The following is a 139,459-nucleotide window of genomic DNA, read 5'->3' as shown; positions in this document are numbered from 1 at the left end:
AAACTACATATGGGAGCTATATCTAAATTTGAACCGATTTTCACGAAGCTTAGCACACGTCATTCTACACTCAATTCAGTACGCTATGCCAAAAGTCGTGCAAATCTCAAGATTTTCAGGGACATTAGTGCACCATGTACCTAAAATCGGGCTAAACTATATATGGGAGCTATATCTAAATTTGAACCGATTTTCACGAAACTGAGTACACATCATTCTAGAGTTAATTCAATACGCTGTGCCAAAATTCGTGCAAATTGAATGACTTTGGTGCCAAATTTGATGCTAAATAAATCTGAACCGATTTTTCTCCAATTTCAGTAGTGTTCGACCTTGGGCTAAATAAGTGACTTGTACCAAATTTCAATCGGATGATAAATGCGATCTGTACTTTGTTTACAATTTAACATCAATAGACGGACGGACGAACATACATAAATCGACACAGAAAGAGATTCTATGCATATTCTCAAAAGGAGCCATGTGTCTATCTCGTTTGCCTGTTACAAACAAATGCACACAGTGTGGTAAAGTGTATAATTAACGCCTGTTATGGTCCTTATGAAAATTTATTTAATAAATCCACGCCTGGTATGGTCTCTAAAAATATTCCTTAAAATATCCATTCCTGTTCCTTAAAAATTCCATTCCGTTTTAAAAAGTGTTCTATAAAAAATCCACATTGTTTATGGCCTCTAAAAATATTCCTTACAAAATCCGCGTCTGTTATGGAGTCTATAAAATATTCTTCAAAAAACGGTTGACGGTCCCCATAAAATATTTCATGAAAAGTTAACACCTGTTATGATCCCTAGAAAAATATTCTTTAAAATAATACATGTTTGGGGTGTAGAAAAATTCCAAATTTTGTCAAGTCCTTGAAAGAAAGATTTGTTGAGAACAATATTTTAAAATATATACCAAAAGTTTGGGTTTTAAGAAATATTTTAAAAAATCTCCGCCCATTACGATTTTTAAAAGCAACTATATATTTTTTAAATCCATTTTAATGTTGTTTGAGAGAATATTTTTTTGTAAAAATCCCATCCGACTATTTTTTGTTTTTTTCAAAATTGACGACATTGCAAGGTATACAACTTTTTGTTATTGTTTTGTAATGTTAAGAATAGAATTATGAAGACGCCACGCATGTAAAGACAAGTTTTTAATTTTTTTGTTTTGTTTTCTGTAAAAAGTTCATAGTTTGAAATTAATAAACGGCTAATACCGAATGTCGTTGCCGAGAATTTTCAGCCGTTAAGAAGTTCTTCGATGTCCAAAACATCAGCATTTGACCACCTAACTCGTATCACTGTAATATCTGTCAAATAAATGTTTGTAAGTAAATATGTTAGTGTGTATGTGTGTGAATCTCATACGATTGGAATGGGATGGGGAGGATGATTGGTGGCATCATTGACTATTTTTCTTTTTTAAATGTTACTTGCATTACTGGCACACGTCGTACAGCTTGTCGTCAAGACAACAGCCAGCCAGCCTGCCAGTTCGTCCGTCTGATCACGGATTTTAACAATATTTACTCATCATCGCTTGAGTTAAGTTGTTGCAATGCTGCAGCAGCAGAGCCATGCACCCGCCGCTGCCAGTGTGCGTGCCTGACTGCATTTTCCATGCGATTAGCATTTAAACTTAGACGAAATGCTAAAGAAGTTGTCTGACATTATTATTGGTTGGTTGGGTGGCTAGATGGCTGGCTCTGTTGGAGCTGGACAAATGTCGTGTGCTGGTCGTTTAATGCATACATGTCTGTCCGTCCGTCCGTCCGTCTTTCTGACGCTATGTGTTTGCAAATAGACAGAGAATTACAAACCTTAGATTTTATGACCATGCATGCAATGACTGCAGCCAGTGGTAGCCTCTTCAAAGCTGTCGTTTTCTTCAAGAATCGCCAAAAATGCCTCTAATCGTATAAAATGCATCTTGGCTGCAGTTCTGAAAGTATTCTACAGTTTGTAACTAAACCTTCAAGTCCACTTAGCCAGCGCTGCTTAGCAAAACAACAAAAATTTTCAACATGAAATTGGTGCGTATTGTTGCAGTTCCAACAAAAAGGATTATTTTCAAAAGTTCTAATTTGTTTTTTCTTCATCTTTGGGGAATATCCTCCACCCACAATAGATGCTAGTCTTTGGTATTTTCTGCATTGTCTTGGCCTGTTCCTGGGCAGCACCTCAAGGCGGCAAGGATGTGGAAATTGTTGAGTTAACCAATGAAAATATCGGCATTGATGGCTATAAGTTTAGGTAAGATAAAAAGAAATCTATGTTACAGGAAACCATAGTAATAAACCCTGCCTTCTTCCAGTTACACCCTAAGCGATGGCACAACACGCACAGAAGAGGGTACCGTTCTCAATGCTGGCACTGAAAATGAATCATTATCGGTGAAGGGTTCCGTGTCATGGGTAGCTCCGGATGGTCAAACATACACCGTGAACTTTGTGGCCGATGAAAATGGTTTCCAACCCGAGGGTGCCCATATACCAAAATAAGCTACCACTGTTGTCTCTTCGCATCGCAATACTGGATAATAATTTCTTTCTATTTTTTTTAATTTAAATTATAATGTCTGTTTTCATTTTCTTTTTGTGTAAATAGTTTCGGATAAGTTTTGTTATCCCTATGAATAGTGAAATATTCTTGGGTGAATTAAAAGCGTTCAGTCAGTGTTAAAAGAAATCGGATTATTGTCTATATTTATTAATTGGAATATTATAGAGGTGAGCAAATTGATTCAAATTGTTTTTAAAGATTACATTTTGAATGGAGTGGATTAAAAAAATGGTTGCTGACACAGCGGCAGGCATGGATTCCTCAGCATCAGGACATGGGTGATAGTATGCATTAAATAAAAAAAAATTTGGGGAAGAGCTCTCAAGAAATAATATTTTTCAAAGATAATATGAGTCCTTGTATTCTTACTGGATTTTTTAAATAATATTTTTTCTGAAGATTATGATACAACTGTATTTTGTTTTATAATTTTCTTGAGAATCAAAAATATTGTGGCTTAAAAAATAGAATTAAGAACCACGACAAGGCAAGTGAAGAATTAAAAAATTTGAATTTTTTTTTGAAGTCCATTAAAATTAAAGCTTATTTATTATTTATTTATTATTTAAAAAAGGTCAGAATTGAAATTTTTTTACGACCACCACAAACAATTTTTTAAATATTTTTTAAAGGCCGTCACAAGTTGAGATTGAAAAAATGAGACTCTCGCAAGAGAAGACTTAAAAAAATTTTTTTTGAAGACAATTGCAAGCGAAGAATTTTTAATTTTTTTTTTTGAAAATTCGCAGAAATATTTCGATGTTCCGACCAGTGTCGTTTAAGGTATTAGTCGCATATTCCCACCAAAGTGATTTGAATTTGCCATCTCGGGTTCTTGTAGTTTGAGAAATGTTATTAATAAGTGACTTCTATATTCAATTTCGTTTTTCCCAACAGGCGTGGCCCAGCATGTAGTTGATTTTTAAAGAATATTTTTTTCTAGATTCAGAAAGCCGCGGATGTAACATCCCTATATTAGGTTGGTTAAAAATTCTTCGATTGTAATGATCTTCAATTACAATCGAAGAAAAAAAAAAAATTTTTTTTAAGGAGATGAAGTTTTTTAAAGTCTTCACAGCAAAATGTTCTTAATTTTTTAGGACCAAAACAAGCGAAAATTTTTGAAAAAAAAATTTTTTTAAATATTTTTTAACGGGCATTGCCAGAGAAGAATTAAAAAAAAAAATATTTTTGTAGACCATCACTAGCGAAGATGTTAAAAAAAAGTATTTATTAAAGATCATCAGAAGCGAACAAACATCATTTGTTTATGATATTTTAAATATCCTTTGAAGATCATTACAAGCCGAGATGAAAAACAAGTGAACGGAGCCGTATCGTTGGACGGGACCGACCATACGATACCCTAACAAAACCACCACGGAACTCTAACTTTCTGCGGATGTTTACTTCGAGCTTGGGCAACATTCCGTGATATTTGCTGCCTCTTGGCCGATTAGAGATCAACAGCGCCTCTTCCTTACGCTCACATATTTTCCGAATATTCCCAATATTCAGTACAGTGCTTCTAATTACTTGTCCGCATTCCCTTTACCGTGGGTTGTGTTGTGATGTTCGGCTTCTGGAACGACCCGAAAATCAGACAAAAATAAAGTTTTTGGTCCATTTCATCCCCTAAATATTAAACGATCTTTACCCAAAACAATAGGAGTCTTCATTGGGTAGAACCCATACTACATGCTAAATATCGTGAAGATTAGTCCATAACTGTGGCCTGTATCGTGTTTACAAATTCGAATGGGCAGACGGACGGACACACATGTCTAGATCGACTCTGCTAGTCGAGATGTGACGATCGGTATACTTAAAGGTGGGTCTAGGACCAATATTTCGCGACGTTACAAACTTTTGGAGCTGCACAAAGCTAGAATATCCTGACAACATATAGAGGTACACTCCCTTTACAAGTATTTAATGGTCCCAGTCGAATTTTTCACCGAAGAGATATATTTGAGCAGTGGCATTCTTGGGTTCTTTGAGTTGATTCCCTTGCTAAAAAAATATTTACAAAAATCCATGAGAAAATATCTTTTTAATCCCATATTTTTTCAAAAAATTTTGTTTCAACGTCAATTGATTTTTTTAAAAAATATTTTTTTTTTCGGTCTTTATCCAGCTTGGATTCACCCACCAACCAGCATTTAAAAAAATTAAAAATTTTTGTTTTTTAATTTAAATTTATTTTACTTAGAAAACTAACAACAACTTAAAACCATTGTTGGGAATATTTTTTATTTAGGCAACGGGCAAATGGGCACCTTGAGGTTGGAAACCATTTCTGTCAGCAACATAGTTGACGGTATAGGTTTGACCATCATCACCGATGTAGGAGTAGGAACCCTTAACGGCGATAGCTTCTTCATCAGTACCCAAATTCTCAACGTGTCCTTCTTCTTGGGCCGATTTGCCATCACTGGTCTCAACAGCGTATTGGTATTGTTCGGGTTCTACGTTGGAATCGTAACGCAAAGTTTCAGCATCTCTGGGATCGGAGGCCAAAGCCAAGGCGAATAGAGCAACGAAGACAATGATGAATTTCATGGTGGATATTGTTTTGTTTTCTTTTTCGATTTGATGTGTTTACAACGATGAATCGATGCGATTTGTGAATATTGTGTGGATGTTCCATTTTATTTATATATCCGAAAAATATGATTTGTTAATATGATATGTTAGCATTTGCATGAGACCCTAGACTTGTTTACAATTTTTTTTTGTTGTTGGTTTGACTGGTCCAATAATAAATTCAAATGCATATTAACACCATTTTTGTTGTTGTTGCAGTAGGGTTATGTTAATGTTTTGCATGTGTTCCATGGATTTCTATGGAGTTGAGGTAGGTTAGTTTTGTGGCTGGCTGCATACCTAGCTGTGTAACAGCGGGATCATTAAAGTCAACAATCAATTAGTATCTTTTGAATCTTGTATATTCCATTTAAAAAGATGCCATTAGTTTTTCGGGCATTAAACTAAAATTTGCATAATACATTTCAGATGAGAGTGTAGAGGCGGTTGCAATGCCAACGACCTGTTATAAGACCTATGATATTAAAATATTGTTTTGTGTCTAGTTTTTAAGGTGTCTTTTAGTGTCATAGGTTATGGTTAAAGTTTACACAAAAACATATGCACCCCATATTTGTGTGTGATATTTTAACATATATTTCGGAGCAGATCACAGAAGTTTGGTTCGATTTTTTTATATTTTTAAAATAAACATATTTTATATGGATGTTAAAGAATATATTAGGTTGGGGAAAAAGAAATACATTATTTTATTGTTATGGTTTTATGGTTGATTTTTAGTTCCTGGGCGATGTTACGACAGATAAGATACCGGTCAACTTCGATCAATTCTCCGATTGAAATTTTCGACGCCCGGACTACCTGTGCGAGGTGCATCTTTAACATCAAAAATTCCTACGAAACCAAAATTGCACATAATTGGCTGTTACAGTATCGGAACTATAAACACCATTCACAATATTAGCCGCTTGGCTTGCATTTTCGCCTTTGTCAAAGAAAAACTATAAAATGTACCGAATTTTCTCTTTGTTCACTTCCAATTTTTAACACCCTGTAACTCACAAATGAATGCACCAAACAGCAAAATAATTATACCCTACACAACTATGTTGTCAGGGTATTATAGCTTTGTGCATCCCCAAAAGTTCGTAACGCCGCGAAATATTGGTCCTAGACCCACCTTTAAGTACACCGATCGTCATATCTCGACTAGCTGAGTCGATCTAGACATGTGTGTCCGTCCGTCTGTCCATTATAATTTGTAAACACGATACAGGCCACAGTTATGGACCAATCTTCACGAAATTTTGCATGTAGGATGGGTTTTGGCCAATGAAGACCCCTATTGTTTTTGGAAAAGATCGGTTAATATTTAGGGGATGAAATGGACCAAAAACGTTATTTTTGTCGGTTTTTCTGGTCGCTCCGGAGGCCGCAATTATGGCCCAAACACCGCGAAGTTTTGCATGGAGAAGGGGATCTGGCCAGAGAATAAGCATGCATGTTTTGATAAAGATCGGTCAATATTTAGCGCGTCAAATGGACCCTGACTTTTGTGTGAAAAATGACAAAATTTGTATACTATAGCGTATATATTTACTCCTGAAGGACATATACCCAAGAAGTTGATAGTATATCCAAGAGGAGTGGTTGACCTTTAAATTGATACCAATTATATGGTCGTATGTACTCGGATGTGGGAGTTACAGGTAAATATTTTCAGGAGCTTACGTTTTCATATATTATTTAGTAACATATTGCCACAATAGGGAAGTGAAATATAGCGCTCATCGCTTTGAAATTTTCCTTGAGGATCCAGGTATGTTCAAGGACAACGCCTATATCTAATTTCTGTGATGATCAGATAAAAATTTTGGAATGAAGTGGACCCAAAACTAATCTATAGGCTACAAAACCGAAAATCACAACACACGGTGAAGTGAATCTGGACAAGTAATTAGAAGGGCTGTACAGAATATTGGGATATTCGGAAAATATGTCAATGTAAGGAAGAGGTGCTGTTGATCTCTAATCGGCCAAGAGGGTGCAAATATCACGAAATATTGATCAGGCTCGAAGTAAACATACGCAAATGTTAGAGTTCTGTGGTGGTTGTGTAGGGTATCATATGGTCGGCCCCGTCCGACTACACTGCTCCGCTTTTTTTACTGCGAATTATTACCATTGCAACGAGCATAAATCTGAAATTGTTTGATCGATACTTTGCGAGAAATCTATCAGTATAGCCATCTGTTTTCATATTCTAGTGAGGTAATGGTACTACTGAACAATATCGGAATATTTATGTATAACTTCAAGATACGACAATATAAGTGGTATCGGTTTGAAGGAATGTTATCAACTTATCGGGTCAATTTCCCTGCAGGAATAAATATATACGCCATAGAATGAAATTAAATTAAAATTTTGAGTCAATTTGACCCGCATTATATTTTCCGATATCTATCCAAACTGCCATGAATATTCCCTGTCCAGACCCCTTTATCCGTGTAATATTTCGTGATGTTCCGGTCATAATTGTGACCTCTAGACCGACCGGATAACAACAAAGTTTTAGTCCATTTTATTCCCTAAATATTAACCGATCATTAACAATAACAACAATAGACGTTTCTTAGGCCAGAAACAGTCATACAAACAAAGTTTCATGACGATTGGTCCATAGCTGAGCTTTGTATCTTTTGTAGAGATTATAATGGACAGACACACACGTCTAGATCGACTCAGCTTTTCGAAATATGACGATCAGTGGACGTGAGTCTACCATCAATATTTTCACGGAGGTATAGACTTTTGGGCCTACACAAAGCTATAATACCATTACAACATAATTGTGTAAAGTATAAATACACATCTAAGGTGGTCATTATTTATAAAAAAGGTTCAAATTTGTACCTCTCACGTATATTAAATAATTAAATACAAAAACATTTTCTTATTTTTTCGATTTTATTTATTTCCCTAAAAAAACTATTAACAGCTAATTGTATGAAACAATCTTTGGTTTAGGCAACGGGCAAATGAGCACCTTGGGGTTGGAAACCATTTCTGTCAGCAACATAGTTGACGGTGTAGGTTTGACCATCATCACCGATGTAGGAGTAGGAACCCTGAACGGAGATAGCTTCATCATCGGTACCGGCATATTCCAAATGTCCTTCTTCTTGGGCCGATTTGCCATCACTGGTCTCCACAGCGTATTGATATTGTTCGGGTTCTACGTTGGAATCGTAACGCAAAGTTTCAGCATCTCTGGGATCGGAGGCCAAAGCCAAGGCGAATAGAGCAACGAAGACAATGATGAATTTCATGGTTGTGGATTTGGTTTTTGTCGATGTACTTCGTCGTCGATGAGAGCAAAGTGGTGAGTGAGTAGTAAGTCGATGGTTACATGTGTTTTTATACGATTAGCTTTGACCTGTTAATGCATAGCAACGCAACGCAAACAACCGACATCAGAGTGTTGTGTTCCAGTTTAGGTGCGTTATCTATGCAGATGATTAGAGACACACATATTTCAATTTATGTGTTGTTGGTGTTCCCTTACATTATTTAAAGTTGTTTACAATTTAATAACATTACCATTTTGATTTAATTTTCCAATATAATTGCCACAAATCTTTTTCGGATTATCGTTTTGAAGTCGAATACAATGAATATTCCTTTAGATAATGGGCAATTCAAAAAGGTCCATTCATCCCCTAATTATAATCTGATCATCTCCGAGAATATAGGCCTTATCTTTAACATTAATCGGAACTTTATGTAAAATTTCAAAGCGATATTTTCGGCCTTCTGGTATGGTAATGGTAATAATAATAAACCAGTAAGGAAAGTAGTAAAGTCGGACTGGACCGACTATATGCTACCCTTCACCACTTTAGGTATATTTTACATATGTATCCTAAAAGACGTCGCGGAACTTTGCACTCAGACGTAATTCAGTACGCTATACCAAAATCGAAAGATATAGGGGGCTTTGCAGCTTATGCATCACTTACATATATGGGAGCTATATATAAATCTGAACCGATTTTCACGAAACTTTGCACACATTATTCTAGACTTCATTTAGTATGCTATGCCAAAAATCGTGCAAATCAAAAGATTTGCAGGGACTTTGGCGCACCATTTACCTAAAATCGGGCGAAACTATATAGGGGAGTTATATCTAAATCTGAACCGATTTCCCGAAATTTACAAGACATTATTGTCGATTTAATTGATTTTCAGGGACTTTGGTGCATCATTTACCTAAAATCGGTCGAAACTATATATGGGAGCTATATCTAAATCTGAACAGATTTTCTCGAAATTTAGCACACATCGTTGTTGACTTAATTTAGTACGCTGTCCCAAAATTCGTGCAAATCTAATGATTTTCAGGGATTTTGGTGCACCATTTACGTTAAATCGGATTAAATATATATAAATCTGAACCGATTTCCTCCAATTTCAATAGGGTTCATCCTTGTGCCATACCAATGGGATGTGCCAAATTTCATCCAATTCGGATCATAAATGCGACATGTACTTTGCTCACAAAAATACATGGACGGACGGACGGACAGACCGACATGCATAAATCGACACAGAATGTGATTCTATGCATATTCTCAAAAGGAACCATGTGTCTATATCGATTCCATTTGCCTGTTACAAACATATGCACAAAGACATAATACCCTGTATCACTGGGTGGTGAAGGGTATAAAAAATAGCAATATACTGTAATATCTATTGAAAGGTCAACCACGCCTCTTGAATATACTGTCAACTTCTTTGGTATCTGTCCTTCAGGAGTAAATATACACGCAATAGAATTCAAATTTGGCATTTTGCACACAAGATCTGGTTCCATTTGACCCTTTAAATATTGACCGATTATCATGAAAAGAGCCTTGCTTGTTCCTTCCTCCTTTTAAAATTTCTGACACTCAGGTCATAATTGTTACCAGAAAAACATACCAAAATAAAGTTTTTGGTCCATTTGATCTCCTAAATATTAACCGATTATTACTAAAAACAGAAGCAACCTTCTTTGGCTAGAACCGGTCCTACGTGGAAAATTTCCATAACTGTGGCCTGTAGCGTCTCAGACACACGTCTCAGACAAGAATTATTAAAAACTATATGTGTCATATATGGTCTTTGGCCGAAACTACATGGAGAATTTTTTGACAATTGGTTTATAACTGTGACCTGTACTTAGTTTACTAATTATAATGGACAGATGGACGGACACACATGGCTAGATTGATTCATCTTGTCGAGATATATCGGTGAACTAAATGGTTGCCTAAGATCAATATTTCGTGGCATAACAAACTTTGTGGGCCACACAAACTTAAGAGATCTTCACAACATAGTTGTATAGGGTATATAAATTTACGCCCTGATATTCCTTAAAAAACATACTCTCAGATTTTTTTCTGAAAAATATAATAAAAAAAATCCCTGAACTGACGTTCTTCGTAAAAGAAATATATTAAAAAACAAATATTTTAAAAAATATTAGCCCTGTCATTCCATGAGGAAATATAGTGGAAACAATTTAAACCAGTGAGCGGAGCAGTATAGTCGGACGGGCCGACCATATGAAACCCTACACAACTTCCACAAAAATCTAACTTTCTGTGGTTCTATATTCTGAGCATGGAATATTTCACGATATTTGCCTCCTATTTTCCGACTAGAGGTCAACAAATATTACTAATGTTCAGTACAGCCCTTCTCATTACTTGCCCAGACTCCCTTCACCGTGGGTTGTGTTCGACTTTCAATTGTGGTCTATAGATCGACTCAAAAAAACACACAAAAAAGTAAGTTCTCGGTCCACTTTATCCCAAAATTATTATCTGATCATCACCGAAAATTATAGAATTTGTGCTTGACCACAACTTGAACCTCATGGAACATTTCAAAGCGATCAACGCTATATTTCCGCCCTCCAGTGTGATAATGGCTTATCTAAATACGTAAGCACCTGTAAATATTTACGTGTAACTCCCACATCCGAATACATACGACAATTGGTATCAATTTAAAGGCCAACCACTCCTTTTTGATATAATATCAACTTCTCGACTCTATGTCATTCAGGGATAAATATATACGCTATACAATACAAATTTTGTAATTTTTCACACATAAGTCGGTGCCCATTTGACCCTCTAAATATTGACCGATCTTTATCAAAACATACTTATTATTTGGCCCGATCCCCTTCTCCATGTAAAATTTCACGATGTTCGGGCAAAATTGCGGCCTCTGGAGCGACCAGAAAAACCGACAAAAATTAAGTATTTGGTCCATTTCATCCCCTAAATATTAACCGATCTTTACCAAAAACAATAGGGGTCTTCATTGGGCAGAACCCATCCGACATGCAAAATTTCGTGAAGATTGGTCCATAACAGTGGCCTGTATCGTGTTTACAATTTATAATGGACAGACGGACGGACGGACATACATGATACATCTAGATCGACTCAGCTAGTTGAGATATGGGACCAATATTTCGCGGCGTTACAAACTCTTGGGTCTGCACAAAGCTATAATACCCTGACAACATAGCTGTGTAGGGTATAAAAACTTCGATCTACTATTTCTTATAAAATATTTTGAAAATAATATGAAAAAAATTTAAATTTTATATTCCTGAAAGAAAAAAATTAATAAAACCTATACTCTGTCTGATATACAACCTTGCAAATATATTTTATTTTTTAATTCCTTGCTAGTATTATATAAACAAATTCCGCCCATTGTGAGCTAGTTGTAAAATCTGTTAAACAAAAACTTTAGCTCCAATTCGAAATAAAATCAAACGAAAACATTTTCAATTTTTTATAATATATTGATTTATTATTTCCTTAAAAACTAACAACAACTATTTGTTAACAGTCTTTGGTTTAGGCGACGGGCAAATGAGCACCTTGAGGTTGGAAACCATTTCTGTCAGCAACATAGTTGACGGTGTAGGTTTGACCATCATCACCGATGTAGGAGTATGAACCCTTAACGGAGATAGCTTCATCATCAGTACCGACATCTTCCAAATGTCCTTCTTCTTGGGCCGATTTGCCATCACTGGTTTCAACAGCGTATTGGTATTGTTCAGGTTCTACGTTGGAATCGTAACGCAAAGTTTCAGCATCTCTGGGATCGGAGGCCAAAGCCAAGGCGAACAAAGCAACGAAGACAATGATGAATTTCATTTTGCGGATTTAGATTTTTCGTTTTCTGGACGGTGTAGCGAAGATGCAAAAGCGTTAATGTTACTGAATACCTTTCGTTCGCTGACCTCCGTTTATATACCATAACCCATATCGCCGCACAACAAATAAAACAAAAACAAATATTTATGTTAATCGTGTAAACAAATTTATTGATTTTTATGTTAATTATCGCATCGACTGACTGTTTGGCTGGATGGCTGGCTGAATTCAAAATTAGGCGGGCTATGCTTTACATTTATGTTGTTGTGCTAGGTTATGGGCAAAGTGAATCCCCAAACCAACTGAAAATCTCTTTGGCTGTTGTAAACTTGCATGTTAATATTCTATTGTTGTTTTTGTGTCACATTTTATTAGTAGAGATGTGTCAGTTTGTGCATAAACTTGAACTTGATTTTTGTTTTGCTCTATTAACATATTTTGAGGGATTAAAAAATTCGAAATAAAAAACAAAAATGTATGGAGTTTTATAGGAAATGTGATCATAGTTTTTTAAATATTTCCCAAGGAATATCAGGGAGTAAATTTTTGGTCCAAAACTGTGGCCTGTACAGTGTTTACAAATTATAATGGACAGACGGACGGACTCAAATATCTAGATCGACTCAGCTAGTCGAGAGATGACGGGTCAAGGATCAATATTTCGCAGCTTTACAAACTCTTTGGCCACCCAAAGCTATAATACCCTCACAACATGGTTGTGTAGGGTATAGAAATATACTCTGAGATATTTTAAGGAAACATTATTGTTCAATATAAATGTAATTTTTTTTACAATAATCTAATTAAACATGTCTAAGAGACCAATTATACGCATATAGAGGTTAGGAAATATTAATAAATAGGGAGAAAAATAAAAAAAAACCTTGGAAGAAAATAAAAAAACTCTTGGAAAAGGAAACATTATCTTGAAAAAAATCTACCCTCTGGTAACCCTTAAAAATATATTTGAAATTATATTAAAACAAGTGAGCGGAGCAGTATAGTCGGACGCGGCCGACCATACGATACCCTACACAACTACCACGAACTCTAACTTTATGAGGATGTTTATTCCGAGTCTGAGTAATATTTCGTGATATTTGCCCCCTCTTGTCCGATTAGAGGTCAACAACACCTCTTCCTTACTTGTTTCGAATATTCAGTACAGTCCTTCTAATTACTTGTCCAGATTACCTTCACGGTGGGTTGTGTTGTGATTTTCGGATTATACTCGACTCGAAAACACACAAAAAATTAAGTTTTCGGTCCATTTCATCCCAAAATTTTAATCTGATCATCACCGAAAATTTTAGGCGTTGTTCTTGACCATAACTGGAACTTCATGAAAATTTCAAAGCCATCAGCGCGATATTTCCCCCTCTAATGTGGTAATGGGTTACTAAATAATATCTGAATACGTAAGCACATGTAAATATTTGACTGTAACTCCCACATCTGAGTAGACACATAACTATATTTGGTATCAATTTAAAGGCCAACCACTCCTCTTGGATATGGTATCAACTCCTCGGGTCTACATCCTCCAGGAGTAAATATATATCCCATAGAATACAAATTTTGTCATTTTCACACAAAAGTCAGGGTCCATTTGACCCGCTAAATATTGACCGATCTTTATCAAAACATGCATGCTTATTCTCTGAGCCGATCCCCTTCTCCATGCAAAAATTCGCGGTGTTTGGGCCATAATTGCGGCCTCTGGAGCGACCAGAAAAATCGACAAAAATAATGTTTTTGGTCCATTTCATCCCCTAAATATTAACCGATCTTTTCCAAAAACAATAGGGGTCTTCATTGGCCAGAACCCATCCTACATGCAAAATTTCGTGAAGATTGGTCCATAACTGTGGCCTGTATCGTGTTTACAAATAATGGACAGACGGACGGACGAACGGACGGACACACATGTCTAGATCGACTCAGCTAGTTGTGTAGGGTATAAATATATTTTTGGAAAAGTACAAGGGAGCCTAAAAAGTGATCATTTCGTTGTCAGCACATCGGAATATTAGATGGGGCACCCATATATTCTTGTGCAGAATAAAAGTTAATATTGATTTAGCCATGTTAATATCTCACGATAGGGATTGCAACTTTTATGATAGAACTTCTTCGATATCGGTTTTGGCATAGCTTCCATATTATGGCGCCGCCCCTTTTTGCATTCATTGACATTCTTGGAGGTTGAACAATAAAGTTTACGGACAATTTTCGATATTTCGATATATTGACAACTCCTCCCCACTAAAGAGCTGACAATAACTAACAGCTGAAATAACTACCAACAAATCGGGTTGGCTGCTCTGCAAAATTTTATTATAACCAAATATGCCTACTGAATCCAGCATCCACCGAATTCAGAACGAAAACTGCTATTTTATCGGGAACTGGATTGTAAAATTAAATCAAACCGAATAGTAATGACACTATTAACTATAATCTTGAATAAATTTAAACGATGTAACCGAACACCAACAACACATAAAGTGAAATATGCATATCTTTGCATCTCCAATCTCTAATCATCTGTATAGGATACACACCTAAACTGGACCACAACACTCTGACGTAGGTTGTTTGCGTTGCTTTGCTATGCATTATTAACATGTCAATGCATAGTCGGCTGGCTACTTTAAATCGTATAAAAACACATCTGACCACCGACCTAGTATTCACTCACCGCTTTTGCTCCCATCGACGAAGAAGTAGATCAAACAACCAAAATCCACAACCATGAAATTCATCATTGTCTTCGTTGCTTTGTTTGCCTTGGCTTTGGCCTCCGATCCCAGAGATGCTGAAACTTTGCGTTACGATTCCAACGTAGAACCCGAACAATACCAATACGCTGTGGAGACCAGTGATGGTAAATCGGCCCAGGAAGAAGGACATTTGGAATATGCCGGTACCGATGATGAAGCTATCTCCGTTCAGGGTTCCTACTCCTACATCGGTGATGATGGTCAAACCTACACTGTCAACTATGTTGCTGACAGAAATGGTTTCCAACCTCAAGGTGCTCATTTGCCTGTTGCCTAAACCAAAGACTGTTAAAAAAATAGTTACTGTTAGTTTTTAAGGAAATAAAAAAAATATATTATAAAAATTTAAAAGGTTTTTATTTAATTTTATTTCGAATTGGGGATAACGATTTTGTTTAATCGAATCATCGATTTTTTTTTTAAATAATGCCAGAACGTATATATTTTTAGATAAAATTATTTTTTATGAATAAAATAATATTTTATAATTTTTTTTTTTTGAAGTACATAGCGACATACCACACAAAGTTGTTGTGTGTATTTGTAACGCCGAAATTTGACAACACACAACAGTGGGAAAGGTATGGAATGTGTGTCCGTAAATGCCTTGTTAACCTCGAAGTGAGGCACCAATCTTGACGAAATTTTGCATGTAGGTTAGGTTCCATGTAGGATAGGCCAATGAAAACCCTTATTGTTTTTGGAAAAGAGACATTTGGGGAAGAAATGGTTTTTTTTGTAGGCCGCAATTATGAAAACACCGCGAATTTTTGCAGCTTAAGCATGCCTGTTTTGATAAAGGTCGGTCAATATTTAGCAGGTCAAATGGACCAACAAAAAACAAAATTTGTAAGGGGTATATATTTGCACCTGAAGGTCCTAGACCCGAGAAGTTGATAGTATGTTCAAAAGGAGTGGCTGACCTTTAAATTGATACAAATTATATTGTCGTATGCACTCGGATGCGAGACTTACACATACATATTTACAGATGCAAACAATGCCATTTACATTCCCACACTAATAAATATAGTTGTTTTTTTCAAGTTAAAAACGCCATAATTTTCGGGATGATCAGCCTGACTATTTTGCAAAAACAACACTACTAAAATTATTTTTTATGGAATATAGCGTATATAATATTTTATAAGATTTTTAAAAAAAATTTTTTTGAAGTACGTAAGGGCACATATTTTTCGTAATTTTTTTCTCATATATTTTCTCATGGAATATGTGATTTTATATTTTTTTTAAGAATAGATTTTTTTTTAAGAAAATCGCTGTGTAGAATTTTTTATACTTTGCTTTTTCAAGGGATATTAATTCATGGATTTTTTAAATATGTTTTGAGAAATATCTGAAAATAGATTGTTTAGGGATTATGAGGACGTAGATTTTTATACCCTATATAACTATGGTGTGAGTATCTTTTATGTTGGTGTGCCCCCAAGCGTTTGTAATGTCACGAAATCTTGCTCTTAGACCCACCTTTTATTATACTGATATATCTCGACCAGATAAATCTATCTAGCCATTTGTGTCCGTCTATCTATCCATTATAATTTGTAAACAAAGTACAGGACACAGTTATGAACCAATTGCCAGGACATTTTGCATGTAAATTCGGCCGATGATCAAATCGACCAAAAACATGTAGATTCATGTAGATGTAGATTCGGCCGGTGATCAAATCAATTAAAAACTTTATTTTTGTCTCTTATTCTGGTCGCTCTAGATGCCACAATTATGACTCGAACATCACGAAATTTTACACATAGAAAGGTGCCTGACTATGGATTATGCAGGACGGTTTTGATGAAGATCGGTCAATATTTAGCGGGTCAAATGGACCCAGACTTTTGTGTAAAAAATGACAAAATTCCTTTTTATGGCGTATATATTTACTCCTGGAGGACATAGCCCGAGAAGTTGATAACACGTCCAAGAGGAGTGGTTGACCTTTAAGTTAACACCAAGTATATTGTTGTATGTACTCGGTTGTGGGATTTATACTAAGGTTGTTACGTATTTTTATTTGGTTATTATTAACATTACCACACTAGAAGGCGCACGGATCGCTATGAAATTTTACATGAGGAAATTGTCAAGAACGATACCTACAAATTTCGGCGATGATGATGAGAATGGAATGGACAAAAAACTTTTTTGTATGGTTTTCTAATCGATCTGGAGTCCACTATTGTAAGCCGAACATTATACATTTTACACAGGGGAAAAATCTGGCCAACCATTTATTTAGGGTCAAATGAACCAAGACTAAATAACTAAATAACCAAATGTTAATCGTATGGCTTAACATTATTCGAAAATATTCCAGGGTAAGAAAGATGAGCTGTGCATCTCTAATTGATTAAGAAAATATCGCGAAGTATCGTTCAGACTCAGAATATAGATATGTAAAAAATTTGAGTTTGGTGGTAGTTTGTGTAGGCTATCATATAGTGGGTCCCGTCCGACTATACTGCTCCGCTCAATGGTTTTTAAATTTTGTTTTCAAGAAATATCAGGTGTACATGTGTGTCCGTCCTTCAATCCTTAAACAAAGTAAGACCGCAGTTGTGCACCAATCGTCACGAAAACAAATTTGATCGTTGATGTTTTGATGATGATATCATATTTTGTGGGTCAAATAGACCAAGACTTTTGTACGAAAATTACTTACATTCTGTGGCGTACATATTTACTCCAGAAGGACATTGACCTGAGAAATTTACAATATTTTCTAGAGGATTGATTGATTTTTTAATGTGGGAATTATTCCTTTTTTATTTTTAATATTTGTATGCTTGTAAAGGTTTGTAACTTGGCACATATATATTTGAAGATTTAAAAAGGAAGAAAAATAATTTACCAAAATTTGTTGTTGTTGTTTTGTTGTTGTTTTTTGGGTTCAAAGAAAAGTTTGATAACTCCACACTGGAACATCGGAATCCGAAAATTCCAACTGTGTTAGAAAGAGGACATTCTGGCTTTATTGACTTCGCACAATAATTAACAAAATGGCGGAACTTGAACATTTTTTTTTTTGGAAAATCGCCTATTTTTTACCAAAAACCATGCTATAAAATAAGGAAGTTGTTCACCGTTTGGCTTTATCCTAGTTCATACGAGAGCTACACACTCCCAGAGAAACGTGCCAAAATTTGAAACCGATTGGATTATTAGTTTTTGAGTAATGCCCGCCATTCGTTGTGACCTCATTTGAAAAGCCCTTTAGCCGTCACTTGATGCTTAATAAATCGGCTATATCTTCAAGAGTTCTTGAGATTTTCACTTGAAATTTTGTAGGAACATTCTAGAATTAGAGTAGATACGAATTAAATCAAAAAATTTTTTGACACCGAGAATGGGGGGGTCCCCTTAAAATAAATCATTTTGATGTGTATACTTGACTGTGGGAATTATACCTAAATATTTATATATTTATTGTTTGATATATTACCTTTAGAATAAGAATAAAATTCTATGGCAATTTTGGGCACGTGTTTTAGCCGAATTATACCTCCAATTGTTAAAGTTCTACGGATTTCGGGACCTTGGTGGGTAGTTTGGTATTTATTTTTCTCCAGACAGCAATTTACCACTGCATAGTCCACATATAAAAGTCCCGCTAGATTTTATGTATTTTGAATGATGGAGGTTATACAACATTTGGCCCGGCAAAACTTAACGAAATTGATTTTTTTGATTTGATTGATTTTTTACTTAGATTAAAAAATATATAAATATTTTGTTATTATAGCGATTGAATTGATTGAATGTCACCCCAGTAAAAATTAAAAAATAATAGTAATTTCGTATGAGACATTTTGAAATATTTATGATAAACTCCCAACGAAACGGGTTGATAACTCTACAAAAATTATAATAACCAAATATGCGTATTGAATTTCCCATCATCTAGCGAACATTCATTGTATTCCAAATCATAACGAACATTTATGATTTATGACAACTGGATTGGAAAATAAAATCAAAATGGTAATTTTATTGTCATTTAATGATGAATAAATTTAACTAATGTAACGGACAACAACTAAATTGAAATAGAAGTCTCTTCTCTGCACCCCTAATCTGCATAGATAACGCACTTAAACTTGACCACCACACTCTGACGTAGGTTGTGTCGCGTTGCTTTAATTTACATTAACTGCTCAAAGATTTGAATTGGATGGCTACTTTGAATTGTATATAAACACATCTGACCATTGACCTACTATTCACTCACCGCTTTTGCTCTCATCGACAAAGAAGTAGATCAAAAAACCAAAATCCCTAACCATGAAATTCATCATTGTCTTTGTTGCTTTGTTCGCCTTGGCTTTGGCCTCCGATCCCAGAGATGCTGAAACTTTGCGTTACGACTCCAACGTAGAACCCGAACAATACCAATACGCCGTGGAGACCAGTGATGGCAAATCGGCCCAAGAAGAAGGACATGTTGAGAATCTGGGTACTGATGAAGAAGCTATCGCCGTTAAGGGTTCCTACTCCTACATCGGTGATGATGGTCAAACCTATACCGTCAACTATGTTGCTGACAGAAATGGTTTCCAACCTCAAGGTGCTCATTTGCCCGTCGCCTAAACCAAAGACTGTTTAAAAAATAGTTCTTAGTTTTTAAGGAAATAATAAAAAACAAAATATTATAAATATTTGAAGCGTTTTTATCTGATTTTATTTCGAATTGGTGGTAATGTTTTTATTTAACCGATTTTACAACTAACGCACAATGAGGGTTGATTGTTGAAGAAATACTAAAACAGAATGTAAAAAAAAAATTAAAATATGTTTGTTTTATGGTATATTAAGGGGACCCCCCATTCTCGGGGTCAACATTTTTGTTGATATAATTCGAATCTACACTGATTAAAGAATGTCTCTACAAAATTTCAAGTGAAAAAATCTCAAGAACTCTTGAAGATATATCCGATTTATTGTGTCAGCATCAAGTGACGGCTGAAGGGCTTCTCAAACTTTAAACGCGTTTTTCTCTAAACATTTTTTTTGCGAATGGCGGGCACGATAACTCAAAAACTAATAATCCAATCGGTTCCAAATTTTGCAACGTTTCTCTGGGAGTGTATAGCTGATGCATGAACTAGGATAAAGCCAATCGGAGAAGATCTTCCTTATTTTTTAACTTGGTTTTTGGTAAAAAATCGGCGATTTTCCAAAAAAATATTTTTTCAAAGGTCCACCATTTTGTTAATTTTAGAGCGAAGTCAAAAATCCTAGTTTTTTGAGAGCCAGACGTGTACTCTTTCTAACACCGTTGGAATTTTCGGATTCCGATTTTACAGTGAACGCATCGCTGCTGCCATTCGCTTATCAAATAATAAATTAAAAAATTAAAATTTTTTTTTTTCGTAAATTAGGACGACGCATTTAATTTTTTGTGATCTTGAAATATATTTGCAATGATATGTGCAAAGTGAAAACCTTAAAACTTTATTTGTGCCAGATTTTTGTGTCCCTCTAGTGGCAAAAATATATGCAATCGCGTCATAATTTATGCAGAATTTTTTTGGGGCTGGGACGATGATTGGCTATCCGTGGATCATCCGAATCTCAAAATTCCAACGTAATTAGAAAGAGTACATATCTGGTTCTGACATGAACTAGAAATATTGGCTTCGCAAAAAAAAACAAAAATTTCGCCTGTTTTCGACCAAGAACTACGCTGGAAAATAGGAGAAATCTTCAGTGATTGAATTTATTCTAATTCATAAGATAGCTATATAGGTCCAGAATAACGTTGTAAAATTTGGAACCAATTGTATTGCTAGGTTTTTTGTTATCGTGCCCGTGCCCGCCAATCGTAAATACACAGTTTTGAGAAGAACTCATTATAGTTTTGTGAAACGCTCTCGCTGCTGCCATTCGCTTACACAATATATAGAGTATATCTTTAAAAGCTTTTGAAATTTTCACTTGTCGTCTTAAGGACGACGCATATAATTTTCGGTGATCTTGAAATGATATTTATGGGGTGCAATGAACCGAAAACTTTATTTGTGCCAGATTTTCTAGTCCCTCTAGTGGCAATAATTATATGCAGAGCGTCATAATTATATGCAGAATTTAGTACGGCTGTTTAGAAGATGATCGGTCAATATTCCCAGAGTCAAATCAACCAAAATCTAAAGTTACCAATTGTAATCGGTCAAGAGGTTGCAAATATCGCGAAATATTAACCAGGCTCTGTTGTAATTATTGAATGCCCGTTATTGAATCTCCGATACGGTTGTTTCGGTGGTGTGTTTTTCTGGGGAGTAATACATTTGTTTTTGTAAAAGAGAGAGAGAGAGAGAGAGAGAGAGAAAGGGAGAACGAGAAATAAATGATCGCAAATAGTAGTAGTAGAGTGAAGTCGGAAAACAGATGTGATATTAATGAAATGTTAAATTTTTAAAATATTGGTTTTCTCAGGATGTTAAGCATTTTTAATTGGGTTCTAAGCGAGGTACATGTACAATATGAAATTATCAAATAATTCATTAATTTTTTTCTGTGTATGTTGTAAGGGTATTATAGCATTGTGTGACCTCAAGAGTTTGTGAAGGCGCCAAGTATTGGTCCTGGACCTTTTCTTTTAGTTTATCGATTGTCATATCTCGACTAGCATAGTCGATCGAGACATATGTCTCCGTCTGTCAGTCTACCCCTTATAATTTGTAAACACAATACAGGCCACAGTTATCGATAAATCGTTATGAAATTTTGCATTTAGATTCGGTTCTAGTCAAAGAAGAGCCTTATTGTTTTTAGGAGTGATCGATATTTAGTCAATGAAATGGGTCAAATACTTTATTTTTTGTTTGTCTTTTCTGGTCGCTCTAGAGGTCACAATTATGATCGGAGTATCATGAAATTTTCTTCCTCCGATTTCACGTAATATTTGTATATCCCATCTATATTTTTTTTAAATCCCACCTTCTTCCCCCTCCTATCCTTGTTATTTAAACACATTTGTATTTTGATTTTTTTTTTTGTGATGCAGTTTATTTCATGTTTTTCTTGTTATTTCAATATTTTCGGGGTTTCAAGTGCTTAGGCAACAGGCAAATGTTCACCTTGGGGTTGGAAACCATTTTCATCGGCAACATAGGTGACGGTGAATTTTTGACCAGTCTTCTCATCAACCCAGGTGTAGGAACCGTGGACAACGATGGCTTCGTGATCAGTACCAACATCCTTCAATTTGCCATTTTCTTCGTGAGCTGTACCGTCGGAGGTGGCAACATTGAAGGCATAACCCTCGGGCTCTACATCGACTTCGGATTTGACGATTTCAACATCGGGACGAGGAGCAGCCAAGGCAATGGCGAAGAGAGCGACGAAAACGATAAGGAATTTCATGTTGACTGATTTTTGGGGTTGCTGTGTGATGCTTCAATTAGCTGACACTGGTAACTGGTGCCGAATATCGCATCCGCTCGGCCTATTTATGCCGAAAATTATTTGCGTATTCAAGCGAAACAAACAAACAAGAATTTGTATGCAGTCAAATCAAATGTATAGAAATTTGAAATTATAACAACAGGATTGCATTCCATTCAAATTGTTATGTGATCTAATTTTATGCAAATTCATAATAGCGGTACTAGTATTTTTATTGCAAAATATAATCTTTTATTATTTTTTATGAGAATTTGCATGCATTTTTGTTAAAATAATATTCCTCTATATTCGTAATGTTGTCAGACAAGTAATGATTGTTGTATGGATAACCAAAAACAGCTTATCACGGTTTATAAGAATTAATTTGATTTTAATATCAATCACGAATCCGAACTGAGAGAAATCGAATTACAGCGGCATAAGTTTTTTAAAAAATAATTTTTCAAGTACCCGAAGTTTTTGAGAACATTTTTTTACATACAAGAGTGAATTTTTTGTCTAACTCACGGTATTTTGAAGTTTTTAGCTTTTTTCCAAACAAACAAGCTAGAATTTTCCACACCTGGTTTTTGGAGGTTTATGGGTGCTACATATATACAGAAAATATCAAGACAGGCCAATGTTTTGGAAAAATAATTATATAAAGGTCACAAGGTTTCCAACCGCTATAATGTGTGAAAAAAATTATCACAACAGGTCAATGTTTGGAAATAGCCTCCGTATTAAGGCCTAACCCAATTTTTAGTATTTTCAGTCTCTTAGCCGCATTTTCAATCCGAGAGGTTGGAACATGGAGGTTTTGGGGATGGATATACTCTACACATCTTTTTTAATGATCCTCATATAAAGGTCCGAACCAATTTTGGATATTTTTAAGTTTTTAGCCGTATTTTCCAGCCAAAAGGGCTATAAATTGTGATTTCGAAGTTTTGAATGTTGATTTCGAAGTTTTGATATAATCAGGTGCATGTTTTGAAAAATTCTCCATATAAAGGTCCCGTCTAATTTCCGTTATTAGGCGTATTTTCCAACCAAAACCTTACCAGGGTTTTGGAGGCTGCCATTCATGTATACAGAAAATAATCAATACAGTTATATGTTCTGACTTAGCGGCCAAATTAGAGCCAACGACAAAGCTCTAATTTTGCATTTTCGATACATACATATCATTTTGGAATTGTGTATGCTTCATCGACGCAGAAAATTGTCCATGATTCTAGACCTTCATTGACAATTTTCTGCGTCGATGAAGCATCCATAATTCCAAAATGATATGTATCTGCCCAATGAAGACCCCTATTGTATTTTGTAAAGATCGTTAAAGATCGTTTAGGGGTTGAAATGGACTAGATACCTAATTTTTGTTGGTTTTTCTGGTCGCTCGAGAGGCCACAATTATGGCCCAAACATCGCGATTTTTAACATGGAGAAGGGGATTGCGCCAAAGAATAACCATGGCTGTTTTGATAAAGATCGGACAGTATGTAGCGGGTCAAATGGACACTGACTTGTGTGTGAAAAATAACAAAATGTTTATTCTATAAATTTTCTCCTGAAGGATGTAGACCCGATAAGTTGATAATATATCCAAGAGGAGTGGTTGGCCTTTAAATTAATACCAATTATATTGTCGTATGTACTCGAAGTGGGACTTACACTTAAAAATTTGCAGGTACTTATGTATTCAGATATTATTTAGTAACCCATTTACACACTGGGGGGCGGAAATATAGCCCTGAACGTTTTGAAATGTTCCATGAGGATCCAGTTATGGTCGAGGACAACGCCTGTAATTTTCGGTGAGGATCAGATAATAATTTCGGGAAGAAGTGGACCGAAAACTTAATTTTGTGTGTGTCTGTTTATTTCGAGTCGGTCTATAGGCCACAATTATAAGCCAAACATCACAACACAATACGGTGAAGGGAATATGGACAAATAATTAGGAGCACTGTACTGAATATATGTAATATACCTAAGTCTGTTTTTACACGGTCTTTTTGTACACGGTTTGAAAATTGAATATTTTTAATTTTTTTACACGATTTTATTCCATTTAGCACGATTTGAAATTTTATGTACTAAATTTTTTTTGTCAAATTCAATTTTTGCGAAATAAAATCTACCGTGTAAAAACAGACTTAGGTGTATTCGAAAAATATGTCAGTGTAAGAAAGAGGTGCTGTTGACTTCTAATCGGGCAAGAGGGTGCAACTATCACGAAAAATTGCTCAGGCTCGGAATAAAAATCTGCAGAGAGTTCTGTGGTAGTTGTGAAGTGCATTGTATGGTCGGCCCCGTGCGACTGTACTAATCCGCTCACTGTTTTTTTTAAATTTTTTGTAGATTTTTTTTAACTTATTTTCAAAATGTATCCCAATTACACAACCTAGACCAAATATACCCTATTTTCTCCCAACTTTAGGCTAAACAATCTTCGTCCATAGTGTCCTGTTCATACCAATCAAAATTAAACACATAAATTCATTTTTTTCACATAATCACAATATATTTATTTTAATTTTTTTATTAAATCAACAACTACCCAATTTAGGCAACGGGCAAATGAGCACCTTGGGGTTGGAAACCGTTTTCATCAGCAACATAGGTGACGGTGAATTTTTCTCCGGTCTTTTCATCAACCCAGCTGTAGGTACCGTGAACAACGATGGCTTCGTGTTCAGTGCCAACATCCTTCAATTTACCATCGGCAACATGTTTGGTTCCATCGGAGGTTTCCGATTCGAATTGGAATTCTTCAGGGCCAACATCGCTGACATTCTTAACGATTTCAGCATCGGGACGAGGAGCAGCCAAAGCAACGGCGAAGAGAGCAGCGAAGACAACGATGAATTTCATTTTGTTAGATTTGGTTTTCTGTTCAAAGGCAAAGACCTATTTGATGATCTGGTTCAAAATGCTTCCGATATTTATACTAAGACAATGGTCGAATGACATTTTGCAAAAAAATTAAGCTAGAAATTTGAAATGATACAGCCGCATTCTGGTTGCACATAAATTGTGCTTTTGCCTATTATTTTCTCTCTACCCCAGCCGGTTTATAACGTCATAATGCAGAAATATATTTGGTATGTTGTTTTTGGTCCGTTTCGAGTTTTATGTTTCCAATTCAATAATAATTTATGCAAATAATAAAAAGCTAACGGTTGCAAATTTTTCGCAAAAAGTATTAAATTTGGCAAGCAAAGAATATCAAGTTAAAAAAAATCATATTTTTTATAAGAATAAGTGTGCTAAGTTTTATTACTAAATCGGTTTAGATAGTGTTGCTGAAAATTTAATGAATGGCCCCAAAAAACAATTTTTTAAAAAATCTAAGCCTTTTTGGCCTGAAAAATATTCCTTTAGAAATCGACTTCCCTTATGACTTCTACATAACGGCCTCTACAAAATATTCTTTAAAAAATCCACGCCTCTACAAAATATTCCTTAAACCAGTGAGCGAAGCAGTATAGTCGGACTAGGCCGACCATACGATACTCTATACAACTTCCATGAAAATCTAACTTTCTGTGGTTCTATATTCTGAGATTGGGCAATATTTCGCGATATTTGCTCACTTTTGACTTTTGAGGTCAGCAAATGTTACTAATAATCAGTACAGCCCCTCTAATTACTGTAATTAGTTGTCCAGATTCTTTTCACAGTGGGTTGTGTTGTGATGTTCGGCTTTTGACTCGAAAAGTACAAATAATTAAGTTTTCGGTCCACATCATCCGAAAAATTATTATCTGATCAACATATAACATTTTAGGCGTTGTCCTTGACCATAACTGGAACCTCATGGAATATTTCAAAGCGATCAGCGCTATATTTCCGCCCTCCAGTGTGGTAATAGGTTACTAAATAATATATGAATACCCAAGCACCTGTAAATATTTAAGTGTAACTCCCGCATCCGAGTACCTAAGACAATATAATTGGTATCAATTTACTCTTGGATATACTATCAAAATCTCGGGTCTATGTCCTTCAGTGGTAAATATATACGCTATAGAATACAAATTTTGTAATTTTTCACACAAAAGTTAGGGTCCATTTGACCCGCTAAAAATTGACATATCTTTATCAAAACAGGCATGCTCTTTGCAAAATTTCTCCATGCAAAAATTCCCGGTGTTTGGGCCATAAATGCGGCCTCTGGAGTGACCAGAAAAACCGTCGAAAATACAGTTTTTGGTCCATTTCATCCCCTAAAAATTAACCGATCTTTTCCAAAAACAATAAGGGCCTTAATTGGCCAGAACCCATCTCACATGCAAAATTTCGCCATAACTGTGGCGTGTATCGTGTTTAAAAATTATAATGGACGGACGGACACACATCTAGTCGAGATATGACGATCGGTATACTTAAAGGTGGGTCTAGGACAATATTTCGCGGCGTTACAAACTTTTGGGGCTGCACAAAGCTATAATACCCTGAAAATATAGTTGTGTAGGGTATAAAAATCCACGCCTGTTATGGCCTCTAAGAAATATTCTTTAAAAAATCCAGGCCGGAATGGCCTCTAAGAAATATTCTTTAAAAAATCCACGCCCATTATGGCCTCTAAGAAATATTCTTTAAAAAATCCACGCCCGTTACGGCCTCTAAGAAATATTCTTTAAAAATCTACGCCCGTTATGGCCTCTATGAAATACTCTTTAAAAAATCCACCCCTGTTATGGCCTCTAAGAAATATTCTTTAAAAAAATCTACGCCCGTTATGGCCTCTATGAAATGTTCTTTAAAAAATCCACATCTGTTATGGCCTCTAAGAAATATTCTTTAAAAAATCCACGCCTCTAAGAAATACTCTTTAAAAAATCCACCCCTTTAATGGCCTCTAAGAAATATACTTTAAAAAATCCACGCCCGTTATGGCATCTAAGAAATATTCTTTAAAAAATCCACGCCTTATTTAGGACCCTAAGAAATATTCTTTAAAAAATCCACGCCCGTTATGGCTTCTAAGAAATATTCCTTTAAAAAATCCACGACCGTTATGGCCTTTAAGAAATATTCTTTAAAAAATTATGGCCTCTAATAAATAATCTTCAAAACATCCACGCCCGTTATGGCCTCTAAGAAATATTCTTTAAAAAATCCACACCTGTTATGGCCTCTAAGAAATATTCATTAAAAAGTCCACGCCTCTAAGAAATATTCTTTAAAAAATCCACGCCTGTTATTGCCTCTAAGAAATATTCTTTAATAAATCCAATATTAATATGAAACGAAAGGTGTATCCATATTGAGCCATTCCTGGTACCTGTCCATAGATGGTCAACTCTTCCATAAAAACATATATATATATAGTTAAGCTCTATGTTATCTAAACATGGTAGATATTTCTTGAAGGCGTAGCCAAACCTTTGTCAGGATTATGGCTATGCATCCTAAAAATGGTGACCTATTGCAATACTATATATAGTCTTAACGTAAGAGATTTGCATCTTTTATTAAGATTATAAAAAAACAACAACAAAAATCAACATTTTTTAATCAAATTTATTTATATTTTTTATTGTTATTTATCCAAAACTTTATTTAGGCAACGGGCAAATGAGCACCTTGGGGTTGGAAACCGTTTTCATCAGCAACATAGGTGACGGTGAATTTTTCGCCGGTCTTTTCATCAACCCAGCTGTAGGAACCGTGGACAACGATGGCTTCGTGTTCACTGCCAGCATCCTTGAGTTTACCTTCGGCAAAGTGGTTAGAGCCATCAGAAGTTTCGGATTCGAATTTGAAGTCTTCAGGGCCAACATCGCTGACATTCTTGACAATTTCAACATCGGGACGAGGAGCAGCCAAGGCAACGGCGAAGAGAGCAGCGAAGACAATGATGAATTTCATTTTGATTTGAGTTTTTTTTTTTGGGCTCGTTGTAGAAAGTCTAAAACTTATTTGATATCTTCTTCGAAATTGTCACTTGATTTTATACTCCTGTGAACGAGATTTTGAAAATATCAAATATCTTCGAATATTGCACTCAAACGGGTATTGAGGCGCTTTTGTCTGTGCACTGGTTTGTGACGTCCAATATTTGATCTGTATTTAATTTTTTTCTTTTCGTCTTCTAATTTTGCACAAATGGCATATTGCCTATTGTAGTTGGCAAAGCAACAAGTTTATTTTGAATTTGAATTTGAAAAAAACATGCTGACTTGAAATATGAAATAATCAAAAAATTGTCAAATAACATATCATAGCAACTAATCCATAGATTTGTTTTCATTAACTGCATCAGTTGAAAATAAAATTCTTTATCAACGCCACGCTTTGCTGATTGTTGATAAAACAAGGTTTTATTTAAAACAATTCATGCATTCTTAAAAAATCCACGCCTGTTATGGCAACCTGGAAAAGTATTCTTTAAAAAATCCGCGCTTGTTATGGCCCCTGAAAAAGTATTCTTTAAAAAATCCACGCCTGTCCTGCCCCCTGAAAAAGTGTTCTTTAAAAAATCCACGCCTGTCATGGCCCCTGAAAAAGTTTTCTTTAAAAAATCCACGCCTGTTATGGCAACCTGGAAAAGTATTCTTTAAAAAATCCACGCCTGTCATGGCCCCCGAAAAAGTATTCTTTAAAAAATCCACGCATTTCATGGGCCCTGAAAAAGTGTTCTTTAAAAAATCCACGCCTGTCATTGCCCCTGAAAAAGTATTCTTTAAAAAATCCACGGCTGTTATGGCCCCTGAAATGGTATTCTTAAAAAATCCACGCCTGTCATGGTCCCTGAAAAAGTATTCTTTAAAAAATCCACGCCTGTCATGGCCCCTGAAAATGTATTCTTTAAAAAATCCACGCCTGTCATGGCCCCTGAAAAAGTATTCTTTAAAAAATCCACGCCTGTTATGGCCCCTGAAAAAGTATTCTTATAAAAATCCACACCTGTTATGGCCCCTGAAAAAGTATTCTTTAGAAAATCCACGCCTGTCATGGCCCCTGAAAAAGGGTTCTTTAAAAAATGTACGCCTGTTATGGCTCCTGAAAAAGTATTCTTTTAAAAATCAACGCAAGGTATGGCCCCCGAAAAGGTATTCTTAAAAAAATCAACGCAAGGTATGGCCCCTGAAAAGGTATTCTTAAAAAAATTCACGCCTGTTATGGCAACCTGGAAAAGTATTCTATAAAAAATCCACACCTGTTATGACCCCTGAAAATGTATTCTTAACAAAATCCACACCTGTTATGGCTCCTGAAAAAGTATTCTTAAAAAATCCACGCCTGTTATGGCCCCTGAAAAAGTATTCTTAAAACCAGTGAGCGGAGCAGTATAGACGGACGGGGCCGACTATACGATACCCTACAACACTATCACTGAACTCTAACTTTCTGCTGATGGTTATTCCGAACCTGGGAAATATTTCTGATATTTGCACCCTCTTGCCCGATTAGAGGTCCTTACAATGAAATATTTTCCGAATGTTACTAATATTCAGTACAGCCATTTTATACTTGTCCAGATTGGATTCACCGTGGGTTGTGTTGTGATGTTTGGCTTTCAATTGTGGCCTATAGATCGAGTCGAAAAAACACAATAAACTAAGTTTTTGGTCCACTTCATCCCAATATTATTATTTGATCATCACTGAAAATATAGGCGATTTCAAAGCGATTAGTGCTATATTTCCGCCTTCTAAGGTGGTAATGGGTTACTAAATAATATATGAATACGTAAGCACCTGTAAATATGTAAGTGTAACTCCAACACTATGTTTTTGGTCCACTTCATCCCAATATTATTATTTGATCATCACTGAAAATATAGGCGATTTCAAAGCGATTAGTGCTATATTTCCGCCTTCTAAGGTGGTAATGGGTTACTAAATAATATATGAATACGTAAGCACCTGTAAATATGTAAGTGTAACTCCAACATCCAATTACATATGATAATATAATTGGTATTAATTTAAAGGTCAACCACTCCTCTTGGATATACTATCAACTTCACGGGTCTATGTCCTTCGGGAGTAAATATATACTCCATAGAATAAAAATGTTGTAATTTTTCACACAAAAGTCGGGGTCCATTTGACCCGCTAAATATTGACCGATCATAATCAAAACAGGCAAAATTCTTTAGCCCAATCCCCTTCTCCATGTAAAAATTCGCGATGTTTGGGCCATAATTGCGACCTCTGGAGCGACCAGAAAAACCGACAAAAATTTAGTATTTGGTCCATTTCATCCCCTAAATATTAACCGACCTTTATCAAAAACAATAGGGGTCTTCATTGGCCAGAACCCATCCTACATGCAAAATTTCGTGAAGATTGTTCCATAACTGTTGTCTGTACCGTGTTTATAATTTATAATGGACTGACGTACACACATGTCTAGATCGTCTCAGCTTGTCGAGATATGACGATCTTTATAATTAAAGGTTGGTCTAGGACCAATATTTCGCGGCGTTGCAAACTCTTGGGTCTGCACAAAGCTATAATACTCTAACAACATAGTTAGTTGTGTAGGGTAAAAAAAATCCACGCCTGTTATGGCCCCTGAAAAATATATTCTTTAAAAAATCTGCTATGACCCCTGAAATAATATTCTTTACAAAATTCAAAACTGTTGTGGTCCCTGAAAAAAAAAATCTTAAAAATTTCAGGCTTGGTATGACCCCTGAAAAAATATTTCTTAAAAATCGACGCCTGTAATGGCCCCTGAATAATTTTTATTTAAAAAAATCTATCACCTCTATGGCCTACAAACAAATATTCTTTCGAAAGTCCACCACCACGGAGTCTCTGAAAAAATATAATGTCTTGAAAAATAGACAAATCCTAGACAAATTACAAATCTCAGATTCCTATGGTCTCTAAAAAGGTCGTTAAAAATTTCTTTTTTTATTTTGCGATTCCTACAAATCCATGCACGATAACTCATTGGAAGTTTCTTTTAAATAATCTTTATTCAACTGTTGGTTATTTATACAAGAAAAACACACTTTTTAGGATTTTTTTGTTTGATAACTTTTATTTATTTATATTTTTTCATAATTTAGGCAACGGGCAAATGAGCACCTTGGGGTTGGAAACCGTTTTCATCAGCAACATAGGTGACGGTGAATTTTTCGCCGGTCTTTTCATCAACCCAGCTGTAGGTACCGTGGACAACGATGGCTTCGTGTTCAGTGCCAACATCCTTCAATTTACCATCGGCAACATGTTTGGTTCCATCGGAGGTTTCTGATTCGAATTGGAATTCTTCGGGGCCAACATCGCTGACATTCTTGACGATTTCAGCATCGGGACGAGGAGCAGCCAAGGCAACGGCGAAGAGAGCGACGAAGACGATAAGGAATTTCATGGTGCTAATTTTGTTCTTTCGAAGGCAGATAACTTTCTGAATACTTTTGAATGCATTTGTCAGGCTTTATATAGTTCTAGCCCGGGGGCTGCATACATAAGTCTAACTAGAGCATAAAAAGACAAAAAATCAGGTAATATAGATATGTGTATGTTTATTAAAATATTCAGTACTTAATATAAATTTATGATTCGCAACTATGGCATTCATTTTTGGTAGATATGCAGATATTAAAGCTTGCATTTTTTTGTTTGATGAAATTTGCAAAATTTCTTGTTTTGCCAAACGACTTTCTTAATAGAAACAAAACCGGAAAGTGATAATCAACCATATTCGAATATCAATATGAAATTAATACGTACGAAGTGAGAAAAATTATACAGAAATTGAATTATTAACATTGAAAGTGCATTTTTATTTATTTTCAAGATTATTTTTTTAACAACCCTGACAGCTACAAGCGCGATAGCGATTTTCACGTGCCTACCGCACACGCTTACCATAATTTATATGCATAATTCGGAAATTAGTGATATTTTTATCTTCATTCCCATTGAACATTTATGACACAAATTTAGTTTAGTTTTAATAGATGTTCCGGTGGTGTCGTTCAGTTTTTTATCTTCAGAAGTGGAGAGAATTTAGTGATTGCCTGCTTTTTTCGGAGACTATATCAGGCGTGGATTTTTTTAAGGAATATCTTTTCGGAGACTATATCTGGCGTGGATTTTTTAAAGAATATCTTTTCGGAGACTATATCAGGCGTGGATTTTTTAAAGAATATCTTTTCGGAGACTTATCAGGCGTGGATTTTTTAAAGAATATCTTTTCGGAGACTATATCAGGCGTGGATTTTTTAAAGAATATCTTTTCGGAGACTATATCAGGCGTGGATTTTTTCAAGATAATCTTTTCGGAGACTATATTGGCGTGGATTTTTTAAAGAATATTTTTTTTCGCAGACTATATTAGGCGTGGATTTTTTAAAGAATATTTTTTTCGGAGACTATATTGGCGTGGATTTTTTAAAGAACAATTTTTTTCGGAGACTATATTAGGCGTGGATTTTTTAAATAATATTTTTTCGGAGACTATATTAGGTGTGGATTTTTTAAAGATAATCTTTTCGGAGACTATATCAGGCGTGGATTTTTTAAAGAATATCTTTTTCGGAGACTATATCAGGCGTGGATTTTTTAAAGATAATCTTTTCGGAGACTATATCAGGCGTGGATTTTTTAAAGATAATCTTTTCGGGGACTATATCAGGCGTGGATTTCTTAAAGAATATCTTTTCGGAGACTATATCTGGCGTGGATTTCTTAAAGAATATCTTTTCGGAGACTATATCAGGCGTGGATTTCTTAAAGAATATCTTTTCGAAGACTATATCAGGCGTGGATTTTTTAAAGAATATTATTTCGGAGACTATATCAGGCGTGGATTTTTTAAAGAATATATTTTCGGAGACTGTATCAGGCGTGGATTTTTTAAAGAATATCTTTTCGGAGACTATATCAGGCGTGGATTTTTTAAAGAATATCTTTTCGGAGACTATATCAGGCGTGGATTTTTTAAAGAATATCTTTTCGGAGACTATATCAGGCGTGGATTTTTTAAAGAATATCTTTTCGGAGACTATATCAGGCGTGGATTTTTTAAAGAATATCTTTTCGGAGACTATATCAGGCGTGGATTTTTTAAAGAATATCTTTTCGGAGACTATATCAGGCGTGGATTTTTTAAAGAATATCTTTTCGGAGACTATATCAGGCGTGGATTTTTTAAAGAATATCTTTTCGGAGACTATATCAGGCGTGGATTTTTTAAAGAATATCTTTTCGGAGACTATATCAGGCGTGGATTTTTTAAAGAATATATTTTCGGAGACTATATCAGGCGTGGATTTTTTAAAGAATATCTTTTCGGAGACTATATCAGGCGTGGATTTTTTAAAGAATATCTTTTCGGAGACTATATCAGGCGTGGATTTTTTAAAGAATATCTTTTCGGAGACTATATCAGGCGTGGATTTTTTAAAGAATATCTTTTCGGAGACTATATCAGGCGTGGATTTTTTAAAGAATATTTTTCGGAGACTATATTAGGCGTGGATTTTTTAAAGAATTTTTTTTTTTAAAGACTATATTAGGCGTGGATTTTTTAAAGAATTTTTTTTTTAAAGAGACTATATTAGGCGTGGATTTTTTAAAGAATATTTTTTCGGAGACTATATTAGACGTGGATTTTTTAAAGAATATCTTTTTCGGAGACTATATAGGCGTTGATTTTTTTTAAATATAATCTTTTCGGAGACTATATCAGGCGTGGATTTTTTAAAGAATATCTTTTCGGAGACTATATCAGGCGTGGATTTTTTAAAGAATATCTTTTCGGAGACTATATCAGGCGTGGATTTTTTAAAGAATATCTTTTCGGAGACTATATCAGGCGTGGATTTTTTAAAGAATATCTTTTCGGAGACTATATCAGGCGTGGATTTTTTAAAGAATATTTTTCGGAGACTATATCAGGCGTGGATTTTTTAAAGAATATTTTTTCGGAGACTATATCAGGCGTGGATTTTTTAAAGAATATCTTTTCGGAGACTATATCAGGCGTGGATTTTTTAAAGAATATCTTTTCGGAGACTATATCAGGCGTGGATTTTTTAAAGAATATCTTTTCGGAGACTATATCAGGCGTGGATTTTTTAAAGAATATCTTTTCGGAGACTATATCAGGCGTGGATTTTTTAAAGAATATCTTTTCGGAGACTATATCAGGCGTGGATTTTTTAAAGAATATCTTTTCGGAGACTATATCAGGCGTGGATTTTTTAAAGAATATCTTTTCGGAGACTATATCAGGCGTGGATTTTTTAAAGAATATCTTTTCGGAGACTATATCAGGCGTGGATTTTTTAAAGAATATCTTTTCGGAGACTATATCAGGCGTGGATTTTTTAAAGAATATATTTTCGGAGACTATATCAGGCGTGGATTTTTTAAAGAATATCTTTTCGGAGACTATATCAGGCGTGGATTTTTTAAAGAATATCTTTTCGGAGACTATATCAGGCGTGGATTTTTTAAAGAATATCTTTTCGGAGACTATATCAGGCGTGGATTTTTTAAAGAATATCTTTTCGGAGACTATATCAGGCGTGGATTTTTTAAAGAATTTTTTCGGAGACTATATTAGGCGCGGATTTATAAAGAATTTTTTTTTTCGGAGACTATATTAGGCGTAGATTTTTTAAAGAATTTTTTTTCGGAGACTATATTAGGCGTGGATTTTTTAAATAATATTTTTTCGGAGACTATATTAGGTGTGGATTTTTTAAAGATAATCTTTTCGGAGACTATATCAGGCGTGGATTTTTTAAAGAATATCTTTTCGGAGACTATATCAGGCGTGGATTTTTTAAAGAATATCTTTTCGGAGACTATATCAGGCGTGGATTTTTTAAAGAATATCTTTTCGGAGACTGTATCATTTTTTAAAGAATATCTTTTCGGAGACTATATCAGGCGTGGATTTTTTAAAGAATATCTTTTCGGAGACTATATCAGGCGTGGATTTTTTAAAGAATATCTTTTCGGAGACTATATCAGGCGTGGATTTTTTAAAGAATATCTTTTCGGAGACTATATCAGGCGTGGATTTTTTAAAGAATATCTTTTCGGAGACTATATCAGGCGTGGATTTTTTAAAGAATATCTTTTCGGAGACTATATCAGGCGTGGATTTTTTAAAGAATATCTTTTCGGAGACTATATCAGGCGTGGATTTTTTAAAGAATATCTTTTCGGAGACTATATCAGGCGTGGATTTTTTAAAGAATATCTTTTCGGAGACTATATCAGGCGTGGATTTTTTAAAGAATATCTTTTCGGAGACTATATCAGGCGTGGATTTTTTAAAGAATATCTTTTCGGAGACTATATCAGGCGTGGATTTTTTAAAGAATATCTTTTCGGAGACTATATCAGGCGTGGATTTTTTAAAGAATATCTTTTCGGAGACTATATCAGGCGTGGATTTTTTAAAGAATATCTTTTCGGAGACTATATCAGGCGTGGATTTTTTAAAGAATATCTTTTCGGAGACTATATCAGGCGTGGATTTTTTAAAGAATATCTTTTAGGAGACTATATCAGGCGTGGATTTTTTAAAGAATATCTTTTCGGAGACTATATTAGGCGTGGATTTTTTAAAGAATATCTTTTCAACCATCCATACATCAATAGGCGTGGATTTTTTAAAGAATATCTTTTCAACCATCCATACATCAATAGGCGTGGATTTTTTAAAGAATATCTTTTCAACCATCCATACATCAATAGGCGTGGATTTTTTAAAGAATATCTTTTCGGAGACTATATCAGGCGTGGATTTTTTAAAGAATATCTTTTCGGAGACTATATCAGGCGTGGATTTTTTAAAGAATATCTTTTCGGAGACTATATCAGGCGTGGATTTTTTAAAGAATATATTTTCGGAGACTATATCAGGCCTGGAATGTTAAAGAATGTTGTTGCGAGGATCACACTTTTTTAAATTGAAAAAATATACTTGTTGCTTGTTTCGGTCTTGAAAAATATAAAAAATGAACTGTTTCTTTTGTCATATTAAAAAATCCACACCTATTACAATATTAGGTGTGGATTTTTTAAAGATAATCTTTTCGGAGACTATATCAGGCGTGGATTTTTTAAAGAATATCTTTTTCGGAGACTATATAGGCGTTGATTTTTTTTAAATATAATCTTTTCGGAGACTATATCAGGCGTGGATTTTTTAAAGATAATCTTTTCGGAGACTATATCAGGCGTGGATTTTTTAAAGATAATCTTTTCGGGGACTATATCAGGCGTGGATTTTTTAAAGAATATTATTTCGGAGACTATATCAGGCGTGGATTTTTTAAAGAATATCTTTTCGGAGACTATATCAGGCGTGGATTTTTTAAAGAATATCTTTTCGGAGACTATATCAGGCGTGGATTTTTTAAAGAATATCTTTTCGGAGACTATATCAGGCGTGGATTTTTTAAAGAATATCTTTTCGGAGACTATATCAGGCGTGGATTTTTTAAAGAATATCTTTTCGGAGACTATATCAGGCGTGGATTTTTTAAAGAATATATTTTCGGAGACTATATCAGGCGTGGATTTTTTAAAGAATATATTTTCGGAGACTATATCAGGCGTGGATTTTTTAAAGAATATCTTTTCGGAGACTATATCAGGCGTGGATTTTTTAAAGAATATATTTTCGGAGACTATATCAGGCGTGGATTTTTTAAAGAATATCTTTTCGGAGACTATATCAGGCGTGGATTTTTTAAAGAATATCTTTTCGGAGACTATATCAGGCGTGAATTTTTTAAAGAATATCTTTTCGGAGACTATATCAGGCGTGGATTTTTTAAAGAATATCTTTTCGGAGACTATATCAGGCGTGGATTTTTTAAAGAATATCTTTTCGGAGACTATATCTATATTGACAATCACCACATTTGCACTGAGAACACTCAACTGATCACTTCGATTTTTCAACATTGTATGCCTTTATTTGCAATAACTAATTCTATAACATTTTTTCTTTTGTATATTTATTTTTTTTTGTCAATTTTTTTATTTTATATTTTTTTGTTATTGGGAGGGATTTTAAACAGCTCTTGTTTACCACTAGAATTACCACTAAAGATCGAGGTCCAAAAAACAATTCAAATTCGTGTCACATCCATTTAGTGGGCGGTGTTGGGCAAATGAGCACCTTCGGGTTGGAAACCATTTTCATCGGCAATATAGTTGACGGTGTAGGTTTGACCATCATCGGCAATGAAGGAGTATGAGCCACGCACAACAATGGCTTCATTTTCGGTACCGATATCCTTCAAGGAACCTTCTTCTTGGTGAGTTTTGCCATCGCTGGTCTCCAAACTGCAAAAAATAACACATCGAAATTTCGAATTAATTATGAACACTTTCGTGTCGATTTTCCTTGCACACTTACGCAAAGTTATAGCCTTCTGGGCGGACATCCGATTCCAAACGCAACACTTCAGCATTGGCATAATCCTGAGCGGGTGCAGCCAGAGCAACGGCGAAGAGAGCAGCGAAAACGATGGCTAATTTCATGTTGTTTGTGTGTGTGTTGTGGTTGTTGTATTCACAAAGAACGTTGTAAGTTTTATGATATCGAATACGAAGATTCTCAGTATTTTTATAGCAATTTTTGCAGCTAATAGTGCTGACTGGGGTTTCATTACTCAAAAACAAAACAACCTGCTTTATTATTATTAATTTTTTTTGTTTGACATCTAAAACTTAAAAGTCTTTCTTCATAGCGAGATTTTTGTTATTTTCTGCTTGTTTCGTATTTAATTTCAACTCCCAGACCCGAAATTTGTGACGCCGAGGCAAAAAAGAAGATATCCATCATCATGTTCAGATGTTCATAATTACACTTTGTCAAAATTATATTGTTAATCTGACAACTGATAATCTTCCTCTACGCTTCGTTTTCGTTTTCATTTAGTTGATTTTTTTTGCTTATTTCTATTTCTATTTCTATTATTATTTTTGTTTATCTACGTAGCTTGTTTTCTAGCAGCGTTTTTTTTTTTTTTTTGCCAGATTACGTACACAAGCAACTGGATGGAGTTAAGAACGGGGGGAGAATGGTGTTGAGGAGCCAAAAACAAATTTGGCCAAAAGGCTAATATAGAATCGCTGGCAACAAAAATGTTTAAGGAAATACATTTCATTGGGGGCTGATACTTTTTGGATATATAGGAAGAGATAAACAGATGGCTAGCTGATTAGCATACGACACAAATTAATCATAAAAACAACAACAAAATGCTCGAAACACACAATGCAGAATAAAAATTAACTAATAAATAAATAATTAACTCTTTAAAAAATCCAGTCCTTGGCAAAGACCTGGAAAATATTTTTTAAATAATCCAGGCCTTAACCAAGGCCTTATTCTTTAAAAATCCATGCCTTGTGTAGGTCCCTGAAAACATATTGCTTAAAAAGTCCAGACGTTAACCAATGCCTTATTCTATAAAAATACACGCCTTGTGTTGATCCTAGAAAAAAATATTGTTTAAAAAACCACGCCATGTGTAGGTCCCTGAAAAAATATTCTATAAAAATCCACTCATTGTGTAGGTCTCTGAAAAAATATTCTTTAAAAATCCAGGCCCTGTTTCAGGCATGAAAAAAATATTCTTTAAAAAAATCCAATCTTTGTCGAAGGCTTGAACAAATATTAATGAAAAATTTAGGATTCTTTAAAAAGTCCACGCCTTGGTTAAGTCTTGAAAAAATATTCTTTAAAAAGTCCACACCTTGGTTAAGGCTTGAAAAAATATTCTTTAAAAAGTCCACGCTTTGGTTAAGGCTTGAAATATATACTTTAAAAAATCCAAGCCTTGGTTAAACCTTTGAAAAAATATTCATTAAAAAATTCAAGCCTTGTTTAAGGCGTAAACAAATATTAATTCGAAATTTCAGGCCAAAAAACATGCCTTGGTTAAGCCCTTGAAAAATATTATTTGGTTATGGCTTGTAGAATATATTAAAAACAGGGCTTAACATAATATTCTTTAAAAATTCAGGCCTTGATTAATGTTTAAAAACAATATTCTTTAAAAAAGTCCAGGAGTTGGTTAACGCTCGAAAAAATATTCTTTAAATACTCCAGGCTATGGTTAAGGCTTGAAATAATATTCTTTAAAAACTCCACACCGTGCTTAAGGATTGAAATAATATTCTTTAAAAACTCCAGGCCGTGGTTAAGGCCGGAAAAAGCATTCTTTAAAAAATCCAGGCCTTATATGGCTGCTCGAAAAAGCATTCTTTAAAAAATCCAGGCCTTATATGGCTGCTCGAAAAAGCATTCTTTAAAAAATCCAGGCCATGTATGGCTGCCGGAAAAAGCATTCTTTAAAAAAATCCAGGCCTTATATGGCTGCTCGAAAAAGCATTCTTTAAAAAATCCAGGCCTTGTATGGCTGCTGGAAAAAGCATTCTTTAAAAAATCCAGGCGTTGTATGGCTGCTGGAAAAAGCATTCTTTAAAAAATCCAGGCGTTGTATGGCTGACTGAAAAACTATTCTTTAAAAAATCCACGCCTTTGTTTAGGTTTTCTTTAAAAAATCAACGCCTTTGTTTAGGTCTTCTTTAAAAAATCCATGCCTTTGTTTAGGTCTTCTTTAAAAAATCCACGCCTTTGTTTAGGTCTTCTTTAAAAAATCCACGCCTTGGTTAAGGCCTTCTTTAAAAAATCCACTCCTTTGTTTAGGTTTTTTTTAAAAAATCCACGCCTTGGTTTAGGCCTTTCTTAAAAAAATCCACGACTTGGTTAAGGCATTCTTTAAAAAATCCACGCCTTGTATGGCAGACTGAAAAAAAATGTTCTTTAAAAAAATCCACGCCTTGTATGGCAGACTGAAAAAAATGTTCTTTAAAAAATCCACGCCTTGTATGGCTGACTGAAAAAATATTCTTTAAAAAATCCACGCCTTTTATGGATGCTTTAAAAAAATCCACGTCTTTTATGGAAGCTTGAAAAAATATTCTTTAAAAAATTCAGCTCGGTTAAGCTCTTAAAAACATATTTTTTAAAGAATCCAGCCTCGGTTAAGCCCTTGAAAAAATATTCTTTAAAAATCGACGCCTTGGTTAAGGCTCGGCTTTGTTAAGCGCTTGAAAAAATATTCTTTACAAAAAAACACACCTTTGTTAAGGCCTGAAAAGAATATTCTTTAAAAATCCGTGCCTAGGTTAAGGCTTTTAATGGAACTGCCTGTAAATACGTTTCAATTGACAAATATTGGAACAGCATAGCTGAAATTGACCATTCGTCTAACATCACACTCAAACTCATTACCAAATGACATTTTTTTGGGGTATTGATGTTAAACCAACAATTAAAATGTTGACCAGGTTAAGTGCTGTAAAGCAGTTCGGTGTTAATGGCCTTTAAAAATCGTTGGTCTCGTGCTACAGCAAATTGATGTCGTCTCTTACAAAAAATGCATTTAAAAAATCACAGCTGATCACATTATCGCATCTTCGGCATAGCTCATTTACGAAAAGTGTGTGAGTGTGAGGTACCACAACAAATTAATCATTATCTCACTTAATTGAAAGCCCACTTAAAGAGGCCCTGAAGACAATTAAATAAAAAACTAGCAAAAGCAACAACAAATCAAAAACCCAAAAACCAACTACCACAAAAATGGTGCCACCAAAAATTAAACAAAAAAATCATTATTTTAATATTATTAAAATAATTAGAAAAACAAAAACAATAGTCCAATAATACGAATGTGTGGCATTGTATAGATGGTATTTAACCAAATCCGATTTTGAGAAGAGTCAAACATGCATATGTGTGTGTGTTTTTTTGGTTATTTGCGTAAAACTTGTAAGACAACAGGTACTTAATTAATTAAACAAAAAGAAGAATAAAAAGAAAGAAAAAACTAGATAACATAATAAATCGTATTTGTTTTTGCTGTCAAAGTCAAGCGAAAATATTATTTATAAAAGAATTAAAAACTATTTATATTTGTATGTATTTTAGTGGCACAGGGCGTCATCTTATCACACATTGACAAGACAATGTTAAGAATTTTCTTGTTTGACTTCTTAATTAAGATCATCATTGCAAAAAGATTTACTCATCAAACATTATAGATGGACCGGGCTGGGTCGTTTATGCAATACCCTATATGACTGAAATTAAATTTGATATAGCTTTGTGCAGCCCCAAGATTTTGTAACGCCGGGTAATATTGGTCCTAGAGCATACCGATCGTCATATCTCAACTAGCTGAATCGATCTAGACATGTGAGTCCGTCCGTCCGTCTATCCATTATAATATATAGGCCACAGTTATGGACCTATCTTCACGAAATTTTGCATGCAGAATGGGTTCTGGTCAATGAAGACCCCTATTGTAAAGATCGGATATATTTTGAGGGTGAAATGGACCAAATACATACTTTTTGTTGGTTTTTCTGGTCGCTCTAGAGGTTGCAATTATGGTCCGAACATCGCGGAATTTTACATGAAGAAGGAGATCGGGCCAAAGAATAAACATGCCTGTTTTGATAAAGATCGTTCAATATTTAGCGGGTCAAATGGACCCTGACTTTTGTATGAAAAATGACAACATTTGTATACAATGCCGTATATATTTACTCCTGAAGGATATAGACCCGAGAAGTTGACAGTATATCCAAGAGCATTGGTTGTCCTTTAAATTGATAGCAATTATATTGTCCTATGTATTCGGATGTGGGAGTTACACATAAATATTTACAGGTTCTTAACCCATTACAACACAGGAAGGCGGAAATATAGAGCTTTTAAATTTAAATGAGGTTCCAGATAGGGTCAAGGACAACGCATATAACTTTCGGTGATAATCAGATTATAATTATGGGATGAAGTGGGCCGAATACTTAATTTTTTGTGTGTGTTTTTTGTTTTCGAGTCGATGCCAATAATAAGCCGAACATCACAACACACCCACGGTGAAGGGAATTTGGACAATTAATTAGAAGGGCTGTACCGAATATGAATAGTAATATTCGGAAAATATGTCAGCATAAGAAAGAGGTGCTGTTGACCTAATCTAATCGGGCTAGAGGGAGCAAATATCACGAAATATTAAAAAAATTCACGACTTGACCTTGAAAAATATTCTTAAAATATCCAGGCCTTGGTTAAGGTTTGAAAAATATTCTCTAAAAAAATCATGCCTTGGTTAAGTCTTGAAAAAATGTTTTTTAAAAGACCATGCCTTGGTTAAGTCTTGAAAAAATGTTCTTTAAAAAACCAGGACTTGGTTAAGGCTTGAAAAAATATTCTTTAAATAAAAAATCCAGGGCTACGCCAAAAAACTTGTATGGCTGCTTGAAAAAATCCACGCCTTTTATGGCTGCTTGAAAAAATCCACGCCTTGTATGGCTGCTTGAAAAAATCCACGCCTTTTATGGCTGCTTGAAAAAATCCACGCCTTGTATGGCTGCTTGAAAAAAATATTCTTTAAAAAATCCACGCCTTGTATGGCTGCTTGAAAAAATATTTTTTAAAAAATCCACGCCTTGTATGGCTGCTTGAAAAAATATTCTTTAAAAAATCCACGCCTTGTATGGCTTCTTGAAAAAATCCACGCCTTGTATGGCTACTTGAAAAAAATATTCTTTAAAAAATCCACGCCTTGTACGGCTTCTTGAAAAAAAACCACGCCTTGTATGGCTACTTGAAAAAAATATTCTTTAAAAAATCCACGCCTTGTACGGCTTCTTGAAAAAAATATTCTTTAAAAAATCCACGCCTTGTATGGCTTCTTGAAAAAATCCACGCCTTGTATGGCTGCTTGAAAAAATATTCTTAAAAAAATCCACGCCTTGTATGGCTTCTTGAAAAAATCCACGCCTTGTATGGCTTCTTGAAAAAATCCACGCCTTGTATGGCTGCTTGAAAAAATATTCTTTAAAAAATCCACGCCTTGTATGGCTTCTGGAAAAAATCCACGCCTTGTATGGCTTCTTGAAAAAATCCACGCCTTGTGTGTCTGCTTCAAAAACATTCTATAAAAAATCCACGCATTGTATGGCTGCTTCAAAAAACATTCTTTAAAAAATCCACGCCTTGTATGGCTGCTTCAAAAAACATTCTTTAAAAAATCCACGCCTTGTATGGCTGCATGAAAAAATATTCTTTAAAAAATCCACACCTTGTATGGCTGCCTGAAAAAATATTCTTTAAAAAATCCACACCTTGAATGGCAGCTTAAAAAAATATTCTTTAAAAAATCCACGCCTTGTATGACTGCGTGAAAAATCCACGCCTTGTATGGCTGCTTGAAAAAATATTCTTTAAGAAATCCACTCCTTGTATGGCTGCTTAAAAATATATTTTTTAAAAAATCCACGCCTTGTATGGCTTGAGTCCTTGAAAAAAAAAACTCCACACCTATGAAGGCCCTTAAAAAATAATGTTTAAAAAATCCACGCTTATGACGGTCCCTAAAAATATTCTTTATATAATTCATATATAATATTCTTTAAAAAATTTACACCAATGAGTGTCCCTAAAAATATTCTTTAAAAAATCCCTATATATTATGGTCCCTAAAATATTCTGGAAAAATCCACGCCTATGATGGTCCCTACAATTTGAACATCTGCGGGAGCGGTCAAAAGCCAAGAGCACGTTTATGATGGTCTCTAAGAATATATTTTCTTTGAAAAATCCACAACTGGTCTCGAATTAAAATATATTCTTTAGAAACACCACAATTGTGTTGGTCCTTGAAAAAATATTCATTAAAAAATATTCTTAAAAAAATCCTTAAAAATATACTTAAAAAATCCCCACATATCATGGTTACAGGAAAATATATTTTAAAATCCACACATCAGAAAATTATATTCCTTAAAAAATCCACATTGGCTCAAACCAATCTCATTTAAATCACGCCTATGATGCAGCATGAAAAAATAATACTGTTTGGTCCATGAAATATTCATATTTTGGTCTTAACAACATATTTTTCGAAATTCGCTCTGTCAGTGTAAAATGTATGATACAAAAAGCCTAAGCTTTATAGTACCCACGCTTAACTTGTCCTTTAGTGCCATATTTGTTTACCATCCTCATCATGTAAGACCCAGATTTCATAGAATGACAAATCCCATTTTTTTTTGTTAAGAACAAAACATTTTTTTTATTAACTAATTTAACAACAATCACTACTTAAGCTTCAGGGGCAACGGGCAAATGAGCACCTTGGGGTTGGAAACCGTTTTCATCGGCAACATAGTTGACGGTGTAGGTTTGGCCATCATCAGCAACGAAGGAGAAAGAACCGCGGACAGCAATGGCTTCTTGTTCGGTACCGATATTGTTCAATTGACCTTCAGCTTGGACTTGGGTGCCATCGCTGGTTTCGGAACTGTCGAAAGGAGGAAATATTCACATCAATTAAATAATCCAACGATATCCAGTAGTTTGAGGTTTTTTGTTTTGTTTTTGTTGTCATTACTTACACATATTTGAAAGATTCAGGACCAACTTCAGATTCGCTTCTGACAATTTCAACATCAGCGGGAGCGGCCAAAGCCAAGGCGAAGACGGCAGCGAAAACAATGATGAATTTCATTTTGATTGGTTGTGTTTTGGTTTTTTTGTGATCGTTGATCAAAGCGTACTAGATGTGTGACTGATGGACTCCGACGACACCACATTTTATAGTCGAACTGAAGTGGTGTCTTCTAAGCCAAACATCATCATCATCATCTTCTTCTTCATTTTCGTTTAGTTCTTTGATTTTGTCATCTTTAATGGTTTTGATTTAAACGGGTTTTTTTGCGTGTGCGTGTGTGCATTGTTGTTGGTTTTCTTTGCTGTCTCTTTATGATTATGAGCAACTGGCTGGCTGACAGACTTGCCCTGTCGCTGGCTGCTGTAATCGAGCATAAATCCCAGTTCACACCTACATGTGTTGTTTTACGACTCGATCTCGAACAGGAAACCATTGTACAATGTATGAATGTGATTGGTTGGTTGGTTGGCTACTAGAATATTTGCTTGGCAACCGGACTTTAATTCAACCGCTTTTGGTTTGATGCTATTCTTGGATTACCATTTGTGTTTGCCCTATGGCATCAGCAATGGTCATTGGAACTAGTTTTAGACGCTATTAATTTAGTAAGAAGAAAATAACACAAGAACTAAAAGTTCTGAAAAACAAGAGGGCTCAAAATTTAACAACAATTTTTTATTTTTTCTGTAAAGAAAATATCGTTGTGTTTTTGATATATTTGACAAATTAAAAATTATTAATTATTTTATAAATTTCCGCATTACTTCCGAAATCTCTTTAAAAAATTATATCAAAGGGATTGTGATGAGAATTATGAATATGTTTTTCGAGAACCAGCTAATCGAAAATATTTAAAAATACTTTTTTAAAGTCTGATCTCAAACATTCCTTAAAATATTATATATTTTGTGAGGTGCGTTTTTTAAATAATATATTTTTACAAGGATAATTTAAGTGTGAAATTTTAAGGAATAATTTTTTTTGCAAGAACTATCAATATTTTGATTTTTTAAAGAAGATTTTTGAAGAATATTACTTTTTCAACTGTGAATTTGTTTTAGAGAATATTAATTATATAAATTAATTTATGTAGGAATTTTTGGTCGAGGACAATGTATTTGTAGATTTTACATACTCTTAGTCGAAGACCTCATAAAAATATTATTTAAAAAACATACGTCTTTGATGGTCGATGGTTCAATAAAAAATCCACGCCTTTGATGATCCGTGAAAAATAGTATTTTTAAATCCCTGACAATGACTATTCCTGAAGAAATATTGTTAAAAAAAACACGCATATAATGTTATGAACAAAATCTACGCCTATGATGGTCCTTGGAACATATTATTTAAAAAAATATTATGAAAAAAATCTACGCCTATGGAAAATATTATTAAAAAAAATATTAAAAAAATCTACGCCTATTATGGTCTTAAAAAATAATATTTAAGAAATCTACTCTTATGATGGTTCTTGAAAAAAATATTATTTAAAAAAAAACGCCTATGATGGTCCAAAGAAAAATATTATTTAAACCAGTAAGGAAGGTAGTAAAGTCGGACGGGGTAGAGTATATAATACCCTTCACCACTTTGGGTATATTCTACATATTTATCCTAACAGACGTCGCCTTATCGAAGAAACATTGACATGAAACGAACTTACAATGCGATCTTTATCTATAAGTAAACCGACTGACATCAATTCCAACACATGCCATTCTGCAACCTATTCCAAATTTTGTAAATAGTTTTAAAGCAAACTTTACACACGCTTTTTGGTATGCTTCACTATTTGGTGTACAATCAACATGAATATTTCGAAATTATATATGGAAGCTATACTATATCTAAATATGAACCGATTTCAAAGAAACTTTCCAGAGATTAATTTATATTAATTTCAGTACGTTGTGTCAATCGGTCTAGCTATGGGTCTTTAGTGCACCATTTACTATATGTAAATCTGAACCGATTTTATGAAAGCGTGACACACGAAAGGATATAATAACTTCAGTACATTGTACAAAATTGTGTGCCGGTCGGCCATACTTTGGGACTTTAGTGCACAATTTACATTAAATCGGACGAAAATATATACAGGAGCTATATTTAAATCTGAACCGATTTTCAGAAAACTTAACACACATCATTAGAAACTTAATTCATTACGCTGTGCCAAATCGAATGATATATAGGGACTTTAGAGCACCATTTACATTAAATCGGACGAAAATATATATGGCAGCTATATCTAAATCTGAAACGATTTTTTTCGAAACTTAGCACACATTATTCTGGACCTAATTCAATACCCTATGCCAAATTTCGTGCAAATCGATATATAGGGACTTTGGACCCCATTTACCCTAAATCGGACGAAAATATATATGGGAGCTATATATTAGTCTGACCTGATTTTCTCGAAACTTGACACACATCATTCTAGACTCAATTAAGTACACTATGCTAAATTTCGCACAAATCGAAAGATATATAGGGGCATTGGTGCTCCACTTACATAAAATCGGACAAAGTTATATATGGGAGCTTTATCTAAATCTGAACCGATTTCCACGAAACTTTGCACACATCATTCTGGACCTAATTCAATACTCTATGCCAAGTTTCGTGCAAATCGAAAGATATATATGGAATTTGGTGCCCCATTTGACTTGAATCAGACGGAACTATATACGGGAGCTATATCTAAATCTTTAGGGTTCGTCCTTGAGCCAAATACGTGGCTTGTGCAAAATTTCATCCCAATCGGATCATGAATGCCACCTGTACTTTGTTTACAATTTTACATCTACAAACGGACGGACGGACATGTGATTCTATGCAGAAAGTGATTCTACGCATATTCTCAAAAGGAACCATGTGTCTCTCTCGTTTCATTTTGCCTGTTACAAACATATGCACAAAGACATAATACCCTGCACCACAGTGTGGTGAAGGGTATAAAATGCCACTCCTATGATGACCCAGAAAAAATATTTATAATAGCTGAAAAGTATTATTTAAAACAACCACACCTGTGCTGGCCCTTGAAAAAAATATATTATTTAAAAGATCCACACCTATGATAGTTTTTAAAAAATATTCATTAAAGAATACACGCCTATTATGGCCCCTGAATAAATACTAATTAAAAATCTACGACTATGATTGTACCTAAAAGTCTATAAATTGAATGACATCTTAAGATAGGTTCTTCAAAACACCCACGTTTGTTATGATCCATAAATTATATTTTTAAAAACTCACTCCAAACAGACCCCTTGTACAGAATAAAATTCAATTACGATATAGCCATGTCCGCCTATTTGCCTGTGTGATAAAATCACGATAAATGTTACAATAGTTATTATAGGGCTTTCAAATTTTGGGCTTTCAATTTCTACTCCTAGGATGTTTGATATTGAAACTCGGTTCACGTTGTGTTGTAACCTAATTGGGTCTTTTAAATTTCGGTATTTTAAGGAACACTTTTCTACCGAATTGGCAGTAATATGATTTTTTCGGGATCACATTGGATGCAAATTCTTCCTATAAAAATGTTGCCATCGCATGTACGGTATATAAGGGTTATTGTGATGAGATCGGTTTTATTAATTTTTATCATTGTGGAGGGTGTAAAAAGTTCGCCCCGCCAAAACTTAAAGACATTTTCACTTGGTTAATATATGTTTGTAGGGTCATATTTTGAAATTTAAGCCATTTAAGACCAGGAACATTCCTAGCTTGTTTTGGTCCTTGAACAAAATCTCATTCAGAAAATCGACCTCTGTTTGGGTAGCTTAAACAATTCATTAATATTTTGGTCCCTGTTATTATTGATTTTATATAACATATCCAAGCTTTGAATTAGTTATTGCTGAAATTAGCTTATTTGTTCTTAACACCCTGCATGCTACGCTAGGACTTAATAAAAACATAGATATTTTTTTTTGTTAAAAACAAAACATTTTTTTTATTAACTAATTTAACAACAATCACAACTTAAGCTTCGGGGGCAACGGGCAAATGAGCACCTTGGGGTTGGAAACCGTTTTCATCGGCAACATAGTTGACGGTGTAGGTTTGACCATCATCAGCAACGAAGGAGAAAGAACCGCGGACAGCAATGGCTTCTTGTTCGGTACCGATGTTGTTCAATTGACCTTCAGCTTGGACTTGGGTGCCATCGCTGGTTTCGGAACTGTTGAAAGAAGGAAATATTCAAGTTAATTAAATAATCCAACGATATCCAGTAGTTTGATGTTTTTTCGTTTTTGTTTTCACTACTTACACATATTTGAAAGATTCAGGACCAACTTCAGATTCGCTTCTGACAATTTCAACATCAGCGGGAGCGGCCAAAGCCAAGGCGAAGACGGCAGCGAAAACAATGATGAATTTCATGTTGACTGTTGTGATGCTTTGTTGTTAGCTTAGTTCAAAGTTTGAAAACTGTGTGCTGACTACTGAGATGCTGCCCGGGTTATTTATAGTGCGAATTGGCAAAAAAAATAAATAAACAGAAGTTTGTTACTATGAAAATCGCTAACATATTTCATTTGCATTAATTTAATAAGTTGCTAGCCACCACTAGTAAAACTGGCCACACATCTTTCGGCAGTGGATTAAAATGTTGCTCTTCTTTGCTTTCAGATGTAAAGAACATGCTTGTTTGGTGGTGGTGTTGTTGTTATTTCTTGTATGGGCCGCCCTTGAAGGAGAGCCTATGTTGTGCGTCATGACGTACTATGTTCCAATATATAATTATTTTTGTTAACATCTGGTAGGTATAGAAACAGGTTTTGCAAAAAAGAAAAATAAATAAATAAAATAAATTATATATTACATATATTATATTCTATTGGTAAAATAAAATATTGTGGCTACGAAAATTGGAATATATTTTAAAGATCGAAAATTATTTCTATTATAAGAATAAAATAATGTAATAGCGTATTGTGGCGACGAAATTTTGATGTATAAAAAACTCGTTAAGAAATTCACGCTTGTAATAATGATTATATTTAAAATAATTTTCTTTAGAATAGTGTGCTTATGTGGTCGCATTAACCACATTTGTCGAAAAATTGAAACAACAGGCAGTTTTAAGACATATTTATACTAACTTCTCTGGAAAATGTTCAGATCTCACAATTGATTAGCTGGGTCTGAAACGGTTAAAATTCAAGCATCCAGGTGTTGATTATAAAAATATTTTGAAATAAGTAAAAAAAATTATTCCACTAAGTAGTGTCCATTAAAAATATGATCATGCTCTGAATAAAATCAAAATGTAGACTGTTAGGTTGGGGAACTAGAAAAGGAACCAATGTTAAAATATATCGAAAATTGTCTAAAAATATGTTTTATACCCCTCACCACACTAACATTTTCAGATCTCACAATTGATTAAGCTGGGTCTGAGAGGGTTAAAATCCAAGCATCCAGATGTTGATTATAAAAGTATTTTGAAACAAGTAAAAAAATAATTCCACTAAGTAGTGTCCATTAAAAATATGATCGTGCTCTGAAAAAATCAAAATGTAGACTGTTAGGTTGGGAAACTAGAAAACGAACCAATGTCAAAATATCGACTGAAATCGAAAATTGTATAAAAATATGTTTTTATACACCTCACCACACTATGGTACAGGGTGTTTTGCTTTGTGCATATGTTTGTAAGCAAAAGGAAACGAGATAGACACATGGGTCCTCTCATATATATTTTCGTCCGATTTAAGATAAATGGTGCACCAATGTCCCTATAAATCTTTTGATTTGCAGGATATTTGGCATAGCGTAATGAATTTGGTCAAGAACGATGTGTGTTAAGTTTCCTGAAAATCGGTCCAGATTTAGATATAGCTCCCATATATATTTTCGTCCGATTTAAGATAAACGGTGTACCAAAGTCCCTATATATCTTTCGATTTGCACCAAATTTGACATAGCGTACTGAATAAAGTCTAGAATGATGTGTGCTAAGTTTCGTGGAAATCGGTTCAGATTTAAATATAGCTCCTATATAATTTTTCTTCCGATTTTATGTAAATTGTGCACTAATTTTTTGCCACACAATTTTGTACAATGAACTGTAGTTAATATAAATTAATCACTGGCATGTCTCGTTGAAATCGGTGTTGATTTAGATATAGGTGCACCAAAATCCTAATGTGTATCAGATATTTATCCAAATAATCAACGGGTGTCCGATTGATATTTACTTTAAATTTATTTACATAATTTTGTCCCATTGTAAGAAGCAACTCTATATCTGACCAAATGAAGAATTTAATATAGGTTGCAGAATGACATGTTTAAGGCTACAATTTAATTTTACTGGTCCTTCAAAAATGCGACGTCTGTTAGGAATCATCTGTTGAATATACCCAAAGTAGTGAAAGGTATCATATAGTTGGCCCCGTCCGACTTTACTACTTTGAACAATTTGATTGAAAAACGTGGGAGAAGATCTAATCAACTTATACACCAATATCGACGATAATAATCGAAATTTTCAGGATTCCAGTTCTATCGTATCATTTAAATTCAAATTGTACCAAATTTAAGGGTCCAGGATAAGCCCGATTTTCATACCCTACACAACTATGTTGTCAGGATATTATAGCATTGTGCAGCCCCAAGAGTTTGTAACGCCGCGAAATATTGGTCATAGACCCACCTTTAAGTATACCGATCGTCATATATCGACTAGCTGAGTCGATCTAGACATGTGTGTCCGTCCGTCCGTCGGTCCATTATAATTTGTAAACACGATACAGGCCACAGTTTTGGACCAATCTTCTGGCCAATGAAGACCCCTATTGTTTTTGGTAAAGATCGGTTAATATTTAGGCGAGGACCAATCTTCTGGCCAATGTTTGGTAAAGATCGATTAATATTTAGGGGATGAAATGGACTAAATACTTAATTTTTGTCGATTTTTCTGGTCTCTCCATGGGCCGCAATTATGCCCAAAACATCTCGAGTTATTACATGGAGAAGGGGATTGGGTCAAAGAATAAGCATGTCTGTTTTTATAAAGATCGGTTAATATTTAGCGGGTCAAATGAACCCTGACTTTTGTGTGAAAAATTACAAAATTTGTATTTTAGAGGGTATATATTTACCCGATAAATTGATTGTACATCCAAGAGGAGTGGTTGACCTATAAATTGATACCAATCATATTTACAGGTGCTTATGTATTCATATATTATTTAGTAACATATTACCACACTAGAGGGCGGAAATATAGCGCTGATCGCTTTTATATTTTCCATGAGGATCCAGGTATGGTCAAGGACAACGCCTATAATTTTCGGTGATGATCAAATAATAATTTTGGGATGAATTAGACCAAAAACTTAATTTTTTGTGTTTTTTTTCAAGTCGATCTATAGGCCACAATTGAAAGTCGAACACAAACTTCACGGTGGCAATCTGGACAAGTAATTAGAAGGGCTGTACTGAATATTATTAATATTTGTAATATTTGGTGCAGTTTATTTCTAATCGGGCAACAGGGTGCAACTATCACGAAATATTGCCCAGGCTCGGAATAAAAATCCGCAAAATTTGAGTTCCGTGGTAGTTGTGTAGGGAATCATATGGTCGGCCCCGTCCGACTATACTGCTCCGCTCAATGGTTTTAAAATACTTTAAGGATCTAGTATATGCATATTTTTTCAGGTATCTAGTATAAGCATGAATTGTTTAAAACATATTTTTTGAATGTTCTAGTGGTTGGTACATCTATCCCACACTCCATCCGTTGCCCGCACCCCAAGTTAAAGAGTTCTAGCTCTACCATTACGCAAATACAAATGGCACCATATTAAGTACTTTTCATGATTTTCTAATACGAATTTTCAAAAACCCAACACTTACACCAAATTTCAAGATCCTAGCGTTACAGTACGTTTACATCTAACCGGATTTCGTTAGCCCAGTGGGTTTCAATTGCCAATTCCTTTGCATATATGTCAAATAAATTCTCATAAAGTAGGTTAACCTGGTAAAAAGTTCTAATGTATATGCCCTTTTAGGCGTGTGTTCTGGACGTTGATAAATCGTTAAGTCAGTCAATCACTTTATTTTTGTACTAATATAGATACGTTATGGGGTCTTGCAAAGGAATGCTAAACCTTATGTTGCTGTCTGAAAATGTACACTTGTAATTGTTGTAGTATTTAAAAATATCCCCTTCCCAGTCCAATTGTTGTAATAGAAATAAATTATTTCTCAAAAATCAAAATCCATTATTAAATTTTCTTTCAATTACGATCACATTTATTTGATTCAATTCGAACAATTACAAAATTTACAACTACAATTAAAAGAAATTATACAATTTTAAAGAAACTAAACCTAGTTAACACAAAAAATAATAAAAAAAAATCAGTGAGCATTTACTTTAGTGAGGTGGTTGTTACGACGAGGTGACTGTGTCTTTACAAACGTGGCAAATGATCACCTTCGGGTTGGAAACCATTTTCATCAGCCAAATAGGTAACGGTATACTGTTGGCCATCATCGCCAACATATGAGAAGGAGCCGCGTACAACAATGGCTTCATGATCGGTGCCAATGTCCTTCAACTGACCTTCTTCCTGATGTGTTTTGCCATCACTGGTTTCAACGCTGTTATAAATAAAAGAGAGAGAAAGGAAACCAATGAAAAGGCATGTTTGAAGATGAGGCAACCAGTTGGTTTATTTTAACCTTGGCCCACTGAACCAATTGTTGGCAAAAACCAGTTATTTTAAATTAACACTTACGCAAACTTGTATCCCTCAGGTTGTACATCCGAATCGTAACGCAATACCTGGGCCTCTTGTTGTGGTGGAGCAGCCAAGGCACAGGCGAACATGGCAACAAACAAAATGGCAACGGAGTATTTCATGGTGCTGGTGGTGTGATTTGGTTGGAGTTCAGGAAAAACTTTGTAAATAGCGAAAAATCCGTTAAGAAATTGGCAAACGAAGATGAGACTGCAGCTGATTTTTGGCTGTTAACCGTGCAAGTACCAAACAATTAATGTTAACTACAGCATCTCATTACCGGCATTTTATACATAATCCCACCAGACATAAGCAATTGTCCAGCCTCAGTTATTTGGCTGATGCTCTTGTTGTTTTTGTTTTTTGGAATTTTTTGCATGGTACTCTGAAACAAGTACCATTTCTGGTTTACCAATACATTGAAGTGAGAAAAGGGATTGTTCCTCCAAAAAATACAAAAATTGTTAATAAAGTGTATGGACATATGACACAGTGTGGGTTTGATGCGACCATGAATGGTTGGATGGTTGTATCGAATGCAAAAGAACATCAACTTGGTGATGAGGTTTGATCATTTTTGTTTTCGTTATGATGATATTTACAGCTACAAGTAAATTCCATTTAATTGAACAAATAAAAAAAATTGTATGAACAGTGGTTTGTTTTTCAGTATTTTATAGTACCCTGTACCACACTGTGGTACAGGGTACTATGTCTTTGGGCATATTTTTGTAACAGGAAACGAGATAGACACATGGTTCTGTTTGAGAATATGCATAGAATCACTTTCTAAGTCGATTTATGCATGTCCGTCCGTCTGTTGGTGTTAAATTGTAAACAAAGTACAGATCGCATTTATAATCCGATTTGAATGAATTTGGTACAGCTTATTTGTTTGTCCCAAGGACGAACCCTATTGAAATTGGGGGAAATCGGTTCAGATTTAGATATATCTCGCATATATATTTTCGTCCGATTTTACGTAAATGGTGCAAAAAAGACCCTATATATCACGAAATTTCGCATAGCGTACTGAATTGAGTCTAGAATGATGTGTACCAAGTTTTGTGAAAATTGGTTCAGATTTAGATATAGCTCGCATATATATTTTCGTCCGATTTAATTTAAATGGTGCACCAAAGTCCCTATATATCTTTCGATTTGCACGAAAGTTAGCACATCGTACTGGATTAAGCCTAAAATTATGTGTGCTAAGTTTCGTGGAAATCGGTTCAGATTTAGGTATAGCTCCCATATATATTTTCGTCCGATTAAGGGTAAATGGGGCACCAAAGTCCCTATATATCTTTCGATTTGCACGAAATTTGGCATAGCTTACTGAATTGAGTCTAGAATGATGTGTGCTAAGTTGCGTAAAAATCGGTTCAGATTTAGATATAGCTCCCGTATATATATTCGTCCAATTTTATGTAATTGGTGCACCAATGTCCCTATATATCATTCGATTTGCACGAAATTTGGCACAGCGTACTGAATTTGTTCTCGAATGATGTGTGTTAACTTTCCTTAAAATCCGTCCAGATTTAGATATAGCTCACATATATATATTCGTCGGATTTTATGTAATTGGAACACCAATGTCCCTATATATCATTCGATTTGCACGACATTTGGCATAGCGTACTGAATTGAGTCTACAATGATGTGTGCTAAGTTTCGTGAAAATCGGTTCAGATTTAGATATAGCTCCCATATATTTTCGTCCGATTTTATGTAAATGGTGCACCGAAGTCCATATATATCTTTCGATTTGCACGAAATTTGGCATAGCGCAAGGTGGGTCCAATCGGCACTACGTACTGAAGTTACTATAACATAACGTGTGGCAAGTATAGTTGAAATCGGTTTAGATTTAGATATATCTATGTCCGATTTTAAGTAAATGGTTCACCAAAGACCCAAATGGAGGCCGAGTTACACAACATTTTGAAAAACGTACTGAAGTTAATATAACCTAGCGTGTGAAAAGTTTCATATATATATATTATACAAGACCCTTGCCAAATATTCCCTTCCACTAAAATTTTTCCAAAAATCAACGAGTACCTTTTAATTTTGATTTTTTCCAGGCCCTATTGGCAGCATGAATTTGTTAAATATATTTTTTCAAAGGCCCGAAAAAATAACATTTTTAGAAGTACCTACTCAGGGTTTTATATTAAGTTAGGCTTTTTAAACAAGATTATTTTCTGATTTTTTTTTTTAATTTTAGTTAATTTTTTCCCAGGGCATCCGTACTAGTTATGCCGCCCCACTGTATGTATGTACATTGCAGCCAACAATTGATTGTACATACGATCGATTGATAATACCAAAAATAAAACTTGTTTTCATTTTCATCTTCTTCATTCATGGCTGTAATACCACAATATCGGCGGATCGGTAGTGTCATCTTCTGCTTCTTCTTTATCATCATAATCTTGTGGTTTGGATTAAGCAAAAAGTGTAAAAATCGAAAACAAAACCAAAATCACAAAAAAACGCCAAGTTTTTTTTGGCTAATTTTTTACTGCTTTTTAATGGTTTCAGATGATTGGTGTTGAGGTAGGTTGAGGGGGGAATACCAAAGTTTGCATTTGTCTGCTGTTTGTGTGTCAAGTTCAATTTAATTTCTTATTTAATTAAGGCGTGGCCCTGGCAAGATACATACCAGACGTACATGCATACCCATAACATCCATCAAACAATGTTTGTTGTCCATCAATATGAAACACAAAAAATTATAAAAACCACAACAACAACAACAAAGACCAACACAACATATTGCAGTTCCAGCAATCTCTGGCGGCTTCTGTTATTTATTTTTGATTAGCACTCTTGGGGTGCGCTTTCGTTTGTTGTTCATTTGATTAGGTATACAAAAAAATCTACACTTATCTCTGTATGTTTGAGAGCTTGATGCTCGATCTCATTTTCACCTAACTAATGTGCGGGTGGGAAGTGTAAACACTTCACGTTGCCACTGGAAATCATCAAAGCGTGTATAGCTGCAATATTTGTATGCTTGTATATATTTGAGTTTAGCTATTGACTGATTTATTGATTCTGTATCGGTCAGACGAAATGGGTGCTCAAAAATCTTGTAATAGTTTTGATAAATAGTTATTTTAAAACTATTTTTAACTAGTAAACGGAACAGTGTGGTTAGATGGCACTGGCATTATGATACCCTACACAACTTCCAAGGAGTGAAATCTTGAGCCTGTGTAAAATTCCAGGAGTGAACATATTCGCCATAATATGCACATTTTTATCACTTTTCACACCAAAGTCTTGGTTCATGTGACCGGTTCTTTATCGAACAATTATCTTCAAAAGAGTCATGGTTATTCAAAGTAATTTTTAATATTACAAAAAAATAATAGTAATTATAATAATAACCATGGTTCTGAATTTAAAAAAATCCAAACTAAGGGTTTGTGAACTTTTGTGTTTTAGAAAAAAATCGGTGCTGAGTGTTTGTGAATTTAATTCTATAGAAAAATAGGTCCAGATTTGTGATTTTGTTTTGTAGAAAAATAGCACCTCTGGGTCTTTGAATGGAACCTGAGGGTCTGTGTTTTTTTTTTTATTGGAAAAATTACAACTGAGGGACTGTGAATTTTTTCCTGAGGGGCTATGAATTTATTTCTATAGAAAAATAGGACCTGAGGGTCTGTATTTTTTTTCTGTAGAAAAAATGGCACCTAAGGGTCTGTGATTTTGTTATACCCTTCACCACACTGAGTTACAGGGTATTATTTCTTTGTGCATTTGTTTGTCGAAATAGACCCATGGTTCCTTTCGAGAAAATGCATAGAATCACTTTCTGAATCGATTTATGCATGTCCGTCTGTCCGTCCGTCCATGTATTTTTGTGAACAAAGTACAAGTCGCATTTATTATCCGATTTGGATGAAATATGCCACAGGTCATTTATTTGGCCCAAGGACGAATCCCATTGAAATTGGGGAAAATTGGTTCAGATTTAGATATAGCTCCCATATATATGTTCGTCCGATTTTATGTATATGGTGCAGCAAACTCCCAAAATTTGTTCGATTGGCACAAAATTTTGCACAGAGTACTTAATTATGTCTAGACTGATATACGCCAAGTTTTTTTTTTGAAATCGGTTCAGATTTAGATATAGCTCCCATATATAGCTTCGTCCGATGATGATGATGCCCCAAACTCCCAATATTTTTTCGATTGGGACAAAATTTTGTACAGTGCACTGAATCAGGCCCGTTTTAATGTATGCGAAATTTTGTTGGAATCGGTTAAGATTTTTATATAGCTCCCATATATAGTTTCGTCCGATTTTATGCAAATGATGTACCAAACTCCCAATATTTGTGCCATTGAGAAAAAAATTTTGCACAAAGTACTGAATTAGGTCTAGACAGATGTGTGTCAAGTTTTATTGAAATCGGTTCAGATTTAGATATAGTTTCGTCCGATTTTATGTGAATGGTGCACTAAAATCCCAATATTTATTCGATTGAGACAAAATTTTGCACAGTGTACTGAATTAAGTCTAGACTAATGTATACGAAATTTTGTTGAAATTGTTTTCGGTTTTGTCCGATTTTTTGCGAAAGATGCATTAAACTCCCAATATTTGTCCGATTGAGAAAAAAATTTTGCACTGAGTACTGAATCAGTTCTAGACAGATGTGTGCCAAGTTTTATTGAAATCGGTTCAGATTTAGATATAGCTCCCATATATAGTTTCTCCCGATTTTTTAATATCTATATATTAGCATCTCTTGTATGTATATAAAGTGGTGAAGGGTATCATATAGTCGGTCCCGTCCGACTTTTGAACTTTCCTTACTGGTTTTCTATTGGAAAAATGGCATCTGAGGGACAGTGATTTTTTTTTCTATAAAAAAAATTGGGACCTAAGGGTCGGTCTGTAAAACAATGGATCACATGGTTTGAAGATTTTTTTCTATAGAAAAAATGGAACCCGACGGTCTGCATTTTTTGTGTATTTTAAAAAATGGGACTTTGGGTCTATGAATTGTTTCTATAGAAACAGGAATAGGACTTGGGGGTCAGTGATTTTTTTCAATAAAGTAAATTTGATCTATAGAAAAATATGACTTTTTGGGATGATATTTGTTCTACAGAAAAAAATGGGACCTGAGGGTTTTTGAATTTTTCTATAGAATCAGAAATAGAAATTGGGGGTCTGTGATGTTTTTCTTTATGACCCGGACCTGAAGGCCTGTGTACTTGATGGTCTGTAATTTTTTTATAGAAAAAATGTGATCTGAAGGTCTATGAATTTCTATAGAAACAGAAATAGGACCTGGGGTCTGTGATTTTTTTATGAAAAATGGGTCTGTGAATTGTATTTTTTTCTATAAAAATAGGATCTGAGGGTCTGTATATTATAGTATTAGAAGGTCAGTGAATTTTATAGAAAACATGGGACCTTGGGATCTGAGGGTCTGTATATTATAGTACTAGAAGTTCAGTGAATTTTATAAAAAAATGGGACCTTTGGGTCTGTGATTTTTTTATATAAAAATGGCACCTGAAGTTCTGTGAATTTTTCTATAGAAAATAATTGTACCGAATTCAACAGAAAACAATGTCAGACCCAAATCAAATACTTTTTTTAGTTTCAGTCTAGTGAAAATATTTTTTTAATTCACATATGAGATTGTCTTTTAAAAATTATTTTTTTATTCCACATTTGTAATAGACGATAAGGCAACACTATTTTTAAATCCCCAATTGTGATAAACCAAAAAAAACATTTTATAAAAATCCACGCTGGTGATAGTTTTTTAAAAAAATATTTCCTTCAAATCAGTACTTGTTATAGTCTTTAACAAATACTGTTTAAAATTTCATAATATATTCTTATTTCAGGCTAGAACTTCAATTTTGTTTTGTTATAGTCTCTAAAAAATATATTTTTTTAATTCACACTTTTGATAGTCCCTCATTTAATTAAATTTCCTTCAACAATTTTTAAACGTTTTCTCATCAATCACAATTTCAGCGAGACCTTCAAAATCAATTACATTGTAAAATATATTTAATATTTTACGAAAATATAAATTCTTGAATACTAAAATGCTCAGTAGTACATTTCCAGTTTCATTAAATGGAAATCCATCCATCAATCAGTATTTTTTGTGTGTTTCTACGGAAATTGTCAATAATATAAATAGCTCTGTCCTTTTAAAAAAAGTTGATTGGCCTGACCCTCATTTAAAAAATGATTTTTTTTTGTTTACCTTACCGCTGTCCACCCTGACATGTCGTAGAAATATTTTTCATATATGTTATTTCCAGTTTCCTGAAATATATTTCGAACTAAACTTTATTAAAACAAGTATTTTAATATGCTTGAAAATTGGTGAATCGCTGCTGAAAGACACATTCACACATTGGCAAGTAAGAGACACAATTCAAATTTCATAGTAATACTATTATTATTACGAAAATAAAATTTATAAGATGCGACAAAAGCATTAAAATGACACTTTAAATTCAGCAATGATATAAATTTAAATTTTGTTTTTGATAGCTATCTATAATAGTATTGAAATTATTGGAAATTTTGCAAATCAATTTTTGTAAAAGACAAATTGATTATTAGTTGATTATAGTGAGGTGATGTTGTGACGCAAACGAAAGACTTAAGACACGAGCGTGAAATATTAAAAAGAATAAATAATGTTGTGATAAAAGCAAAGGTGTCAAAATATTTTTTTTCAAGAATAATTTCTAGAGGATTTTTAGAGAATATTTTGTGAGGGAGTATTAAGGCGTTTTCTAATAACAATTAAGGAGTGAATGTTTAAGAATAATTAAGGAGTAAATGTTTAAAAGATTATTTTCTTTAGGGCTTATATGAACGTGAATATTTAAAAATAATATTTTTTAGGGCCTATAAAGGGGTAGACTTTAATTTTTTTGAACGGCTATTAAGGCGGTGATTTTTATAAGAATATTTTTGAGGGACTATTAAGGTTTGGATTTTTAAAAGAATATTTTTTGAGCGACAATTAAGGCGTGGATTTTTAAAAGAATATTTTTTGAGCCGATTGGAGGACTATTATTTTTTTTGTCTGTTGCGCCTATTAAGGCGTTGATATTTATAAATTACTTTTTGATAGACTCTTACAGGCGTGGATTTAAAATAAATATTTTTATGATTTTTTGTAAAAAAACACATACACAACGTATGAATACATATTTCAAGTGAATAGGTGGGGGACTTTGCGGTTTGAAATGTCAATGACGTTGATGATTAAGAAAACCACCTTGTCTATTTAAGACACACCTAATCATCAAATATGATGATATATGATGATAAGTTACACTAGATTACAAAAAATATTTTGAATAATACTAAATTTTGTAATTAAAGAATTAAAAATGTAGATAAGCTCGACGAGGGCTGGAATTTTTATACTCGTCACCATGAGTTGGAAATTTAAATGGAAAATTGGTCTACGCCAAAATGCAGACACTTGTTAATACAAGAATGTGACTAGGTTGGAAAATGCGATTAGCGTCAAAATGCAGGACATGTATATGGGGCTATGCATAAAGATTGACGGAGGTATATAATTTTTGTTATGAAGATTAAATTAGAGCCAAATTGATAGGAAAATGTACCAAAAATTCTCAAAATACCGAAAATAATAAATTACAGCCAATTGAAAAACGTGTCCAAATGACAAAAAAACAAAACAAAGAGAAAAGTCGGACGTGTTGACTATATAATACCCTTCACCACTTTGGGTTGGACGTCGATCAGTAAAATGAAGGATCAGTAAAATGAAATTGGACCCATAAACATGTCTTTCCGCTACCTATACTAAATTTTTCATTTGGTCAGATATAGAATTCCTTACAATCCTTAGAATTCCTTACAATCCGACTCCGGTTGATTATTTGGATACATATCTGATAAACTTAAAATCGGACGGAAATATATCGAAATCTTAGCCGATTTAATCGAAAATTGTCACAGAATCTTCATTTACTTAAAATCGGGAGAAAATATGTATGGTAGCTCTATCCAAATTTGAACCCATTTCAATAAAATTTCGCAACCACCTGTGAAGTTTGGTGCAGCATTTATATCTAACTTCTTGGTTATACTATGTGGACTTTGGTCCACCATTTACATTAAATCGGACGAAAATATATATGGGAGATATTTTGACTTAATTCAGTACGCTATGCCCAAATTTCATGCAAATCGAAAGATATATAGAGACTTTGGTACACCATTTACCTTAAATCGGACGAAAATATATATGGGAGCTATATCTAAATCTGAACCGATTTTCTCGAAACTTAACACACATCATTCTAGACTTTATTCAATACGCTATGCAAATCAAAAGATATATAGGGACTTTGGTACACCATTTACCTTAAGTAGGACGAAATTATATATGGTACATATACCTAAATCTGAACCGATTTTCTCGAAACTTAACATACATCATTCAGGACTTTATTCAGTACACTATGCCAAATTCCGTGCAAATAGAAAAATATATAGGGACTTTGGTACACCATTTACCTTAAATCGGGAGCTATACCTAAATCTGGACCGATTTTCAGGAAACTTAACACACATCATTCTAACCTAATTCATTACGCTGTGCCAAATTTCGTGCAAATCAAAAGATATATAGGGACTTTGGTGCACCATTTACATTAAATCGGACGAAAATATATATGGGAGCTATATCTAAATCGGAACCGATTTCATTCTAGACTTTATTCAGTACGCTATGCCAAATTTCGTGCAAATCGAAAGATATATAGGGACTTTTGTACAACATGTACCTTAAATCGAACGAAAATATATATGGAAGCTATATCTAAATCGGAACCGATTTTCACGAAACTTAGCACACATGATTCTAGGCTTAATTCAGTACGCTGTGCCAAATTTCGTGCAAATCAAAAGATATATAGGGACTTTGGTGCCCCATTTACATTAAATCGGACGAAAATATATATAGGAGCTATATCTAAATCGGAACCGATTTTCACGAAACCTAACACACATTTTTCAAGACTTTATTCAGTACGCTGTGCCAAATTTCGTGCAAATCGAAAGATATATAGGGACTTTGGTGCACCATTTACAAAAAAATCGGACGAAAATATATATGGGAGCTATATCTAAATCTGAACCGATTTTTAGCAAACTTAACACACATCATTCTAGACTTGAAATATTAGGCTGTGCCAAATTTCGTGCATATCGAAAGATATATAGGGGCTTTTTACATTAAATCGGGCGAATATATATATATATATGGGAGCTATATCTAAATCTGAACCGATTTTTCCCAATTTCAATAAGGTTCGTCCTTGGGCCAAAAAAGTGGCATATGCCAAATTTCATCAAATTCGGATGATAAATGAGACCTGTACTTTGTTTACAATTTAACATGGACAGACAGACCGACTGACTGACTTACGGACGGACATGCATAATCGACTCAGAAAGTGATTCTATGCATATTCTCAAAAGCAACCATGTGTCTATCTCGTTTCCTTTTGCCTGTTACAAACATATGCATAAAGACATAATACCCTGTACCATAGAGTGGTGAAGGGTATAAACAATGAGCGGATCGGTATAGTCGGACGGGACCGTCTAGCCATAAGATTCAAATGTTGTTATTTTACGCACAAAAGTATTGACACATTTGACCCGCTAAATATTTAGCGATGAAAACAGCCATTCTAATTTGTTGGCCAAGTATCCTTCCCTGGCTTATAATAGTGGCATCTAGAGCGACTATAAAATCAGAAAAAAATAAACATTTCAGTCTATATCATCCCGCCTTTGGTCATAACCGGAACTTCATGTAAAAATTTAAAGGTAATGGTTATACTAAATAATATCAGATTAAGTACAACTTCCCCAAATGGTATACTAACTAAAAGGTGGGTCTAGTACCAATATTTGGCGGAGTTACAAACTCTAGAGTTTGCACAAATCGATAATATTCTAACAACATAGTTGTATAGGGTATAATTACAGCCAATTTGTGTGGAAAGCCGGAACAAGTCTACAGTTTTACAGTATGTAGTCCTCGTTGAGCTGATTACAGTGATATATATTTTACGTGGGGGAAATGCATACTTCCCGAGATATGGGCTTTGAAAGTTCGTAGCATATCTTGATTACAACGGCCGTTTTACTAATGCCACAAAGGCAATATGGGTACAAAGGCAATATGTGTATCATTTCAAAGCGATCCGAGTGGAGCCCCTAAACTAGACTTAAGCCATATATGTTTTTCTTTCTATTAATAAACTTACTTATAGTTTTTTGTTGACTAGTGTATTATTAAAGAAGTGTTCATAAATCATTTGATATGTCTGGTGCGACTATATGTCCCATACATATACACACACACACACCTACCATGGCGGAAATTCCAAACAATTAACTGCACAACTACTTCCGAAGTGAGTAAATTGTTTGGATTTGGTGTCTAGGAATGCAGATCTATAATCAGCAATTTATTAGAAATAAAGATGATGATGTAGAAGAAGAAGATGTGCGCACGCAACTTAATGTCAAGTATATGGAACAGTTGCGGCACAGTTGTAGTGAACGAAATTTCACCTTGGAAAAAGATTTTTTTTCAAAAACAGTAGCATTGCAGACGGCGATTTTAAAAACCAATTATTATTTGAGGTACTCAAGAATATTTTTTGAGGGATTAATAGAACCACACGGGTGGATTTTTAGAGCATATTTAATGTGATCAATAGAGCAATTTTTAACAATACTTTTTTTAGGGAAATTTAACAGCTACCTTAAGTTGTATATATATATATATATATATATATTTTTTTAGAAGAATATCTTTGATATGATCAATAAGGTGTATTTATAAAGCTGAGCTATAACACGAACATTGTTTAAGAGATCAGTAGGAGCATTAAAAAATTATTTAATTTTAATAAGATAAAAATCAAATTGAGCGCCCCTAACGCGTTATTTATATCATTAACATAAACAACAATATATATATTATATCCCATAATCGAATGACGTCAACGTCAACCTGATCAACATATCACATTTTCATAATCATACAATTTATAGATGCTAACAACGGCGCCCGCAACGCAACCAATTAAAATTCCGAATATGGCGTATTTTTAAAATATTCTAAGTTTTTTCTTTAATTTGTTTGGTTTGTTTTTAGGGCTGATGATGACTTACAAAAAGGTTTTGTTGTTCTTTCTTTTTTTAGTTTTGATAAATCTTTTAGATCATCTTTGAAATTAATACAAAAAAAAATAATACAAAAACTATTTCACATCACTGAATTGGTATAAATTGTAAACGCCACTCGTCGAGTGGTATCACTCAGCTGTAGTAACTCAACAAACCGACACCATGAAATTCATCATTGTCTTCGCTGCTCTCTTCGCCTTGGCTTTGGCCGCCCCCGCTGATGTTGAAATTGTCAGAAGCGAATCTGAAGTTGGTCCTGAATCTTTCAAATATGTGTAAGTAGTGAAAAAATAGATTAACAATGAAATAAATAATAATTATAATTAAAACAATTTACTCAATAAAATTGGCGTATTTTACTAATGATATTTGTTCTTTCCTTCCAACAGTTCCGAAACCAGTGATGGCAGCCAAGTTCAAGCTGAAGGTGTATTGAAAAATGTTGGTACTGAAGTCGAAGCCCTTGCTGTCAGTGGTTCCTACTCCTTCGTTGCTGATGATGGTCAAACCTACACCGTCACCTATGTTGCCGATGAAAATGGTTTCCAACCCCAAGGCGCCCATTTGCCCGTTGCCCCTGAAGCCTAAGTTGTGATTGTTATTTAATTAGTTAATAAAAAACTGTTTTGTTTTTAACAAAAAATTCGATTTGTTATTTTACTAAATATTGGAGTTATATAAGAAAAGCGGATATTTTTTAAAGGCTAACACAAATTGGGGAATAGTTTGAAATTTTTTTTACATAGGAATATTTTTTAATGACCATTTCAAGATTGTAAATTTTTAAAGATCATCAAGGACCATTACAGTCGTAGGTAGAATATTTTCAGGAAACATTGATTTTTGAAGAATATTTGTTTGCGACCGTTTTTGTTTTCATGAAATACTTCTTGAGATACCATTGCAGGCGTAGAGATTGCAGATTGAGATCCCATTGCAGGGAACCCCCCCCCAATTCTTAATCTTAATTTTTCAAGATTTTCCATGGCCTTGTAAATCATTTTCCATGGGCTGCACATATATATTTTAAGATTTAAAAGAGAAGAAAAATAATTTACAAAAAATTTTTGTTATTGTTTTGTTGTTTTTTTTGTAATTAAAGAAAAGTCCTTATTTTTGATGGCGGGCATGATAACTCCTCACTGGAACATCGGAATCCGAAAATTCCAACGGTGTTAGAAAGTGTACATGTCTAGCTCTCGTATGAACTTGGATTATTGACTTCATTCTAAAATTAACAAAATGGCGGACCTTTGAAAAAATATTTTTGGAAAATCGCCGATTTTTTACCAAAAACAAAGTTAAAAAATAAGGAAGATCTTCACCGATTGACTTTATCCTACTTCATACGATAGCTATACACTCACAGAGAAACGTGTAAAAATTTGGAATCGATTGGGTTATTAGTTTTTGAGTTATCGTGCCCGCCATTCGAACGCGTTTAAAGTTTGAGAAGTCCTTCAGCCGTCACTTGATGCTGACACAATAAATCGGCTATATCTTCAAGAGTTCTTCAGATTTTCACTTGAAATGTTGTAGGGACATTCTTGAATTAGTGTAGATTCAAATTAAATCAAAAAAAAAAAAAATTGACCCCGAGAATGTGGGGGTCCCCTTAAACCATAGTAGGCATGGATTTTTTAAATTATATATTTTCAGGTATCATTACATGCGAAGATTTTTTTCATATCATTTTTCAGGAGTTTTTCCTAAAGAATATTTTTTAGAGACCATTAATGTTCTTTATTTCTATTTGAAGATTATTATTCAGGACCATTTCCTAAAATATTTTTTAGAGACCATTAACGTTCTGGATTTTTTGAAGAGTGTATTTCACGTATACTCATAAGCGTAGTTTCAAAGAACAACTAACACCACAAACGGAAATTATTTTATGGACATGTTTGAGATTATTTTCAAATTGGATGGACTTGGATTTTTTGGTTTAACATTTGTATGAAATCCAAAAAAGTGATTCTATGCATATTCTCAACAGAAGCCATTGGTCTACCTCTTTTCCTTTTGCCTGTTACAAACATATGCACAAAGACATAATACCCCGTACCACAGTGTGGTGAAGGGTATAAAAACAAAGACATTGTTTCGAAAATTGGTCTAGAAACTTTTACGTATAGAAAATTAAGCGGGACCATAGAAAGAGGGCTTTTGCAAATTTTCGGGGATAATTTTTTTCACCAGGAACCCGGAATTCAAAGTTACGGCATAATGCAGCTAACATTTCTAAAATACCAAAAATGAAGCGGGAACATTTGTATGGAAAATGTTCCAAATATATCCACTTTTGTTGGCGTTTTTTCAAAAGGTGAACATACACCGAAAAAATTATCTTCTTCGAATGCGATCTCCCAGATACATCGCTTGGGAATGTTACTAGAAATCTTCAAGGTATCCAAAATGGGGTGCGACCCTTCACAGATGAAGGGCCAGATGAAGGCTTGGCTATAGAGAACATTTTCTATAATAATCTTCTGAGAAACCGATACCCTTAGCTATTGCAAATTGCGAACAAATTAGTTTTTTTTTTATACCCTACACAACTATGTTGTCAGGGTATTATAGCTTTGTGCAGCCCCAAATATTTGTAACGCCGCGAAATATTGGTCCTAGACCCACCTTTAAGTATACCGATCTAGACATGTGTGTCCGTCCGTCCGTCCGTCTGTCCATTATAATTTGTAAACACGATGCAGGCCACAGTTATGGACCAATCTTCACGAAATTTTGCACGCAGGGTGGGTTGTGGCCAATGAAGACCCCTATTGTTTTTGGAAAAGATCAGTTAATATTTAGGGGATGAAATGGACTAAAAACTTTATTTTTGTCGGTTTTTCTGGTCGCTCCAGAGGTCACAATTATGACCCAAATACCGTGAATTTTTGCATGGAGAAGGGGATCGTGCCAAAGGATAAGCATGCCTGTTTTGATAAAGATCGGTCAATATTTAGCGGGTCAAATGTACCCTGACTTTTGTGTAAAAAATGACTAAATTTGTATCCTATAGCGTATAAATTTACCCCTGAAGGACATAGACCAGACGAGAGGTTGACCTTTAAATTAATACCAATTATATTGTTGTATGTGCTCGAATGTGGGAGTTAAACCTAAATATTTACAGGTATCTCCGTATTCGTATATTATATAGTAACCCATTATCACTCTAGAGATCGGAACTATAGCGCTGATCGCATTGAAATGTTACATAAGGTTCCAGTTATGGTCAAGGACAACGCTTATAATTTTCGGTGATGATCAGATAATAATTTTGGAATGAAGTGGACCGAAAACTGAATTTTTTGTGTTATTTTCCACAAATGAAAGCCGAACATCACAACACAACCCAGGGTGAAGGGATTTTGGACAATAGCTGTATTGAATACTCGTAATATCCGGAAAATATGTCAGTGTGAGGAAGGGGTGCTGTTTACCTCTAATCAGTAGGTCTATTCTGTAAATTTTAACAACATTCGATATTGTTTAAATTTCTTTTGTTATTGTAAAAAAACAAAACAACAAATGAAATTGTTGTAAAATAAACAATGTCGAATATTGATAAAAAGTTACAGAATAGGCCTACAGGTAAGAGGGTGCAATTATTACGAAATATTGCCCAGGCTCGGAATAAACATCCGCAGAAATCTCAGATGAGAATTTGGAGATGTTGCAAACGAAATCACAATTTGGTGGGGAACTGATATAAGGTGGGGAACTGACATAATTTTTACGGTTCTTTAAAAAACTATTTCTGAGCGTATGCACCAACAGTATAATAACGAATTTAACTGTATACATTCGAATGCCTACTGGTATTGAATGTTGTATTTTAAGATAGAAATTAAATAAGGAGGAATAAAAAATCAGAAAGACAATGAAATGACAACTGCCGGTGACGTCAATGAAACCTGATAGGTATTATGCATTTAAATAACCAAACTGTTTTATTTTTCTTCGTATCATCAACGTTTATTCGTCTCATTACCATGCCCTTAAAATAAACTAAACTATTGCCGTTTTATGCTTGGCAAATTCTGGTTTTGAAAACATGACGAAAATTGATACAATGATTTTAGTCGTTCTACTCATAGATTGGATTTACAAAACTAGTTAACTAGAAATATGAAATCCACCTTTGAAAATATGCAAAGTATTTAGAATCACATCAAATTGGTATAAATGCTAAACGCCACTCGTCGAATTGTATCACTCAACTGTAGTAACTCAACAAACCGACACCATGAAATTCATCATTGTTTTCGCTGCTCTCTTCGCTTTGGCTTTGGCCGCCCCCGCTGATGTTGAAATTGTCAGAAGCGAATCTGAAGTTGGTCCTGAATCATTCAAATATGTGTAAGTAGTGAATAAAGAAAATAAAAAATATGAATGAATATTCAAATTTAAATTAAACAAAATTACTCGATGTAGTTTTCGTATTTAACTAATTTGAATATTTCCTCCTTCCGACAGTTCCGAAACCAGTGATGGCAGCAAAACTGAAGCTGAAGGTAAATTGAACTACGTCGGTACCGAACAAGAAGCCATTGCTGTCCGTGGTTCCTACTCCTTCGTTGCTGATGATGGCCAAACCTACACCGTCACCTATGTTGCCGATGAAAATGGTTTCCAACCCCAAGGTGCCCATTTGCCCGTTGCCCCTGAAGCCTAAGTTGTCGTTGTTATTTAATTAGTTAATAAAAAAATGTTTTGTTTTTAACAAAAAATCGATGTGTTATTCTACTAAAGAAAATATAATTTGTATGGGGAATAGTTCCAGGATCCAATCAAGACTGAGTTATTTATAAACTATTACATAATTTTTAAAATATGTTTTTCAGGACCAAAACAAGTTAGCTATTAATTTAAATAATATTTTTTGGTACCATCACATGTTTAATGTTTTTAATTGAATTTTTAAGGAATATTTTTTCAGTAGGTTTCGTAAAGAATATTTGCAAAGGACCATTACTCTCACAACCCTCAATAAAGTTTCGGATAGCTCCCATATAATGGTGTGGGGTGTTTAGGGGTTTTCTGTGAGTGTCAGTCGGTGTTGCCGACAGATATATACCATCAGCCTATGGTTTGCGTTTGGTACCAGATGGCTTGGTAAAAATAATAATAGATTGTGCAAAGTTTGGTTCAAATCGAACATTCTATTCGCCTGATATTGGATGTATAAATATTGAAAATTCGTGGGGAGATACAAGAAGGAGTGGACCAATGGATCTCATCTTCGGACTTGATCTAGGTTTGGTAAAGAAAATAGGTTGTACAAAGTTTGGTTAAAATCGGAGAGACAGGCAGGCGGGTGTTTGTAAATCGACTCCAAATTATCTGAAATAGATTTGGTCCAAAGAGACATGGGGTATAAAACCAATATTTCGATGAGACACATAATGCATAAGGTTGAGGATATAAACATGATCAATATCGATTAACATCTGTGGTATTTTGAGAATTTTAGACGCATTCCCCACCAAATTAGCTGTAAATTGGAACTCTGGGTTTTCTAGTTAAAACCAGTGAGCGGAGGAGTATAGTCGGACGGGGCCGACCATATGGTACCCTACACAACTTCCACGATGATATAACTGTCTGTAGTTCTATATTCTGAGCTTGGGCAATATTTCGCGATATTTGCACACTCTTGACCGATTAGAGGTCAACAAATATTACTAATATTCTGTACAGATTCCCTTCACCGTGGGTTGTGTTGTGATGTTCGGCTTTCAATTGTGGCCTACAGATCGACTCGAAAAAAACACAAAAAAAAATTTTCGGTCGAATTCATCAAGGCGTTGTCCCTGACCATACCTGCATCCTCATGAAAAATTTCAAAGCAATCAGAGCTATATTTCCGCCCTCTAGTGTGGTAATTGGTATCAATTTAAAGTTCAACCACTCCTCTTGGATATAATGTTAACTTCTGGGCTCAATGTCAGAGGCAAATATATACACCATAGAATACACATTTTGTAATTTTTCACACAAAAGTCAGGGTTCATTTGACCCGCTAAATATTGGCCGATCTTTATCACAACAGGCATGCTTATTCTTTGAACCGATCCCCTACTTCAAAGGCCATAAGTGCGGCCTCTGAAGCGACCAGAAAAATCGAGAAAAATTTAGTATTTTGCCCATTTCAACCCCTAAATATTAACCGATCTTTACCAAAAACAATAGGGGTCTTCATTGGCCAGAACCCATCCTACGTGCAAAATTTCGTGAAGATTGGTCCATAACTGTGGCCTGTATCGTGTTTACAAATTATAATGGACAGACGGGCGGAGGGACACACATGTCTAAATCGACTCAGCTAGTTGAGATATGACGATCGGTATACTTAAAGACTAGGACCAATATTTCGCGGCGTTACAAACTCTTGGGACTGCACAAAGCTATAATACCCTGACAACATAGTTGTGTAGGGTATAAAAAGTTTTTCCGCGGAAATTTCACTATATGTCGATGTTTTGAAATATCCCCATTGTTACTTTGAAGTTTCTAGCCCAATTTCCTAACTGAGTTTTGTAATTTTTCAGAGCACAAACAAATTACTGGCAGAGATCAGATAACAGTCCCGAAATTAACGATTCCTTTACTTGTTTTTTTTCAATTCTGGTGGCTTCAAAATTTCATAAAATATACCCCGTATGTTATTTCATTTGTCCATTAAAAATGTTCCTTAAACAGTCAAAGCTTGTGTTGGCCTCTGAAAAATATTCTTAAAAAATGCACGCCTGTGATGATCTCTGAAACAATATTCTTTAAAAAATCCACGCTTTGAGGTCCCTGTAAATATTTCCTTTAAGGATCCACGTCTTTGAAAATATATTTAATAAAATCTACGTTTGAAGGTAGCTGAAATCCGTATTTAAAAAACTCACACCTGTGGTGATCCTGGAAATATATTTAAAAAAAAAATCCAAGCTTGCAGTGGGCCCTGAGAAATATACATTAAGAAAATTGACGTCTGTGGTGGTAATTGCCCCTGCTAAATATTCTTCAATAAATTCACATCTGTAATTAATTCTTAAAAATATGCTTCAAAAAGCCACGCCTGCATTGGACTCTTAAAAATATCCTTTAAACAATCCAAGCATGTGGTGATCCTTGAAAAATCAACAAACTCACAACACAGTGGTCCCTGAAAAACATTCTCTAAAAAATGAACACTGGTGGTGGTATTTAGAAAACATTCTTTAAAAAAATTAAGTATGTGATGGTACCAAAAAATATTATTTAAATAAATAGGCAACTTGTTTTGGTTCGAAAAACTATGTAATAGTTTTTAAATAATTCAGTCTTGATTGGTTCCTGAAACTATTCCCCATACAAATTATATTTTCTTTAGTAGGATAACACATCGATTTTTTTTTTGTTAAAAACAAAACATTTTTTTATTAACTAATTAAATAACAACGACAACTTAGGCTTCAGGGGCAACGGGCAAATGGGCACCTTGGGGTTGGAAACCATTTTCATCGGCAACATAGGTGACGGTGTAGGTTTGGCCATCATCAGCAACAAAGGAGTAGGAACCACGGACAGCAATGGCTTCTTGTTCGGTACCGACGTAGTTCAATTTACCTTCAGCTTCAGTTTTGCTGCCATCACTGGTTTCGGAACTGTCGGAAGCAGGAAATATTCAAATTAGTTAAATACGAACATTATATTGAGTATTTTGGTTTAATTGATTTTTAATTTTTATTCTTATTCGTTTATTTTTTTTTTTTTAATTTGTACTTACACATATTTGAAAGATTCAGGACCAACTTCAGATTCGCTTCTGACAATTTCAACATCAGCGGGGGCGGCCAAAGCCAAGGCGAAGAGAGCAGCGAAGACAATGATGAATTTCATGGTGTCGGTTTGTTGAGTTACTACAGCTGAGTGATACAATTCGACGAGTGGGGTTTAGCATTTATACCAATTTGTTGTGATTCTTAATATTTTGCATATTATCGAATATGGAATTCATAATTCATATCATTGTATCAATTTGCGTCATCTTTTCAAACCAGAATTTGCCAAACATAATAGGCAATACTCGTAGTCTAGTCTATGTTAAGGGCATGGCAACGGCACATATGAACGGTGATGATATGAAGAAAAACAAAACTATGTGGTGGTTAAAATGCAAAATACTAATCTGGTTTCGTATTGACATCACAAGCAGTTGTCATTTCATTGTCTTTCTATTAGTTGTATGCCTGGGGATTAGGCATGAGAGATAATTGGTTAAATGAATACTGTTATACGTTTAAGGAAACCCAATCCTTACGTATATATTTATTAAAATCCTTGCAAAATAGGCTGAAGGGTCATATAAAGTGCATATTAAATTTGGATTCTTAAAGAATAGGTATACCCGAATATTAGAGCATATGAAATACATTTTCAAAAAGTGTTCACAATAGTTCCATGTCTTGACCTTAAAGGATTTCAGCAACACTTCCCAAGTGATGTGATTGTTAGGTGGCATTCCAGGTTCCAAAAGATAACGTTTTCCATGTATGTACAAGTTTTTTTGGGTTTGATAAACATTTATGAAGAGAACGATCAATATAGGTCAATATTTTGAAATAGGCTTCATAAAAAGTCCCCGCTCCAATTTTGCTATTTATAATTTTTTTTACGCAGTCTCCGTTAATAGGCTCTAAATTCGAAACTCGGTTTCCTGGTAAAAAAAACATTTTTCGCGAAAATTTGCAATATATGTCGATAGCCCCATTACTATGGTAGGGATGAAATGGGTCAAAAGCTTTATTTTTATCTGTTTTCTGGTCGCTCTAGAGGCCACAATTATAACTCGAACATCGTGAAATTTTGCATTGGCAGGATGTTGTAAGCATGCCTGTTTTGATAAAGATCGGTCAATATTTAGTGGGTCAAACGGATCCAGACTTTTGTGTGAAAAATTAAAAAAAAAATCTATTGATATGGATCCCAGAAGTTGATAGTATTTACTAGAAGGGTGGTTGACCTATAACTCGATACATATTATATTGTTGTATATCCTCGGATCGACCTATTCTGATTACCGAATTGAAATTCTACACGATGTTCCGGTTAAGGTCATATATTTGGAGGATGAAATGCACAAAAACTTAATTTTTGTAGGTTTTTTAGTCGCTCTATATGCCACAAGAATAATCCGAACAGAATATATCTCATGGGGAAGGGAATATGACCAACTAATTAGTATGGTCGTAGTGATCGGACAATATTCAGTGGGTCCAATCAACCAAGACCTTTCTGCGTAAAATGGCAAAATGCACATCGTATGGCGTAAATGTATTGCGTAAACGTTTCAGAGCACAAGCAGTTTGTGGTTTCATTTATTCCTGAAAAATATTCTTAAAAAAAGGAATTACCTGAAAAAACTGTATTTAGAATATATAACCTGTGGTGGTTCTGGAAATATATTAAAAAAAATCCAGAATACATTAAAAAAATCCACGCTTGTTGTGGCCTCCGAGAAATATATTTTAAGAAAATTAACGTCCGTGGTGGTAATGACCCCTGTGAAATATTCTTCAATAAATCCGCGCCTGTAATGAATTCTTAAAAATATTCTTCAATAAATCCGCACCTGTAATGAATTCTTAAAAATATTCTATGGTTGTCCCCGAAAAAAAACAAATATTAAAAACAACCCACTCCTGTGGTGGTTTCTGACAAATATTCTTTAAAAAATACAAGTATGTGATGTCACCGAAAAATATTAAAAAAAGTGAGCGGAGCAGTATAGTCGGACGGGACCGACCTACACAACTTCTACGAAAATCTAACTTTGTGTGTTTCTATATTCTGATCTTGGACAATTTTTGCCCTCTCTTGACCTTCACCGTGGGTTGTGTTGTTATTTTCGGCTTTCAATTGTATCCTATAAAACGACTCAAAAAAAATTAAGTTTTCTGTCCTCTTTATCCCAATATTATTATCTAATCATCACCGAAAATTATAGGCGTTGTCTTTGGCCATACCTGGATCCTCATGGAAAATTTCAAAGCGATCAGCGCTATATTTTGGCCCTCTAGGGTGGTAATGGGTTACTAAATAATATTTGAACACCTGAGCACCTGTAAGTATTTAAGTGTAACTCCCACATCCGAGTACATACGACAATGTTATTAGTATCAATTTGAAGACCAACCACTCCTCTGGGATATATTTTCAACTTCTCGGGTCTATGGAGTACATATATACGCCCCAGAATACAAATTTTGTAATTTTCCACACAAAAGTCAGGGTCCATTTGACCCGCTAAATATTGACCGATCTTTATCAAAACAGGCATCCTTATTCTTTGGCCCGATCCCCTTCTCCATGTAAAAATTTGCAATGTTTGGGCCATAATTGCCGCCTCTGGAGCGACCAGAAAATCAGGCAAAAATAGAGTTCTTGGTCTATTTCATCCCCTAAATATTAACCGATCTTCGTCAAAAACAATAGGGGTCTTCATTGGCCAGAACCCGTCCTACATGCAAAATTTCGTGAAGATTGGTCCATAACTGTATCGTGTTTACAAATTATAATGGACAGACGGACGGACGGACACACATGTCTAGATCGACTCAGCTAGCCGAGATATGACGATCAGCATATTTAAAGGTGGGTCTAGGACCAATATTTCGCGGCGTTACAAACTTTTGGGGCTGCACAAAGCTACAATACCCTGACAACATAGTTTTGTAGGTTATAAATAGACAACATTTTTTGATCCTGAAAAATATATTCTGAAAAATCCACACATATATTAATTTTTAAAGAACTCGGGCTAGGTTGGTTCTTAGAAACCACTCCCTATACAAAATATAGTTTTTTTAGTAAAATAACAATTTTTTTTTTTTTTTTTTTTTTTTTGTAAAAACCTATTTTTTATTAACTAATTAAATAACAATGACAACTTAGGCTTCAGGGGCAACGGGCAAATGAGCACCTTGGGGTTGGAAACCATTTTCATCGGCAACATAGGTGACGGTGTAGGTTTGGCCATCATCAGCAACGAAGGAGTAGGAACCACGGACAGCAAGGGCTTCGACTTCAGTACCAACATTTTTCAATACACCTTCAGCTTGAACTTGGCTGCCATCACTGGTTTCGGAACTGTTGGAAGGAAGGGAAAATTATTTTTAGTTAGTATACCATTCATATCGAGTTATTAAATTGATTTGTAATTCTTATTTTTTTTTGTTTGTTTTACAACTTACACATATTTGAAAGATTCAGGACCAACATCAGATTCACTTCTGACAACTTGGACATCAGCGGGGGCGGCCAAAGCCAAGGCGAAGAGAGCAGCGAAAACAATGATGAATTTCATGGTGTCGGTTTGTTGAGTTACTACAGCTGAGTGATACAATTAGACGAGTAGCGTTTAACATTTATATCAATTGGAGATGTGTTTCAAAATATTGTGCATATTTTCGAAGATGAATTCGTATTTCATGGGTCAACTAGTTTTGGAAATCCAATGTATGAGTAGAACGAATAAAATCATTGTATCAATTTACGTCATGTTTTAAAACCAGAATTAGCCATACGTAATAGGCTAGTCTAGTCAATGTTAAGGGCATAGTAACGGCACATATGAACGATGATGTTATGAAGAAAAACAAAACAGTGTGGTGGTTTAAATGCAAAATATGAGTACTACTTTGGTTTCATATTGACATCAAAAACATTTGCCAATTTATCGTCTTTCTGTTAGTTTTATGCCTGGGAAATAGGCGTTCTTTGCTGAACGTTTAGATAATTGATTAAATGAATACTATATATTTAAAAAACATTTAGGTATAAAAATTCAAAATAGGCAGAAGTCTTACTTAAATTTCTTCCTACAGATACGATATTGCAGTCCAACTGGACTTTGGAAGATATCCCTTTAAAATCAAAAATATTTGTGTGTGTGTGAAATCATTAAAAGACATTTAAACCAGTGAGCGGAACAGTATTGTCGGAGTATTGATACCCTGCACAACTACTACGGAAATCTAACTGTTTTCGGATCTATATTCCGGCTTAGCTTGCACATTTTTTTAAGTTTGCATATAAAATACTACTTGGGTTGATTTGACCGGCTGAATTTTGGCCGATCATTATTAAAACAGGCCTTCGAATTAATTGGCCAAAATGTGTTGTGATCTTTGGTTTATAATTGTGGCCTCCAAAGCGAATATAAAAGCGGAAAAAATATTTTCGGTCTATTTTTTGTCCTTATATCATTCTTTCACCGCCAAAAAAATATAGCTGACGGAACGGCATGAATAACGATCGGTGCGATATTTATGCCACCCTAGTGTGATAATGGGAATACTTAACAATATCAGATACGCAAATCCCCTCTAATATTTAGGGATTACTCCGCTATCCGAGTCCATACAGCCATCTAATTGAGCGACCAGAAAACATATAAAAATAACGTTTTGAGTCCATTTCATACCCTAAAATATTAACCGATCATTACCAAAAAAAATTGGTGTCTTCTTTGGCCAGAACCTAAACTACATACAACATATTGTGACGATTGGTTCATAAATGTGGCTTGTATTGTGTTTACACATTATAATGCACAGACTGGCAGACGGATACACATGTCTAGATCGATCAGCCAGTCGAGATATGATGATCGGATTACTTAAAGGAGGGCCTATGACCAGTATTTCGCGGCTGCACAAAGCTATAATACCTTGACAATATAGTTGTGTAGAGTATAAAAACTCTTATTCCTTTCACCTTGAGGCGAAATGCATAGAGGACCTATCCTCTAAGAATCCATACCGGAATCTTAGAGTATAAGAAATAAATTTTCAAAAAGTGCATATATGTCAAATAAATCCACATAATCCTCATCCCGTAAAAGTTCTAATGTATATGCCGTTCTACCCTCATATAAACGTCCCAACCAATTTCCCTTAATTTGAACGTTTTTTGCAACACTTCACAAGCGAAGTGCCTTTGAAGTGGCATTCCGGGTTTTAGGCGCATTTCCCACCGAATTGAATGTAAAATGGGACTCCTGGTTCCTGACGAAAAAAAATTCCACGAAAATGTGCAATTTGTGTCGATGTTTTTAAATATGTTATGGTCCCACTTAATTTTCCATACGTTCAAGTTTCTAGACTAACTGGTTGGTGATCCCTGACAAAATAGGCTTTAACTAAAACTGAAAAATATTCTTCAAAGCTAACCACGCATACAATGGTTCCTGAAAAATATTCTTCAAGGTGTAAGATTAAATTTATTAAGACTTTCCTTTATAAATCCTATAATTATAAAGGGTAATGGCCTGGAGCTAATTTCGAAAAAAAAAAAAATTATTTTATTTTGCTCCTGAAAAAATATTCTTAAAAGTCCTCGCTTTTATCAATCTTTAAAAACTTCACGCTTGATTGGTCTTTGGAAAACATTTCCTATACAAAATATATTTTCTTAATTTTCTCCCTCTGCATGTAAGTCCAATATTTAGTAAAATAACAAATCAATTTTTTTTGTTAAAAACAAAATATTTCTTTATTATCTAAATAAATAACAATGACAACTTAGGCTTCAGGGGCGACGGGCAAATGGGCACCTTGGGGTTGGAAACCATTTTCATCGGCAACATAGGTGACGGTGTAGGTTTGGCCATCATCAGCAACGAAGGAGTAGGAACCACGGACAGCAATGGCTTCTTGTTCGGTACCGACGTAGTTCAATTTACCTTCAGCTTCAGTTTTGCTGCCATCACTGGTTTCGGAACTGTTGGAAGGAAGGAAAAATTATTTTTAGTTAAATATGCCAATTCTATCGAGTGATTAGATTTAATTGTAGTTAATTTTTTTCTACTTACACATATTTGAAAGATTCAGGACCAACTTCAGATTCGCTTCTGACAATTTCAACGTCAGCGGGGGCGGCCAAAGCCAAGGCGAAGAGGGCAGCGAAAACAATGATGAATTTCATTGTGTCGGTTTGTTGAGTTCCTACAGTTGAGTGATACAATTCGACGAGTGGCGTTCAACATTTATACCAATTTGATGAGATTCTAAATATTTTGCATATTTTCATGGGTCAACTAGTTTTGTAAATCCAATTTATAAGTAGAACGAATAAAATCGTCATTTAAAACCAGAATTTGCCAAACAAAATATGATTGTATTCGTTTAATCTAAGTTGAGGGCATGATAATGGCACACATGAATGTTGATGATATAAAGAAATACAAAACTGTGTGGTGATTATACAGATATGGTGCAAAATACTGATGTGGTTTCATATTGACGTCGCCGTCAGTTGTCATTTCATTGTCTTTCTGTTAATGTTATGCCACGGAATTAGACGTTCTTTCTGGACGTTTAGAAAATTGTTTAATTGAATACTATATATTTAATAAAATCCGATGTTTAGGTGTATAAACATATCCTTACACTTAACTATATCGACACGTCTCGACCTAGTCCCCATATATAGGTCACAATCAATTTTTTGTACTTTAAAGATTTTTAGCAACATTTCCCAAGCTAAGTGGCAGTGGGGTAGCATTACGTTTTTCTCCACGTTTTTTCACAAAACGCCAACTGCCGGTATTTTGGCATTTAAGTTATTGGGTTTGGTTTGATGCAGAAAATATCAATATAGGACAATATATTTAAATAGGACATATAACAAAGTTCCCGTTTTTGCACAAAACGCCAACTGCCGGTATTTTGGCATTTAAGTTATTGGGTTTGGTTTGATGCAGAAAATATCAATATAGGACAATATATTTAAATAGGACATATAACAAAGTTCCCGTTTTTGCACAAAACGCCAACTGCCGGTATTTTGGCATTTAAGTTATTGGGTTTGGTTTGATGCAGAAAATATCAATATAGGACAATATATTTAAATAGGACATATAACAAAGTTCCCGCTACATTTTCGGTAATTCGAAAATTTTAGGCGCATTCCCCGCCGAATTGGCTGTAATATGGAACTTGAGTTTCGATGTTTTTCAATGGTCCCGCTTAATTTTCTATACGTTGAAGTTTCTAGCACAATTTTCCATACATAGTTTCTGTAATTTGGTTTTTAATTTTTACAGAGCACAAACAAATTACCAGCAGAAAATTTACATTGATGCATGTAATAGCACCTGCTCATATTCATTAAAAAAGCATGTCTGTAGCAGTAACCGAAAAATATGCGTTAGAAAATCCAGGGCTGTAATGGCAATCAAAAAAACGTTGTTTTTGGCTCTGAAAAAAATATTCTATAAAGTCCACATCTTTTTTTACCCTTTACCACTCTTTGGTGCAGGGCGCAGCAAAGAGTCAAATTTAGGCTGATAAAATAGCCTAACGTGTGCCTGCCAAGTTTTTTGAAATTGGATCAGATTTAGATATAGCTTCAATATATAGTTTCGTCTGATTTTAGCTGGATGGTGCACCAAACACTTCATGTTTTTTTTCGATTGACACCAAATTTTGCATAACGTTCTAAAGTTAGTATAGCCTGATATTTGTTATGTCAAGGTATTATATTGAGCCTAGAATATTACGTCTTGTAAAAATTGCTTCAGATGCAAATATTGCTCCATATATATTTCCGACTGAGTTCATGTTAATTGTGCACCAAAAAAAAAAAAAAAAAATGAACTGGTGTTCAATTGAGGTTAAATTTTGAACAGCGCTTTGTGTTATAGTAGAATAGTTTGATTTAAGGGGACCCCCCATTCTCGGGGTCAAAATTGTTGTTGATATAATTCGAATCTACACTAATTAAACAATGTCCCTACAAAATTTCAAGTGAAAATATCAAGAACTCTTGAAGATATATCCGATTTATTGTGTCAACATCAAGTGACGACAGAAGGGCTTCTTAAACTTTAAACGAGTTTTTCTCTAAACATTTTTTTGCGAATGGCGGGCACGATAACTCAAAAACTAATAATCCAATCGGTTCCAAATTTTGCAAGGCTTCTCTGGGAGTGTATAGCTCTCGTATGAACTAGGATAAAGCCAATCGGTGAAGATCTTCCTTATTTTTTAACTTGGTTTTTGGTAAAAAATCGGCGATTTTCCAAAAATATTTTTTCAAAGGTCCACCATTTTGTTAATTTTAGAGCGAAGTCTATAATCCTAGTTCATACGAGAGCCAGACATGTACTCTTTCTAACACCGTTGGAATTTTCGGATTCCGATGTTCCAGTGAGGATTGCCCGCCATCAAAAATAAGGACTTTTCTTTAATTACAAAAAACAACAACAAAACAATAACAAAATTTTTTTGTAAATTATTTTTCTTCTCTTTTAAATCTTCAATTATATATGTGCAAAGTTACAAACCTCCACAAGCATTAGTATTGATTTACCAGCCCATTTAAAATCTTGAAAAATTACAATCGAGAATGGGGGGGGTTCCCTTAAATCAATTTACATAAATTTGTCCCATTGCACAAAAACAACTCTAAATCTGCCCTAATGAAATGGAATTTGGCATAGGTTACCGAGTACAAGTGTGTGTGGATTAATGTAGCCAATACGAACACATTGCACCAAAAGAACCTCGAAATTCCGAAAATTGGGTGTAACCTGCCTAAACGTGGACCGATCTAGCTCATCTTCGAACTTGATCTGTCTGCAGACAAAAGACAACTCTTTGCTCCTATTGGTAATCGATGTCAATTTTTTTTGGAGGCTAGAGTGATGGAGACAGACAGACAGATATCGTCATAGAATTTGACATTGGTCAAAAATATATTTACTTTATAGGGTTGGAAATGATTAATTTGATGAGTTATAAACAGAAAAACAAACTTAATATAACCTCCATACTATGGTGGAGGGTATAATCAGGTAGAAATGTAACCGGTTATTGATAGGGCTAAATCGGTTCACATATAGAAAGAGATTATAAAAATGTATTACAATTTCATGTTAATGATCCTTCAAAAAGGCGAGGTCTGTTACGATGCAGTCTTGAATATTCCCAAAGTGGTTAAGGGTATCCTCGGCCGTCCGTTTTAACTACTTTCCATACTGGTTTCTATCTGCAAAAACTTCACACTTGATTGGTCCTTGGAAAACATTTCCAATACACAATATATTTTCCAATTTCCCTCACCTTGCGTGTAAGTCCAATATTTGGTAAAATAACAAATCTTTTTTTTAACAAAACATTTTTTATTAACTAAATAAACAACAACGATAGCTTAGGCTTCAGGGCCGACGGGCAAATGAGCACCTTGGGGTTGGAAACCGTTTTCATCGGCAACATAGGTGACGGTGTAGGTTTGGCCATCATCAGCAACGAAGGAGTAGGAACCGCGGACAGCAATGGCTTCTTGTTCGGTACCGATGTAGTTCAATTTACCTTCAGCTTCAGCTTTGCTGCCATCACTGGTTTCGGAACTGTTGGAAGGAAGGAAAAATATTTTTAGTTAAATATGTCAATTATACCGAATGATTAATTCTAATTAAATTGTAATTCTGGTTTTTTGTTTTACTACTTACACATATTTGAAAGATTCAGGACCAACTTCAGATTCGCTTCTGACAATTTCAACGTCAGCGGGGGCGGCCAAAGCCAAGGCGAAGAGGGCAGCGAAAACAATGATGAATTTCATGGCGTCGGTTTGTTGAGTTACTACAGCTGAGTGATACAATTCGACCAGCGGCGTTAAGCATTTATACCAATTTGATGGGATTCTAATTATTTTGAATATTTTTGAAAATGTATTTCATATTTCATCGATCAAATCCAATTTATAAAATTGTCATTTAAAACCAGAATTAGGCACATATGAACGTTTATGATATGAAGAAAAACAAATCTGTTTGGCGATTATACTGATCTGGTTTCCTATTGACGTCACCGTCAGTTGTCATTTCATTGTCTTTCTGTTAATGTTATACCACGGGATTAGACTTTTTTCTATATATTTTTAAAATCCGTTATTCAATTGTTAGTACTTTAAAGGTTTCCCAAGAGAAGTGGCTGCGAGCTTGTATTCCGGATTTTTCCTGAGGGTTTTGACAAAATGCCAACTCCCTTTATTTGGACATTTAAGTTTATTGGAGATTAATATACATCTATGCGGAAAATTTTCAATATAGCTCAATATTTTGAAATACTCTCCATTTTCGGTATTTCGAAACAGCCGAATTGGCTGTAATTTGGTACGTTGGGTTACTGGAGAAAAAATAAATGTTTCCGCATAAATTTGCAATATATTTCGATGTTTTAATTTTCTATACGTTGAAGTTTCTTGCACAATTTTCCAAACAGAGTTTCTGTAATTATACCCTACACAACTATGTTGTCAGGGTATTATAGATTTGTGCAACCCCAAGAGTTTGTAACGCCACGAAATATTGGTGCTAGACCCACCTTTAAGTATACCGATCGTCATATCTCGACTAGTTAAGTCGATCTAAACATGTGTGTCCGTCCGTCCGTTAGGGGACGGCCCCAAGAATAAGCATGCCTGTTGTGATAAAGATCGGGTCAAATGGACCCTGACTTTTGTGTGAAAAATTTCAAAATTTGTATACTACAGCGCATAAATTTTCTCCTGAAGAACATAGAGGAGTGGTTGGCCTTTAAATTGATACCATTTATATTGTCGTGTGTAGTCGGATGTGGGAGTTACACGTTAATATTTACAGGTGCTTACGTATTCCGATATTATTTAAAAAACCATTACCACACTAGAGGGCAGAAATAAGCCGAATATCACAACAGAACACACTGGGAAGGGAATATGGACATGTTATTAGAAGGGCTTTACTGACTATGGGTAATATTCGGAAAATATGTCAGTGTAAGGAAGAGGTGCTGTTGACCTCTAATCGGGCAAGAGGGTGCAACTATCACGAAATATTACCCCGGCTCGGAATAAAAATCCGCAGAAAGATAGACTTCTGTGGTAGTTGTGTAGGGTATCGTATGGTCGGCCGCGTCCTACTATACTGCTCCGCTCATTACTAGCAGACAACTATGCTATTACTAGCAGACAACTTACAATGATATAACGTCCAGATTACGCTCCCGAACTTAACGACGCCTTTACTTGTTTTGTTTTTTATAATGCTGGATCGATAAAATAATACCAGTTTGTGGGTTGATTTGTTTCTTAAACAACCAACGTTGATTCGTTGGTGATCCCTGACAAAATATTCTTTAAAAAATAGACAGACACATAATGGTCCCTAAAACAATATTCTTTAAAAATTCCAGACATGTAATAATAGCTGAAAAATATTCTTCAAAACGAACCACGTATGTAATGGTCACTGAAAATGATTCTGAATAAAATTCTTTAAAGTATCCATGCATTAAATGACACTTAAAACTATTCTAAACAAATATTCTATAAGGGAACCCCACCCATTCACGATTTTAATTTTTCATGATTTTCAATGGGCTGGTAAATCTATACCAATGCTTGTTAAAGTTTGTAACTTTGCACATATATATTTGAAGATTGAAAAGTGAAGAAAAATAATTTACAACAAATTGTTGTTATTGTTTTGTTGTTGTTTTTTGTAATTAAAGAAATGTCCTTATTTTTGATGGCGGGCATGATAACTCCTCACTGCAACATCGGAATCCGAAAATTCCAACGGTGTTAGAAAGAGTACATGTCTGGCTATCGTATGAACTAGGATTATTGACTTCGCTCTAAAATTAACAAAATGGCCGACCTTGGAACAAATATTTTTGGAAAATCGCCGATTTTTCACCAAAAACCATGTTAAAAAATAAGGAAGATCTTCACCGATTGGCCTTATCCTAGTTCAAAGCTATACACTCACAGAGAAACGTATAAAAATTTGGAATCGATTGGACCCTTTAGCCGTCACTTGATGCTGTCACAATAAATCGGCTATATTTTCAGGAGTTCTTAAGATTTTCACTTGAAATTTTGTAGGGACATTCTTGAATTAGTGTAGAATCGAATTAAATAAAAAAATTTTGACCTCGAGAATGGGGGGTCCCCTTAAACAGTCTCTGAAAAAAAAACATTTTTAAAAGGTCTTTGGAAATATATTTCAAAACATTCGCGCTTGTAATGGTCACTGAATAATATTTTTTAAAAAAATGTACGCCTGTGGTGGTCCATGAAAAAAATCTTTAAAAAAATCACTCCAGTAATAATCCCTGAGATATATATATATATATAAATATATATATATATATATACTAAAAAACATTCTCTAACAAATTCAAGCCAGCAATGGCCCTGAAAAAATACTGTTCAGAAAATCCAGTCAGGAAAGGGTCAACAAATTCACGCCTATAATTCTTACTCTTAAAAATATTCTTAAAATAATCCACGCTTGTGGTGGTCCCTGAAAAATATTCTTTAAAAAGCGTAAGCCCGTAATGGCCTCTAAAAAAATATTCTTTGAAAAATCCTGACCTGTATTGGTCCTTTGGTTCTAGTCTTTAAAAAATCCATGCAATCCGCGACTGTAATCGTCAGTAAAATTTCTCTTTAAAAAATCTAATAAAAAAACTCTGTTATTTTGGTTCTGAAAAATATATTCTAAAAAGTCTATGTCTTTTTATACCCTTTACAACTCTGGTACAGGATGCAACAAAGAGTCAAATTTATGCCGATTGGCACAAATTTTTTCACAATGTACTGAAGTTAGAAATTTTGTACCAAGGAGTCAAATTTTGGTCATTTGGCACGAACCCGGTTATTGATCGTTGGGTTAAGTCGGTTCACTTATAGAAACACATCACATATTTAATGTATTCCATTTTCATGTCAATGATCCTTCAAAAAAGTGAGGTCTCTTACGATGCATCTCTTGAATGCACCCACAGTGTTTAAAAGTTTGTAAAACTTCACACTTGATTAAAAAAATCGATTTTTTGTTAAAAACAAAACATGTTTTTATTAACTAAATAAATAACAACGACAGCTTAGGCTTCAGGGCCGACGGGCAAATGGGCACCTTGGGGTTGGAAACCATTTTCATCAGCGACATAGGTGACGGTGTAGGTTTGGCCATCATCAGCAACGAAGGAGTAGGAACCACGGACAGCAATGGCTTCTTGTTCGGTACCGACGTAGTTCAATTTACCTTCAGCTTCAGTTTTGCTGCCATCACTGGTTTCGGAACTGTTGGAAGGAAGGAAAAATAATTTTTAGTTAAATATGCCAATTATACCGAGTGATTAATTCAAATTGAATTGTAAATCTTATTTTTTAATTATTTTTGTTTGTTTTACTACTTACACATATTTGAAAGATTCAGGACCAACATCAGATTCGCTTCTGACAATTTCAACATCAGCGGGGGCGGCCAAAGCCAAGGCGAAGAGAGCAGCGAAAACAATGATGAATTTCATGGTGTCGGTTTGTTGAGTTACTACAGCTGAGTGATACAATTCGACATGTGGCGTTCAACATTTATACCAATTTGATGTGGTTCTGAACATTTTGCATCTTTTCGAAGATGGAATTCATGTTTCATGGGTCAACTAGTCTAGTAAATCCAATTTATGAGTAGAACCAGAATTTGCCAAATAACATAGTTTAAGTTGATGATATGAAGAAAAACAAAACTGTTTTGTGATTATACTGATCTGGTGCAAAATACGGATCTGGTTTTATATTGACGTCACCGACTTTTGTCATTTCATTGTGTTTCTGTTAATGTTATGCCTAGGCATTAGAGTTTTTTTCTGAGCCTTCAGAAAATTTGTTAAATGAATACTTTAATAAAATCCGATGTTTATGTGTATATAAATATGTTTACACTTCAATATATCTCAATGTCTTGACCTAGCCGCAAATTTTTAGTATTTTAAAGGTGTTTAGCAACACCTCCCAAGTGGCTGTGAGTTGGCATTCCGGATTTTTCTTCACGTTTTTGACAAACCACGAGGTTAAAATACATCTTTGCGGTAAAGTATAAAAACATTACCGCTCCATTTATGGTATTTCGAAAATTTTAGTCGCATTCCCCACCGAATTGGCTGGATATTGGAACACCGGATGAAAAAATACTTTTTCCGTGAACATTTCACGACATGTTTTTAAATATTTTCATTGCCGTTGGAGTCTCTAACCCAATTTTCCATTCGAGTTTCTGCAATATGGTTTTTAAGTTTTAGAGAGCAAAAACAAAATACCAGCGAACAGTTTACAATGATGTAGCCTCCAGGTTACGGTCCGAACATGACGCCTTTACTTCTTTTTTTTATTTTCTAGCATCTTTAAAAGTGTCACCAAAATTTCCATAAAATATTCCACGTTTGTGATTTCATTTGCCCTTAAAAATATTTTTTATACAGTTAACGTGTGTGATGGTCCCTAAAAATTATTCATTACAAAATGGTACCTGAAAATTATTGATAAAAAACACAGTAGTGATTGTCCCTGATACTATATTCTTTAAAAAAATCCACGCTTGGAAGTATTTAAAAAATTGTCCTCTTGAAAAAACTGAGAAAACTGTCCTGCAGAATATTCTTCAAAAAATCCACGCCTAGAATGGAATCTTAAAAATATTCTATAAACAAGCCACGTCCAAAATACTATACTGTGTACAATTTCAGACCACTATCTTTAATATTGCGATCTCTATCGTGATTGCAATAGACATATCAAGAATATATACTTTATGGTGGTGAATATTTCGAGGTGTTGCAAACGGAATGACAAATTTAATATACTAGGCGGAGTGTATATTAAATTTGTCATTCCGTTTGTGGTAGAGGTTATTAAAAGTAGGAAAATTATTTTGGTCCTGAAAAACATATTCTAAGCCAGTGAGCGGAGCAGTATAGTCGGACGAGGCCGACAATATGATACTCTACACATCTATTAAGGAAACTTAATTTTCTACGGTTCTGTATTCTGAGTCTGCCAAAATATCGCGATATTTGCACCCTCTTGAACGACTTTATGTCAACATCTCCACTTTCTTAGCCTGGCATATTTTCCAAATCTTGTATTTGGTCCGATCCCCTTCACTGTGTAAAATATGTGAGGTTTTGCATATAATAATGGCCCCCAGAGCGACTAGAAAATCTGACAAAAATAACCGAAAATTGTAGACGTCGTACTTGATCAGAACCGGAACTTCATGTATAATTTCAATGTGAGCATGGCGACTTTTCCGCTCTCTAGTGGGGCAATAGTAATACTAAACAATAACTCCCACATACAACAATAAATCGGTTTTAATTTAAAGGTCAACCAGAATATGTCAAATTACACATAAAAGTCTGGCTCCATTAGACCCGCCAAATATCGATTTTTATCTTTATCAAAACATGCATGCTTATTCATTGGATTGAAGCCATTCTCTATTTGTGATTTTCGGTTCATAAGTACGGCGTCTGGAGCGAGCCGGATAAAAATTATGTATTTGTTCCATTTCATCCTCTAAATATTAAAGGATAACTTCCAAAAACAATTGAGGTCTTATTCGGCCCTAAGCTGACCCACAGCAAAATTTCGAGACAATTGGTTGATAACTGTAGCCTGCGTGGTATTTACAAATTACAATGGACAGCTAGTCGAGATATGACGATTGGCATACTTAAAACTGGACCAATAGTCATTAAAAATTCACGCTTGGTTGATTTTTGGAAACATTCCCTATAGGATAACACATCGTTCTTTTTTTTAAACAAAACATTTTTTATTAACTAAAAATAGACCTTAGGTTCGACGGGCAAATGTTCACCTTGGGGTTGGAAACCGTTTTCATCGGCAACATAGGTGACGGTGTAGGTTTCGCCATCATCAGCAACGAAGGAGTAGGAACCACGGACTGTGTGGTGTAAAGTACTGATCTGGTTTCATATTGACGTCACCGACAGTTGTCATTTCATTGTCTTTCTGTTAATGTTGTGCCGCGGGATTAGACGTTTTTTCTGAACGTTTATAAAATTGGTTAAATAAATATTATATATATAATAAAATAAAGTTTATAATATAAAATAATGTTTATGTATGCTTACACTTCCTCCTATATCACTATATCTCCATGTGTTGACCTAGCCCCCATATAAAGGTCCAATTAAATTTTTAATACTTTAAAGGTTTTAGCCACACATCCCAATCGAAGTTTCTGTGAGGTGGCATTCCGGGGTTTTCCACGTTTTTGACAAAACGCCAGCCTCCAGTATTTTTTCAATATGCAAAAAAAAAATATACCAATATAGGTCAATATGCCATTCCTCAACGAATTGGCTGTAAAATGGAACTCTGAGTTCCTGGTGAACAAAAAATTTTCCCCAGAGTTTTTAATTTTTCAACCTGAGTTTCTGAAATTTTCCAAATTGAGTTTTTGAATTTACAATGATATAGCCTGCAGATTACAGTCCCGAACTAATCGTTGATTTCTTTATAATTTTGGTAGCTTCATAAGAGCCGATAAAATATCCATAAAATAATCGCCTGTTTTGGTTTCATTGGTTCTTTAAAATATTATTTTTAACAGTAAACTCTTGTGATGATCTCTAAAAAAATATTCTTTTCAAAATGGTACATGAAAATATTCTTAAACAAATGCACTCATGTCATGGTCTCTATTTAAAAATACATGCCGGCAAATGTATAGGCAACATATTCTAACAAATTCACGCTTTCCTATACAAAATTTATTTTATATTTTTCATCCCCTGCATGTAAGTCCAATATTTGATAAAATAACAAATCGGTGTTTTTTTTGTTAAAAACAAAACATGTTTTTTATTAAATAAATAAATAACAACGACAGCTTAGGCTTCAGGGCCGACGGGCAAATGGGCACCTTGGGGTTGGAAACCATTTTCATCAGCGACATAGGTGACGGTGTAGGTTTGGCCATCATCAGCAACGAAGGAGTAGGAACCACGGACAGCAATGGCTTCTTGTTCGGTACCGACGTAGTTCAATTTACCTTCAGCTTCAGTTTTGCTGCCATCACTGGTTTCGGAACTGTTGGAAGGAAGGAAAAAAGTTATTTTTAGTTTAATATGCCAATTATACCGTATGATTAATTCTAATTTAATTGTAAATCTTATTTTTTAATTATCTTTGTTTGTTTTACTACTTACACATATTTGAAAGATTCAGGACCAACTTCAGATTCGCTTCTGACAATTTCAACATCAGCGGGGGCGGCCAAAGCCAAGGCGAAGAGAGCAGCGAAAACAATGATGAATTTCATGGTGTCGGTTTGTTGAGTTACTACAGTTGAGTGATACAATTCGACAAGTGGCGTTCAACATTTATACTAATTTGATGTGGTTCTGAACATTTTGCATCTTTTCGAAGATGGAATTCATGTTTCATGGGTCAACTAGTCTAGTAAATCCAATTTATGAGTAGAACCAGAATTTGCCAAATAACATAGTTTAAGTTGATGATATGAAGAAAAACAAAACTGTTTTGTGATTATACTGGTCTGGTGCAAAATACTGATCTGGTTTTATATTGACGTCACCGACATTTGTCATTTCATTGTGTTTCTGTTAATGTTATGCCTAGGCATTAGAGTTTTTTTCGGAGCCTTCAGAAAATTGGTTAAATGAATACTTTAATAAAATCTGATGTTTATGTGTATATAAATATGTTTACACTTCAATATATCTCAATGTCTTGACCTAGCCGCCAATTTTTAGTATTTAAAAGGTGTTTAGCAACACCTCCCAAGTGGCTGTGAGTTGGCATTCCGGATTTTTCTTCACGTTTTTGACAAACCCCGAGGTTAAAATACATCTATGCAGAAAAGTATAAAAACATCACCGCTCCATTTATGGTATTTCGAAAATTTTAGGCGTATTCCCCACCAAATTGGCTGGATATTGGAACACCGGATGAAAAAATACCTTTTTCGTGAACATTTCACTACGTGTTTTTAAATATGTTCATTGCCATCGTCCCGCTGAATGTTCGTTACGTTGAAGTCTCTAGCCCAATTTTCCACTCGAGTTTCTGTAATTTGGTTTTTATGTTTTACAGAGCACAAAAAAATACCAGCGAACAATTTACAATGACGTAGCCGCCAGGTTACGGCCCCGAACTTAACGACGCCTTTACTTGTTTTTTTTGTTTTATTTTCTAGTAGCCTTAAAGCTTTCCATAATATATTCAACGTTTGTGGTTTCATTTGCCCTTAAAAATATTTTTTATACAGTTAACGTGTGCGATGGTCCCTAAAAATTATTCTTTAGAAAATTGTACCTGAAAATTATTGATAAAAACACAGTAGTGATTGTCCCTGTTACTATATTCTTTAAAAAATCCACGCTTGGAAGTTCTTGAAAAAACTGAGAAAACTGTCCTGCAGAATATTCTTCAAAAAATCCACGCCTAGAATGGAATCTTAAAAATATTCTATAAACAAGCCACGTCCAAAATACTATACTGTGTAAATTTTCAGACCTCTATCTTTAATATTGCGATCTCTATCGTGATTGCAACAGACAGATAAAGTATGTATACTTTATGGGGTGAATATTTCTAGGTGTTGCAAACGGAATGACAAATTTAATATACACTCGGCCTAGTGGTAGAGGTTATTAAAAGTAGGAAAATTATTTTGGTCCTGAAAAACATATTCTAAGCCAGTGAGCGGAGCTGTATAGTCGGACGAGGCCGACAATATGATACTCTACACATCTACCAAGAAAATTTAATTTTCTACGCTTCTGTATTCTGAGTCTGCCAAAATATCGCGATATTTGCACCCTCTTGAACGATTTTAGGTCAACATCTTCACTTTCTAACCCTGGTATTTGGTCCGACCCCCTTCACTGTGTAAAATATGTGAGGTTTTGCATATAATAATGGCCTCCAGAGCGACTAGAAAATCTGACAAAAATAATCGAAAATTGTAGACGTCGTACTTGATCATAACCGGAACTTCATGTATAATTTCAATGTGAGCATGGCGACTTTTTCGCCCTCTAGTGGGGTAATAGTAATACTAAACAAAAACTCCCACATCCGGTACTACTAAACAATAACTCCCACATACAACAATAAATTGGTATTAATTTAAAGGTCAACCAATCCTCTCGGATATACTACCAACCCCTGCATATCCTTTGGAAGTACACATATACGCCACAGAATATGTCAAATTTTACATAAAAGTCTGGCTCCATTAGACCCGCCAAATATTGACTTTTATCCTTATCAAAACATGCATGCTTATTCTTTGGATTGAAGCCATTCTCCATTTGTGATTTTCGGTTCATAAGTACGGCGTCTGGAGCGACCCGGATAAAAATTATGTATTTGGTCCATTTCGTCCTTTAAATATTAAAGGATAATATCCAAAAGCAATAGAGGTCTTATTCGGCCCTAAGCTGACCCACAGCAAAATATCGAGGAAATTGGTTGATAACTGTGGCCTGCGTGGTATTTACAGATTACAATGGACAGCTAGTCGAGATATGACGATTGGCATACTTAAAACTGGACCAATAGTCATTAAAAATTCACGCTTGGTTGATTTTTGAAAACATTCCCTATAGGATAACACATCGTTCTTTTTTTTAAACAAAACATTTTTTATTAACTAAAAATAGACCTTAGGTTCGACGGGCAAATGTTCACCTTGGGGTTGGAAACCGTTTTCATCGGCAACATAGGTGACGGTGTAGGTTTCGCCATCATCAGCAACGAAGGAGTAGGAACCACGGACTGTGTGGTGTAAAGTACTGATCTGGTTTCATATTGACGTCACCGACAGTTGTCATTTCATTGTCTTTCTGTTAATGTTGTGCCGCGGGATTAGACTTTTTTCTGGACGTTTATAAAATTGGTTAAATAAATATTATATATATAATAAAATAAAGTTTATAATATAAAATAAAGTTTATGTATGCTTACACTTCCTCCTATATATCTCCATGTGTTGACCTATCCCCCATATAAAGGTCCAATTAAATTTTTAATACTTTAAAGGTTTTAGCCACACATCCCAATCGAAGTTTCTGTGAGGTGGCATTCCGGGGTTTTCCACGTTTTTGACAAAACGCCAGCCTCCAGTATTTTTTCAATATGCAAAAAAAAAATATACCAATATAGGTCAATATGCCATTCCTCAACGAATTGGCTGTAAAATGGAACTCTGAGTTCCTGGTGAACAAAAAATTTTCCCCAGAGTTTTTAATTTTTCAACCTGAGTTTCTGAAATTTTCCAAATTGAGTTTTTGAATTTACAATGATATAGCCTGCAGATTACAGTCCCGAACCTAACGACGCTATCACTTGTTTTTTATAATTTTGGTAGCTTCAAAAGAGCCGATAAAATATCCATAAAATAATCGCTTGTTTTGGTTTCATTGGTTCTTGAAAATATTATTTTTTAACAGTAAACTCTTGTGATGATCTCTGATAAAATATTCTTCTCAAAATGGTACCTGAAAATATTCTTAAACAAATGCACTCTTGTCATGGTCTCTATTTAAAAATACATGCCGGCAAATGTATAGGCAACATATTCTAACAAATTCACGCTTTCCTATACAAAATTTATTTTATATTTTTCATCCCCTGCATGTAAGTCCAATATTTGATAAAATAACAAATCGGTGTTTTTTTTTTGTTAAAAACAAAACATTTTTTATTAACTAATTAAATAACAACGACAACTTAGGCTTCAGGGGCAACGGGCAAATGGGCACCTTGGGGTTGGAAACCATTTTCATCAGCGACATAGGTGACGGTGTAGGTTTGGCCATCATCAGCAACGAAGGAGTAGGAACCACGGACAGCAATGGCTTCTTGTTCGGTACCGATGTAGTTCAATTTACCTTCAGCTTCAGCTTTGCTGCCATCACTGGTTTCGGAACTGTTGGAAGGAAGGAAAAATTATTTTTAGTTGAATATGCCAAACCTTTCGAGAGATTACATTTAATTGTAATTATTTCTTCTACTTACACATATTTGAAAGATTCAGGTCCAACTTCAGATTCGCTTCTGACGATTTCAACATCAGCGGGGGCGGCCAAAGCCAAGGCGAAGAGGGCAGCGAAGACAATGATGAATTTCATGGTGTCGGTTTATTGAGTTACTACAGCTGAGTGATACAATTCGACGAGTGGCGTTCAACATTTATACCAATTTGAGATGTGATTCAAAATATTTTGCATATTTTCGAAGATGGAAAGAATGATCGTCATGAATAAAATCGTCATCTAAAACCAGAATTTGCAAAAAAAAAAAAAAAAAAAAAAAATAGTTTAAGTTGATGGCATGATAATGACACACATGAACGTTGATGATATGAAGAAAAACAAAACGGTGTGGTGATTATACTGACCTGGTGCAAACACTGATCTGGTTTCATACTGACGTCGCGAAAGTTATCATTTCATTGTCTATCTATTAATGTTGTGTCTCGGTATTAGACGTTTTTTCCTGGGCGTTTAAAAAATCGGTTAAATGAATAATATATATTTAAAAAAAAACCGTTGTTTGTCTGTCCATAAAATAATCCCCGTTTAAATATTCTTTAAACATTCCACGCCTGTAGTGGTCCTTTAAAAATATTCTTTAAACATTCCAGGCCTGTAGTGGTCCTTGAAAAATATTCTTCAACCAATCCATGCCTGTGGTGGACGGGGCCGACCATACGAGTCTGGACTATAATTCGCGACATACAGCACCTCTTCCTTACACTGACACATTTTAGGAATATTACTAATATTCAGTACAGTCCTTTTAATTACTTGTCCAAATTCCCTTCATCGTGGGTTGTGTTGTGATGTTCGGTTTATAATTGTGGCCTATAGGACGATCAAAAAAAAAAAAAAAACAAATTAAGTTTTCGGCCCATTTCATGCCAAAATTATTATCTTATCATCACCGAAAATTGTAGGCGTTGTCCTTGACCATAACTGAAAACTCATGGAACATTTCAAATCGATCAGCGCTATATTTCCGTCCTCCAGTGTGGTACTGGATTACTAAATAATATCTGATTACGAGACACCTGTAAATATTTACGTGAAACTCCCACATCCAAGTATATACGACAATATAATTGGTATCAATTTAAAGGTCAACCACTCCTCTTGGATATACTATCAACTTCTCGGGTCTATATCTTACAGGCGTATATATTTAACGCCAAAGAATAGAACCACTTTAACCCACTAAATATTGACCGATCTTTATCAAAAAAGGACATGCTCATTCTTTGTCCACATCCCCTTCTCCATGTGACATTTCGTGATGTTCGAGCCATAATTGCGGCACTGGAGCGTCCTTCTGGTCGCTCCATACAAAAATAAAGTTTTTGGTCCATTTCATCCCCTAAATATGAACCGATCTTTACAAAAAACAATAGGGTCTTTATTGGCCAGAACCCACCCTGCATGAAAAATTTCATGAAGATTGGTCCATAATTGTGGCCTCTATCGTGTTTACAAATTATAATGGACAGGGGACGGACGGACGCACATGCCTAGATTGACTCAGCTAGTCGAAATATGACGATCGGTATAAGGTGGGTCTAGGACCAATATTTCTCAGCGTTACAAACACTTGGGGCTGCACAAAGCTATAATACCCTGACAACATTGTTGTGTACGGTATAAAAATGGTCGCTGAAAAATAGTCTTGAAAAAATCCAGATATATAATGGTCCCTGAAAATATTTCTTAGAACGAACCACGCATGCAATGTTCACAGAAAATGATTCTTCATTGTTTAAGGTTTAATTTATTGAGCATCTATTTTATAAACGTTATAATTATGAAGAGTGTTAATAGAAGGAAGCAAAACTTAAGATTATATTGTGTTGTCAACATTTACAATTTAGTGTTTTCTTTGCTCCCGAGAAAACAATAATTTTGAGTACTAAAAAAAATCACAAAAAATCCAGGCCTGTAATGGTGCCTGAATAAAATTCTTTAAAGTATCCATGCATTTAATGGCACATAAAAATATTCTTAACAAATCCACGCTTGAGGGTCCCTGGACAAAACATGATTTTTATAACTCACGCATGTGGTGTTTCTTGGAAATAAAGATATTTAAAAAAAATCTGAATTAGTAATGGCCCCTCAAAATATTCTTCAAAAAATCCACGCCTGTAATGAACACTTAAAAATATTCTTTAGATAATCCACCATATAGACAAATATTCCTTGAGAAATTCCTTTGAAAAATATTCTTTAAACAGTCCATGCATATAATGGCACCTGAACATATTCAGTAAAATATTTACGCCTGTAATGGACCGAAACCGAAAAATATGCTTTAGAAAATCCACGACCGTAATTGACCCTATCAATATTTAACGATTTCATTCTTGATTGGTCCCTGGAAAATATTTCTCATGCATAATATATTTTCTTATTTATCTTCCCCTGTATGTAAGTACAATAACAAATTGATTTTCTTTTGTTAAAAACAAAACTTTTTTTATTAACTAATTAAATAACAACTACAACTTAGGCTTCAGGGGCAACGGGCAAATGGGCACCTTGGGGTTGGAAACCATTTTCATCAGCAACATAGGTGACGGTGTAAGTTTGGCCATCATCAGCAACGAAGGAGTAGGAACCACGGACAGCAAGGGCTTCGACTTCAGTACCAACATTTTTCAATTCACCTTCAGCTTGCACATTGCTGCCATCACTGGTTTCGGAACTGTTGGAAGGAAAGAAGGAAGTATGAATTATTTTAGTTAAATATACCAATTCTCCCGAGTGATTAGATTAAATTATAATTTTTAGTTTAAATTATTTATTTATATATTTTTTTTTTTTTGGTTTACTACTTACACATATTTGAAAGATTCAGGACCAACTTCAGATTCGCTTCTGACAATTTCAACATCGGCAGGGGCGGCCAAAGCCAAGGCGAAGAGGGCAGCGAAAACAATGATGAATTTCATGGTGTCGGTTTGTTGAGTTACTACAGCTGAGTGATACAATTCGTCGAGTGGCGTTTACAATTTATACCAATTTTGTCATTCTAAATATTTTACATATTTTCAAATTTAAAATTTATATTCGATGGGTCAACTGCTTGTGTAATGAGTAGAACCATCACTATTGTAGTATAGAGTTGGGTCAAGTTTGAAAACCAGAATGAAACCTGATCAGTAATTTGCATTTTAAAGAGTACACGGTTTTTGATCAATATTCGTGCCGAAAAAACAAACAAAAGTTATTCATTATATCTTTATCTTAACATAGGTCATGTTTCTTGTTCTTACCATAGTTCTTACCAACTATGGTAATTTTTACAGAGGATAGATAAATTATTAGTGGAAAATTTACAATGATATAGCCTCCATGTTACAGTTCCGAACGTAACTACTCATTTACTTGTTTTTTTTTTTTTTGTTATTTGAATTTTGCCTTGTAAGGCAGTGATAATTTCAAAGTAATTTTAAGTGATTATTTATACCCTTTTGAGTCGAGCTTGATGATCTAAGTTTTGCAATGAAAAGGAAAGCCAGGAGAAGAACCTACGTACCCACCATTATGCGACGTGTTTCGCCGTTGGTTAAGCGGCTCATCAGGCATATTGGGCTATGTGGCTTTACAAAGGTCTACGTTGATAACTTGTATTTATTCCGCCCTGATGCGAAACTTGCATATGCGAATTAAATTTAAAATTTTCAAAGCCGACAAAATGTCCAAAAAATAATCCCCTGTTTGAGTTTCATTTTTCTTTAAAAATATTATTTTTTAACAGTCAACGCTTGTGATGGTCTCTGAAAAACTATTCTTTTCAAAATGGTACCTGAAAAATATTCTTAAACAAATGCATTACTGTCATGGTCTCTGAGTATTTAAAAAAACCTCGCCTGTAATTGTCCCTGAAAAATATTCATTAAACAATCCACACTTAGGGGTCCCTGAAACACATTATTTAAACAATCCACTGTGGTGGTCCTTAAAAATATCCACGACTGTAACGGTTTCTGAGAAATATATTTACAGACATCATCGACTGAGGTGGTCCCTGAATAAACATTCTATAAAAAATAAAGGCCATTATTGGTGCCAAAAAATAGTTCTATAAAAATGCCACAATCCACGCCAGTGGTGGTCCTGGAAAAACATTGTTTAAACATTCAATGCCTGTGGTTGTCCTATAAAAATATTGTTTAAAATTCAATGCCTATGGTTGTCCTTTAAAAATATTCTTTAAACAATCCACACCTGTGGTGGTCCTTGAAAAATATTATTTCATATTCTAATAGGGTCTAAAAAATTCTTTGAAATTTCCACGCCTGTGATGGTCTCTAATATATATTCTTTGAAAAAATCCAGGCCTTCAATGATCCCTAAAACATATTCTTTAAACTATCCATGCATGCAATGACACCTGAACATTCTCATTAAAAAATCCATGCATTTAATGACCTCCGAAATGGTCCCTGAAATATATTCCTCAACAAATCTTGGCTTGTAATGGTACCGAATGTAAGAAAAATTCCGTGTATAAAAAATCTACAGTATATAAAATGGTACCGGAAAATATTATTTAAAAAAATATAGGCATTTTATGGTTTTAGAAACAAATTCTAATAAATCCAGATTAGTCTTTGAAAAATTAGGGTTTCTCATCCCCTGCATGTATTTATGTCCAATATTTAGTAAAATAACAAATCAATTTTATTTTGTTAATAACAACATTTTTATTAACTAATTATATAACAAGGACAACTTAGGCTTCAGGGGCAACGGGTAAATGGGCACCTTGGGGTTGGAAACCATTTTCATCAGCAACATAGGTGACGGTGTAGGTTTGGCCATCATCGGCGACGAAGGAGTAGGAACCACGGACAGCAAGGGCTTCGACTTCAGTACCAACATTTTTCAATTCACCTTCAGCTTGAACATTGCTGCCATCACTGGTTTCGGAACTGTTGGAACGAAAAATTATTTTTAGTTAAATATGCCAATTCTCTCGAGTGATTAAATTAAATTATAATTTTTAGTTTAAATTATTTATTTAAATTTTTTGTTTTGGTTTACTACTTACACATATTTGAAAGATTCAGGACCAACTTCAGATTCGCTTCTGACAATTTCAACATCGGCAGGGGCGGCCAAAGCCAAGGCGAAGAGAGCAGCGAAAACAATGATGAATTTCATGGTGTCGGTTTGTTGAGTTACTACAGCTGAGTGATACAATTCGACTAGTGTCGTTTACAATTTATACCAATTTTGTGATTCTAAATATTTTACATATTTTTAAATTTAAAATTTATATTCCACGGGTCAACTGCTTGTGTAATGAGTAGAACCATCACTATTGTTGTATAGAGTTGGGTCAAGTTTGAAACCAGAATGAAACCTGATCAGTAATTTGCATTTTAAAGAGTATACGGTTTTTGATCAATATTCGTGCAGAAAAAAAAGAAACAAAAATTATTCATTACTAGCGGGCCCGGCAAACGTTGTCTTGCCTAACAATATTGTTGATGTATAATTTTCGGCAGTTTAGGTTGTTTTTATACCCTCCATCATAAGGTGATTTGTATATATTTTTGTAACATCTTGATATTTATCAGAGCACACATAGGGTAACATTACAAAACTGAATTTGATGTTTATGAGTGAGTTTTGTTGCTCCCTCCACGATTTAAGATATAAATTTTATATTTGCACATACATTTGTATTACTCATAAGATGGCTTAGCGTTGTCCTGGTGAAACACGACACCTCCCCTGTTGGCCAATTCTGGTCAATTGCTATCTTCAAACGGTACAGTTGTTGGCAGTAGAGATCAGAATTTAGCGTTTGGCCATATGAAAGCAACTCATAATATACAATCCCCTTCCAGTCCCACCAAATGCATAGCCGAACCTTCCTGGTCGTTAGTCCTGGTTTGGTCACCGTTTGAGGTGCTTCACCGCTCTTTGACCACAATCTTTTTTGCATAGGGTTATCGTATGTGATCCATTTCTCATTTCCAGTCACCATCCGTTTATAAAAATTAGAGTATCTCATTCCGTTTGGTCAAGGCTTCGCAGATGGAAATTCGATCCATTCCATTTTTTCTGTTAATTGGTGAGGCACCCAAAAATTGAGCTTCTTTTTGAATCCAGCTTTGTCTGAATGGTTTAATTTTTAGCTCCTGGACGATGTTACGACATACCTGTAAAATTCGATCGTTCCACCGGTCTAATGGATTTCTTTTTCCCAAACCTAATATTAGGGATACTTATTGGGCAGAAATTCTCCCTAATTAGAATTTTCCATATTGACTCAAGTATTCGGATATCCCCATTTAACGGCATTCCTTAATATCCGGTATTTGGCTGCAATGTTATGTTCGCCCAAGCTTTCAAATATCCCCCATGTAATAGTAATCCACCTTTTTCGATACTGTGGGGGATTTGGGCACGTTTGGTTGTGTATTCGGTAGAATGAATCGTACTGAAATTGTCAATATTGGTTAAATCTTTAGGGTACCCACAATATTCGGTACTTTGAGGAGTTCGGTATTTTAGGGAGTGTTTCAGCCGAAGTGCTGTAATGTTTTATTTTGGATGAAGAAAACCTGTTTACAAAAAATTATCAATATTGGTGCAAATTGGTCCGGGTAGCCCTATATATTGATATACATATAATGATATACTCTTATTGTTCGGTATTTTCTCATGTGGTATTAGTATATATCCATACCCATTGTAGTATCGTATGTCATTCATATCATATATCATTCCGTGATATTGAAAGGGTAAAACACATTTGCGGAAACATTTCTATTCAGGACCAAATTTTGTATAGCTCCTACATACGGGTCCCACGCCATTTTCGGTTTTGTAAAGAATTTGACGGAATGGATGGATCATGGATTTGGCTTAATGTAATAAAAAGGCGCAATACATATTTCCCGTTTAATTTTCAGTATGTTGAAGTTCTTACCCCCCGTTTTCCACCATATAATGGTACATTTTAGGTACTTCAATAACAACATGTTCCTATGTTCCTATTATTATTATTTTCAAGAAGAATAATCTAGGGCATGTGTCTTAGAATCAGAACTCTTTTCTGAATCTTCAGATTTTCATCCTTGCATTTGTCCCAAAATATACGTGAATTTCATGGAAGACGTGTACATACAATGATCGCGTATACTTCTCAATTATTGTTTTGCATTCTTAGAAAAAAAGTTTCATTACAATGTCAATTGAATAAAATAAAATATTTTGAAAATTTTCAATATTTGAAAAATGAATATTTGTTTTCAAAATATTTTTTTTTTCATAATATTTTTTTTTTGCAAATTTTTTGCGGTTTTTAAACCTTCCCTGAAGCTCCACGAACATTTCAAGACTAAGATCAGAAAAATCCGTTCAGCCGTTCTCGAGTTTTAGCGAGACTAACGAACAGCAATTCATTTTTATATATATAGATATCTTTATAATTATCAGTGTTTATCCATTTAGTCACCATGCCCATAACATAGTTCTTACCAACTATGGTAATTGTCACAGAGCATAGATAAATTACTAGTGGAAAATTTACAATGATATAGCCTCCATGTTACAGTTCCGAACGTAGCTACTCCTATACTTGTTATACCCTTCACCACACTGTGGTACAGGGTATTATGTCTTTGTGCATATGTTTGTAACAGGCAAAAGGAATCGAGATAGACCCATGGTTCCTTTTGAGAATATGCATAGAATCACTTTCTGAGTCGATTTATGCATGTCCGTCCGTCCGTCCCTCTGTCCGTCCGTCTGTAGATGTTAAATTGTAAACAAAGTACAGGTCGCATTTATGATCCGATTTGTTTTTTTTATAATTTTGGTGGCTTAAAAATAGCCGACAAAATGTACAAAAAAACAATCGCCTGTTTTGGTTTCATTTGTTCTTTAAAAATATTATTTTTTAACAGTCAACGCTTGTGATGGTCTCTGAAAAACTATTCTTTTAAAAATGGTACCTGAAATATATTCTTAAACAAATGCATTACTGTCATGGTTACTGAAAGAGTATTTTTCAAAATAAAAAACCCACGCCTGTAATTGTCCCTGAAAAATATTCATTAAACAATCCACACTTAGGGGTCCCTGAAACATATTATTTAAACAATCCACTGTGGTGGTCCTTGAAAATATCCACGACTTTGAAATATCCACGCCTGTGATGGTCTCTAATATATATTCTTTGAAAAAATCCAGGCCCTTAATGATCCCTGAAACATATTCTTTAAACTATACATGCATGCAATGACACCTGAATATTCTCATTAAAAAATTCACGCCAGTAATGATCTCCGAAATGGTCCCTGAAAAATATTCCTCAAAAAATCCAGGCATGTAATGGTACTGAATGTAAGGAAAATTTCGTGTATAAAAAATCTACGACAGTGATGGTACAGTAAAATATTATTGAAAAGAATATAGGCATTTTTTGGTTTTGAGAAACAAAATCTATTAAATCCAGATTATAAAAAAAATTCACGCTTTCCTATACAAAATATATTATTTTGTTTCTCATCCCCTGCATGTATGTAAGTCCAATATTTAGTAAAATAACAAATAATTTCTTTTTTAAAACAAAACTTTTTTATTAACTAATTAAATAACAAGGAAAACTTAGGCTTCAGGGGCGACGCGTCGCGACGGGCAAATGGGCACCTTGGGGTTGAAAACCATTTTCATCAGCAACATAGGTGACGGTGTATGTTTGGCCATCATCAGCAACGAAGGAGTAGGAACCACGGACAGCAAGGGCTTCGACTTCAGTACCAACATTTTTCAATTCACCTTCAGCTTGAAGATTTCTGGCATCTCTAGTTTCGGCACTGTTAGAAGGAAGGACAAATTATTTTTAGTTAAACACGCCAATTCTCTCCAGTGATTAGATTAAATTATAATTTTTAGTTTAAATTATTTACTTCTATTTTTTGGTTTACTACTTACACATATTTGAATGCTTCATGACCCACTTCACGGCATAGGCGGCCAACTTCAAGGCGACGAGGACTACGATAAAAATGATGAATTTCATGGTGTCGGTTTGTGGAGCTACTACAGCTGAGTAATACAATTCGACGAGTGGCGTTTACAATTTATACCAATTTGTGCTGCTTGTGTAATGAGTAGAACCATCACTACTGTTGTATAGAGTTGGGTCAAGTTTGAAAACCAGAATGAAACCCGACCAGTAATTTGCATTCATGTTACAGTTCCGAACGTAACTATTCCTATACTTGTTTTTTATAATTTTGGTGGCTTAAAAATAACCGACAAAATGTCCAAAAAAATACCCTGTTTTGGTTTCATTTGTACTTTAAAATATTATTTTTAACAGTCAACGCTTGTGATGGTCTCTGTGAAGCTATTCTTTTAAAAATTTTACCTGAAAAATATTCTTAATCAAATGCATTCCTGCCATTGTCACTGAAAGAGTATGTTTCAAAATAAAAAAACCAACGCCTGTAATTGTCCCTGAACATTCAATGCCTGTGGTTGTCCTTAAAAAATATTCTTTAAACTATCCACACCTGAAAAATATTCTTTACTGTAATGGTGTCTAAAAAATGCTTTGAAATATCCACGCCTGTGATGGTCTCTAATATATATTCTTTGCAAATATTCAGGCGTTTAATCTTTAAACTATCCTTGCTTGCAATAACACCTGAAAATTCTCATTAAAAAAATCACGCCTGTAATGACATCCGAAATAGTCCCTGAAAAATATTCCTCAAAAAATCCAGGCCTGTAATGGTACCGAATGTAAGAAAAATTTCGAGAAAAAATTATTTTACAAAGTCTTTAAAAAATCTACGGCATTTTTTTGTTTGATTTTGAGAGAAATATTCTAATAAATCCAGATTTGTCTTTAAAAAATGCACGCTTTCCTATAGATAATATATTTTTTATTTCTCATTCCCTGTATTTTTGTCCAATATTTAGTAAAATAACAAATCAATATTTTTTGTTAAAAACAAATCGTTTTTTTTATTAACTAATTAAATAACAATGAAAACTTAGGCTTCAGGGGCGACGGGCAAATGGGCACCTTGGGGTTGGAAACCATTTTCATCAGCAACATAGGTGACGGTGTAGGTTTGGCCATCATCGGCAACGAAGGAGTAGGAACCACGGACAGCAAGGGCTTCGACTTCAGTACCAACATTTTTCAATTCACCTTCAGCTTGAACATTGCTGCCATCACTGGTTTCGGAACTGTTGGAAGGTAGGAAGGACAAATTATTTTTAGTTAAATATGCCAATTCTCTCGAGTGATTAGATTAAATTATAATTTTTAGCTTTAATTATTTATTTAAATTTTTTTGTTTTGGTTTACTACTTACACATATTTGAAAGATTCAGGACCAACTTCAGATTCGCTTCTGACAATTTCAACATCGGCAGGGGCGGCCAAAGCCAAGGCGAAGAGAGCAGCGAAAACAATGATGAATTTCATGGTGTCGGTTTGTTGAGTTACTACAGCTGAGTGATACAATTTGACGAGTGGCCTTTACAATTTATACCAATTTGTGATTCTAAATATTTTACATATTTTCAAATTTAAAATTAATATTCGATGGGTCAACTGCTTAGGAAAATGTTTTTTTTTTTTTGTTTTAATCACACTCATAGATATTCCATCGAAAATATTTAAAATAGAATCAATGATTATTGAAACGCTGTAATAAATATTTAAAACAAATCTAGAGAATATTAAAAAAATACACCCTTTTTGATAATCATCAGAAAATATTTTTAAACCCCCCACTCTTATAGATAGTCTATATAAAGTATTAAAAAATCAACGCTTATTGATAGGCCGTGTAAATTATTTTTAAACCGGTGAGTAGAGCAGTATAGTCGAACGTGGCCGATCATATTATACCTTACACAACTACCACAGAGCTCTATCTTTCTGCGGATTTTTATTCCGAGCCTGGGCAATATTTCGATCCACTTCATCCCAAAATTATTATCTGATAATCACCGAAAATTATAGGCGTTGTCCTTGACCATAATTGGAACCTTCAAAGCACCTGTAAATATTTAAGTGTAACTCCCACATCCGAGTACCTACGACAATACAATTTAAACGCCAACCACTCCTCTTGGATATATTATCAACTTCTAGGCTCTATGTCCTTCAGGAGTAAATATATACGCTATAGAATAAAAATTTTGTACTTTTTCACTCAAAAGTCAGGTTTATTTGACCCGCTAAATTATGACCGATCTTTATCAAAACAGGCATGCTTATTCATTGGCCCAATCCATTTTTCCATGTAAAAATTCGGGAGGTTAGGGACATAATTGCGGCTCTAGAGCGACCAAGAAAAACGACAATAATTAAGTATTCGATCTTTACCAAAAACAATAGGAGTCTTCATTGAACAGAACCAAGCCTACACACATGTCTAGATCGACTCATCTAGACGAGATACAAATACACGCCTATTGATAGTCCTTAGAAATTATTTGTAAAGCAATAGCGCTTATTGATGGTCCTTAGAAAATATTTAAAAATATTCTGATAGACCATAGGTCATATTTTTTTTAAATCCACGCTTATTGATAGCCATTAGAAAATATTTTTAAAAAAATCGAACTTATTAGAAAGTCTTGCGAAAACATTTTGAGGAATCGCCGCTTATTGATAGTCCCGAGAAAATCCAAGCCAATTGATAATGCTTGGAAAATATGTTTAGAGTAATCCACTCTTTTAGGTAATTCTTAGAAAATATTTTTAAAATATGTACGCTTATTGATATTCATTCGATTGTTTTTAAATCCATGCTTAGTCTCTAAAATATTTTTAAAAAATCTTTTTCTTCTTCTTAATAGTCCTTAGAAAAAAATTGATAACTCAATTTAAAAAATCACGATTTAGTTTTTTTAAATCATATTCATAAAAACATTTTTTTAATCAGGCTTAAACAAATTTCTAAAAATCCGTATGGATAGTCCTTTAAAAAACTCTTTTAAAAATCCACTCATTTTTATTTTCACAAAATATTCCTTTAATAAAACCTCAAAAATTTACTGATGTTTAAAAATATAACAAAAAAATTATTTTATAAAGAAAATACTAGACAAAAACATTCAATAACAAGATTTCAATAACGATTAAAACAAAAATGATTCTATAATTAATTCGGCACTGCCACCAATCTCGGCTTAAGAAATTTGTTTGAATGTTGGATGGTAACCAAATTCATCAGCCACAAAGGAAATTTCGTATTTTTTACCATCGGGAGCTGTCCAGCTGGTGGAGCCTTGCATTATAATGACCGAACCATCATCGGTGGTTTTCAGTTCACCAGCTTCCTGGCGGGAAATACCGTTACTGGTGTCATAGCTGTAAAACGAAATTGAAATTAGTATCCTCGAAGTGCCGTTATGATGTTGTTGCTGTTGTTGGAAACTTACGCAAAATTGTATTTATCCACACCATTATTTTCGACTTCTTGGCGTAGAATTTGGGCATCATGTTCATCATGATCAGCATCTTGGGGAGCAGCAATGGCTGCAGCTACCAAACAGAACAGCAAGACAATTGAGAATTTCATTTTTTTTTGTTTTATTTGAAAAAGGGTTGAAAATTTAAAAAATATATTTTTTCGAGGAGCTGTTGTTTCTATTACAAGCCGATTACACTTGACTGATACCAAATACCTCGACACCCTCTCAATTTATAACAAAAATGAATTGAAGCTACAAAATACTTATTTTTAAAATTTTTTTTGGCAGGTAATATTAAATATGTCCTCTTATCATTGTAATCTTTTATCTTTAACAGCAAAAAATTTATATCATTTTTTATTTTATTATTTTTGTAAAAAAATAGAAAAAAAAACAACGAAGTACTCGTGTACATCTTTACCACGACAAATTTATTACCAAATTTATTAAACCCATAAAAAATGGGTTTAAAAAATTCACAATTATTGATAGTCTTTAAAAAATATGCATATAATTTTAAATCTCCGCATATATTATATATAGTACTATTTAGTTTTTTAAAAAATCTACTCTTTATACCCTTCACCACACTGTGGTACAGGGTATTATGTCTTTGTACATATGTTTGTAACATGCAAAAGGAATCGAGATAGACATATGATTCCTTTTGAGAATATGCATAGAATTTTAAGTCGATTTATGCGTGTTCGTCCGTACCGTCCGTCCGTTTGTCCATATGTCTGTCCATGTTAAATTGTAAACAAAGTACATGTCGCATTTATGTTTGGCTTAAGAACGAACCCTATTGAAATTGGAAAAAATCGGTTCAGATTTAGATATAGGTCCCATATATATTTTCGTCCCATTTTAGGTCAATGGTGTACCAAAGTACCTATATATCTTTCGATTTGGACGAAATTTGGCATAGCGTACTAAATTAAGTCTAGAACAAATTGTACCAAATTTCGTGAAAATCGGTTCAGATTTAGATATAGCTCTTATATATATTTTCGTCCGATTTTAGGTAAATAGTGCACAAAAGTTACTTTATATCTTTCGATTTGCACGAAATTTGGCACAGCGAACTGAATTGAGTCCACAATGATGAGTGGTAAGTTTCGGGAAAATCGGTTCAGATTTAGATATAGCTCAAATATGTATTTTCGTCCGATTTTATGTAAATGGTGCACCAAAGTTCCTAATTTTCAGTATTTTGGCGGTTTTAGTCATATTTTTCTATTTTGATTTCCTAATAGGTTCCAAATCTCTCCACGAAAAATTATGAATATAGGTCCATTTTTTCGGATAGCCCCTATATAATGGTACCCCCCCCCCCCAATTTTCGATATTTTGGGGTTCTTAAACGCATTTTCAACTGAATTCGTTGAAATTTTGTACAATCGGTTTTTATTGGGTATCAAATTGCGCCACTAAAAAATATAAATATAATTCCTTTTTTTCGGGTAGCCACAATATAAGGGTACCCCCAATTTTCGGTATTTTGGGGATCTTGAGAGCGTTTTTCAACGCAATTCGCTGCAATTTGGTATTTTGTAAACGCATATGGTAACAAATCTCGCAACCAGTCATTATTTATATTCGCCCCCCTTTTGGGGGTAATCCCCATTTAACCACCTTTTTATACCCTTCATACATGGTTCCTTTTCGATTTATGCATGTCCGTCTGTCTGTCCATGTTAAATTGTAAACAAAGTAAAGGTCGTTTTTATGATCCGAATTGGATGAAATTTGGCATAGGCACTTATTTGGCCCAGGGACGAACCCTGAATTGAGTCTAGAATGATGAGTGGTAAGTTTCGTGAAAATCGGTTCATATTTACATATACCTTCCATTTATATTTTCGTCCGATTTAATGTGAATGTTGTACCAAAGTCCCTGTATATATGTCGATTTGGACGACGTTTGGCATAGCGTAATGAATTAAGCATATGTGTATAAAGTTTCGTGAAAATCGGTTCAGATTTAGATATAGCTCTCATATATATTTTCGTCCGATTTAATGTAAATGGTGCAACAAAGTCCCTATATTTCATCCGATTTGCACAAATTGATTAATCCCATTTTACCCAAACGACTCTAAATCTGCCCGATTGAAATGAAATTTAGTCTAATTTGTCATGTGTATGGATTGATATTAGACGGTTCACTTATAGATAAAGATCACATATTTAAGTTCGTTTAATTTCATGTTGGGATACATATGTAGAATATACCCAAAGTGGTGAAGGGTATCATATAGTCCGACTTTACTACTCTCCTTACTGGTTTTAAAATTGCATTAAAGTCTATTTTTATATGCACTTTTATTCCTGATTGCCCTTGCAAGCATTTATAAGAAAGAAGCTTTGCTTTCTGCTTCGTAAAAATATATCCTTTTAAACAATCCACTCTTTTTTACCTTCACAAAATATTCCTTTAAATAGCAACTCGAATATTTATTGATATTTAAAAATATAACAAAAAATTTATTTAATAAAGAAAATACTAGACAAAAAAATTTCAATAACGATTAAAACAAAAATGATTCTATATTTCTTTCGGCACTGCCACCAATCTCGGCTTAAGAAAGTTGTTTGAATGTTGGATGGTAACCGAATTCATCAGCCACAAAGGAAATTTCGTATTTTTTACCATCGGGAGCTGTCCAGCTGGTGGAGCCATGCATTATAATGGCCGAACCATCATCGGTTGTTTTCAGTTCACCAGCTTCCTGGCGGGAAATACCGTTACTGGTGTCATAGCTATAAAATAAATTAGGAATTAGTATCCTCTGAATGCGGTTGTGTTTTCGTTGTTGTTGGAAACTTACGCAAAATTGTATTTATCCACACCATTATTATCGACTTCCTGGCGTAGAATTTGGGCACCATGTTCATCATGTTCAGCCTCTTGGGGAGCAGCAATGGCGACAGCAACCAAACAGAACAGCAAGGCAATTGAGAATTTCATTTTCTTTTCTTTATTTAAAAAGAAGGATTTGAAACTTTAAAAGATAAATATTTTTCGAAGAGATGTTGTTGCTATTACAAGCCGATAACACTTGACTGATACCAAATACCACGACACCCTCTCAATTTATACCAAAAATGAATTAAATCTAAAAAATACGTATTTTTTTACTTTTTTTAGCAGGTAATATTAAATATGTCCTCGTATCATTATAATCTTTTACCTTTAACAGCAAAAAAATTAATATCATTTTTTATTTTATTATTTTTGTAAAAAAATAAATAAACAACAACGAAGTACTCGTGTACATCTTTAGCCACCAACAACAACAACATCAACAACGAATTTATTACCAAACTCGGTACCATCAATGAAAGATTCACGCAATCACCTTTAGTTGACATAAACGGCCAATGACTCCTGCGTAATCCATTCAACCTAACATTGAATAATAATCGAATTGCAAAACTGTACTTGGGTACGTGTTTGTGTTTTTAATACATTTTAAAAATATATGTTAATTTTATTTTGCAATTAGCTAATTTTTTATTAGAATATGTTTTATACACATGTATTTACGTGTACCCTACATAGTAAAGGCAAAGCGCGAACTTGAAATTTTTTAAATATTTCTTTAAGGACTATTAACACGAATGGTTTTGTATAAAATATTTGTCTATGGACTTTCAAAATTTGTCTAATGACTAACAATAGTCATAGATTTTTTTGAAAAATTGTGTTTTGAAGGCTATCAATAAACATGATTTTTTTAAATAATTTGATAAGGACTATCAATAGACTAAGGACTATCAATAAGGGCGGATTTTTTAGATATGTTTTCTAAGGACTATCAATAAGAGTGGATTTTTTAAATACGTTTTCTAAAGATTATTTATTTTTTTCAAAACTATTATAATGCCTACCAATAAGCGTGGATTTTGAAGCGTGATTTTTCCAAAATTATTTTCATGCCTATCAATACGTGTGGATATTAATTTTTTTTTATTTTTTGGACGGACCATTAAGTCGTGAATTTTTAAATTATTACAATTTGGAGGGACCATATAGGCGTGCATTTTTAAGAAATATATACTTTAAGGGACCTTGAAAGCGTGGATTTTGAAGAAATATATTTTTTGAAGGCGTGAATTTTTAAATTCATATTTTCTAAGGGACCCTTAAGGCGTGGATTTTTAAATTCATATTGTTTTATGGGATCCTTAAGGCGTGGATTTTTAAATTCATATTGTTTTATGGGATCCTTAAGGCGTGGATTTTTAAATTCAATAAAAAAGATTATGAAAAAATGTTTTTAATGCGTATAAGTGTGAACTTTTTATACCCTACGCAACTATGTTGTCAGGGTATTAAAGCTTTGTGCAGCCCCAAGAGTTTGTAACGCAGCGAAATATTGGCCCTAGACCCAGCTTTAAGTATACTGATCGTCATATCTCGACTAGCTGAGTCGATCTATACATATGTGTCCGTCCGTCTGTCCATTATAATTTGTAAATACGATACAGGCCGCAGTTATGGACCAATCTTCACGAAAATTTGCATTTAGGATGGGTTCTGTCCAATGAAGACCCCTATTGTTTTTTGGAAAGATCGATTAATATTTAGTGGATGAAATGGACCCAAAACTTTATTCTTGTCCGATTTTCTGGTCGCTCAAGAGGCCGCAATTATGGCCAAACATCGCGAATTTTTGCATGGAGAAGGGGATCGGGCCAAAGAATAAGCGTGCCTGTTTTGATAAAGACCGGTCAATATTTGGCGGGTCAAATGGACCCTGACATTTGTGTGAAAAATGACAAAATTTGTATTTTATATCGTATATATTTACCCCTAAAGGACATAGACCCGAGAAGTTGGTAGTATATCCAAGAGGAGTGGTTGACCTTTAAATTGACACCAGTTATATTGTCGTATGTACTCGGATGTGAGAGTAACACCTAAATATTTTTGCAGGTTCTTACGTATTCATATGTTATTTAGTAACGCATTACCACACTAGAGCGCTGATCGCTTTGAAATTATCCATAACGATCCATGTATGGTCAAAGACAACGCCTATAATTTTCGGAGATGATCAGATAATAATATTGGAATGAAGTAGACCGAAAAGTTAATTTTTTGTGTTTTTTCACAATTGAAAATCGGGCATCACAACACAACCCACGGTGAAGGGAATCTGGACAAGTAATTAGAAGGGCTGTACTAAATATTGGTATTATTTGCTAACATCTAGTCGGTCATGAGGGTGCAAATATCGCTCAGAATATAGAACCACACAAAGTTAAATATTTGTGGAACTTGTGTAGGGTATAATATGGTCGGCCCCGTCGGAATATACTGCTCCGCTCACTGGTTTTTAATGTGGACTTTTTATACCCTTCACCACACTGTGGTACAGGGTATTGTCTTTGTGCATATGTTTGTAACAGGCAAAAGGAATCGAAATAGACCCATTGTACCTTTTGAGAAAATGCATAGAGTCACTTTCTGAGTTGATTTATGCATGTCCGTCTGTCCGTCCATATATTTTGTGTGCAAAGTACAGGTCGCATTTATTATCCGATTTGGATGAAATTTGGCACAGGTTACTTATTTGGCGACGAGCCCTATTGAAATTGGGGAAAATCGGTTCAGATTTAGATATAGCTCCCATATATACTTTCGTCCGATGTTATGTAAATGGTGCACCAAACTCCCAAAATTTGTCTGATTGGCACAACATTTTACACAGAGTACTGAATTATGTCCAGGCTGATGTATGCCAAGTTTTATTTAAATAGGTTCACATATATAGTTTCGTCCGATTTTATGTGAATGGTGCACCAAAATCCCAATATTTATCCGATTGAGACAAAATTTTGCACAGTAAACTGAATTAGGTCTGGACTAATGCATACGATATTTTGTTGAAATCGGTCTCAGTTTCGTCCGATTTTATGCGAAAGATGCACCAAACTCCCATTATTTGTCCGATTGAGAAAAAAATGCACAGAGTACTGAATTAGGTATAGGCAGATGTGTGCCAAGTTTTATTGAAATCGGTTCAGATTTACATATAGCTCCCATATATAGTTTCGTCCGATTGTATGTGAATGATGCACCAAACTCCCAATATTTGTCCGATTGGGACAAAATTTTGTACAGCGCACTAAATCAGGCCCATACTAATGTATGCGAAATTTTGTTGGAATCGGTTCTGATTTAGATATAGCTCCCATATATAGTTTCGTCCGATTTTATGCAAATGATGTACCGAACTCCCAATATTTGTCCGATTGAGAAAAAATTTTGCACAAAGTACTGAATTAGGTCTGGACAGATGTGTGCAAAGTTTTATTGAAATCGGTTCAGATTTAGATATAGCTCCTATTTTAGTTTCGTCCGATTTTATGTAAATGGAGCACCAAAAAGTCAAATGTAGGCCGATTGGCACAACATGTGTTGCACAGAGTATTGAATTATGTCTAGACTGATTTTTTGTCCGATTTTATGTGAATGGTGTACCGAAATCCCAATATATATCCGATTGAGAAAAAATTTGCACAGATGCACCAAACTCCCAATATTTGTCCGATTGAGAAAAAATGTGCACAGAGTACTGAATTAGGTCTAGACAGATGTGTGCCAAGTTTTATTGAAATCGGTTGAGATTTAGATATAGCTCCCATATATAGTTTCGTCCGATTTTTTAATTGGTTCAAATATCTCTATATTAGCATCTCTTGTATGTATATAAAGTGGTGAAGGGTATCATATATTCGGTCCCGTCCGACTTTTGAACATTCCTTACTGGTTTTAATTTGTTTTTCGTGCCTATCTATAAGCGTGGATTTTTAAAATTTATTTTTCATGCTTTTAAAACTTATTTTGATTGCTTATAAATAAGCTTGGATTTTTAAACTGTCATTGCTCTTGTCTATAAATTCTCGTGGGTTTTTCAAACATTATGTTTCATGCCTATCAATAAGCATGGATTTTTACAGAATGTTTGTCGGACGGCCATTAAGGCATCGATTTTTTACAGAATGTTTGTCGGAGGGCCATTCAGGCATCGATTTTTCACAGAATATTTTTCGAAGGACCATAGATTTTTTACTGAATTTTTTGGGGGATCATTAAGGCAATAATTTATTAAATGAATATTTTTAAGGCACCAATAAGGCGTGAATTTTTACAGAATACTTTTTGACGGACCGTTAAGTTGTGAATTTAAAAATCGTATTTTCAAGTAAGTTTAGGATGTAGGGTTTATGTCACTTCGACCATACAGTAAAGCAATAAATTTCTCTATAAAACCCTGATGAATTATGGTTCATCTCGTTAGTGATGGCATGTAATTTTTTATAACATCTTTTGTTGTTGTGCCATACTCTCCCAAATTACCGTTGACACAACATTGATTAAAGACATATTTGTGGTGCGCGCAGACAGTCACGCCCGTTTCTTGTTGGGACAACGATACAATTTTGTTTATTTCAATGACCGACAACAAGTAATTTTTTATTATTAAATATCATTTGTGGGTTTGTTATACAATTTTTGATCTATACTGCGTTATTATATGCAGAAGTCTCATACCTATCTAAAAAAACATCGGAATAGAAAATTTCCAGAATTTGTTTTTTTCTCGCCAACTAAAGTTCTTCAGAAATATTTGAATTATTGTGGGAAATATTTATGCAACCTATTTGAATATAAAATATATAGTATTGTCTATTATGGCGGCCACAGCCGATGTGACACAAAGCTTCTAAATTACAATTTTCAACATATCTAATATTTTTTTTCAATTGATTTGGCTATTTAAAAATCGGTACTTCAAAAAGCACTTCAGAGCTTCTTTAGCAGCAAGTCTGGTAAGTATCCAAGCACAGTTTTTGATGTTAAAGTGTTGATAACCTTAAATGGTCAATACAAGTTAAACGGCAGCGGCAACAACAACAACCAATACTCAATCCATAAGTCATCCAAACTCAAGTATATTGTTGTTGTCGTTATTATTATTAATAATGCATTATAATTCTTTGGGGATTATTGTCTAAAAATACAATGGAATTGCTTTTGATGGATCCATTTAGTGGTAATTGCTAATTGTATGGAATAATTGCTACCAGTATACACTTAGAATTTGGACACTTAAGTGTTAATAAAAACAACAAAAGCGGAATTAAAGAAATAAGGCGATCTGCGAGATCTGAAAGAATATATATTGAAGAGCCAAAAGTGTGGATTTTTTTATGGATTTACGTAAAGACCAAGTCAAACAAAGTTTTTTATAGATTTTTTTAAAGCAAAAACCAATAGACCCAAGAAGGGTCCATTTCTTAAGTCGTGGATTTTGTAAAAAGAAGAACCCGAATAGGCTTGGTTTTTATAACCTTCACCACACTTTGGTACAGGATATTATGTCTTTGTGCATATGTTTGTAACAGGCAAAAAGAAACGAGATAGACACATGGTTCCTTTTTAGAAAATGCACAGAATCACTTTTTAAGTCGATTTATGCATGTCCGTCCCTCCGCCCGTCCGTCTGTCTGTCCATGTTAAATTGTAAACAAAATACAGGTCGCATTAATAATCCGAATTGGATGAAATTTGGCACAGGTCACTTTTTGGCCCAAGGACGAACCCTACTGAAATTGGGGAAAATCGGTCCAGATTTAGATATAGCCCCCATATATATTTTCGTCCGATTTAATGTAAATGGTGTACCAAAGTCCCTATATATCTTTTGATTTGCACGAAATTTGGTACATCGTACTAAAATAGGTCTAGAATGATGTGTGCAAAGTTTCGTGAAAATGGGGCCAGATTTAGATATAGCTCCCATAAATATTTTCGTCCGATTTAATTTAAATGGTGTACCAAAGTCCATATATATCTTTTGATTTGCACGAAATTTGGTACATCGTACTAAATTAGGTATAGAATGATGTGTGCAAAGTTTCCTGAAAATCGGTCTTGATATAGATATAGCTCTCATATATATATTATCGTCCGATTTGAGGTAAATGGTGTACCAAAGTCCCTATATATCTTTCGATTTGCAAGAAATTTTGCACAGCGTAATGAATTAGGTCTAGAATGGTGTGTGTTAAGTTTCCTGAAAATCGGTCCAGATTTAGATATAGCTTCCATATATATTTTCGTCCGATTTTATGTAAATGGTGTACCAAAGTCCCTATATATCTTTTGATTTGCACGAAATTTGGCACAGCGTAATGAAATAGGTCTAGAATGATGTGTGCAAAGTATCCTGAAAATCGGTATTGATTTAGATATAGCTCTCATATATATTTTCGTCCGATTTAAGGTAAATGGTGTACCAAAGTCCCTATATATCTTCCGATTTGCACGAAATTTGGCACAGCGTAATGAAATAGGTCTAGAATGATGTCTGTTAAGTTTCCTGAAAATCGGTTCAGAATTAGATATATCTCGCATAATATTTTCGTCCGATTTAATGTAAATGGTGTACCAAAGTCCCTATATATCTTTAGGTTAGGATTCATCTGTTGAATATACCCACAGTGTTTAAGGGTATCATATAGTCGGCCCCGTCCGACTTTACTACTTTCCTTACTGGTTTAAGAATGCATTTTGAAGGTGCCAAATAGACCTGAATAGAACTTAAATAGGTGTGGTTAAAAAAAAAACATTTTTTATCAAGGAGTCCAATGGAATAGGATTTTTAAAGAACATTTTTCAAAGACCCGAATAGGAACCGAACATGGGGTATTTATAGTTTGTTTTGGATCAAAACGAACGTCGATTTTTAATAATAACTTTTTGAAGTGCCGTGGATTTATAAGTAACTTAATAGGCGAGGATTTTTAAATAAATTTATTTTGAAGTACCGTGGTATTTAACGTACCTTAATAAGCGTAAATTTCTAAAGAATATTTTATCCCAAGCGGGGGTTTTTGGGAAACTTCTAACATATTATGGATGCAAAAATATAAAAAAAATCATTCTGTCTTTATATTATTTTCTTCTATTTTTAAATGTAATTCCCCCCACAAATTTAAACATATAAATATATAATTCATATTTTTTTTTACTTTAGAGGGTCAATGTCATTTAATGGCTAAACATGTGTGTGTGTGGAGTTATTTTAATTTTATGAACCACACAATAAAATTAACATTTTTATGTAAAATGTGCAAAACTATGCGAAATTTAAAAATGCTTTCCATTTTTGGAATAAACACGGGGATCAAAGAACTTTTTATTGTTAGGTTTCGTCGACTTCAATAGAATTTTATTATGATTCTAAGGCGAAGATTACATTATAGCTATGTCTCAACGAAGTAACTTACACCCAAATTTATTAACTAGATTACGATCGCCAAGTTAATAGCCGAACAGCCAGCTCGCTTAACCAGCCAGTCTGTTCAAACTGTGAACTCATACTTGATGATCTTCAACGACGCAAAACAAGTCCAGACATTAGTTTTGCCCAGAGACGAACAATGGAAAGCAACATCACAGCATCCATTAAAACTTGTTTAAACATGCTTTGTAGATTGGTCGTCTTCATTATTTATTGATTAAGGCTTCCAAGAATATTTTTTGGCATCATATTGTCGTAGTATTATATAATTTATTTATATATATCTTTTAGTTTTTTTAATATTCATGACTTTTTTTGAAATGGCATTAAACCAATCACGTGATACATGCATGACGATCCATCTGCCGGCTGTGACAAAATCTGATACAATTTAATTTGCAAATGAAATCAGAAATTTCTTTAATTGTTGTTAAGGTAAATGGTCTGGTGTTGTGTGGCTGAAAGTCTGCGTCGTAATTTTTGCAAAATGGCTGAAGAATTTTTTGAAATAATTAAAAGAAGTGGAATTTTAATACACATTTTAAGTAATAAATACATAAAACGGCAAATTAAATCAATCCGAAGAATTTTTATTAGTATGTGAAACTGATATTAGATGACGTAAAATCTCAGTACAAAATAAAAAAAAAAATAATAGGGACTTCGCGTTAAGAATATTCTTAAAAATGCGACTGTTCCAAAAAAAAACACGATTTAAAAAATAACTTAAAATATCTACGAGCCGCATGAATATTTTAAAACCAGTGAGCGGAGAAGTGGAATAGAACGGGAATGGCCCCTTATAACTGCCACTGAACTTACATTTGCAGTGGATATCTCTCTCTTATATAGACCTTGAAACGTTTTTCTTTAAAAAATCCACGCCTTATATAGGTCTTGAAAATTGTTTTCTTTAAAAAATCCCCGCCTTATATAGGTCTTGAAAATTGTTTTCTTTAAAAAATCCGCGCCTTATATAGATCTTGAAAATTGTTTTCTTTAAAAAATCCGCGACTTATATAGGTCTTGAAAGTTGTTTTCTTTAAAAAATCCGCGCCTTATATAGGTCTTGAAAATTGTTTTCTTTAAAAAATCCCCGCCTTATATAGGTCTTGAAAATTGTTTTCTTTAAAAAATCCGCGCCTTATATAGGTCTTGAAAATTGTTTTCTTTAAAAAATCCACGCCTTATATAGGTCTTGAAAATTGTTTTCTATAAAAAATCCACGCCATATATAGGCCTTGAAAGTTGTTCTCTTTAAAAAAATCCACGCCTTATATAGGTCTTGAAAGTTGTTCTCTTTAAAAAATCCACGCCTTATATAGGTCTTGAAAATTGTTTTCTATAAAAAATCCACGCCATATATAGGCCTTGAAAAAAAATATAATTTAAAAAAATTCAAGCCTTATATAGGCCTTGAATATGTTTATCTTTAAAAAATCCACGCCTTATATAGGCCTTGAAAAAATATTCTTTAAAAAAAATGCAAGCCTTATATAGGCATTGCAAAAATATTCTTAAAATCAGTAATAAAAAGTAGTAAAGTTGGACTGGGCCGACTATATAATACACTTCACCACTTTGGGTATATTCTACATATGTCTCCTAACAGACTCCGCCTTTCCAAAAAACATTGGCATGAAATTAAATGAACTTGATTGTGTGATCATTATGCCTTTCTGGAACCTATGCTAAATTTCATTTCATTGAACCGACGAAATATATATGAGATATATATATATATATATATATATATAAATCTGGAACGATTTTCACGAAGCTTATCGCACATCATTCTGCGCTATGCCAAATTTCGTGCAAATCGAAAGATATATATGGACTTCGGTGCACCATTTACATAAAATCGGACGAAAATATATATGGGAGCTATATCTAAATCTGAACCGATTTTCACGAAACTTTGCACACATTATTCTAGCCTCCATTCAGTACGCTATTCGTGCAAATCAAATGATACATAGGGACTTTGGTGCACCAGTTACATAAAATCGGACGAAAATATATATGGGAGCTATATCTAAATCTAAACTGATTTTCAGGAAACTTTGCACACATCATTCTAGACTCAATTCAGTACGCTATGCCAAATCTCGTGTAAATCGAAAGATATATAGGGTCTTTGGTGCACCATTTACATAAAATCAGACGAAAATACATATGAGAGCTATATCTAAATCTGAACCGATTTTCACGAAACATCATTCTGGACTCAATTCAGTACGCTATGCCACATTTCGTGGAAATCGAATGATATATAGGGACATTGGTGCACCATTTACATAAAATCGGACAAAAATATATATGGGAGCTATATCTAAATCTGAACCGATTTTCACGAAACTTTGCACACATCATTTGGTGCACCAATTACATAAATTACATTAAGATATAGCCGATTTATTGTGTCAGCATCAAGTGACGGCTAAAGGGCTTCTCAAACTTTAAACGCGTTTTTCTCAAAACGAATGGCGGGCACGATAACTCAAAAACTAGTAATCCAATCGGTTTCAAATTTTGACAAGTTTCTCTGGGAGTGTGTAGCTCTCGTATGAACTAGGATAAAGCCAATCGGTGAAGATCTTCCTTATTTTTTAACTTAGTTTGTGGTAAAAAATAGGCGATTTTCCATAAAAAAAATTTTCAAAGTTCCGCCATTTTGTTAATTGTTGTGCGAAGTCAATAATCCTAGTTCATACGAGAGCCAGACATGTCCTCTTTCTAACACAGTTGGAATTTTCGGATTCCGATGTTCCAGTGAGGAGTTATCATGCCCGCCATCGAAAATAAGGACTTTTCTTTGAACCCAAAAAACAACAACAAAAAATTTTGGTAAATTATTTTTCTTCCTTTTTAAATCTTCAAATATATATGTGCCAAGTTACAAACCTTAACAAGCATTGGTATTCATTTACCAGCCCATTTAATATCTTAAAAATAAAAAAATCGAGAATGGGGGGTTCCCTTAAATCGGAAGAAAATATATATGGGAGCTATATCTAAATCTGAACCGATTTTCCCCAATTTCAATAGGGTTCGTCCTTGGGCCAAACAAATGAGCTGTACCAAATTTCATCCAAATCGGATTATAAATGCGACCTGTACTTTTTTAATCATTTAACACCAACAGACGGACGGACGGACAAACATATGGCCACAGTGTGGTGAAGGGTATACAAATTCACGCCTTACATAGGTCTTTGAAAAAAATATTTCTAAACAAATCCACGCCGTATGTAGGCCTAGAAAAAATATTCTTAAAAAATGCACGCCGTATGTAGGCCTTGAAAAAATATTCTTAAAAAAATTAAAGCCTTATATAGGTCTTGAAAAAAATATTCCTAACAAATCCGCGCTTTATGTAGGCCTTGAAAAAATATTCTATAAAAAATCCACGCCGTATGTAGGCCTTGAAAAAGTATTTTTAAAAAAATCCAGACCTTTTATAGGCCATGAAAAATATTCTTTTCAAAGATCCACGCTATAAGTAAGCCTATAGGCCTTGTAAAAATATTCTCTTAAAACCCCCCCCCACCCCCATTCTCGATTTTTTATTTTTAAGATTTTAAATGGGCTGGTAAATGAATACCAATGCTTGTTTGAAGATTTAAAAAGGAAGAAAAATAATTTACCAAAATTTTTTGTTGTTGTTTTGTTGTTGTTTTTTGGGTTCAACGAAAAGTCCTTATTTTCGATGGCGGGCATGATAACTCCTCACTGGAACATCGGAATCCGAAAATTCCAACTGTGTTAGAAAGAGGACATGTCTGGCTCTCGTATGAACTAGGATTATTGACTTCGCACAACAATTAACAAAATGGCGGAACTTTGAAAATTTTTTTATGGAAAATCGCCTATTTTTTACCACAAACTAAGTTAAAAATAAGGAAGATCTTCACCGATTGGCTTTATCCTAGTTCATACGAGAGCTACACACTCCCAGAGAAACGTGTCAAAATTTGAAACCGATTGGATTACTAGTTTTTGAGTTATCGTGCCCGCCATTCGTTTTGAGAAAAACGCGTTTAAAATTTGAGAAGCCCTTTAGCCGTCACTTGATGCTGACACAATAAATCGGCTATATCTTTAAGAGTTCTTGAGATTTTTACTTGAAATTTTGTAGGAACATTCTAGAATTAGAGTAGATTCGAATTAAATCAAAAAAATTTTTGACACCGAGAATGGGGGGGGGTCCCCTTAAAGATGCACGCCTTCTATGGGCCTTGTAAAAATATTCTTTTAAAAATCCAAGCCTTCTATGTGTTTGTGTTGATCCTTAAATATATCAAAGAAAACAAGTTATAAACAACAACAAGAAATTTGTACCCAAAAATAAAAAAAGAACAGAATACAAAATACTAAAAACTAACGAAAGAAATTGAAGGTCACGCTGCTGGCGGTGACATAAACTACGTTAAACGTGCTACCATGTTTTGACTGGTAGTAGTACCGGTTTTTTTTTTTTGAAAATTTGCTTAATTTATTCCTGAGAAGCAGATTACGGAAAAACATAGAATAGAATTTTTTTGTGTTTCGTGTTTTGTTTTCCAAAAAGAACAAAACAAGAAATTATTTCGATTATTAATTTTCATATTATCACTAACCACAATGGTGAGGAGACGTGGGGACTGTGGAAGTTGTCTGACCTGTCCTAATGTCCGAACAACCACATGCTCTTATTAATTTATGAGTATCTCACAAAAAAACAAAACAAAAAATAAACGATCGAATGATGATGCTGATGACTCCCAAAACGATCTCCATTGGTTGTAGTTGTTGTTTCTTAAACGCTTTTTTACTTTTTTGAATTTGATAATGGATTTTTTGGACGACGGTTTTTAGATGACAACTATTATCCAAAGTAGTCTTAAGAAGATCACTTTTTTTGTGGTTCACTTAGCCAGATCAATTTAAGATGCCCTAATTGGTAGTTCATTATTATTTGTTGTTCCTCAGTTGTTTGTTGTTGTTTTATGTTTCTTCTTCTTTCTTTTTTTGGATGTGGGAAACATGACCTTTAGTTGCCACAACCAAAAACAAAACAAAAAGTTGTTGCCAATTGTTAAAGTCGCGTGAGCTGATATTAATGTTGTACGAACCGACCATATGGGTGAACATGTTTGGGTGCTTTTATATATATATTTATTTGAATGATATATGTGTTGCTATGTTGAAAGTTGCTTATTTTAGGTTTGCTATGTTGTTTGTGGTTTTCGAAAATAACAAGCGTGAATTTTTAAAAAATATTTTTTATTTTCAAGGAGCCAAACAGGAGTGGATTTTTAAATAATATTTTTTTTTTCAAGAAACCAATAAGTTTTTGAATATTTTTTTAAGAAGCTTAACAGGCGTAGATTTTTAAAGAATGTTTTTTTGAGAAGCTAAACAGGTTGGATTATCAAAGAATTTTTTTCAAGAATCCAAACAGATGTGGATTTTTAAAGAATATTTTTTTTTCAAGAAGACAAACAGGCCTGGATATTTACAGAGTATGTTTTTTAAGAAGCCAAAAATGCGTAGATTTTAAAAGAATATTTTATTCATGAAGCTAAACAGGCGTGGATTTTTAAAGAATATTTTTTTAAAAAGCCTAAGAGGAATGGATTTTCAAATAATATTTTTTCAAGAAGCCAAGCAGGTGCGGATTTTTAAAAAATATATTTTTAAAACAGTAAGCGGAGCAGTACAGTCGGACGAGGCCGACCATACGATACCCCACACAACTACCACGGAACTCTAACTGGATGCCTATTCCGAGCCTGGGCAATATTTCGTGATATTTGCCCCGACTTGCCCGATTAGAGATCAACATCACATCTTCCTTACATTTTCCGAATATTACAAATATTCCGCATATCCTTTCTAATTATATGTCCAGATTCCCTTTAAGGTGCATTGTGTTGTGATGTCCGTCTTATATTCGACTAGAAAACACAAAACAAATTAAGTTTTCGGTCCACTTCATCCCAAAATTATAATCTGATCATCACCGAAAATTATAGGCGTTGTCCTTGACCATAACTGGGACCTCATGGAACATTTCGAAGCGATCAGCGGTATATCTCCGCCCTCAAGTATGATAATGGTTTATTAAAAAAAATCTAAATAAGTAAGCACCTGTAAATATTTACGTGTAATTCCCACATCCGAGTACGTACGACAATATAATTGGTATCAATTTAAAGGTCACCCACTCCTCTTGGATATATTATAAACATCTCGGCTCCTGTCCTTCAGGTGTAAATATATACAATGCAAATTTTGTCATTTTTCACACAAAATTCAGGGTCCATTTGACCCGCTAAATAATGACCGATCTTTATCAAATCAGGCATGCTTATTCTTTGGTCCAATCCCCTTCTCCATGTAAAAAGTCGAGATGTTTGGGTTATAATTGCGGCCTCTGAAGCGACCAGAAAAACCGACAAACAATAAGTATTTGGTCCATTTCATCCCTTAAATATTAACCGATGTTTACCAAAAACAATAGGGGCCTTCATTGGGCCGAACCCATCCTGCTTGCAAATTTTCGTGAAGATTGGTCCATAACTGTGGCCTGTATCTTGTTTACAAATTATAATGTACAGACGGACGGACGGACACACATGTCGAGATCGACAAAGTTAATCGAGATATGACGATCGGTATACTTAAATGTGGGTCTAGGACCAATATTTCGCGGCGTTGCAAACTCTTGGGGCTTCACAAAGCTATAATACCCTGACAACATGTGTAGGGTATAAAAACCATAGAGCCATGAATTGTCAAAGAATATTTTTTTCTAGAAGTTTTTTTTAAAGATTTTTTTTAACAGGCCAAAAAGGCGCGGATTTTTAAAGATTTTTTCACGAAGCCAAACAGGCGGGGATTTTTTCACGAACTTTTAAAGAATAGTTTTTTTCAAAAAGCTACACAGGCGTGGATTTTAAAAAATATATTTTCAAGAAGCAACAACCGTGGACACAGTAAGGTATCAAATCTTCGGATGTGTCCATATAAATTATTCGTGCGATAAGTTACCATTTAGTGGCTCTTGCCATAATATTCTTTTTGTTTTAACATTTTCTTTTACACCCATCTTCTCTCCACCATATTCTTCTTGCTTATGGCTATGTTCAGATAACTTGATTTGTACATATGTTGTAGCATAATTTGTTTTATTTTCCTTTGCTTTTTGGTTTCTTTTGTGAATTCTTTGAATATTCACCATTAACAGTTTCAAGATCAAAACCATCAACATGAAAGAAATATGCAAAATATTTTGTACAAAATTTCGGAAGAAGAGTATAAATTGTAACTAAAGATCAGAGTTCGACATCATTCAACTGTAGCAACTCTTGTAGTAAGCCACGTAAAAACCAAAAACACTATCAAAATGAAATTCATCATTGTCTTCGCTGCTCTCTTCGCCTTGGCTTTGGCCGCTCCCGCTGATGTTGAAATTGTCAGAAGCGAATCTGAAGTTGGTCCTGAATCTTTCCAATATGTGTAAGTAGTGAAAAGCAAGTCGAAAAATCTCTTTCCAAATATTTACAACGATTTTCCCTTCCTTCCAATAGTTCCGAAACCAGCGATGGCAGCAAAACTGAAGCTCAAGGTCAATTGAAGAACATCGGTACCGAACAAGAAGCTATTGCTGTCCGTGGCTCCTACTCCTTTGTTGCTGATGATGGTCAAACCTACACCGTCGAATATGTTGCCGATGAAAATGGTTTCCAACCCCAAGGTGCCCATTTGCCCGTTGCCTAAGTTGTAAATAACGAATTGTTATTATTATCCCAAAATATCCCATCCCGTCCCCATCCTAATACCAAATTCACCTATTTCCGTATCCCTCCAAATCCAAATATTCTCTGTTATAAAAATTGCTCTCTGTTCTCTATGGACAATATTTGTTCTATAATTATTGAGAAGCAGTATCAATGTTGTTATTTGACAAAACGAAAAAAAATAGACTAAGTGACAAAATAAAAAAATGAAATAGAAAAGAATCATAAAACAACATTATTATTTTTATTTATAATGACATATTGGATTCAAGGGCATTAAAAACATAATGAAGTTCAACCTAACCGAATATTTTATAATCTACAACATGTGGAGTGGCTTCAGATGTTGTTGAGTTTTAATTTCTATGCTAGAAAGTTATTTTTGTTCTGAAGCCTTTTAATAGTCAGGAGTTTATGCTGGTCCTGGTATGGACGCTAAGAGAAAACATGAACATATTTCAACAAATTTCTGCAACGATGTTTCAAAACCTCCAAGCAACAGGAATACCTAATTACAGCCGGATGGAAAAATACTCCAAAGTACCGAAAATGAGGTCGATGTACCACATTTACAATAGCAGTAATAGAGCACTGTCATAAAATATTTGTTGTTTATTGAAGGTCTTACGTCTACTGGCTAAAAATATTCTTAAAACCAGTAAGGAAAGTAGTACATGAAATTGGACTAAATTAAATGTGATTACATGTGAACCGACGTTATCGATCGTAGGTTTACTGCGATCAATAACCGGGTACATTTGTTCCTTTTTATACCCTCCACTATATTTGGAGGCTATATGAAGTTTGTGTTTCCGTTTATAACTCATCGAAATAATCATTTCCGACCCTATATAGCGTATATATTCTGTATCAGTGCGAAAGGGACAACATAAATTGATTTGAATCAAACTATCCATTATGCTACAACACAGAGACTCAGGTGGACACTTCATTCATTATTTGGAGGACAATTAACATGAAGTCAGTCGAAAATATATGTAGCGAAAATATATATAGGAATAATATTTGCCTCTGAACCAATTTCTACGAATCTTAACTCATATTAGGCTATATTATCTTAAGAACGTAGTGTAAAATTTTGTGTCAATCGAAAAAATCATGAAGAGTTTGGTGCACGACTCACGTAAAATCGGACAAAAATATATTGGGAGCTATATTTAAATCTCAACCAATTTCATCGAAACTTACTTATCAGGCGTTACTGTAGACCCATTTCGATATCTTACACATAGAAGCTGTATCAAACTTTGAACCGATTTCAATAAAACTTGGCACACGTTAGGCTATCCTAACTTCGGTATGTTGTGAAAAAATTTGTGCCAATTGGACAAAATTTGACACATTGGTGCACCATTTTCTAAAAATCGGATGAAAATATATATGGGAACTATATCTAAATCTGAACCGATTTCAATAAAACTTGACACACGTTAAATTGTCCTAACTTCAGTACATTGTGAAAAAGTTCGTGTCATTCGGCCTAAATTTGACAATTTGGTGCATATTAGCTAAAAATCGGACGAAAATATATATGGGAGCTATATCTAAATCTGAACCGATTTCAATGAGACTTGACACACCTTAGGCTATCCAAATTTCAGTTCGTTGTGCAACATTTCGTGTCATTCGTCCTAAACTCGACAATTTGGTGTACTATTTGCTAAAAATCGGACGAAAATATATATGGGAGCTATATCTAAATCTGAACCGATTTCAATGAAACTTGGCACACGTTAAATTACCGTAACTTCAGTACGTTGTGCAAGATTTCCTGTCATTCGACCTGAATTTGACAATTTGGTGCACTATTTTCTAAAAATCGGACGAAAATATATATGGGAGCTATATCTAAATCTTAACCGATTTCAATGAAACTATGCACACTTAAGGCTATACAAATTTTAGTTCGTTGTGCAAAATTTCGTCCCTATCGGCCTAAATTTGACTCTTTGGTGTACCATTTTCTAAAAATCGGACGAAATTATATATGGGAGCTATATATATATAGATCTGAACCGATTTTTCCCAATTTCAATAGGGTTCGTCCTTGGACCGAATAAGTGATCTATACCAAATTTCATCCAATTAGGATCATAAATGCGACCTGTACAATTTAACATGGACAGACAGACGGACGGACGGACATGCATAAATCGACTCAGAAAGTGATTCTATGCATATTCTCAAAAGGAGCCATAGGTCTATCTCGTTTCCTTTTGCCTGTTACAAACATATGCACAAATACATAATACCCTGTACCACGGTGCGCCTTATAGAAGATCCCTTAAAATGTCTTCTTTTTGTTCAGGACATTCTGAAAAAACTTCAACTTATAGAAGATCCCTTGGAAGGTGTTCAGAGACGATTTGAAAGGGTTTTCTGTCCACTAAAATATTCCTTCCTATAGAAGACCCTAGACGAAGTCCCTTTTCAGAAAAATGGCTCCATGGCCTTCTTTTTAGAACTGAACTATATAAGGCCGTTTGAAATGTCATCTATCTAAAAACTAAGACTGAAGAAATCTTCAATAGAGGAAAGGAATTTTTCCAAAACACTTCAATAGACAAAATGATGTTTTAAATTTATTCTTCTTTTAAAGAATATTCTCTAGTCTAATAACCCTTTGAAAGGGTCGTCAATAAAAAAACGGCCTTTCGTGTTCTCACCTTAAGCAAACTAAAATATCTTGGTGATTTTTGCATTGAAACATCCGTATTAGGCCATATTATACAAAAAGTGGTTTTGGACATTTTGGACTTTTAATATCGTTTTCTTCTTCTGGGTTATCGTTTTTTTGGCACGCAACTTCATAAGGCCATCGAATGGATGGAATTCTGGTTTTTGCCATAGATTTATTCACAATAGCTTGCTGCGAATTGTTGTCAGCGTTATTGGTGTTATCAAAGTGTTTAGTATCGAATTGATAATTTTAATCGTATGTGTGTGTTTGTGTTGTTTCTGTTTTGTGAATTCTTTACATAAAATCACCACCAACATTGATGATTTTTAAAGCATTAAAATTCAAGTTCAAATTTAGCAAAAGAAATAAAAACAATATAGAATTATGCAAATTTCAAATTTTGATTAAAACCCCCAAAAATAAGTATAAATTATAACTAAAGATCAGAGTTCAGCATCATTCAACTTTAGCAGGTCGACATAGAACCAACTAGAAACAAAAATCAAATCAACATGAAATTCATCATTGTTTTCGCCGCCCTCTTCGCCTTGGCTTTGGCCGCTCCCGCCGATGTTGAAATTGTCAGAAGCGAATCTGAAGTTGGTCCTGAATCTTTCAAATATGTGTAAGTAGTGACAAGCAAATTGAAAAATCTATTTGCAAATATTTATTTCAATACTTGTCTTCCTTTCAATAGTTCCGAAACCAGTGATGGCAGCAAGACTGAAGCTGAAGGTCAATTGAACTACATCGGTACCGAACAAGAAGCCATTGCTGTCCGTGGTTCCTACTCCTTCGTTGGTGATGATGGTCAAACTTACACCGTCACCTATGTTGCTGATGAAAATGGTTTCCAACCCCAAGGTGCCCATTTGCCCGTTGCCCCTGAAGCTTAAGTTTTTTCATCCTAAAGACTAATACCCTTATACACCCTGTTCCCCACCCAATCCCTTACCATACCCCTCCTCATCCAACTCCTTAAATCCTTTATTTTTGTAAAATGTTATAAATGGCCTCTCTATTGCTGGCAATATTTGTCAGTGGTAGCTGAGTGTATGTATCGAAGTTGTTATTTGAACTTAGTAGAATAAGTCAAAAGATATTGAAAAAAGAAAAACCAAAATGAAATAGAAAAAAAACAATATTTTTTTTGTTTAATTACAAAACATTTGGCGTTTTATTGTTATAATATTCCGATAGTATCTGTTTGTTAAAGAAAGTTGCTACAATAGGCTAAATATCTGCTGAAAGGTATTTACCTGTATGGCCAAAATTACATTGTGCAATTCTCAGTTTGTGGGCGAGAGTGGTGACGGTTTGCCATTCCGTTAACTCTCTCACCAACAAACTATAGATTTGATGCAATTCATGAACATCAATGAGAAAAAGGCTTTCATAGATTGAATATATGCTGTCTGTAGAAGGCCTTTTGAAAGCCAGCAGGAGCTTTGCCGGTTCACCTATTATGTATATAAATATTATAGACATAATATTTTTGAAAGGTGAAGACTCATTATCGGGTCCTCTTCTATAAAAAAGTCTATTGTCTGCCTATAATGCCTATATGTGTCATCTATGGACAAAATCTTTTTTCATAAGTCTTCCCCAAAGAGGTCTTTCCTTTATGGAAAGATCTTCTATAGAAATAAGTCCTTTCTCTGGTCTTATATAACCTGAGGACTTTTCAAAAGGATTTCTTTAGAGATAATACGTTTCAAAAAGTTTTCTAAACTGAGGACCTTTAAAATGGGGTTTTATAGAAACGACCGCTATGCAAGCGTCTTATTATTTTCACATATATTATTCAAGGACTTACTTACTTACGAGCTTAGAAAAGATTTCCAGGCGCGTCGCCCTTTTGCGCAGTTTTTCCAATTGGATAGACCATTTTCGGCAATGTTATCTTCGACTTGATCTTTCCATCGTATTCGTGTCCTTCCCCTTCTGCGTGCACCATCAGCTGGTTCGCTTTTATATGCCTTCTGGGCTGGGGCATCTTCATCCATTCTCACAACATGACCTAGCCAACGTAGTCGCTGCAACTCAATACGTCTAACAATCTCGATGTCCGAGAATCGCTGGTACAACACAGGGTTCATTCGACGGCGATATTCACCGTCAACGCAGATCGGCCCATAGATTTTTCGGAGAAATTTTCTCCCAAACAATCCATGCTTCAGATCCATATAACAGCACGGGTAGTATCAGCGTCTTGTAGAATGTGAGTTTGGTCTGGGGGGAGAGGCCTTGCTTTTGAGTTATTTGCTCAGACCATAGTAGTATCCGTTGGCCATCACTATCCTTCTCCGAATTTCAAAACTGATGTCATTCGTTTTATTTATTTCGGTACCAATGTATATAAAATTCAAGGACTATCCCATATAAAAATTATATATTCAAGGACTTCCAATCTCTTTTTGGTTGGTGAATATCTTATTCACATAAAATGTCAATATTGGACCCCCACTCTTGTGGCAAATTAGGGTCTATACACTTTGCTACCCAAACAATGCGCTTCATCGAAATATTGGTTTTATATCCCATGTTTCTTTGGACCAAATCCGTTTTAGACAATTTGGAGTTGATTTACATATGTCCGTCCGTCTATCTGGCTGGTGTGCCCGATAACTCTCGAAGGGAGTCATCACCTATGTCATCCAAACTTTGTGCATCGTAATATTTCCTCCAAATTTAGTTTATGTTCCAAGATGGTGAATATCGGTCAACATTGTGCTAAAAATTAAGTTTATACGATCTGGCGCACTGACTATCTTTTTTTGAATCAAATTTTACACAACATATTATCTTCATTTAGACTTGGAAAAGATAATATCTGTACCAAGTCTAAATTAAGTACGAAGATGGGATCCATTCGTCCACTCTTTCTGCTACCTCCCCCACAAATGGTCAGTATTTTAAAAATTTAATTTGAAGCGAATTGAATGACCGATTTGAACCAAACTTTGTACCACATATTATCTTTAGCAAGTCTAGATCAATTTCCAAGATGCGGGTCATTGGTCAACTCCTTCTGTTTCTTATCATATTAAGGTACATCCTAAAATTACAACAAATAGGGTGTAATTTTGGATTCTAATAGGGTGGAAAATTGCCCTAACAAAAAATAATCAAGTTTCGGCGTAGCCCCTATATAACGAGGTACGGTTCGAATTTGTTATTTTGTGTTCTCATTGGGTACCAAATTTTCCTACCAAAAATTATTAATATTGGTCTATTTTTTTAGGGTAAGCTCTAGTCACGCATCACTTTCATCATTTTCAAGGTTTTCCAAACTGATTTCCAGAAGTGTGCTTTCCTTTTTTCCTTGCAGAAATTTTCCATGGCGTCCCTTTTATAAATGCCTCGATCTATTTTAGGTATATTGAATGACTATCTCATGATTAAGGATATAAAAAGTTCGGTCTGGCCAAACTTAACATGCTTTAAAATATTTGTTGTCGAGCATAAGCTCGGATTTTTTTTAAAATCGATTTTAAAGTGCAAATTGTTTAAAAATATTTGTTAAAAATCCCGGATCCTCTAAAAGGTTTTAACTCATTATATATTTTTTTTATTTTTATGAAAATATTTTTTATGGTCGATCTTCTAGCGTGAATTTTTAAATAGATTTTTTTTTCAATTCCAGCATGTATTTTTTTAAAAATATTTGTTATCTTTTTTCTCTTTCTCGGTTTAATGTTATTTGTATGGATTCTAACATATATGCTAATGACAAACTGGATGCCCAATATATTTCCAAAAGTAATTTCTAGGGGGTTCCCCTAGAATTGCTGAAAATTTTAATTATTTAATTGCTTACAAACTATACTAAACTTATATTATTTTTATCATATTGTTAAAACATATATGGCGAATTTATAGACAATAGTTGCTATTGTTCATTGGTGTTGTTGTTATTTATTGACAAAGAATATGCCTTCTTTCCAAGCGACCACGTTTTAATTTCGATCTCAGGTTTGACTTTTTTAATGTTACTATTTTTTCGATTTTATTATTTATCTGATGGTTCTTATTTAAATATTTCTATTAATATTAATTTGTTTCTTTCCCATTTGCTTTTCTTCTGTTTTCCATATGAATTCTTATATGAATATTCAAATTATATTAAACAAATTTGCACTAAATTACGTAATAAATAATTCGAAACTATTTTGTTTATTTTTTTTTTTTTTGTATTCACGCATTCAAAAAAACAAAAAAAAAATTAACATAAATATGCAAATAATTTTATGATTCTAAAATTTTGTATAAATTGCGGAGACAATTCTCCGATTGGTATCACTCAAACGTTAGCAACTCTTGTAGTAAGCCACGCTAAAAACACAATCAAAATGAAATTCATCATTGTCTTCGCTGCTCTCTTCGCCTTGGCTTTGGCCGCCCCCGCTGATGTTGAAATTGTCAGAAGCGAATCTGACGTTGGTCCTGAATCTTTCAAATATGTGTAAGTAGTGAAAACTAAATTAACCAAAAAAACTATTTGCAAATATTTATTTCAATATTCTTCTTCCTTCCAATAGTTCCGAAACCAGCGATGGCAGCAAGACTGAAGCTGAAGGTCAATTGAAGAACGTTGGTGCTGAAGATGAAGCTATTGTTGTCCGTGGTTCCTACTCCTTCGTTGCTGATGATGGCCAAACCTACACCGTCACCTATGTTGCTGATGAAAACGGTTTCCAACCCCAAGGTGCTCATTTGCCCGTTGCCCCTGAAGCCTAAGATGTAGTTGTTGTTTTGTTTAGTTAAAAAATAAAAAAGTTTATTAAAAAATATCTAAGTATTATTATTTAACTATGACTTTTGGGCATTCTGTAATTATAACAACTTTAGTTTCAGACAATTTTGAGACGATTTTATAAATGTCGGTTCGTTCATATGTGTGTGGCTGGCTGGTGCGTAGGATAACTCTCGAAGGGAGTAACCGATTTCATCCAGCCTTTGTAGATCATAATATTTCTTCCAAGAGGGGGAATATAGGCCCACTCTTTCTGGAACCTCGTCCACAAAATGGTCGAAATTGTGCTGAAAATAAATTTTATAATACCATGCGAAGCAAATTCTGTACAAGATATTATCTTTGCCATGTCTAGTTCGAGTCCGAAGATGGGACCCGTCGGTTTTCTCTATCTGGTACCTCCCCCGTAATTGTGGGGGAGGTAGTGAATGTAGTTTGAAGCGTTTTGAATAGCCAATTTAATCAACATTATATCCGAATCCTTTTTGATAAAAACATTATATAAGCGAATAACAAAACCTGTGTATTATTCCGAAGACCTCCACAAACCATAGGCAGAGGAGGGTATAGATCTTTCGACAATATCAACTGTCACTTTTCTGTGGCGACTATGTCCTTTAGTAGATTCTTATGCTCTGCGAATTACAGGTACTCAGGTGGGTAAACTGAGCTAGGAACTTCATTCCGCGCAAAATAGTGTGGGTGCTTTATCTATGGTGGTCCAACATGTGAACCATATCAACAAATTTATGCAAAAAATTGATTTAATCTCCAAGAAAACGGAATACAAATTACAGCCGCTTCTGAGGGATAATTCGGCTAAATCCTTCTATGGAGAGATACACTTATGCGAGGGTTTCTAAAAAATGAACCATTACCAAGAAATTTGTATGAGGTCTTTTCCATGTACACGAGCCCGAAAAGGTTAAATAATGCTGAAAATGAGACGAAACTTATATAGGGGGTATATGCCGTGAAATGACCTAATATTGAACATTTTATCCTCAAATGTCTTTCACCATCCAAGAATGTGGAATCCGATACTTCCTTCGTTTGATATGAGATTTAAATATTTTCAACATTTTGACCCATTTTGTGTGAGTTTCTAAGTGTGGACCGATACGTCTCATATACGATCTCATATTCGGAGCGCAGAGCTTGGTTCTAATCGGGTAATCCGTTCGCATGATATTATAAATTTAATTTTCACTCAACTTTTTTACCATTTTGTTGGGTAGGTACCTGAAAGAATGGACTTATATTCCATATCTATCTAACTTGATCTAAATTTGGAAGAAATGTAATGATGTGCAAAGTTTGGATAGAATCGGTTACTCCCTTCGAAAGTTATCATACCAGACAGAAAGATGGGCGGACATTTGTAATTCGATTTGAAATGGTCTATAAATTTCAGCTTTAAAAAATATAAATGAAAAATATGTATATGTATTTTTATTTGAATTTTAAATGGGGTACGATAGGTGTACCGTCATCAACGAATGTGTAAACGACAGGAATTGAATATGTCGTTAACGAAAGGTAGGGAGGTTAGTCGCCGAAGTTGTCGTCAACAACAATATCATTTCCTTGTCGCCCAAGTTGTCTTGCATGAATACTGCGACACTTGTGTGAAAATATCGTCAACGATTTCACATTGCTGTCTACAAAGTGTCTTCAAGGAATTGCCATTGTCTTACCCGATTCGTTGATGTTGTCTTCAAGACACTTTCTACTGGGGGTTATTTTCTTCTTTTTAAAGTCTTCAAATATATGTATACAAAGTTACATTTTATTTGTCAGTCGGTTGAACATTTGTTTAAATTTGAAATAGAGAATGGGTGAGGTCCCCTTCTTAAACCCTACGATCAATAATCGGGTACATTTTTAACTTTTTATTTAAAATGCTGTAAATTTTGAGGAATGATTCCTGAGATGTTTTTACTCATACCCAGTAGTAATTTCGTTCTAGCTTTCGAATGAGTTAGGTTTTTTAATTATTTTCTATAGGGATCTTATTTTGGTGTTCCTCAACTCTTCTGCAATTTTTGTAGCCCTCGTAGGTAACTTGTAGAATTCAGCAACCACCACCAGTGATTATTATCAATTATTCACATGTTATTTGTTTAGCTTGGTGTTTAAGACAGACTTTGAAAAATTATTATAGCATACTTTTAGGATGTACGACTGTCCACAAAATCAAATATCGTAAAATCAGTTGTATTTTACGTTTAAGCCTAAAATTGACTTCAATTTTTGTTTGTGATTGAAAGTTATTCGATTTCTAACATACGGTGTCATATGTATGGTAGCTATATGCGAGGATTTTATTTGGGAATTTTTTCAAGGTTTAGCATAGTGTGAAATTTTTAAAAGAGTATTTGTTTCGTGGCTAAACAGAAAGTTTAATAAAAATAAGTTTTTTATTTGAAAAATGTGTGCATATAGAAATCGTCATATATCTCCACAAATGTATAAACAATGGCCACCAACCACTTTTCAAACTAAACAATAGTCGTATGCATCAAATTCCCATGCCTATTATGAAAAGTTGTTCCCTTTGAAGTAATCTCCCCACCCCGTGACACTTTGGTGTCAATAACACAATCAATCTCTTAATATTTCCATGAAAACAATTACAAAAAAGACCACTGAATCATAGTTATGGTGGACATTGCCATATATGCTAAAACATGATTTACAGGCAATGATTATTTTCATTTTTAATTAAATGTCGTTTAAATTCGTTTGTGAATGACCAGTTGTTTCGATAAATGTCGTTTACATAGAAATTACTGGGGGTACAAATCTCACTAAATCATTCATCTTTGATTTGTTGCTCATCAATCATGAAAAAGGCCTGATGACCATATACATATATATGTATACAATAACGGTTTAGCGAAATAGGGAATGCGGCTGATTTTTAGCTAAATTGGAGTGGATTTTTAAAGAATATTATTTTCAAATAGCCAAATAGGCGTGGATTTTTATACCATTCACCACACTGTGGTACAGGGTATTATGTATTTGTGCATATGTTTGTAACAGGCAAAAGGAAACGATATAGACCCATGTTTCCTTTTGAGAATATGCATAGAATCACTTTCTGAATCGATTTATGCATGACTGTCCGTCTGTCCGTCTGTTGGTGTTAAATTGTAAACAAAGTACAGGTCGCATTTATAATCCGATATGGATGAAATTTGGTACAGCTCATTTGTTTGGCCCAAAGACGAACCCTATTGATATTGGGAAAATCGGTTCAGATTTATATATAGCTCCTATATACAATTTCGTCCGATTTAAGGTATATTGTGTACCAAAGACCCTATATATCTTTCGATTTGCACGCAATTTTGCACAGCGTAATGAATAAGGTCTAGAATGATGTGTGCAAAGTTTCGTAAAAATCGGTTCAGATTTAGATATAGCTTCAGCCGATTTTAGGCAAATAGTCCAATAAAGTCCCTGGAAATCTTTTGATTTGCATGAATTTTGGCATAGCGTACTGAGTTAAACTTTGAACACATCATTTTAATGTGTGCAATGTTTTGTGACAATCGGTTCAGATTTAGATATAGCTCCCAAATATATATTTTCGTCCGATTTAATGTAATTGGTGCACCAAAGACCCTATATATCTTTCGATTTGCACGAAATTTAGCATAGCATACTGAATTGCGTCTATAATAATGTGTGCTAAGTTTCATGAAAATCGGGTCAGTATTAGATATAACTCCCATATATAGTTTCGTCCGATTTAAGGCAAATGGTGCGCTAAATATCTTTCGATTTGCACGAAATTTGGCATAGCGCACTGAATTGAGTCTATGTTTCGTGAAAATCGAAAGTTTGGCGAAAATCGGTTCAGATTTAGATATTGTTCCCATATAAATATTAGTCCGATTTCTTGTAAATGGTGCACCAAAGTACCTATATATCTTTCGATTTGCATGAAATTTGCACATCGTACTAAATGAAGACTAGAATGATGTGTGCTAAGTTTCGTGAACATCTCCCACATATATATTTTCGTCTGATTTTAGGTAAATGTTGCACCACGGGTGTCTGACTGAAATTAAGTTTTGAAGAGTGCGGCGTACCGAATATCTCGTATTAAGTTTGCTATAAATCAATTTTCTTTTCAAATAGCCAAAAAGGCGTGGATTTTCAAAGAATATTCTTTAAAAATCCACACCTCTTGGCTGCTTGAAAAGAATATTCTTTGAAAATTCACGCCTCTTCGTGGATTTTTAAAAAATATTTTTTTTCTTTCAAGTAGCCAAACCATGGATATTAAAAAATATTTATATATTTATTTAGTGCGTGGAGTTTAATTTTTTTTTTCAAGTAGCCTAGAAGGTGTGGATTTTAACAATGTTTTGATAATTTGCCAAATATGTTTTCTTGAAATTTGTTCTAGTAAATCGTGTATTTTTTTATTTTTTTAATATATCTATTTAACAAATCCCTGTAATTTTACTGCAAATACATTATATATAAAAATATAATGAAAATAAACAATATATTAAATCATCTAAAATCTTCAAGTCAAATGTCAATACAATGATGAATATGCAATTTTTTTGCCTGAAACCAGGAAATATTCACTTCATAATTCCTGCAACATTTTGGTGACCTTCAGACAACAAATCGTGTATCATCATGCAATGCTGAATTACAAAACAAAACAACAACCATGTAAAGATATGTGCTGTTGTTGTTAATTTTTGCAAGAATCTCATTTGTTATTAAAATCTAAGCAGAAATTGTTTTAAATTAGCCAACTGCCATATGTTTTTTACATATATAATTAACATAATTAATAGATAATAAATTGTCGCTTTTGCACATGACAATGATGATCATTATCGACATCATTTGCAGCATCATTATTATTATGCTCATTAACTAAAAATAGTAGCATACATACTAACATAAGTTGCGGGTAGTCGTAGTGGTTGTAGTGTCTCAATGGCACACAAATTAATTCATTAATGCAAATGACATAAAGACGTGTAAAACAAGATTAGACGAAATGTTTTTTTTTTTTTGCTATTTTTTTAAACGTTTTTAACCCCTTAGGTGCCGCTGAAACACATTTTTTGTATACAAAAACTGTTTGATGATTGCTTTGTTTATTAAACTTGAAATATGTGAATAGAGGTGGGTGTGTACAGTGTGACAAATTCGCACAGTGTTATGAAACTACATTTTAAATTTATATTATATCAGCCACAATATCAAAGAGAGATAGGCTATCCAATTTTGGTATATTCAAAATATTTAAACATTTAAGTGAGATTTTGAATTTATCGTGATTAACAAAATCAAAATTAAAATTTTCATACTTGTACCACAGTGTAATTTAATGTCATTATGTTAAAAATAATAGCAATTTTAATTAAATAAATTCCAATTAAAAATAAGCCATGTGGATAACTGCAATTTCCAATTCATTTTAATTTACATAAAAATATTAAATTTATAAATATTTAGACATTTAGCAATTATGAAGCGACACTGTGCCTTTAGGCCATATTGCCTCTCCTTCTTCGTTTTTTCATTGTCCAATTCAAAGCAATTCAATTTGTCAATTACCACAGAGAGGGGAGAAGAAGCACTTCAACAAAAGATATGTTAACTGCTTTATTCGTTCGTTGTTTAGCGGCACATTAACTAAATAAAATACAAGATTATCGATAAAATAGCAATAACAACAATGGTCACAACAGCAACAAAATAAAACATAAATAAATAGCTGATCAAGTCAATTGTACGACTTTAAAGGTGAATTGTGGTAGCGAGAGATTTTTTTTTTATTTTATGACCAAATGGAACAGTGGTACACAGAAAATATTTTTTCTAACAAAAATCTACGCGATTCAGGATTTTCTATATAGAAACCAGTAAGGAAAGTAGTAAAGTCGGATTGATTCTTTACCACTTTGGGTATATTCTGCATATGTCTCCTAACAGACTCCGCCTTTCCAAAGAACATTGGCATGAAATTGAACGAACTTGATTATGTGATTATTATGCCTTTCTGGAACCTATGCTAAATTTTATTTCATTGAACCGAATTTCACGGATGAAATATATATCATTCTGCACATTATTCTGCGCTATGCCAAATTTCGTGCAAGTCGAAAGATATATTTCGAGATATATATATATAATATCTAACTCTGGACGATTTTCACGAACACATCATTCTAGCTTATCGCTATGCAAATTTCAAATCATTATATATGGACTGCGCAATATATATGCCAAATTTCGTGCAAATCGAAATTCAGTACGCTGTACCAAATTTCGTGTAAATAATATATAAAATCAGACGAAAATATATATGGGAACTATATCTAAATCAGGACCGATTTTCACGAAACTTTGCACACATCATTCTAGACTCAATTCAGTACGCTGTGCCAAATTTCGTGCAAATCGAATGATATATAGGGACATTGTTGCACCATTTACATAAAATCGGACGAAAATATATATGGGAGCTATATCTAACTCTGGACCGATTTTCACAAAACTTGACACACATCATTCTAGACTCAATTCAGTACGATGTGCTAAATTTCGTGCAAATCGAATGATGTATAGGGACATTGGTGCACCAATTACATAAAATCGGACAAAAATATATGTGGGAGCTATATCTAAATCTAAACCGATTTTCCCGAAACTTAGTACTCATCATTCTAGACTCAATTCAGTACGCTATGCCGAAATTCGTGCAAATCGAATGATATATCGGGACATTGGTGCACCATTTACATTAAATGGGACGAAAATATATATGAGAGCTATATCTATATCTACTCATCATTCTAGACTCAATTCAGTACGCTGTCCCAAATTTCGTGTAAATCGAAAGATATATAGATACATTGGTGCACCATTTACATTAAATCGGACGAAAATATATTTGGGAGCTATATCTAACTCTGGACCGATTTTCACAAAACTTAACACACATCACTTTGGACCTAATTCAGTACGCTGTGCCAAATTTCGTGCATAAATATATAGAAAGATTTATAGGGTATATTGAGAGCATATATAAATCCATTTACGTAAAATCGGACGAAAATATATAAATCTGAACCGGGAGCTATATCTAAATCTGGGAGCTATATCTAACTCTGGGTCGATTTTCTCCACTTTCAATATGGTTCGTCCTTGGGCCAAACAAATAAGCTGTACCAAATATCATCCAAATCAGATTATAAATGCGACCTGTACTTTGTTTGCAATTTAACACCAACAGACGGGCGGACGGACGGACATGCATAAATCGCCTTAGAAATCGACTATGCATAGAATATTCTCAAAAAGAACCATGTGTCTATCTCGTTTCCTTTTGCCTGTTACAAACATATACACAAAGACATGATACCCTGTACCACAGTGCGGT

General features: G+C 34.3%; 31 protein-coding genes across 32 annotated transcripts; 8 read left to right on the top strand and 23 right to left on the bottom strand.

Moving 5' to 3' along the window:
• Positions 1-1,919: 1,919 nt before the first annotated feature.
• On the top strand, positions 1,920-2,518 carry LOC133330460 (endocuticle structural glycoprotein SgAbd-5-like). The gene is made up of 3 exons (XM_061538895.1): positions 1,920-2,044; positions 2,140-2,264; positions 2,326-2,518. Exons 1-3 carry the CDS (start codon positions 2,036-2,038, stop codon positions 2,510-2,512), a joined length of 321 nt encoding a protein of 106 aa, XP_061394879.1. The 5' UTR covers positions 1,920-2,035; the 3' UTR covers positions 2,513-2,518.
• A 2,311-nt stretch (positions 2,519-4,829) lies between these two features.
• On the bottom strand, positions 4,830-5,142 carry LOC133330431 (larval cuticle protein 65Ag1-like). Its single transcript, XM_061538864.1, has one exon. The coding sequence runs from the start codon at positions 5,133-5,135 to the stop codon at positions 4,830-4,832; it is 306 nt and encodes a 101-aa protein (XP_061394848.1). The 5' UTR covers positions 5,136-5,142.
• Positions 5,143-8,146: 3,004 nt separating this feature from the next.
• On the bottom strand, positions 8,147-8,465 carry LOC133330468 (larval cuticle protein 65Ag1-like). Its single transcript, XM_061538906.1, has one exon. The coding sequence runs from the start codon at positions 8,450-8,452 to the stop codon at positions 8,147-8,149; it is 306 nt and encodes a 101-aa protein (XP_061394890.1). The 5' UTR covers positions 8,453-8,465.
• Positions 8,466-12,055: 3,590 nt separating this feature from the next.
• On the bottom strand, positions 12,056-12,361 carry LOC133330432 (larval cuticle protein 65Ag1-like). The gene has a single exon (XM_061538865.1). The coding sequence runs from the start codon at positions 12,359-12,361 to the stop codon at positions 12,056-12,058; it is 306 nt and encodes a 101-aa protein (XP_061394849.1).
• A 2,740-nt stretch (positions 12,362-15,101) lies between these two features.
• LOC133330464 (larval cuticle protein 65Ag1-like) lies at positions 15,102-15,421 on the top strand. The gene has a single exon (XM_061538902.1). The coding sequence runs from the start codon at positions 15,116-15,118 to the stop codon at positions 15,419-15,421; it is 306 nt and encodes a 101-aa protein (XP_061394886.1). The 5' UTR covers positions 15,102-15,115.
• Positions 15,422-19,431: 4,010 nt separating this feature from the next.
• LOC133330462 (larval cuticle protein 65Ag1-like) lies at positions 19,432-19,752 on the top strand. The gene has a single exon (XM_061538896.1). The coding sequence runs from the start codon at positions 19,447-19,449 to the stop codon at positions 19,750-19,752; it is 306 nt and encodes a 101-aa protein (XP_061394880.1). The 5' UTR covers positions 19,432-19,446.
• Positions 19,753-22,218: 2,466 nt separating this feature from the next.
• Positions 22,219-22,555, bottom strand: LOC133330445 (larval cuticle protein 65Ab1-like). The gene has a single exon (XM_061538880.1). It carries the CDS (start codon positions 22,525-22,527, stop codon positions 22,219-22,221), a length of 309 nt encoding a protein of 102 aa, XP_061394864.1. The 5' UTR covers positions 22,528-22,555.
• A 2,558-nt stretch (positions 22,556-25,113) lies between these two features.
• On the bottom strand, positions 25,114-25,448 carry LOC133330469 (larval cuticle protein 65Ab1-like). Its single transcript, XM_061538907.1, has one exon. The coding sequence runs from the start codon at positions 25,426-25,428 to the stop codon at positions 25,120-25,122; it is 309 nt and encodes a 102-aa protein (XP_061394891.1). The 5' UTR covers positions 25,429-25,448; the 3' UTR covers positions 25,114-25,119.
• Positions 25,449-28,100: 2,652 nt separating this feature from the next.
• Positions 28,101-28,445, bottom strand: LOC133330443 (larval cuticle protein 65Ab1-like). The gene has a single exon (XM_061538879.1). It carries the CDS (start codon positions 28,429-28,431, stop codon positions 28,123-28,125), a length of 309 nt encoding a protein of 102 aa, XP_061394863.1. The 5' UTR covers positions 28,432-28,445; the 3' UTR covers positions 28,101-28,122.
• Positions 28,446-31,563: 3,118 nt separating this feature from the next.
• On the bottom strand, positions 31,564-31,898 carry LOC133330458 (larval cuticle protein 65Ab1-like). Its single transcript, XM_061538893.1, has one exon. The coding sequence runs from the start codon at positions 31,891-31,893 to the stop codon at positions 31,585-31,587; it is 309 nt and encodes a 102-aa protein (XP_061394877.1). The 5' UTR covers positions 31,894-31,898; the 3' UTR covers positions 31,564-31,584.
• Positions 31,899-37,648: 5,750 nt separating this feature from the next.
• Positions 37,649-38,042, bottom strand: LOC133330427 (larval cuticle protein 65Ag1-like). Its single transcript, XM_061538858.1, has 2 exons — positions 37,918-38,042; positions 37,649-37,844 (listed from the first exon to the last, which is right to left on the bottom strand). Exons 1-2 carry the CDS (start codon positions 38,040-38,042, stop codon positions 37,649-37,651), a joined length of 321 nt encoding a protein of 106 aa, XP_061394842.1.
• Positions 38,043-44,668: 6,626 nt separating this feature from the next.
• Positions 44,669-45,116, bottom strand: LOC133330434 (larval cuticle protein 65Ag1-like). Its single transcript, XM_061538867.1, has 2 exons — positions 44,985-45,116; positions 44,669-44,890 (listed from the first exon to the last, which is right to left on the bottom strand). Exons 1-2 carry the CDS (start codon positions 45,095-45,097, stop codon positions 44,692-44,694), a joined length of 312 nt encoding a protein of 103 aa, XP_061394851.1. The 5' UTR covers positions 45,098-45,116; the 3' UTR covers positions 44,669-44,691.
• Positions 45,117-48,986: 3,870 nt separating this feature from the next.
• LOC133330429 (larval cuticle protein 65Ag1-like) lies at positions 48,987-49,464 on the bottom strand. Its single transcript, XM_061538861.1, has 2 exons — positions 49,335-49,464; positions 48,987-49,244 (listed from the first exon to the last, which is right to left on the bottom strand). The coding sequence occupies exons 1-2, from the start codon at positions 49,445-49,447 to the stop codon at positions 49,046-49,048; spliced, it is 312 nt and encodes a 103-aa protein (XP_061394845.1). The 5' UTR covers positions 49,448-49,464; the 3' UTR covers positions 48,987-49,045.
• A 4,028-nt stretch (positions 49,465-53,492) lies between these two features.
• On the bottom strand, positions 53,493-53,968 carry LOC133330428 (larval cuticle protein 65Ag1-like). The gene is made up of 2 exons (XM_061538860.1): positions 53,824-53,968; positions 53,493-53,686 (listed from the first exon to the last, which is right to left on the bottom strand). The coding sequence occupies exons 1-2, from the start codon at positions 53,946-53,948 to the stop codon at positions 53,497-53,499; spliced, it is 315 nt and encodes a 104-aa protein (XP_061394844.1). The 5' UTR covers positions 53,949-53,968; the 3' UTR covers positions 53,493-53,496.
• An 11,283-nt stretch (positions 53,969-65,251) lies between these two features.
• Positions 65,252-65,677, top strand: LOC133330465 (larval cuticle protein 65Ag1-like). The gene is made up of 2 exons (XM_061538903.1): positions 65,252-65,364; positions 65,479-65,677. The coding sequence occupies exons 1-2, from the start codon at positions 65,252-65,254 to the stop codon at positions 65,675-65,677; spliced, it is 312 nt and encodes a 103-aa protein (XP_061394887.1).
• Positions 65,678-69,341: 3,664 nt separating this feature from the next.
• Positions 69,342-69,770, top strand: LOC133330450 (larval cuticle protein 65Ag1-like). Its single transcript, XM_061538885.1, has 2 exons — positions 69,342-69,454; positions 69,572-69,770. Exons 1-2 carry the CDS (start codon positions 69,342-69,344, stop codon positions 69,768-69,770), a joined length of 312 nt encoding a protein of 103 aa, XP_061394869.1.
• A 2,763-nt stretch (positions 69,771-72,533) lies between these two features.
• Positions 72,534-72,967, bottom strand: LOC133330449 (larval cuticle protein 65Ag1-like). The gene is made up of 2 exons (XM_061538884.1): positions 72,855-72,967; positions 72,534-72,732 (listed from the first exon to the last, which is right to left on the bottom strand). Exons 1-2 carry the CDS (start codon positions 72,965-72,967, stop codon positions 72,534-72,536), a joined length of 312 nt encoding a protein of 103 aa, XP_061394868.1.
• A 3,050-nt stretch (positions 72,968-76,017) lies between these two features.
• LOC133330436 (larval cuticle protein 65Ag1-like) lies at positions 76,018-76,446 on the bottom strand. The gene is made up of 2 exons (XM_061538868.1): positions 76,321-76,446; positions 76,018-76,216 (listed from the first exon to the last, which is right to left on the bottom strand). The coding sequence occupies exons 1-2, from the start codon at positions 76,431-76,433 to the stop codon at positions 76,018-76,020; spliced, it is 312 nt and encodes a 103-aa protein (XP_061394852.1). The 5' UTR covers positions 76,434-76,446.
• Positions 76,447-78,651: 2,205 nt separating this feature from the next.
• Positions 78,652-79,054, bottom strand: LOC133330448 (larval cuticle protein 65Ag1-like). The gene is made up of 2 exons (XM_061538883.1): positions 78,942-79,054; positions 78,652-78,850 (listed from the first exon to the last, which is right to left on the bottom strand). Exons 1-2 carry the CDS (start codon positions 79,052-79,054, stop codon positions 78,652-78,654), a joined length of 312 nt encoding a protein of 103 aa, XP_061394867.1.
• A 3,228-nt stretch (positions 79,055-82,282) lies between these two features.
• LOC133330447 (larval cuticle protein 65Ag1-like) lies at positions 82,283-82,696 on the bottom strand. Its single transcript, XM_061538882.1, has 2 exons — positions 82,584-82,696; positions 82,283-82,481 (listed from the first exon to the last, which is right to left on the bottom strand). Exons 1-2 carry the CDS (start codon positions 82,694-82,696, stop codon positions 82,283-82,285), a joined length of 312 nt encoding a protein of 103 aa, XP_061394866.1.
• A 3,311-nt stretch (positions 82,697-86,007) lies between these two features.
• On the bottom strand, positions 86,008-86,449 carry LOC133330430 (larval cuticle protein 65Ag1-like). The gene is made up of 2 exons (XM_061538862.1): positions 86,324-86,449; positions 86,008-86,206 (listed from the first exon to the last, which is right to left on the bottom strand). Exons 1-2 carry the CDS (start codon positions 86,434-86,436, stop codon positions 86,008-86,010), a joined length of 312 nt encoding a protein of 103 aa, XP_061394846.1. The 5' UTR covers positions 86,437-86,449.
• Positions 86,450-89,823: 3,374 nt separating this feature from the next.
• On the bottom strand, positions 89,824-90,267 carry LOC133330472 (larval cuticle protein 65Ag1-like). Its single transcript, XM_061538909.1, has 2 exons — positions 90,142-90,267; positions 89,824-90,022 (listed from the first exon to the last, which is right to left on the bottom strand). The coding sequence occupies exons 1-2, from the start codon at positions 90,252-90,254 to the stop codon at positions 89,824-89,826; spliced, it is 312 nt and encodes a 103-aa protein (XP_061394893.1). The 5' UTR covers positions 90,255-90,267.
• A 3,424-nt stretch (positions 90,268-93,691) lies between these two features.
• On the bottom strand, positions 93,692-94,092 carry LOC133330471 (larval cuticle protein 65Ag1-like). Its single transcript, XM_061538908.1, has 2 exons — positions 93,980-94,092; positions 93,692-93,890 (listed from the first exon to the last, which is right to left on the bottom strand). The coding sequence occupies exons 1-2, from the start codon at positions 94,090-94,092 to the stop codon at positions 93,692-93,694; spliced, it is 312 nt and encodes a 103-aa protein (XP_061394892.1).
• A 2,406-nt stretch (positions 94,093-96,498) lies between these two features.
• Positions 96,499-96,944, bottom strand: LOC133330433 (larval cuticle protein 65Ag1-like). Its single transcript, XM_061538866.1, has 2 exons — positions 96,832-96,944; positions 96,499-96,697 (listed from the first exon to the last, which is right to left on the bottom strand). The coding sequence occupies exons 1-2, from the start codon at positions 96,942-96,944 to the stop codon at positions 96,499-96,501; spliced, it is 312 nt and encodes a 103-aa protein (XP_061394850.1).
• Positions 96,945-98,731: 1,787 nt separating this feature from the next.
• On the bottom strand, positions 98,732-99,175 carry LOC133330467 (larval cuticle protein 65Ag1-like). The gene is made up of 2 exons (XM_061538905.1): positions 99,050-99,175; positions 98,732-98,930 (listed from the first exon to the last, which is right to left on the bottom strand). The coding sequence occupies exons 1-2, from the start codon at positions 99,160-99,162 to the stop codon at positions 98,732-98,734; spliced, it is 312 nt and encodes a 103-aa protein (XP_061394889.1). The 5' UTR covers positions 99,163-99,175.
• A 3,456-nt stretch (positions 99,176-102,631) lies between these two features.
• LOC133330446 (larval cuticle protein 65Ag1-like) lies at positions 102,632-103,039 on the bottom strand. The gene is made up of 2 exons (XM_061538881.1): positions 102,978-103,039; positions 102,632-102,833 (listed from the first exon to the last, which is right to left on the bottom strand). The coding sequence occupies exons 1-2, from the start codon at positions 103,037-103,039 to the stop codon at positions 102,632-102,634; spliced, it is 264 nt and encodes an 87-aa protein (XP_061394865.1).
• Positions 103,040-104,021: 982 nt separating this feature from the next.
• Positions 104,022-106,571, bottom strand: LOC133330442 (larval cuticle protein 65Ag1-like). 2 transcript variants are annotated; one of them, XM_061538878.1, is made up of 2 exons: positions 106,432-106,571; positions 104,022-104,220 (listed from the first exon to the last, which is right to left on the bottom strand). In XM_061538878.1, the coding sequence occupies exons 1-2, from the start codon at positions 106,569-106,571 to the stop codon at positions 104,022-104,024; spliced, it is 339 nt and encodes a 112-aa protein (XP_061394862.1). The 2 variants fall into 2 exon arrangements, with proteins under 2 accessions (XP_061394862.1, XP_061394861.1); XM_061538877.1 differs by lacking the exon at positions 104,022-104,220 and adding an exon at positions 106,180-106,360.
• Positions 106,572-109,046: 2,475 nt separating this feature from the next.
• Positions 109,047-109,435, bottom strand: LOC133330441 (endocuticle structural protein SgAbd-6-like). Its single transcript, XM_061538876.1, has 2 exons — positions 109,296-109,435; positions 109,047-109,227 (listed from the first exon to the last, which is right to left on the bottom strand). Exons 1-2 carry the CDS (start codon positions 109,433-109,435, stop codon positions 109,047-109,049), a joined length of 321 nt encoding a protein of 106 aa, XP_061394860.1.
• A 14,729-nt stretch (positions 109,436-124,164) lies between these two features.
• LOC133330457 (larval cuticle protein 65Ag1-like) lies at positions 124,165-124,559 on the top strand. The gene is made up of 2 exons (XM_061538892.1): positions 124,165-124,292; positions 124,364-124,559. Exons 1-2 carry the CDS (start codon positions 124,180-124,182, stop codon positions 124,551-124,553), a joined length of 303 nt encoding a protein of 100 aa, XP_061394876.1. The 5' UTR covers positions 124,165-124,179; the 3' UTR covers positions 124,554-124,559.
• A 3,206-nt stretch (positions 124,560-127,765) lies between these two features.
• LOC133330439 (larval cuticle protein 65Ag1-like) lies at positions 127,766-128,170 on the top strand. Its single transcript, XM_061538874.1, has 2 exons — positions 127,766-127,899; positions 127,972-128,170. Exons 1-2 carry the CDS (start codon positions 127,787-127,789, stop codon positions 128,168-128,170), a joined length of 312 nt encoding a protein of 103 aa, XP_061394858.1. The 5' UTR covers positions 127,766-127,786.
• Positions 128,171-131,620: 3,450 nt separating this feature from the next.
• On the top strand, positions 131,621-132,050 carry LOC133330440 (larval cuticle protein 65Ag1-like). The gene is made up of 2 exons (XM_061538875.1): positions 131,621-131,739; positions 131,816-132,050. Exons 1-2 carry the CDS (start codon positions 131,627-131,629, stop codon positions 132,012-132,014), a joined length of 312 nt encoding a protein of 103 aa, XP_061394859.1. The 5' UTR covers positions 131,621-131,626; the 3' UTR covers positions 132,015-132,050.
• The last annotated feature ends 7,409 nt before the right edge of the window (positions 132,051-139,459 follow it).

This window comes from Musca vetustissima, unplaced genomic scaffold (assembly GCF_032173495.1).
Source record: "Musca vetustissima isolate MV318-11 ecotype Yass unplaced genomic scaffold, APGP_CSIRO_Mvet_v1 utg10841, whole genome shotgun sequence".
Taxonomy (NCBI): Eukaryota; Metazoa; Arthropoda; class Insecta; order Diptera; family Muscidae; genus Musca; species Musca vetustissima.
Note: the sequence above shows the minus strand (reverse complement) of the source record. Positions and strands in the feature narration are given on the sequence as shown.

Coding starts and splice junctions, on each gene's coding strand:
- LOC133330460 (XM_061538895.1), top strand. Junction 2,265..2,325: donor ATTGATGGCTATAAGTTTAG/GTAAGATAAAAA, acceptor GCCTTCTTCCAG/TTACACCCTAAGCGATGGCA.
- LOC133330431 (XM_061538864.1), bottom strand. CDS start 5,135: ATGAAATTCATCATTGTCTTCGTTGCTCTATTCGCCTTGGCTTTGGCC.
- LOC133330468 (XM_061538906.1), bottom strand. CDS start 8,452: ATGAAATTCATCATTGTCTTCGTTGCTCTATTCGCCTTGGCTTTGGCC.
- LOC133330432 (XM_061538865.1), bottom strand. CDS start 12,361: ATGAAATTCATCATTGTCTTCGTTGCTTTGTTCGCCTTGGCTTTGGCC.
- LOC133330464 (XM_061538902.1), top strand. CDS start 15,116: ATGAAATTCATCATTGTCTTCGTTGCTTTGTTTGCCTTGGCTTTGGCC.
- LOC133330462 (XM_061538896.1), top strand. CDS start 19,447: ATGAAATTCATCATTGTCTTTGTTGCTTTGTTCGCCTTGGCTTTGGCC.
- LOC133330445 (XM_061538880.1), bottom strand. CDS start 22,527: ATGAAATTCCTTATCGTTTTCGTCGCTCTCTTCGCCATTGCCTTGGCT.
- LOC133330469 (XM_061538907.1), bottom strand. CDS start 25,428: ATGAAATTCATCGTTGTCTTCGCTGCTCTCTTCGCCGTTGCTTTGGCT.
- LOC133330443 (XM_061538879.1), bottom strand. CDS start 28,431: ATGAAATTCATCATTGTCTTCGCTGCTCTCTTCGCCGTTGCCTTGGCT.
- LOC133330458 (XM_061538893.1), bottom strand. CDS start 31,893: ATGAAATTCCTTATCGTCTTCGTCGCTCTCTTCGCCGTTGCCTTGGCT.
- LOC133330427 (XM_061538858.1), bottom strand. CDS start 38,042: ATGAAATTAGCCATCGTTTTCGCTGCTCTCTTCGCCGTTGCTCTGGCT. Junction 37,845..37,917: donor CCAGAAGGCTATAACTTTGC/GTAAGTGTGCAA, acceptor TATTTTTTGCAG/TTTGGAGACCAGCGATGGCA.
- LOC133330434 (XM_061538867.1), bottom strand. CDS start 45,097: ATGAAATTCATCATTGTTTTCGCTGCCGTCTTCGCCTTGGCTTTGGCC. Junction 44,891..44,984: donor CCTGAATCTTTCAAATATGT/GTAAGTAATGAC, acceptor TCCTTTCGACAG/TTCCGAAACCAGCGATGGCA.
- LOC133330429 (XM_061538861.1), bottom strand. CDS start 49,447: ATGAAATTCATCATTGTTTTCGCTGCCGTCTTCGCCTTGGCTTTGGCC. Junction 49,245..49,334: donor CCTGAATCTTTCAAATATGT/GTAAGTAGTGAA, acceptor TTCTTTCAACAG/TTCCGAAACCAGCGATGGCA.
- LOC133330428 (XM_061538860.1), bottom strand. CDS start 53,948: ATGAAATACTCCGTTGCCATTTTGTTTGTTGCCATGTTCGCCTGTGCC. Junction 53,687..53,823: donor CCTGAGGGATACAAGTTTGC/GTAAGTGTTAAT, acceptor TATTTATAACAG/CGTTGAAACCAGTGATGGCA.
- LOC133330465 (XM_061538903.1), top strand. CDS start 65,252: ATGAAATTCATCATTGTCTTCGCTGCTCTCTTCGCCTTGGCTTTGGCC. Junction 65,365..65,478: donor CCTGAATCTTTCAAATATGT/GTAAGTAGTGAA, acceptor TCCTTCCAACAG/TTCCGAAACCAGTGATGGCA.
- LOC133330450 (XM_061538885.1), top strand. CDS start 69,342: ATGAAATTCATCATTGTTTTCGCTGCTCTCTTCGCTTTGGCTTTGGCC. Junction 69,455..69,571: donor CCTGAATCATTCAAATATGT/GTAAGTAGTGAA, acceptor TCCTTCCGACAG/TTCCGAAACCAGTGATGGCA.
- LOC133330449 (XM_061538884.1), bottom strand. CDS start 72,967: ATGAAATTCATCATTGTCTTCGCTGCTCTCTTCGCCTTGGCTTTGGCC. Junction 72,733..72,854: donor CCTGAATCTTTCAAATATGT/GTAAGTACAAAT, acceptor TGCTTCCGACAG/TTCCGAAACCAGTGATGGCA.
- LOC133330436 (XM_061538868.1), bottom strand. CDS start 76,433: ATGAAATTCATCATTGTTTTCGCTGCTCTCTTCGCCTTGGCTTTGGCC. Junction 76,217..76,320: donor CCTGAATCTTTCAAATATGT/GTAAGTTGTAAA, acceptor TCCTTCCAACAG/TTCCGAAACCAGTGATGGCA.
- LOC133330448 (XM_061538883.1), bottom strand. CDS start 79,054: ATGAAATTCATCATTGTTTTCGCTGCCCTCTTCGCCTTGGCTTTGGCC. Junction 78,851..78,941: donor CCTGAATCTTTCAAATATGT/GTAAGTAGAAAA, acceptor TCCTTCCAACAG/TTCCGAAACCAGTGATGGCA.
- LOC133330447 (XM_061538882.1), bottom strand. CDS start 82,696: ATGAAATTCATCATTGTTTTCGCTGCCCTCTTCGCCTTGGCTTTGGCC. Junction 82,482..82,583: donor CCTGAATCTTTCAAATATGT/GTAAGTAGTAAA, acceptor TCCTTCCAACAG/TTCCGAAACCAGTGATGGCA.
- LOC133330430 (XM_061538862.1), bottom strand. CDS start 86,436: ATGAAATTCATCATTGTTTTCGCTGCTCTCTTCGCCTTGGCTTTGGCC. Junction 86,207..86,323: donor CCTGAATCTTTCAAATATGT/GTAAGTAGTAAA, acceptor TCCTTCCAACAG/TTCCGAAACCAGTGATGGCA.
- LOC133330472 (XM_061538909.1), bottom strand. CDS start 90,254: ATGAAATTCATCATTGTTTTCGCTGCTCTCTTCGCCTTGGCTTTGGCC. Junction 90,023..90,141: donor CCTGAATCTTTCAAATATGT/GTAAGTAGTAAA, acceptor TCCTTCCAACAG/TTCCGAAACCAGTGATGGCA.
- LOC133330471 (XM_061538908.1), bottom strand. CDS start 94,092: ATGAAATTCATCATTGTCTTCGCTGCCCTCTTCGCCTTGGCTTTGGCC. Junction 93,891..93,979: donor CCTGAATCTTTCAAATATGT/GTAAGTAGAAGA, acceptor TCCTTCCAACAG/TTCCGAAACCAGTGATGGCA.
- LOC133330433 (XM_061538866.1), bottom strand. CDS start 96,944: ATGAAATTCATCATTGTTTTCGCTGCCCTCTTCGCCTTGGCTTTGGCC. Junction 96,698..96,831: donor CCTGAATCTTTCAAATATGT/GTAAGTAGTAAA, acceptor TCCTTCCAACAG/TTCCGAAACCAGTGATGGCA.
- LOC133330467 (XM_061538905.1), bottom strand. CDS start 99,162: ATGAAATTCATCATTGTTTTCGCTGCTCTCTTCGCCTTGGCTTTGGCC. Junction 98,931..99,049: donor CCTGAATCTTTCAAATATGT/GTAAGTAGTAAA, acceptor TCGTTCCAACAG/TTCCGAAACCAGTGATGGCA.
- LOC133330446 (XM_061538881.1), bottom strand. CDS start 103,039: ATGAAATTCATCATTTTTATCGTAGTCCTCGTCGCCTTGAAGTTGGCC. Junction 102,834..102,977: donor TTGGCCGCCTATGCCGTGAA/GTGGGTCATGAA, acceptor TCCTTCTAACAG/TGCCGAAACTAGAGATGCCA.
- LOC133330442 (XM_061538878.1), bottom strand. CDS start 106,571: ATGAAATTCTCAATTGTCTTGCTGTTCTGTTTGGTAGCTGCAGCCATT. Junction 104,221..106,431: donor GTGGATAAATACAATTTTGC/GTAAGTTTCCAA, acceptor ACCTTCCAACAG/TTCCGAAACCAGTGATGGCA.
- LOC133330441 (XM_061538876.1), bottom strand. CDS start 109,435: ATGAAATTCTCAATTGCCTTGCTGTTCTGTTTGGTTGCTGTCGCCATT. Junction 109,228..109,295: donor GTGGATAAATACAATTTTGC/GTAAGTTTCCAA, acceptor TTTATTTTATAG/CTATGACACCAGTAACGGTA.
- LOC133330457 (XM_061538892.1), top strand. CDS start 124,180: ATGAAATTCATCATTGTCTTCGCTGCTCTCTTCGCCTTGGCTTTGGCC. Junction 124,293..124,363: donor CCTGAATCTTTCCAATATGT/GTAAGTAGTGAA, acceptor TCCTTCCAATAG/TTCCGAAACCAGCGATGGCA.
- LOC133330439 (XM_061538874.1), top strand. CDS start 127,787: ATGAAATTCATCATTGTTTTCGCCGCCCTCTTCGCCTTGGCTTTGGCC. Junction 127,900..127,971: donor CCTGAATCTTTCAAATATGT/GTAAGTAGTGAC, acceptor TCCTTTCAATAG/TTCCGAAACCAGTGATGGCA.
- LOC133330440 (XM_061538875.1), top strand. CDS start 131,627: ATGAAATTCATCATTGTCTTCGCTGCTCTCTTCGCCTTGGCTTTGGCC. Junction 131,740..131,815: donor CCTGAATCTTTCAAATATGT/GTAAGTAGTGAA, acceptor TCCTTCCAATAG/TTCCGAAACCAGCGATGGCA.